The sequence below is a fragment of the Tetranychus urticae genome, chromosome 1 (assembly GCF_039701765.1).
Source record: "Tetranychus urticae isolate SD_2017Ah chromosome 1, NJAU_TeUrti_SD_1.0, whole genome shotgun sequence".
In the NCBI taxonomy this organism is placed as follows: domain Eukaryota; kingdom Metazoa; phylum Arthropoda; class Arachnida; order Trombidiformes; family Tetranychidae; genus Tetranychus; species Tetranychus urticae.
Genome location: NC_142958.1, coordinates 11487648 through 11601785, shown reverse-complemented (window position 1 = coordinate 11601785; position 114138 = coordinate 11487648). Strand labels below are relative to the sequence as shown.

At 32.5% G+C, this 114138-nt stretch overlaps 14 protein-coding genes and 9 long non-coding RNA genes across 28 annotated transcripts; 13 read left to right on the top strand and 10 right to left on the bottom strand.

The window, feature by feature from the left end:
* The first annotated feature begins 572 nt into the window (after window positions 1-572).
* Window positions 573-1738, top strand: LOC112538734 (uncharacterized). Its single transcript, XR_003082052.2, has 2 exons — window positions 573-1015; window positions 1298-1738. It is a non-coding gene; the product is annotated as an uncharacterized LOC112538734 (long non-coding RNA).
* Window positions 1739-2016: 278 nt separating this feature from the next.
* Window positions 2017-4179, bottom strand: LOC107361058 (uncharacterized). The gene is made up of 3 exons (XR_001568444.3): window positions 3768-4179; window positions 2627-3329; window positions 2017-2556 (listed from the first exon to the last, which is right to left on the bottom strand). It is a non-coding gene; the product is annotated as an uncharacterized LOC107361058 (long non-coding RNA).
* Window positions 4180-4415: 236 nt separating this feature from the next.
* On the top strand, window positions 4416-17569 carry LOC107361055 (fatty acid synthase). The gene is given in 4 exon segments (XM_015927769.3): window positions 4416-4941; window positions 10031-10207; window positions 10290-17455; window positions 17457-17569. Coding segments are annotated over 3 exon segments (7386 nt in total). The 5' UTR covers window positions 4416-4941; window positions 10031-10038; the 3' UTR covers window positions 17508-17569.
* A 1225-nt stretch (window positions 17570-18794) lies between these two features.
* On the bottom strand, window positions 18795-27998 carry LOC107361056 (uncharacterized). The gene is made up of 11 exons (XM_015927771.3): window positions 27432-27998; window positions 26740-27280; window positions 25487-25787; window positions 23686-23856; window positions 23473-23565; window positions 21559-22818; window positions 21159-21338; window positions 20705-20783; window positions 19706-20413; window positions 19220-19476; window positions 18795-19155 (listed from the first exon to the last, which is right to left on the bottom strand). The coding sequence occupies exons 1-11, from the start codon at window positions 27565-27567 to the stop codon at window positions 19018-19020; spliced, it is 3864 nt and encodes a 1287-aa protein (XP_015783257.3). The 5' UTR covers window positions 27568-27998; the 3' UTR covers window positions 18795-19017.
* A 2649-nt stretch (window positions 27999-30647) lies between these two features.
* On the top strand, window positions 30648-31354 carry LOC107361284 (uncharacterized). The gene is made up of 2 exons (XM_015928074.3): window positions 30648-30749; window positions 30826-31354. Exons 1-2 carry the CDS (start codon window positions 30716-30718, stop codon window positions 31125-31127), a joined length of 336 nt encoding a protein of 111 aa, XP_015783560.1. The 5' UTR covers window positions 30648-30715; the 3' UTR covers window positions 31128-31354.
* Window positions 31355-31734: 380 nt separating this feature from the next.
* On the bottom strand, window positions 31735-33333 carry LOC112538715 (uncharacterized). The gene is made up of 2 exons (XR_003082024.2): window positions 33148-33333; window positions 31735-32892 (listed from the first exon to the last, which is right to left on the bottom strand). It is a non-coding gene; the product is annotated as an uncharacterized LOC112538715 (long non-coding RNA).
* A 107-nt stretch (window positions 33334-33440) lies between these two features.
* Window positions 33441-45909, top strand: LOC107361282 (trypsin-1). Of its 2 annotated transcripts, XM_015928072.3 has the most exons (8): window positions 33441-33572; window positions 33742-34617; window positions 37970-38206; window positions 39134-39210; window positions 42373-42458; window positions 43007-43287; window positions 44587-44744; window positions 44943-45909. In XM_015928072.3, exons 2-8 carry the CDS (start codon window positions 34476-34478, stop codon window positions 45108-45110), a joined length of 1149 nt encoding a protein of 382 aa, XP_015783558.1. In that variant the 5' UTR covers window positions 33441-33572; window positions 33742-34475; the 3' UTR covers window positions 45111-45909. The 2 variants fall into 2 exon arrangements, with proteins under 2 accessions (XP_015783558.1, XP_089122803.1); XM_089266677.1 differs by lacking the exon at window positions 33441-33572 and having other exon boundaries at window positions 33596-34617.
* LOC107361285 (uncharacterized) lies at window positions 36691-41614 on the bottom strand. 3 transcript variants are annotated; one of them, XR_001568494.3, is made up of 8 exons: window positions 41485-41614; window positions 41182-41368; window positions 40833-41060; window positions 40041-40724; window positions 39347-39819; window positions 38952-39235; window positions 38531-38726; window positions 36691-38323 (listed from the first exon to the last, which is right to left on the bottom strand). It is a non-coding gene; the product is annotated as an uncharacterized LOC107361285 (long non-coding RNA). The 3 variants fall into 3 exon arrangements; XR_016198106.1 differs by lacking the exon at window positions 41485-41614 and having other exon boundaries at window positions 41182-41425; XR_016198107.1 differs by lacking the exon at window positions 41485-41614 and having other exon boundaries at window positions 37012-38323; window positions 38589-38726; window positions 41182-41425.
* A 1061-nt stretch (window positions 45910-46970) lies between the features above and the next one.
* Window positions 46971-47654, top strand: LOC107361427 (uncharacterized). The gene is made up of 2 exons (XM_015928258.2): window positions 46971-47098; window positions 47198-47654. Exons 1-2 carry the CDS (start codon window positions 47076-47078, stop codon window positions 47481-47483), a joined length of 309 nt encoding a protein of 102 aa, XP_015783744.1. The 5' UTR covers window positions 46971-47075; the 3' UTR covers window positions 47484-47654.
* Window positions 47597-49173, bottom strand: LOC107361426 (uncharacterized). Its single transcript, XM_015928257.3, has 5 exons — window positions 48984-49173; window positions 48813-48887; window positions 48356-48746; window positions 48155-48301; window positions 47597-48064 (listed from the first exon to the last, which is right to left on the bottom strand). Exons 1-5 carry the CDS (start codon window positions 49070-49072, stop codon window positions 47891-47893), a joined length of 876 nt encoding a protein of 291 aa, XP_015783743.1. The 5' UTR covers window positions 49073-49173; the 3' UTR covers window positions 47597-47890.
* Window positions 49174-49872: 699 nt separating this feature from the next.
* LOC107361349 (AP-1 complex subunit sigma-2) lies at window positions 49873-50750 on the top strand. Its single transcript, XM_015928167.2, has 2 exons — window positions 49873-50380; window positions 50444-50750. Exons 1-2 carry the CDS (start codon window positions 49955-49957, stop codon window positions 50489-50491), a joined length of 474 nt encoding a protein of 157 aa, XP_015783653.1. The 5' UTR covers window positions 49873-49954; the 3' UTR covers window positions 50492-50750.
* A 1968-nt stretch (window positions 50751-52718) lies between these two features.
* On the bottom strand, window positions 52719-55069 carry LOC107361261 (exonuclease 1-like). Its single transcript, XM_015928046.2, has 2 exons — window positions 54587-55069; window positions 52719-54419 (listed from the first exon to the last, which is right to left on the bottom strand). Exons 1-2 carry the CDS (start codon window positions 54865-54867, stop codon window positions 52907-52909), a joined length of 1794 nt encoding a protein of 597 aa, XP_015783532.2. The 5' UTR covers window positions 54868-55069; the 3' UTR covers window positions 52719-52906.
* Window positions 55070-55645: 576 nt separating this feature from the next.
* Window positions 55646-56979, bottom strand: LOC149094578 (uncharacterized). Its single transcript, XR_016197786.1, has 3 exons — window positions 56730-56979; window positions 56410-56557; window positions 55646-56240 (listed from the first exon to the last, which is right to left on the bottom strand). It is a non-coding gene; the product is annotated as an uncharacterized LOC149094578 (long non-coding RNA).
* A 105-nt stretch (window positions 56980-57084) lies between these two features.
* LOC149094577 (uncharacterized) lies at window positions 57085-58161 on the top strand. Its single transcript, XR_016197785.1, has 2 exons — window positions 57085-57266; window positions 57427-58161. It is a non-coding gene; the product is annotated as an uncharacterized LOC149094577 (long non-coding RNA).
* Window positions 58162-58577: 416 nt separating this feature from the next.
* Window positions 58578-60341, top strand: LOC107361262 (uncharacterized). The gene is made up of 3 exons (XR_001568490.3): window positions 58578-59324; window positions 59397-59624; window positions 59758-60341. It is a non-coding gene; the product is annotated as an uncharacterized LOC107361262 (long non-coding RNA).
* Window positions 60342-61746: 1405 nt separating this feature from the next.
* On the bottom strand, window positions 61747-64241 carry LOC107361451 (transmembrane protein 135-like). Its single transcript, XM_015928282.3, has one exon. It carries the CDS (start codon window positions 63711-63713, stop codon window positions 62220-62222), a length of 1494 nt encoding a protein of 497 aa, XP_015783768.2. The 5' UTR covers window positions 63714-64241; the 3' UTR covers window positions 61747-62219.
* Window positions 64242-68229: 3988 nt separating this feature from the next.
* LOC149094576 (uncharacterized) lies at window positions 68230-68837 on the top strand. Its single transcript, XR_016200893.1, has 2 exons — window positions 68230-68570; window positions 68635-68837. It is a non-coding gene; the product is annotated as an uncharacterized LOC149094576 (long non-coding RNA).
* A 395-nt stretch (window positions 68838-69232) lies between these two features.
* LOC107360992 (uncharacterized) lies at window positions 69233-70813 on the bottom strand. The gene is made up of 2 exons (XM_015927711.3): window positions 70570-70813; window positions 69233-70493 (listed from the first exon to the last, which is right to left on the bottom strand). The coding sequence occupies exons 1-2, from the start codon at window positions 70607-70609 to the stop codon at window positions 69655-69657; spliced, it is 879 nt and encodes a 292-aa protein (XP_015783197.2). The 5' UTR covers window positions 70610-70813; the 3' UTR covers window positions 69233-69654.
* A 1937-nt stretch (window positions 70814-72750) lies between these two features.
* LOC107361018 (uncharacterized) lies at window positions 72751-78066 on the top strand. Of its 3 annotated transcripts, XM_015927734.3 has the most exons (5): window positions 72751-72934; window positions 72993-74282; window positions 74344-75991; window positions 76053-77293; window positions 77360-78066. In XM_015927734.3, exons 1-2 carry the CDS (start codon window positions 72886-72888, stop codon window positions 73655-73657), a joined length of 714 nt encoding a protein of 237 aa, XP_015783220.2. In that variant the 5' UTR covers window positions 72751-72885; the 3' UTR covers window positions 73658-74282; window positions 74344-75991; window positions 76053-77293; window positions 77360-78066. The 3 variants fall into 3 exon arrangements, with proteins under 3 accessions (XP_015783220.2, XP_089126302.1, XP_015783757.2); XM_089270176.1 differs by lacking the exon at window positions 72751-72934 and having other exon boundaries at window positions 74123-74282; XM_015928271.3 differs by lacking the exons at window positions 72751-72934; window positions 72993-74282 and having other exon boundaries at window positions 75785-75991.
* Window positions 78067-82931: 4865 nt separating this feature from the next.
* On the top strand, window positions 82932-84968 carry LOC107361417 (uncharacterized). The gene is made up of 3 exons (XM_015928248.3): window positions 82932-83343; window positions 83458-83725; window positions 84616-84968. Exons 1-3 carry the CDS (start codon window positions 83200-83202, stop codon window positions 84720-84722), a joined length of 519 nt encoding a protein of 172 aa, XP_015783734.1. The 5' UTR covers window positions 82932-83199; the 3' UTR covers window positions 84723-84968.
* LOC107361418 (uncharacterized) lies at window positions 84966-87494 on the bottom strand. The gene is made up of 3 exons (XR_016197902.1): window positions 86874-87494; window positions 86195-86347; window positions 84966-86135 (listed from the first exon to the last, which is right to left on the bottom strand). It is a non-coding gene; the product is annotated as an uncharacterized LOC107361418 (long non-coding RNA).
* Window positions 87495-88615: 1121 nt separating this feature from the next.
* Window positions 88616-92275, top strand: Lk6 (MAPK interacting serine/threonine Lk6 kinase). Its single transcript, XM_015928067.3, has 3 exons — window positions 88616-89277; window positions 89878-90163; window positions 90640-92275. The coding sequence occupies exons 1-3, from the start codon at window positions 88880-88882 to the stop codon at window positions 91486-91488; spliced, it is 1533 nt and encodes a 510-aa protein (XP_015783553.1). The 5' UTR covers window positions 88616-88879; the 3' UTR covers window positions 91489-92275.
* A 2377-nt stretch (window positions 92276-94652) lies between these two features.
* On the top strand, window positions 94653-113741 carry LOC107361460 (cGMP-dependent protein kinase, isozyme 1-like). The gene is made up of 13 exons (XM_015928294.3): window positions 94653-94884; window positions 101172-101455; window positions 101565-101670; window positions 104613-104676; window positions 105017-105203; window positions 107404-107506; window positions 107608-107881; window positions 110611-110738; window positions 111322-111484; window positions 111842-111984; window positions 112459-112639; window positions 112983-113099; window positions 113304-113741. Exons 1-13 carry the CDS (start codon window positions 94757-94759, stop codon window positions 113400-113402), a joined length of 1977 nt encoding a protein of 658 aa, XP_015783780.2. The 5' UTR covers window positions 94653-94756; the 3' UTR covers window positions 113403-113741.
* Window positions 113742-114138: the final 397 nt, after the last annotated feature.

The following is a 114138-nucleotide window of genomic DNA, read 5'->3' as shown; positions in this document are numbered from 1 at the left end:
ATTGAGTATGCTTAATTGTACCAGCTTTTAATTTAATAGTAATTCAAAAGTGAACATCATCAACATTTTAAACACACAATTTGAAAGGTTGTTATTAATGTGTTGTCCTATTAAGACAAGATTAGGTAACATCAAGAAACACTTTGCAAATTTTTGCTGTTCAACAATTCAAATTAATTATAATTATAGATTGAAATTAAATTGTGTAAATTCAATGAAAAAGGTTAAAGTAAAAGTAAATTTCATAATGATTAAGCTTTACATAAAATTTAATTCTGATTAATCACTTGTAAAGCTTGGTTCGCCATTCAAACCGCTTGGCGATTCCTTTCAAGTTAACCAGATTTCTTTGGGTTAACTTGGATTTAACTGGATTTGTCAATAAGTAAATTCATTATTAGATTAATAAATCCTATTAAATGGTTGAGTTAATAAATTGTTGGACTTTTGATTCAATTATAAAACAATTACTTTTAACACTTTATTCAATTTAAAATGACCGCTTTAAATTTGTAACAATTAACAAGTCAAAGGCCATCTTGAGGTGATTTGTGATACTTTTGTTTTTTTTATTGTAACCCAAACAATTTTTAGGCTTAAACCTTTTTTTTCCTGTTCATCAAAACTGATTGTGACAATCAATTGATTCACCTTTTTCCCCTTGGATTATTGCTGTAAATTGGGATTAAAATTATGGTATTGTATTGAAAATTAAGGAAACAATCGTCATAATAAAAAAGTGGTTAACGATATTCAAGTGAAACTGGATGCTTGGAAAAAAATGGAGTCAAAATTTGCAGCGCAATTTCACTCAAAGGATGGAACTAGTTTTTGGGTTTTATTTATGACGATAAGGAGACCCGCTATTATCCGTCATCATCATCGTCGTCATCATTATCATCATTAGCTTCCCATCATCAACATCATCACTAACAAAACAACAACAATAACATGAGAAATGAAAGTTGAAAAAGAAGTCAAAGAAGAAGAACAACAAAAACAATAATAAATGATGGTGATTATTAAACTTGATTTAAGAGATTAACTTGACCTTTTCTGAAGGTTAATCATAATCAATTGACCTACAGGCTCTCTCCTTAATCAGCTACTTTCACTTATCAACTTTCACCATTTTACATTCAATTCACTTTTCTTTTGTTTCTTTTTAATTTGTTTTCTTGTTTACCAATTTATTTGTTTCTTTCTCCTCATGTTTTCCTCTTCTTTTATCATTGATTTCAACGCTGCAATCAACTCAACATTTTAACTTTTCACCTTCAACATACACCAAAACCAGTGCTGCGATATTAACTATGAGAGATTAATTGTTGATGTTGATGGATGGGACAATTTGTACAGCAAGATGTAAAATTGTGGACAATTTTAAAAGGTTGGACAAGGTTGCTTTCCATGAATCGAGATAATTTCAAGGACTGTGCTTTAATTTCAACTAGAAATGATATCTACAGTTGAAATCTACTGTTGATAATCACCATTCAATCTTCGATTGTTAACAATTTAATCTTTCTGATAGGATGCCAAATGCAATTGATACATCATCATAATTTGAACTATCATTAAGAGAATCGGTTGTTCATCGTTGGTTTGCACATAAAAACATGATCAATTCAAATTGCGGAAGAAATGCTTTCTAAATTAATCAACCATATACAAAAAGCATGATAGTTATTATGCAAAGTTAACTTAATAATAGCATACAATTAAGCTAACAGTAAAATTGTATCTTTACATTCAAATGTCCCTTTGAAGTTGCTCATCAACAGAGTTAAATTAGCAGATTTAATAGATAATTTAACAATGATTCGCTTGTTACAATTGTATACTTGAAATTGATGGGGAAATGTGATTTGAATTAGCAGTTAATCATTAATCTGTGTACAACTTAAGGAAAAGTGGAAAATAATTTAAAAGTGGAATATTTGATTCACCTTTTTTTTTCATCAACCAAATGAAATTTCTTTGGGTTTACAAATAACTAGGAAAATCCCCGCAAAATTCAAGTCGACAATATGATTTATTGAAAATTTTTGAGGGTCAAAAGACGAAATGAGATTGATGAAATTGAATTATGAATTGGTTAATATTTAATCAAAATCCGTTCAACAGTTGACATCTCATTGATGTAAGGAAACCAATTGATTAAAAAACTGTTATATTCAATAATTGTCATTGCAACCATCATTGACTAGTTTACTGGTCAATACTGGCAACATGACAAACTACTTTAAGCCATAAAATTAAATTGCGATTTAATCAAACAAACAACTTTCCATCAATTTGGCCTTGTGAGTGAATTACCCAAAAAATGTAAAGACGTCTTCAACCTGGAACCCAAAATATTTGTCCTTAGGCCTTGACAGGGGAAACATGAGATTTACATTGCAGTTTGACCGTTAAATAGTCATGGGGAAATGTTGAAAAATGAGACAATTTAACAGGTTCCAGAATTAGATGAAATTGAAAATGATGGAAATATCCTCATCCTCTTGTTTACCAATAATGTTCAAATAGACTTTTCCATCCCAATATGAATGGCTGAAAGAATAAAAAATAAGAGATTCATGTTAATAATGAGAATGTTGATGATGATAATGTTACAAGTCACCTTGAATCAGGTGATTATCATGCTTTGGAAACTTTTCCTTCTTTTTTGTTGTTCTCTTTTCTCATCTCCATTGCAACTCTCCTCCCCATAATCATCCTTTTCATCCTCACGCCCCACTCACCCGATCAACCCATCGAACCACAATTATTAACCAGTTAAGCTGGAAAAATAACCAGTCTTTCTTTTCTGTCTTTCTCTCTTTCTTCTTTTTACCAGGATAATTTCTTTGGTCCTCTTTGATCTTTCCTTGCTCTTTAAATGCAAATCAATTAGATTCAAGTTGCCAGTTGATTTCATTTTTTTTCATCCAAAATTAACCCAAACTGCTTCATTTTTGATAATTGTATGTTGCTATTGCCGGTGAGCGATTCTGTTCAGCTTTTATTCGATTTTTCAACTGCAATTGTCTCCATCATCGTAATTATCACCATCATCATCTTGGTCATCTCCATTTTTGACTTTTCAAATGACTTTGACAATCCAAGCTTAAATTTCTCTGAGTATCCGACATTCAGTGAGTGCTTCGTCCTTGTCGAATAAACTTTAATGGTCTTTTATTAGTTCGAGAGTTTTCCTTAGAGTATTCAAATTGAGATATCATTCATTTTACATATGCCAATTGAACATTGATTTGCATTGACTTGCATGCATTGACAGCGTTTGATGCTCTAACGAATGTAACTGTATTCCTTATAAAGATTACCTAAGAAGAGTAGAAAGAAAATGATAGCCAAGAGACATAGATTAAGTTAATCATTAATGCTAATACTTGATGAGAAATGGTAAGCACTTGAAAAAAAGATAGATTTTATGTAATTAAAGGGATTAACTGATTAACTAGAACAAAAAAGCATGCTTCTGAGAGGCCAAAGAGAGTGAATATATCACTTATACTAACAGGGTTAGCAGGGTATCAACAAGTCTTTTTACATTGCCTAAATGATAAAAAACTTTTCCTGCAAAAATTGAGGGAAAACTATACAAATTCAAAATGATTAATCGAGATAAAAACACCATCGGCTCATTTTACTTGATTTCAGCTCCTTTCAAACTAACATGAACAAATTTCATTCATCTGAATCTGAGACCAAACTATCGATAATTATTTTGTCATTACATAATTGATTAAGCAATGCTATACTTTATCAAATATTATCCAACATTGAGTGTTTTTTTTTCAACCACGTTGTGTAAATACATGTTCACATGGATTTTCAGTGTCAACATGGTGAACGTCATCAGAAGGGTTGAGAGTCTCTTCCACAGGGATTAAAAAGTGAAGATGATGGTGAAAAATGATTGGAACGAAGACGATGAGGAGAAGGCAAATTGATAGGAAACGAGTAGAAACAATCTCAATGTGCAGCAATATGAAAACAAGATGCACATATCAGACACAACATAACCACATTGTTTCCTCAATAAAGATAATGAATATCAAGTTGATTAACATGATGGAAATGATGTTGTTTCTTGTTATTAGAGTTGACGATGAAGATAATGATGACGATGGTGCAAAGGGGTGCAGAAGAGACACATACATTCACCAAAAAAAAGGAACATAATGTATTAAGAAAAAAGGAAAGACAGTTAATGTAGACAGCGAAAAAGAAAGAGTCCAAGGAGGTTCTCAGTTACTTGATTTCCCCTGGTTCAAAGTGAGGGGAAGATAATATTTGATTGGCTGTTGAGTTGAGATCACCTGAGCCGTCATCTTTTGTTGATTCACGCTACTTTCAACGTATGTTTTTAATGGTGTTAAAACCTCTCCTTTTTCCTCTTCTTCTTTAAGTCAGTCAAGATCATTCCAACGTTTCAGTCCAATCGATGTAGATGAAACTCTGATTAATCTGTTTTTTTCACTTTATAAAATTGATCACAATTAACTTGCAACCACCAATATCTATTGACAATCACCAACAACGATAACCACCATAACCACCAGTTACTCATCACCCTGTGACATATTCTTGAGTCTAATTTTTTTTCTTTCTCTATCTCTTAATTTTCTCAACGCTTTTTTGCCCTTCATTAACCATTGTCAATAGTGTTACTCTTTGATTGTGGCTGTTAATTAATTCATAGCAACTGTGCAATTTATCGTATTCTTGGTCAAACCAAAGTCTCACTTTTCACTTTGTGATCTATTTTTGTTAAAATTTTAACATATCTATTTTGTTTGCGCTCTAATCATCAAATCTATTTTTTTTCTTGTTGCTGTTGAGTTCAACTTTTAAAACGTTATACAATTTACCCGTTTTTGTTGACCATTAACTCACTAGGCAGATAATCAGAGGATTCAAAAATAATCAAGGGTAAGTTCAACTTATGACTCGTCTTTGACTCAATTGTTATCAGATTACAACTTGTATTTTGTTGCAACATGAAGCTAGTTTCCCGGTGAAAGTTATTTTTGCAAAAAAAATAACTTTCAACTTAATGTGTTAGCTTGTATACTTTGACAGTTAATTAGTTGCCTTGCTAATCAATGAGGGAAAGATAAAGATAGACAGATTAAATAAAGAGAAAGGGAAAGTAAAAAAAGCGCGCAACTAACTGTTGAATGCTTCAAGCTAATCCATTCCAACTTTTTCACATTCTTCACTTGATCTGTTAGTTTGTGTCATGTTTTGTTAACATGAGAAATGGAAGCAGGAAAAAAAATGGTAAAAATGTCTATTAATTAAACAGCCGAGTAAAATAATAATGAATAATCATGTTTATGATAGCCATAATGATGATTGTAGTAGCACTGATGAAGGTAACAAAAGGTAGATGTAATTATTTCTCATTCTCTTCGAATCTTTTCAACTTTTCCAAATTCTGTTGCATTTCCTTCTGACCACGAACTTTAGGTTGACCTGAAAGGTATATGCTAATGAATGGATAGAAAGTTAGTCAACTCTCTTTCACCTCTCATTCATCTTCTCATTTCTTCTTTTTATTTCTTCTTTTCTTCCTTCCATCTACTCTTCGTTGACCTGTTCCTTTAAACACACTACCAACTACGAAGGTCGGTTTTTACGGATTAATATCCCTTTAAAGCTTATATAATAATTTGGTATATTAAATGTTCATCACTTTTCTCTTCCTCTCTCAAATCTGTTCATAACTTGATAATTACTTTTTGCATGATTGTTACCCATATCTTCACCTCCAATTGCTAACCTACCTTTAACTTCTTTAGCTTCACCAGTTTCTCCTTATTTATTGCTTAAACTTAACCTAAAGCGTAAAATGAAGTTGAATTAAGCATTTAAAAACTTTCCTTCATCATCAACATCATCATCATCATCAACATTTCCAAAACATTCTCAACTTGTTTACTACCGCTTCATCGTTTCACCCGATTGACTGTAAAAATATACCTTTAAAAAAGGTAACTCTTTACCCCCTTCTTCGTGTGTCAAGCATGTTTTTCATCATTGAACCGAGTCAACTCAACGAATGATCCATATCGCGATCAACTTAGACCTAATTTTGTCACCTTTTGATGTTTCTCATTTTTTTCTGAAGACAAAAAGAAACTCCGTAAAAAGTCATTTCTCTCATCTTCTGCACGTTATTTGAAGCCAAAATAGTTGCTAAACAATGAAATGCTAAGGAATAAAAAATGGTTAAATTGAAACAAAAGATATTTTGAGATGAATTCTGAAGAGATGGCACTTTCGCCTTTCATTGGTTCAAACTTACAAGTCAACGACTTTAATTTCCGATAAACTTTTCTCCTTGAAACTATCAATTAATGCTTGAAGCATTGAAACAGAAAGTTGACTGAAAATGACCTCAAGGTAGAGTATATTTACATAACTTTATACTTTAACCGGTCATTTTAGCAACAAATTGATAATCTAATGTTTCTTATGATTCCAATAATTTTGCTGTTGATAACCATTTTCAGATTGTCTTTCAATTGATTTTTATTTTGTTACATTGAATTACATTCAATCAATAGTTCAAGATTGACACTTGATTCTCAACAATTTCAGATAAACTTTATCACAGGAAAATATAACAATGTTTAATTGTCACAATTTAAGGAAATTAAGTTTGAAATTTGTCACTTTTCTCGCCATTTCCTAATCATTGATTCAATTATTGCTACTAACTGTTCATTTAAAGTGTAAATCAAGATTTGCAGCAATTAATTTACAGTCAATAACAATGAAAGAATTAATGGATCAATAATCTAATTCCAATTGTTCTAATTTTTTCCCTCTTTTTTATTGGATTTAATTGAGAAAAAGGTTGAATAGGAAATGAAACAATTAACCAATTAACCTGCAAGGGTTTGAAAACAAAATCATCATTAAGATCTTTATTGTGATTAATAATAATAGCAATAAAAGTTGATCACCAATAATAACCTCATTTTTTCAACCAGAATCTGAATCAATCTCAATTTAAACTGATTATCGTTTAAACAATTGATAGCAATTTAAAAGTCTAGAGTAAATTGTTACCTTGTAAATTGTAATCTCAACTGTTGATTAAGATTGCCTTGGAAAGTGAAGAATTAGTTTCCTTCAAAGAAAAAGCTATTAACATAGATTATCAGATTTGATTTGACAATTTACTTACAATTAACTGAAAACAACCACAAAATGAGTTTGTCTTTCATCTTGATCTGGATGAGCTTGGTTAGTCTGACAACAAATTTTAATCTAATCTTGAAATTCAACCATTTTTTCAGGTTAATTTAATTTCACCTTTCTCATGGTATTAATCAGTAAATTAGGTAAATGATAACAATTTTGAATACGCTATTGAGAGGAAAAACAGTCTTCCAATTGACTATCAACAGGTTTACTTCATGCTAATTTTAGCTTATTAACCATTATTGTTACGTCTTTCCTTGTAATTTAATATTGGAAATGCTCATCAACTTAATTATCAAGTAAATTGTTGCGTTCCCCTGACCATGAAAATGCAAAGACACCAAATGAATGTAAATACTTTACACAATACAATTGAAATTTTATCCCAACTTTTCCCGGACAACTAGTTATTTCAGTGGGTTGATCGTGATGATCGTCACAATCAGCGTCACTATCGTCCGATATAACGGCAATGTAAATGTTAAATGGTTTGAGAGAAAACCTTTTTTTTAACCCAACAATTTAAAATGACCAAATTGATTGATCTTTTTCTTGTTGAAAATTTATCCAAATCAACATCGAGTCTCTGTTAAATTATGATAATTAACCTTGATAAGTGAAACGAATCAATATACAGTATTGTCAATTGAAATGAATTAGCTCGATGAGAGTGACGTTTTAATTGGCAGTAAATAAAATTAATCATTGTTACGTTTTTGAACCTCACCAAACTTTCCTTGTATTGAATCTCAATGAACAATGTCCGATGTTGGTAAATGATGCCAACTGATTGTTAACAATTTAACCAACTATTACAGTTTACACTTTACTCTCAATTTAAATTGTAAGAACAATTTATGTAATCTTCTTCTCTTCCATTATTCCAGTTCAAATGTTTCAAACATGTTTGAAGGCAATAATTTCAATGCACAAAAGGATAAGTTAAGCTTGCTTACTAACCTTGAATTATCAGAATCATCAGAATGATTCTGATAGTTAATCAAAAGTTTCACAATAAATTGAAGTTTAACAAAGATGAGAGGGAAAGAAATGATTTTTGAAATTAAATAGTTTTAATAATAACTTTATACTTGATACTCTATTTAATCATATAAATGATGATCAGTTCACATTGAATCCACGTGAATTTGCTATGTTCAGGTAATTCTGGTTGTTGATCCATCAAAGCCTTAACACGGCCTTCTAGCTTATCGTTGTTTCAATTACTTTAGTTTTCAGTTGAGTTTCCATGTTGCCCTTCTCACCAATCAATTCAAGGTTTTGTTTAAGATTTGCTGTGAAAATCTTGCAGTGGCACTCGACATTACCATCAAATTAGATGCACAACGTAAACCAATTTAATAACCGTTGTCAACTAGTATTGAACTGTTGTTTAACCCTCTCTCCCATCAGGAATCATCAGCCTGAGTCCGAAACAGTCTACTGATGAAAGTTTAACGGACTGTTTGATAAAACATTTTCACCTTTTTTTCCCTTCTTTTTGAAAAAACTTCATTTTGTGTGTGTGTGTCTTTTCAACTGATCAACTCTTATACTGGGCATAGTAGCGTGGATAATATAATGTACATTAAGACAAACGTTTTGATCTATTGAGTAAACGGAGTAAAAGATGAGAATAGGTTGACACACGTTTTGTCATCTTGGGGATTGACAATCAATAGTTGATTTACTTGTTTTAATACAATCGCTGGTTGATTTAATTCGCCTTCGTGTTTATCATTTTTAAAGAAATGCGCTTTTCAAAGATGATACCTGAAGGAAAGACAATTGAGAATGATTACGGTGATGATGATTAAGAAAAAAATATCTATCAGTTATAGATGGATGAGTTGAATAGCTGGAAAATCATATTTATATTTGAAACTTGATTCATATTGCATCTTCATTTAGTGTATATAAGAAGATGCATATTTTGCTATTTTTATCCTTTCAAATGTTGCTCAGTTTCATTTGTTTCGCCGTTTAATTTTATTGGCTCTTGTCTAACCGTTACTTTTACATGAAACTGTCAATTATCGGTGTAATTTTTCATTATCTATGAGGAAACTATTTTTCATTTCGAGTCACAGTTAACTGAACAAGGTAAAAATTGAATTAAATTCAACTTTTCGTTGAACAAAGGCGGAAAAATTAAGCTTGTTCAATGTTTTTGATTTAGTGTTGGTTAGTCAGTCTATTGATAAGCTACACATCAAAAATGAATGTCTATCTTCAATTCAAAATGAATACAATTTTTTGATTCTTGTGTCAATAACTTGATTTTTTACCTTTTGTGCGTTTACCTTTCACCCTTTCATTGTGATCACTTAAAAATTATAACTCTTGGTAATGTGAAATGTTTAAAAACATTGTCTAAAAAAGTGGAGACAAAGAAAAGATCTAATCTAACATCTAGCATAATCTAAACTGATAGAGACATTATCATGTTCGTTTTTTTCTTCAAGTAATGCTTACAATTAACTGTGAGAAACGTACAAATAAGATTGTCGATTCTTTGTTTCCACCTTTTTTTACAAATTAAACCAAACCCCTTCCAGGTTGATATAAAAGTGTAATTTTTTTCCTTCCTGCATCAATCGATAGCCAATAGCTTTTCATTTCCTTTCATCTTTTTTCATCATTTCATCATCTTACTTGGTTGCCTTTTATGGTTACGACAAACTCAATGGATATTTCCATCTCTTCTTTCATAATCCTTTTTCCAAGTCTCTTCTTGCTTGTTGTCAAGCAGGTTTAATTTTTTAATCAATTAAACTAATTATCTTCTCTTTTTTCACCATTACAGACTGAAAAATGCCTTCTGTTGAAGAAACGAAAGCACCCGAATGGGAAATGACTGAAGATATCGTTATTAGTGGTATTTCAGGTCGTTTCGCTGAATCGGATAACATCGACGAGCTTGCCAAAAATCTGTTTGACAATGTTGACATGATAACAGAAGATGATCGACGATGGCCTTTAGGTATGTAACTTAATGTCTCAAAATAGATGGTTAAAGATTGCAATTTATCCAACTTTTAACCTGTTTTTTTCTCTATTTTTAGGTTTATATGGATTACCAACTCGAAGTGGTAAAATAAAGGATCTTTCCAAATTTGATGCTCAATTTTTTGGTGTCCATGGTAAACAGGCCAACCTTATGGACCCTCAAGCTCGAATGTTGCTTGAGTTAACTTACGAGGCTCTTTGTGATGCTGGTGTTAATCCACATTCCCTTCGAGGTACTCGAACTGGTGTCTATGTTGGAGCTTCTGTCTCTGAAGTTGAAGAAGGTTTAGCTCAGGATGTTTCCAAGGTATCTGGTTACGCATTAACAGGTTGTTCTCGATCTATGTTTGCCAATCGTATCTCGTACACATTCGACTTCCAAGGACCTTCATATGCCATAGATACAGCTTGTTCATCTTCCTTCTTGGCTTTCCAACAAGCTTTGTTAGGTTTACGATCAGGTCAATGTGATCAAGCAATAGTCGGCGGTGTCTCAATCTGCCTTCGACCTGTAACAGCTCTTCAATTTCACAAATTGAACATGCTTTCCAATGAAGGTAAATGTAAACATATGGATGCATCAGCCGATGGTTATGTGCGATCAGAGGCTTGCTCTGTTGTCTTCCTTCAACGTAAATCTGCTGCAAAGCGTATTTATGCCACCGTTATTCATTCCAAGACCAACACTGATGGGTACAAAAAAGAGGGTATTACTCATCCCTCTCGTGATGCTCAACGAGATTTGATGAAAGAGGTTCTTGAAGAATCAGGAATCAGCCCAACAGACGTTAACTTTGTTGAAGCTCACGGAACTGGAACCAAACTTGGTGATCCAATCGAAATTGATGCCATTGCAGAAGTTTATTGTCAAGGACGAACAGAACCACTTCTTATCGGTGGTGTCAAGTCAAACTTGGGTCACACTGAACCAGCATCTGGTCTTTGCTCACTAGCTAAAGTGTTGATTGCTTTTGAAAACAAAAACATTCCCGCAAATCTTCACTTTAATACTCCCAACCCTGACATTAAGCCCCTTGTAAGAGGTCAAATCAAACCAATAGTTGAAAACACTCCTTATAACGGTGGAATTGCTGCTATCAATTCATTCGGATTTGGTGGTGTCAATGTCCATGCCTTGATTAAATCAAATGACAAAGAACTCACTGATGACTCATTTGAAATTTTCGGATCTATTCCCAGAGTAGTAACCATGTGTGGACGAACAGAAGAAGGTGTTAACTCATTCTTTGACTTTATTGAGAAAAATCCAACCCGAGTAACCAAAGAATTCTTAGCTTTGGTTTCTGAAGTTTCCAAAGTTCCTGCAACAACTGGTATGAAACATCGAGGTTACATGTTAATGAAAAAAGATAACCAAGAACCTTATCAACGAGAAATTGTTCGTGTTCCTGAAGCTGGACCAATTTGGTTCGTCTTCTCTGGTATGGGATCTCAATGGCCTGCTATGGCTAAAGCTATGATGCCAATTGAAATCTTCGCAAACGCAATTCACGAATGTGCAGAAATTGTTAAACCATTCGGTGTTGATCTTCTTCATTTACTCTTGGAAGATGATGAGAAAGCTTTAGACAACATTATTGCTCCCTTCGTTTCCATTGCTGCCGTTCAAATTGGTTTGGTTGATGTTATGAGAGCAATTGGAATTGAACCTGATGGTATCGTTGGTCACTCTGTCGGTGAATTGGGTTGTGCTTATGCTGATGGATGTTTTGATAGACGACAAATGATGCTTTCAGCCTATTGGAGAGGTAAATGTGTTGACAATTATGCCCACCACGAAAAGGGTTTAATGGCTGCTGTTGGTCTCGGATGGGAAGAATGTGCAAAACGTTGTCCAAAAGAAGTTGTTTGTGCCTGTCACAATTCAGAGGATTCAACCACCATCTCTGGTCCTTACAGCGTTGTCAAGAAGTTTGTTGGTGAACTTAAGGCTGAAAACATTTTCGCTCGTGAAGTTAAATCTTGTGACATCGCTTTCCACTCTCCATACATTGGCCCAATCGGTCCCGATCTTAGTGAAAAACTCAAGGATGTCTTGAAACCCAAACCACGATCACCCAAATGGGTTTCATCATCAGTTCCAGAAGAACGATGGAATGAAGACAGTGCAAAATATTCTGCTCCAGCTTATTATGTAAACAATCTTGTTTCCCCTGTACTCTTCCAAGAAGCTCTTAAGTTTGTACCCAAAAATGGTGTTTTCATTGAATTCGCTCCACACACTCTTTTACAAGCTATCTTGAAGAGAAGTTTAGGACCAGAAATGGTTTACGTTGGTTTAATGAAACGTAACGGAAATGCTGAAAATCTCGACTTCTTCTTATCCAGCCTTGCTAAACTTTATACTCTTGGATTCAACCCTAAACTCGAGAATCTTTACCCTAAAGTTAGCTTCCCAGTTCCTCGAGGTACTCAATCTCTTGGTCCACTCATCAAATGGGATCACACTCAATCTTGGTTGGTTACTCAATACCCTGAATATTTCAATCCTTCATCATCATCAGATTATGTTGTCAAGGTTGATCTCAATGAAATTGACGATCAATACTTATCAGGTCATTGTATCGATGGTCGTATTCTTTTCCCAGCAACTGGTTACCTCATGTTGGCCTGGAAAATGTTAGCCAAAATTAAGGGTCGTTTCCACGATAAGATTCCCGTTGAATTTGAAAATGTTGTTTTACAACGAGCAACAATTTTACCCAAAAATGGACAAGTTAAATTTGTCATTCGTATGATGGAAACTTCTGGTGAATTTTCAATCTCTGAAGGAGGTGCTATTGTTGCTACTGGTAAAGCTTCTGTTCCTGAAGAGCCAGTTCTTAAAATGTCACACATTTTAGACGAAACTTTAGCTGAACCAAGCAAACCTGAAGTAATCACTCTTTCTGGCAAAGACATTTACAAAGAATTCAGAGTTCGTGGTTATGATTATGGAACAACCTTCCAAGGTTTGAAAGAAGCAACCGACGACGGCCGAAAGGGTACCGTTTCTTGGACTGGTAATTGGATATCTTTTGCCGATAACCTTCTTCAACTCGGTATCATTGGACGATCAACTAGAGCTCTTTTCCTCCCTGTTAGATTCCAATCAGTTCGATGTGACCCAATGCTTCTTATGTCTAAGGTCGCTGAAAACGCTGAATTCCCAGTTGCACATGATCCTCGAATCAATGTTATTGTTACTCATGGATTGGAATTCCGAGGTCTTAAAACCAACATTGCTCCTCGACGACAAGCTGTTCAAAGTCCAATCATTGAACGATATGCTTTCATTCCTAATGACGAGTCTTCTGTTCTATCTAAATCTGATAAATCAGAAATTGACGAATATCTTCAAGTTTGTTCAACTCTTGCATCTAAAGTTCTTGCATCTGTTGGTAAAAATAACCGTGAAATAATGAACGGTTTCAAGGATGCTTCAAATGATTTAATTGAACATTATTTGAATGGTCCTCCTACTGATTTTGCTTTATTGCATGCTCTCAATGGAGCTGCTTCAGACTCAACTTCATCATCTCTTGATGATAAAATTAACAGAACAATGAGCAAATACCAGAAAGATATTCAAAAGGACTTGCTCGCAAATGTCTACACTCGAGAACGATTCCTTCGATCAGCCCTTGCATTGATTGCTGAAAACTCTCATTCCAACATTAAAACAACTGAAATCAATGGATCAACCTCTTTATTGTACAATTCAGTCAAGGAATATCTTGAATTGTCTGGAGCCAAACTTGAATATTCAATTGCTCATCCAAACCCAACTGAACTTGGTAACACATCTACCTTAGAAAATGAAACTTTCCTTTGCACTTATGACTTGGGAAGTTCCCCTGTTCCTACTGAAATTCAGAATACAGAATTAGTCATCTTTAAAGATTCTTCAGCCTTTAACCCAACTCAAAAAACATCTCCATCCAGTGCTCTCAAGAGCTTAACTTCAATCACAAAAGACGAAGGATTTATTCTAATTGTTCTTCGTAATAACCTGACTGCCCCAGAATCCGTTTTGTTTGGAAATTCTGCTAAAGATTTCAGTAATCAAGCTTCTGAATATATTTCATCAGCCAAATCTTTAGGACTTTCCTTAATTAGTCAAAAATCTGACGGATTAACCTCATCAATTCTTGTATTCCGTAAGGTTACTCCAAAATCACCCTCAGACCAAGCAATTGTTCCCATTGATACCTTCAACTATGGTTGGGTTGAAGAACTCAAACGAAAAATCAAAGAGTACGAAACTAAACCAGCTGGTCAAAATGTTTGGATTGTTGCTCAAGACTCACCTCTTAATGGTGTCATTGGTCTAGTTAATTGTTTACGACTTGAACCCGGTGGCTCACATATCAGATGTATATATCAAAGTGGGTCAAATGTTCCTAAAGTTGACTTCACCAAAGAACCATTTGCTTCAGTATTGCAAAAGAATCTTGTTATGAACGTCTTCCAAGAATCCGTTCTTGGCTCTTACCGACACATTTGCTTGAAAAACATCGAGGAAGATGGAGTTCGAGAGACAACTGATGCTTACCTCAATGTCATGACTCGAGGAGATCTATCAAGTCTTCGTTGGTTCGAAGCTAACCACAAATATTCAGTTCTCTCAGCTAAAGACCAACTTTGTCATGTTTATTATGCACCACTCAATTTCCGTGACATCATGTTGGCCACAGGTAAACTTTCACCCGATGCTCTTCCCGGTGATCTTGCTCTTCAAGATTGTATCTTAGGTCTTGAATTTGCTGGAAGAGACTCTCGTGGTCGTCGAATCATGGGTATGACTCCAGCCAGAGGTATGGCAACCACTGTTGTTGTCAATGATCCCGAATTCATTTGGGAAATTCCATCAAGCTGGTCAATGGAGGAAGCAGCTACAGTTCCAGTTGTTTACTCAACTGCCTATTACTCTCTCATTGTTCGAGGTAATTTACAACCTGGTGAATCAGTTCTCATCCATTCTGGTTCTGGTGGTGTTGGTCAAGCTGCAATCTCAATCTGTTTATCAATGGGTTGTCAAGTTTTCACAACAGTCGGTTCTAAGGAGAAACGAGAATTTTTGAAGAAACAATTCCCACAATTGAAGGATCGAAACATTGCCAACTCAAGAAACACCAGCTTTGAACAGCATGTTTTGAGAGAGACCAAAGGACGAGGTGTTGACGTTGTTCTCAATTCATTATCCGAAGAGAAACTTCACGCATCTATTCGTTGTTTAGCTCAACACGGTCGATTCTTGGAAATCGGTAAATACGACTTATCACAAAACAATCCCATTGGTATGGCAGCTTTCCTTAAAAACATTGGATTCCATGGTATTCTTTTGGATTCCCTTTTCACTAACGGCAAGACTCCAGCCACTTCATTAATTGCTCAAAAACAAATGGTTTCCCAACTGGTTAAGGAAGGAATCAAAACTGGCGCTGTTAAGCCACTTATTCGAACTGTTTTCGGAGTAAACGAAGCTGAATCAGCTTTCCGTTTTATGGCATCAGGTAAACACATTGGTAAAGTTATCCTTAAAATTTGTGATGAAGAGCCAACACAAGTCACTCCACCCGTCGCTGTTCAAATTCCTGCAATCGCTCGAACCATTTTCTATCCTACAAAGAGTTACATTCTTGTTGGTGGTCTCGGTGGTTTCGGTTTAGAGTTAGCTCATTGGATGGTTGACCGTGGAGCTAGAAATATTGTCCTCACTTCCCGAAGTGGTCCACGAGAAGGTTATCAGTATTTATCAATCAAACGACTTCGATCAATGGGAGCCAATGTTGTTGTCTCACAAATTAACGCTTCAACTGAAAAGGGTGCTCGTGAATTGATCGACTTGGCCAAAACTTTAGGTCCAGTTGGAGGTATCTTCAATCTTGCCATGGTTCTTAATGATTCCATGTTTGAAAACCAATCATCTGAAGCATTCGCTGCAGTTGGTGAACCCAAAATTAAAGGAACCGTTAATTTGGACACTGTTTCAAGGCAATCTTGCCCAAGTATTGACTATTTCGTAGTCTTTTCATCTATTTCCTGTGGTCGGGGTAACCTGGGTCAAACTAATTATGGTTTTGCTAATAGTGTTATGGAACGCGTTTGTGAACAAAGAGCTAAAGATGGATTACCTGGTAAAGCTGTTCAATGGGGAGCAATCGGTGATGTTGGAGTTATTCTTGAAACAATGGGAACTAATGAAACTGTTATTGGTTCATCAATTCCTCAAAGGATTCCATCTTGTCTATCTTGTCTCGATCGTTTCCTCCAATCACCTTACACTGTTTGCTCAAGTTTCATCAAAGACACATCTTCATCATCTAGCGGTCCAGCCTCTTCTAAAAGTGACCTTATCAGCGCCGTGGCTCACGTCATGGGTGTTAAAAATCCTGCCTCACTTCATCCTTCCCTCACTCTTAGTGAGTTAGGTTTGGACTCATTGATGGGAGTTGAGGTTAAACAAACATTGGAACGAGACTATGATCTTATTCTTTCCATGGTCGAAGTTCGAGCTTTAACCATTCGTCAACTTAAAGAAATCAGTGCAGGTAATAGTAATGTCTTACGTGATGAGGCTTCCGCATCATCAACTGACGTTGACCTCTCTATGCCTGTTATCTCAATTCCTAGTCGGGTTGATGTAAGACTCAATGATGCCAATGAAGGTAAACCCATATTCTTCCTGCCACCAATTGAGGGTACCTTTAATTTATTAGCACCATTGGCTAAGCTTATCCCACGACCAGTTATTGGTCTTAATTGGACCCAAGAGGCATCCAAATTTAATTCATTAGAGGATGCAGCATCTTTTTACATCGCCGAGTGCCGTAAACATCAAACGGAAGAATCTTTCGATTTAGTAGGTTATTCATTTGGTTCAGTTGTAGCCTTTGAAATGGCTAAACAAGCCAAAGTAGATAATCTCATACTTCTCGACGGGTCACCTGTTTTATTCAAACATTTTGCCAAACAATGGCAAATTAAAGCTGGTGTCAATGACAAGATTGAAACAGAAGTCGAAGCCTTAGTTGTTTTCCTATCTCAATTGGTTCCAGTAGATTACGTTAAAACTAAAGCTGAACTTTTTGAAATCAAGAATAAGGACGAAAGAGTTGCTCGAGCTGCTCAATTGTATGTTGACAATGGTGGTCCACCATGTGAAGCTAAGGACTTTGCTTTTGCATCTGAATGTTTTGTTCAAAAATCAAGATTGGTAATCAAATATAACGAAGAAACACAAGCTAAATCATCAAATTCAGTTCTTTTAATCAGAGCGGATGAAGAATTAGTTAAAATTGAAGGATGTCCGAAAGACTACTTCTTATCTAAGGTAAGTTGATTCTTAAATCAAGAGCCAATTTTATTCTCAACGTAATCAAAATATTTCATTATCTAATTTTTCCATTTCTTTATTACAGTCCGTTGCTGGTGAAGTAACTTGCAAAATTTTCAAAGGAAACCACAAAACATTCTTAAGTAACAACCTCAGAGACATTGCCATGGCCATGAATGATAGGTTTTAAACAATGAATAATGGATATAATTATATCATCTTTATTTCGCTCTCAATATTTCTTTCTCTTTATTTTCTTGTGATCGGCGTTGGACAAATGTTGTCATGTTGCCAAAAAACTAAACAAAAACTCAATTATTATTAAGGTATACAAGTGGCTCCCTCAATTGAAAGCGCCTTTTTTGAATTTCATAATTTTATTCAATATTATAATTTCACGGTTAAGATTCTTGATAATACAATCAAATCAAAAATAAAATAAAATTCAGTTTTCCTTTTTCTATGTTTGATTTGGACCGATTTTCATTTATTAAAATGAACATGAAAAATTTAAATGATATCAATGGTATCGGTGGGATTATAACAAGTCTGACCATTGAATATTATTGAAATGTCGTTGATTAAACATGAACAACAATCTAGTTTTGTTATGAAGCTCGCAAAAATGTAAGTTTGAGAGCAAATAGAAATGATAAAGACAAAAATAGTCTTGAAAACTGTCTTTATCGATGTACCAAATGCGTTTCGTGGCATGAATTTACTTGGCTTTTGAATGATCATTCACCGTTTGTATTAGACTTTTGGCATCAGACTCTGGCAATTAAGATTGCGCTCATTTGTCAAAGATTGCTTATTGAAACAATTGGATCTGAAGATGAAATACGAACCAAGTTAAGATTTAGCAAACATTTTGAATCGAGAAAACTCGACCAAATTACAAATAAACGATAACTTACTTACATATTTTGAGCATATCAACATCTTTGTATAGTTCATAGCACCCTTCACAGATACGATCGCAATGAGTCGCATCGGGATAAATCATATTTACCATCGCAACGACTTAGTTTGGTCGCAATCTTGCCGCAAAAATTAAACGCTTTGACTTTTTATATTGTATATTGTAATAGATAAAAACATTGGGCAAAACAACCTGATATCCCTTCATATTGCGGTCGTTGTTTGGATCAAGACAAAAACTTGTTTAGAATCCTTTTTTCTCCTTAATGATATTTTAAATTTAAATATTGTATTTGCATTGTTTATGGTCACACTCTATCACTTTATTATTTGATTAATAAATTTGCCTATTCATCCGAAAGCATTCACAGTTAACTATGAGAAGCAATTCAACACCAAAAACCAAGACCACATCTTAAGCTCGCAACACATAAAAAACGAGCGGCCATAAAAGTGTGTTAACACAAGACAAATATTGAACATGAAATATGGCATTTTTGTTTACAAAATTGAATAAACATTATTTAAACGATATTACAAATTGAACAGTTTGATATCCTATTGTTGTTATTGTTTGGATTGTTTGTGAGTCGAGAAACGACCGACATTTCATCGCCAGAAGCTTGTTCGACCGTTCTTTCCATGGCATAATAATCTGCTATCTGGAATGAAATGAAAAATGAATTTAGCCTGGTTAACTGTTTAAATAATTTCAGTTAAAATTACCTCTTCTGCTTCACCCGAAGTTGTGGGTCTTTCTTGTGGCAAAGGTGGGCTATCTGACCTCAAATCGGGTGTAATTGTAGTTAAACTGAGCCTTGGGTCGCCTGATCTTGGGTAGAATAGATGTTGTAAAGTTTGATTACGAGAAGGAATCGCTGCATCAGGATTACCAGCAATGCATCGAGAAATGGTGTTAAGGATATCACGAAATCGAGTTTCAGAATCACCACTTTTACCAATCCCTCCATGACCACCAACACCTAGAAAAAACAAAATAAATATTTTACTTTCAAATCAAAATAAACTTTTGATAAAACTCCTTAAATTGTCACAATAAACACCTGTACTAAGTGACTTATTTTTATTCAATAAAAGTGTACAAATGCAATTCGTTTGATTGAAATTATTGCTTTAGTGCTTTTTTATTGATTTACTGATGCAAAGATCTCAATGCATTATCAAAACGGAAAAGAGTAGCTCTTTACATACCGCACAAATCGACGAAAACAAGAGAGCTCATAACTACAGCCATTGGTCCTGGAGGTGGCCAAGGAGTTGGTTCAAGCATCACTGGTAAAATGGGTTTCCTCAGGACATCGGCAAGAGTCACTTCACGCGCACAAATCCTTGAAGAAGCATAACGAGGAGTTAAACAAGCTATGATGACTCGAGCTTTGCTGATTCCCTCGTAAATTTTACCATAAAGGGAATCACCTCCACCCATTAAGCCAATATCCATCCAACAAGGGAAACCGGCCATTTCTAAGCGACGTCTAAGATCAAGCACCAGCTTTTGAGAGTCCCATTGATAGCTGAGGAATACTGGAGGAGCCGAACCAATTGGCTGTAAATCTACTTCAATTATTTGTCGTACATCTTCACGGGAAATCATTTGAAGGCAAGACATAAGAACATCAATACAGTAACGAGTTCGTCCATTGCTTTCGAACCAGTCATGAATTAAAGCAAGAGAAGGTGAAACATCGTCAACCAATCTAGCTACATCTTTATCAGTATAACCCAAGCGACGAGCTAAAGCTAACCAGTCACGTCCTGGACTACTATTTATCAACATCTTAGCCGCATCACGCATCCAAAGAGGCTCAAGACGGAAAATGTCTTCATAAGTATTTATATAAGGATGTTCATACAACGATAAGGCAGAATCATCGGTGATTCCAGAATATTGGCCAGAAGCTAACAGACATACAAAATGGGCAAAGTTAAATTTCAGGCGATAATGGGTTTTATAAATACAGTGAATTCAAAAAGTTTATCACCATCACTCAATCATTAATAAATTGAATTTTTCGCGATTACGCTTTAAGTTCAGACCACGACTCACACGAACTAAAACTGAGTTGAAAAAGTTAATTCATTTACTGAAAAAACATATATCTTTGGTTCATAGAAAAAAATCTTTCGATTTTCGAGTTATTACAATTTTAGCTATGGGGATAAACTTTTTGAATTGAGTGTATTAACTACCTGATGCATAATATGGCAAAACAGGAAAATATTTTTGGACAAAATTTGTGCGGATTTGTCGATAATCACATTCAACAACCTATCAATGAGAAACAAGAAAAGATCAAAAAGTGAAATGAACTGAAAATCAATGTAAAAGTATTGGAAAAATTCATTTTAACTGTAGTTTCGGGTTTTGGGTACAATTGCAAAATGATAATTCACTTTGATACATTAATTTTGATAGAAATTTGTAAATTAAGATTTCTTTATAAATCATTGTTCGACTATTAACATTGAAAAAATCATAAATAAAATTTTGGTTTACTTAAAATATTGAAATCGAGTTTAATCAATGTTCAGAAAACTAAATATGAAACTTAATTGTGATTATAATTCTTAAATCATTTGACAGTTAAAATTTCCAATTCTTTAGCATCGAGGTTTGTCCATAAAATATAATAACTCGCTTTACCTTTTTACTGAGACATTTGTTCAAAGGGATAAAATGAAGGCATTGCTCTTCTGTGCAACTTTTTTTCATATGATCTTTACACGACAGGTCACATGGACAAGGCACTTCGAGTGAATAAACAATACGGCGATAGTAAAAGTTTTGAAGCGTTTCCAGTTCACTTTCAATTAGATGACGAGCCTAAAAGTGTAAAGTTAAAAAAAGAAGTTTATTTGGTCTTTTGGTTGATTAGCAAAAAATACATTCTATAACCTAAAAATGTCCAAACATTCAACCGGTCAACCCACAATCCAAACAAGAAAGGTTTCAAAAGTTATTAGTGCAAATAAGTGTAAAAAATTAGCTAATTTGTTCCAAGTATTGAAAAGAGATCATTGATCGATTAACTAATAATACTTACTTTAACGCAAACATTAGGAGCTGGTCCAGTAACAGTTGGATCACTTTCACCACCAATCGTGTCATAAATTTTGGTTATAATAATGAAAAATCTTTGCTGAGTCAAGTTGACCTTAAGTATTAAATCATGATCAAAGTCAATTGCTATCCGAGCCCAAGAATGCCAAATCTCTGGTCTTCGACCCCAACCCTGTCTCCAAGACCAGCGACACAAACGGACAACCAAACGAGAGAAAAGGCCAATGGGTAAAATGTTGTTAAAACTAATGGAAAATTTAAATTGGTTAATCAATTCTAATGCAATGGCGTTTGGATCAGTAAACAGTGAATCAGATTCGCGAGTAGCTTGAGCTATCCAAGGAAACAGGTAAACCTTTGGTTGAAGACGGAGTGAGGTCAAGTCAGGAGGTTCATCCAGATCCAGTCCACAATTGAGTTCACAAATAATGTCTAACTTTTCAAGGCAACCAAGAAGAACCGTTTTATGTTCAAGATATTCCTTCCATGCTTCGGTAATTGTATCATCAGTCAAAATACCAGACAATCGTCCACAATCAACTGAATCATAGGACGAGGCAACTTGACACAATTGATAGAAACAATTGGCGAACCAAACGGGATCCAAAACAATAAGCATGTCATTTGAGGTCGAATAGCTTGACTTGAAAAGGTAGAGGCGTCCTGAAAGATGGTAAAATTGAAGGATCGCTTGAAGAACGTCCATTGACTTAACATCACTAATGTGTACTTTGGTTAACTCGTAAATTTGATTAATGTCAACAAAATGGATTCCCTTTCGAACCAGTCTCTCGATAATTTGTTCAAACTGGATCCACGAATAAGGTATATCATGGTCAATCAACTTTTGCTGCAACACAATCTCATCGACAGCCGATCTAATCTCATTAATTTGAGAATCGCTGATTGATGAACAGTCAATAGGAAAGTATTTTAAATGGACAATCGATCGGTAAACCTTTCCTGCTAATGATTCCTCAATACGGTTAAATACTTCAACTGGCGTCAATTTATTCTGTCCATCTTCTTCTTCACCTAAATTGGTTGACTGGTCGCTCAAAGAATCGCCATGAGTACCAATGATGATTACTTTAGGGTTTGATATGGCATCTTCATCATCCTCCAACTCTTCGGTCGATCGGAAATCATCAATAAACACATGATTGCTAACATGACTGTAAATCAATGAAAGCCAATGATGAATCAAATTTAAAGCAGTGTAATCGTCTTTGGCTCCTTCGGCCTGAGAATAAAATAAAAACAAAGAAAAAGGTTAATTATTAAGCCATTTAATGATTCCCATAACATTGGTTTGAGACATTTAAGACTTTAAATTGTGTGAAACTAGATTCTCATTGATTTTTGGCTTATTCCTACAATTTTGTTGAGTAAAGTAAGTTTAGTAACAAACAGTTTTCATTTCAATTTTGATCGTGATTTTCCTACTTCTACTCAACAATCAATAATGAACATAAAATAATCCCATCAGACTGGAAAAGCGATGCAACAGCTATTAAGTCTAGGAAAGGACAATTTTCTTGATGATCAACATTATAATATATCATTACAATCAGATGAATTACATTAGATTGGACTTTTAGATTCGTCCATATTTTGTTGAATATTTGGAAGAAACAACAATTTTCAGAAAATGACAATATTTGAACAAATAAATCAGTCAACAGACTATTATTATATTGCAAAAATGTAAGTGTAAACTCATTAATGTTTCAAATGTCAGCTTTAAATCGATAAATTGATTGTTATCCCATTCATCAATAAAAGTCATCAAACATGTTGAGTAGTTTGACGAAAATAAAACCCAAATCATTTGAAGGTTTCCTTGAACATTCAATACCAACAACATCGAAATTAAACAGAGATAGACAACAATTACCTGGAAAAAGTTATCATCTGTGGCAACTGTTTGGTCCAAATCTTTACTCAGGTCAATTACCATCAGGTAAATACCCTGAGAACTGAGCAGTATCTGTAATGGATGAAGAAGAGCATTAGATTTGATGTTATACACTGTCTTTTAATTAGTCATGAAACTGTTCGTGTACAAGTTATGATGAATGGAAAGAGTAAATTAGATTGATTAACTTACTTGGTTTATTAGAAAGTATAATGAGTTTCCTTGAAAGTCCCAAAAATTGTATTTCGTATAAATCATTGTTTGTATTTCCTTCTCATCGATATCCGAAACATCTGATATATTGGCCTGCTTTGCTAACATATTATCAATCATTTCGCGCAACTTAACTGGTAACAATTTAACCTGAAGACAAAACAGTTAGAAATCAAATAGTTTAGGCTGGAAGGAATCCCATAATTCGGGAAAAAGACAGATCAACCAAACTTAACAACTAATACAGATTTACATGATTATCCGTAAAGGTACATCTATTGAATTGATGATATTTAAACCTTTTCAGTCTTCAGATACCTAATTTTGCATTGAGTTGTTACTAAAAAGAAACATTCAACACAATTGTAACATTTGTGCATAAAGTGATACAAATTGACACGAAAAACGGGCAAAAATAGATTTCATTCAAATTTAAATTCTGTAAGTTTGTAGAGATATGATAACGGGTCCCTTTTGTGCGATTCAAAAGTTTCTCTCATTGTTAGTTTTTGATAAAATCAAGTTCGAAGTTGAAACTTGTATCGCTTTTTGTAGAACTATGGAGCCAAATTTTTCCGTGCGGCTTCGTTTTCCTGATGTAGATTTCAATGGGCAACCAGAAAATGGACTTTACCAAATGAAATAAAACTTGAACTTTCCGTAAAGCGGATAAGTTCGATTTATAATTAAAGCGATTTTTTTCTGTGACCGTGTGAGTTAGAGTACTGAAACTTAGTATTCGTTGATAAAATTTGTCATTAAATATCATGAGTTGAACGATTTTTACAATGCATCTACGGTTCTCTTGATTTTGGCCATTGGTCTTAAAAATTTGAGTTTCAATATTTCGAGAACGGTATTACCTACAGTTATCATTCTTAGACCGAACATTAGATCTTGTTGCAGGCTATTAAATAATATGACTGAATGGCGAAGAAATCAAAGCTAATTCATTGAAAATGAATATTATTATTACTGCTCATAAGTAAATATTTATCTTTGTTAATCTGATGTAACATCTGACAACCTAAGTAATGCAAGGCTATATCTTTTTTTTGTAGTTTCTTGAATTATCTGAAAACTACAAATTAACGTAGCCTATAATAAGAACTAATGTTTGATTTAAGAATGATAACTGTAGGTGATGCCGTTCTCGAAATATTGAAACTCAAATTTTTAAGGCCAATGGCCAAAATCAAGAGAACCGTAGATGCATTGTGAAAATCGTTCAACTCATGGTATTTAATGACAAATTTTATGCATGAATACTAAGTTTCAGTACTCTAACTTACACGGTCACAGAAATAAATCGCTTTAATTAGAAATCAAACTTATCCGCTTTACGGAAAAATAAAGTTTTATTTCATTTGGTAAAGTCCATTTTCTGATTGGCCAGTAAAATTCACATCAGGAAAATGAGTTTCATAAAAAAGTCTGCTTCCATAGCTGTACAAAAAGCGGACAAAGTTTCAACTTCGAACTTGATTTTCTCGAAAACTATTGATGAGAGAAACTTTTTAATTGCATAAAAAGAATCTGTTTTCATCTTCCTACAAACCTACAGAATTTAAATTTGAACGAGATCTATTTTTGCCCATTTTCCGTGCCAATTTGAATCACTTTGTGTATAAATGCTGCAATTGTGTTAATGAGTTGTTTTTAGGTAAACCCAAAGTCTTTGTTGCTGCTAAAAAGACACAAACAACTCATCTATTGCTATAACTAATACTTTGATGTTATATTTCGGATTGTACTTGAGTTCACACAGAAATGGACTAACCGTTTCTTGGTTATCAAGACCATTTATATCATCGAAATGGTCATTCTTCCTATTAGACAATTTAAGAGCTGACTTTAGTATCTCGGCTGCATTTAGAGTTATATTTTCGTCGTTTTCTTCCTTATTTGATTTGTTGATCTTCAATTCCTTAACGATGTTGTAGCTCATCATTTTAAACAAAGTCTCTTCATCTGGCAAATTTAGTTCAATATCATTTAAATCGTTTAGTCGCCAAGAGCCATTTAAATCAGTCAAACAGCTTCTCCGATTATCCAGAATACAATCATCGATTTCGTTTTCGCTGAAAATAAATGCAATAAGACATCCATTAGCAGTCGATAAATGCAATAACAAAAAGTAAAAATCCCAATATTAACCATAAATAGAGTTAAATAAAAACATTAATCAAGACGATTGAAAGTTTTCTTTGATTGAAAACACCAAAAGGTTGACAATTTAACCAATATGATCGAACACAGTGATCAAGTAATCAATTAAGCTAAACTTAAATGCCAAAAAAGTAAGAAATAACAATTCGATTCAAGCAACTTCTTCATTTTTACCCAATCCGTCTTCATTTCTTGTTTACAATTTTATATTTTGTCAATGTTTCACCTGATTTATTGTTAATCAATTACAATGAATAAAAGCAAATAACAAAAGCAAATGGTAAATGATTATTTTGAGACAAAATTTTGTTCCCAAAGCAAAATTGAACATCAAAGTATCTGTTTTCCCTCAACGGTTCAATGTGTATATCCAGGTAAGCTTTCAATCGATTGTTATTGATGATGAATTTATAATGATTAAAGGTTGACTATTTTAAATAGCAAATATAAGATTCAACCTAAATGATTATGAAACTATGAATATAACAATCGTCTAAATGCGTTAACGATAGTAACAGTTGAGGCAACAATTTGTGCGATTATTGTTCAATCATGAATCTTTCTCAATATTCAATTGTATTCTTATAACTCTATTATATTTTACATTGAGTGGTTTATTATTGTTTATTAAGGCTACAAAATGTCAGAAAGGTTGTCACATTGAACAAAACACAAATGGTTCAACTGTGATCCATTAATCTACCCTTTGCATGTTTACCAACAATTTTAATTCTGTGAAGTTTACCCAAATCAATTTTGTTATTAATTTACTCATTTATGGGTTTTTTAGGTTATTAATTAATGTGTAATTAAGATTGAGAATGATATTGATTGGACAAATGTACAAAAAGATGAAAGGTTTACCTTGAATTCAGGAGGATGTTTTTTAAAGTTGATTTACCCGATTTGGGTGGACCGATTGTAAATACTCGAGTCCAATTGTATTTTAAAGATGATTTGGAGCAACACTTTTCGTAAACACGAACAACATTTGGACCTTGGAGGGTAATGGACGTTGGTATCTTGAAAGTCATACCATTAAAGTCACAAACAGAGAGTCTGGTTGTACGACCATAAAGATCAAATATGAACCAGAAACTGGTTTCCATACTGGATGGAAGGGCAAGTATAAATGGATACCGGGTTTCATTTGAGTTGACAAGATACAATTGGACTGAACTTCCAGAACTACTGGTATTACCAGTCAATAGAAAGGTAACCTTTGATCGGTTCCAATGGGAGGGCAAAGGTTTAATCCAAACACCATCGTCTGAACACAAACCAACCGGATAGGAATACTTTGGAAGTGGCCTTTCTTTTACAAAGGTTAACGGATCTCGGCATGTTAACCCAACGTTGAGACAACCTTTCCATTTGGTTGAGAACGATTCAATCTCAAGAGTAACTGTTGGTGGTTAACAATAGGTTAAATTTGGGTTGAATTTAGGTTTTTGGGTAAATAGTAAACAAACATTAGATCCAAATCAAGATGAGAATAGAGACTCAAGAATAAAATTTTAGATCAAAGGTGTCAACCATGAGATCATGTTACTCACCCAATTGATTCAACTTGATTGGTTTGGCTGAAAAAATGATTCCATCACAGAAACATTGATCATTGATTCTGGTTGCTTGAGTTCTCAATTTATTTAATGATATATTTGACCCATAGACAATTTCATGGAATCGCATATTACTATTTGTTTGGCGTCAATCGGCCTCAAGTTATCAAAACAGTGGCAACTGTTGATATCTGCAAAACTACTCTTTAAGTCTCAGACTTGAAAAGTTATCACGAATTGATGAAACAGATCAAACTGTTGAATTAACTGGCGATTGTTGGAATCATGGTTTGCAAAATATTCCAATAGAAACAGATTTCAAGAAATAAAATTTGATTTTCACTGTTTTTTTCAACAACTAATATTTCATGTTAAGGTTAATATTGATATTTTTATTGATATATGTTTAGAATTTTCAACTCCATGGAAACGAGTTTTGCTTTAGCAAAGTTATCAAGACAAGGGAAGGAAAAAGAAAGGTAATATTACGATATTTAATAATCACAATAACGTTGAAAAAAAAAGAATCTATTCATAAAAGATTTAACCTTTTCTCTTGCTTCTTCATTCTGATATTGATAATGATTGGTTGACTAGGAATAAGGGAGAATCAGGAAGAGGAAAGACAATTTCATGAGCGTGTTGATGAACATTTAAATAGTCAAAATTATTTGTTTATTTCACAGAAGTAAATTAAATTGTTGACAATTGGTAACCAAATGAACAGCTATAACAGTCTATCAAGGACAGGGTCAAATGTAATAAGCTGATCATCAACCAAAGAGTTGATCAACTCGTCTTCCCATAACTTCGTCATTCAGTTTCCTTTGTCACCCAATCGTCCACCTTATGTGTTGAGTTAATTGTGATGAATGCCAGCCATCGGTAATACAAAGAAAGTTGATTGTGATTTATGCTCAGCAATCAAAAAGTCTCAAGGTTTAAAAATGTTACTAAATATTGTTTCAAAATGGCCAAGAAAACAGTTATTTTACATTTATAATTTGCTAGATTTGCTAATCACGTAGACAGCTTCTGATCAGCTGGTGATTCGATTCCCTTCCCTGGAATGATTAATGATATTGTTATAACTTATAGTAGAGATGAGTTGGATTGCTATAAGTCTTATAACTGCGAGAAAATTGACAATTTTTACTCAATTAGTCTTGCATGCAAATTGTTGCTTCTGGTTCAGTTTTGAAAACAAGGGATTTTATTATTATCAATTTACAAAATTTACATCCATTTACTGGAGTGAAATTAAAATTGATTGAAGATTTAAATGAATCTAAATGATTACGAGAAGGTAACAATTGTTGGAAACATTTTGGATGTTGATCCAACATAATATCTCGGTTAAACTTGTTTGTTTTGGGTTAACCACTTGTTTCGTCAAATGAGTTTAGTTAGAAAGGATTGGACTGAATTGATTTTAAATAGTTTAATATTTAATATGATGAAAAACCAGAACAATTAAAAATACACAATAAAGAGTATAATGTTACTTAGACGCCTCAAGTAATCTAAATGATAAATTATAAACTCCAAAAGGATAGTGTTGGATAAACAGAGTGAACCATTATTTTTAACCAATAATTCATGATTACAGCAAGAATAGAAGATTAGTTAAACCAGGAAATTTGATAATTTGAATAGCTTTTACACATAAACCTCTGGTAAAGATCTGGTTTGGTGTTTAAAAATGGGTTTACTCTAAACCTTTTCATCTGACTAAGAAATTTAGGTTTTTGAAAATAAACTTTACTATTGAAACGCAGGACGAATTGAAGGTTGAAAATTTAGAATCAAATTTAATCGATTTTCATGAATCTACAAGGAAAATATCAATTATCTGGAAAGTTCAAGAAAAAATCGGTCAAAACTAACACTAAACTCAATGAAATTATTTAAAGCAATGAAAGACTACTTAAATAGAAACCACTAGATGGCTGTAGCATCGATTTAATTTGATTCTTTTATTTACTTTTGATTACAATTAACATGTAAATTAGCGATTAAATGTTATCATTTAAAACGGGATGATCGATGAAAAAAATGAATGTCTATCAAAGTGGAAAGGATTTTTTTACATAATCAATTGAATAATGAATTAGCTTGGTAAGGTTAATAAACCTAGTTTCACTTGATTAAACTCATTAAATAACAATCCAAGTCAATTGTCTTTCAATTAATTTGTCTTAATTAACTGAATTGAAGATTTGCGATTTTTGAAACAAATTTAGTTACTAACAAGCGATCAAAAATTAACCAACCAACCAACCTTTCAATAATTTAAATATTTCAAATTTTCTTATGTTAACCAAGAGATCAGTGAAAAAAGGGCGAAATGTTATTGAGTTAAAAATCAAACTAATTAACATTAAGAAATTTTTAGCCTCAACTGTTTCAAATATAATTATGAATCTCTTTTTGAGTTGCTTCTGGAAAGAAGCTCATGAAAGTCTCAAGTGAATAATTTACTTGCAATGTTTATTAAAATTAAATAATGGGTTAAAGCTGTATGATAGCTTATAAAAATGTTATATTTAGTAGTTAACATAAATTATTGTTATTTTTGATAAATTTAAATTTAAGCATCAAACATATTATTTTACAATAATTATTATTACAATTAGCATCATTTTTCAATTTAAATAATCAAAAAAAGGTTAAAACGAAAATGGCGCCAAGTGAAATTGTTTCCTTTACCATCAATCTTATTACCATATGAACCGCGTTTAACCCAAAGAGTAATGGGTTACTTCTGCCGTTAACTATTTTTATTATTTATATTGTTAATAGTTTGGGTTTTTTATTAATTTTGTAACTTGTAAATGTAAATTAATCTGTAAACAATGTAAATTTAATTGTTGAACGGTGTTAAAGTGGCCAATTAACTGCCTGTTAAACCACAACCAGGCTAGCTGCTTGTTTTATGTTTATGCAAGCTTTCAAATAGGACAAAATTATGGGTAATTCCTGGTTCCATTTGGTATTTATTGTTGTTTACTTATCATATACGAAACATAAAATTGAAAACAGGTTAATATACCAATAACCTTATTCGTGATTCTGCAACCAAATTATTGTCCAGCCAATTGCCATGCCTCGATTGTATATTGTTTCTAGGTAAAATTAATATAACCAGAGTTGAACCTCTGTGTTTTTATATAAAAAGGATTGAATCAATTTGAGTTTCTATTCATCGATTCAAATCAACAACAACAGTAACTACAACTTTATACCTTTGTCTAATTAAACAATCTCAACAAACAAACATGTCTTCATACTTGACACTCATCGTATCTTTTGGTAAGTGCAACATTCACTCACTTATTCATTAACAGTATTTTAACCATTTTGTAACTTTTATTCATGTCACTTGTAGCCTTAATCTTGATGATCAACGTTATATCAGCTGATCCCATCAGTTCAACAACACCAGGACCAGTTGACCGTGAAGTTGTGCGTAAAACAATTTTGGATGATTTAAATGAAATGGAAAAGTTAGTCAACAAATTGGATGAATTGAAACAAACTGAACGACAAGAAAATGGACCTTTGGACACCGTTCAAGACATGATCAGTGACACAACCAATGGAATTAGGAAAGCCGCTTACCGTCTTCGCTACCAAGTATTTAGCATGTTTCAACGATCACCAATTTGTAATCCAATGAAATCTAACTAATCATCACAACAACTTACCTAATCACTACCATTTTCATTTATCCGTCCATTAACATCTTAAATTATAAATCGTTACATTCTTAATCTCAAGCCAATTGATTTTTCAATCTAAAACCCTGTTAAACCAACATTTAACTGCCTATTGATAACTTTAATTGTAATACTTTAATTTACTGAGTAAATTGCATCCAATATCAAAATAAAGACATTAAAATGTTGTGAAATAAACTCTTGTACATTCAACAACAATTACTGAAACCTGAACAAAATAGCAGTTGTAATGGCCACTGGAAGATGATGGTAACAACTATTATTATAATCGTTGATCATCATAATGTTCATTATAAGGCCAAGAATATCCGTAATAATATGTGGTTACGAAACGTTCAATAATTGAATAAATATTATGTTTCGTCTTTTTTTGTTTAAAATCAATTGTACCTGGTTGTACCTTGATTAACTGCAAATCCATCCAAATACAGTTTCACTAGTCATTGCGACTAAAAAAGGGTAGTTTGAAAGGGTAAGGTAATAAATAAGGTAACTCCATGATTTTCAAGAGAAAAGGTAAAATGAAAACATTTTCAACTATTTGGAGGAAAAAAATATTAGAAAAGGAATGACAAATCATTATTATTATAAAGCAACTGAAAATTGTATTTTTAAAGCGAAAAGAGCGCTTTTAAAACACACTTCAATCAGAGTAAATCACGAAAATAACTAACTACGTGACTATTGCTCTTTCTTTCACTCTATCATCATCATTTTCATCCTCATCCTTCTCCTTGAAAGGGAAAGGTAATCCTGTCTTAGAATAGCTTCACATTCAGATGATTATCCATCAATTTGGAGCGTTTTTCTTTCTCTTTCGTTCTCTCACTCATTACCATCATCATCACCATCTTTAAATGTTTTACCTTACTAATCCAATTTGAGGATTTCCCCTTGATCGTCATGTTGTTGGTGTTGGTGAAAGTGAGTTGAAAGGATGGAAAGGAGAGAAGTGAAGAGTTAGGAAGAAAGAGCATCAACCTGGTATGACAATTTTTGGATGTGTGTGTGTTTGGGTGAGGTGAGGATGAAGGGTAATATTGAGATGATAATAATGAGAATAGTGGAAACCCTAACTGAAGGTAAATTTAGGGTCATAACACTAGGGTCAGGGCGGGTTGTTGACTCTCTCCCTCTTCACTGTCACGGTAAGATTTATCTTTTTTTCACCTCCTTTCCCATCTTCATCTTGATCATCGCCATCATCCTCATCAGCGCCTTTTAGAGATGTCCACACCTTTTGAATCTACTTTTGCTGACCGTTTGTTGTTTTGTTTTCCGAAGCAACAATCTTAATCCGATCGCTGGACCGTTTCTATTATTATTTAGCATTGTTGCTGCTGCTGTTATTATTATGTCCTGTAATCACCACAATTTAACCTTATTAACTACATATACAAGATTCACATTACTATTCAATTGTGTATCTATTTTTTTGATTTGCCTGTAGCAGTAATAGTGGTAGTAGTTGTAATGGTAGTTCATGTTGATGTTATTCTTGATTATGGATGGATTTTGTTTCCTTGCCATGTTAACTGATTGTTATTGCAAAAATAGTAGTCTTGTTGATGTAATATAATAGCTGGTACAACATAATGGTCAGGATTATAATTGTAAACAGTGAACATGAATTTAATATAAAAAACAACGACGAAACTGGTAACAGCAATGAGATGAAATTAAATTTATAATTACGCCACCCAGCCAATTTGAAGCTAAAAGAAACAAACGAAATAAAAACAGAAACAAATTATTACAAACGACTTTACCTTATTTTAAATAAGAAAATGATGTAAATTCAATTCTGTTCATCATCCTGATTCAGCAAGATAAATAATAAATGTCATCAAGACAGTAATAGTGTTGGAATTGGACAATTTAGAAGATCATTTATGCATCAAACAACAGGTTTTTGTACAGAAAAAAACACAAAAAAAGCTCAACTACCATTTCTAGTGTGGTTTACTTACCTTTGTCAGCATTGGATTCACAAAATCATTCAATCAATTCTTAATGTGTCACTTTGGAATGTTTAATAATGTAGATCAATTGAGACGATGACATTAAATTAATGCCAATTGTTTTAATTAAAGTTGATTAGGAGGCAAGTTAAAGATAGATGAAAAAAGCTAATTGTTGGCTTCAATAGATGCAAATTTTTTGCTCCAATCAAAGGCCAAAAAGGTTGAAAAAAAGGTCTTAAGATGTCGCTCAAACCCGATTTATTTTTTGATTTCACCAACTATCGTAAGTTGGACTGGATGAGGATGAGGTAACATTAAGATGTTGTTTTTAATGTAGTTTAAGATGATGATGAAGATGAGAATGAAGAGGGTGGTAAATAGGGAGGAGGTTAAAGAGTAAAAGGAGGGAGAGTTTATCTCCGCCTTGGAAGGTGAGTTTACAATTGACGATTGATTCATGATTCGGGTTTAGCTTGGTGAACAAGCACCTTGATCAGTATTTTTTTATTATTATTGTTAGTTAATCAAATTGTTTTCCACTTTTTTTATCTTTGCAAATTCAATTAAAGCTTTTTTGCTGGTTCTTATTTCATTTACCAGGATTTAAATCATCAACAACATCCATTCACCAGCCATCCAAAGGAAAAGGTCAACAAGTCTTAGGCCTTCAACTCTACCCATAGTCAACTGTTACCAAACAGCCATAAGCAACTTTTCAAATTTCCTTTTTTCTAATCTTCTTCTTCTTTTTTCTGGTTCCTTTTGTTTCTTTGGATTAACGGATAAATCTTGTCATTAAATTGAATTATGAGTCTTGTACATTGTATTGGATTGTGTTCACTTTAAAATTAACCTTTTAGAATTGTGTTTTCTTCATTGACTTTCCATTACAATTTTTCTGCTTTTCACTTATCTTTATACAATGAAAGTCTCCATTGGAATTGGATTATCAGCCGCCATCTCTGGTTTTAGTTTACACTTTGTTCAATTTAATTGTGTCTCCTTTTGTTCCTATTGATTTGTCCCACACCAATGATGGATTAAATGCACCTGTGAATGATAACATTATTACTATCAAGAATTTTTTCTCCTCCATCTTGGGATCTATTAAATCCCATCAATTATTCATCATCTTCATCCTCATCGCCATCACCATCATCACTCTCATCCCTCTCATCATTGCCATCATTGCCATCATCAGCATCCTCATCGCCATCGACAACAATTAATTATACCATTAATTGTGATAATCGTTTAAAAGTAAAATACCATCCGATTGCTCGTACACCGAGTATCGAAACCTTTTTATAATTAATTTGTATTGTGATTAGGGAATGACTTCCCAGAGATCAATTGAAACCCGGAGTCCAGGGTTAATCAAATATAAAAATCAAAGGATCACCTTAAAACACTTATTGATAGTTGCATTTATTTTAAACCATATTGGACTAATACATGGAACCGAAACAGATCAAGGTAAGTCAAACATTTTTACCTTCAAAATCAGCTGTAAACAATTTTCTATTAGCTTCTAATTTAAGTTTAACAATTAGTTTTTACCATTCAACTTAATTATGTCTAATTCCTGGTTGACCCTAAAGCTGCTCAGCTATTTGCTTGTGCGTGTTCATTGATCACTTTTCAGATTGACTCTTCTTCATTCCCATCATCATCATCATCATCATCATCATCTTATGAGATTCAGTCAAGTCCGTCTTGGCCCAGATAAGATTCAACCTTGTTAACCTGATGTGGTGAAATGAATGAACATAACAAAGCAAGAAATAAGATGATGATGATGATAAAGGGAGTTAATCAAAGATGAGAATGGAAAAAGAGAAAAGAGAAAGAGCCAAAAATGGTAAATGAAGATGAAGATGATAAGAAGATGGTGTGTGATGATCAGGTGAACCTGAAAAGTGATGAAAAATAATTCGCATTTCATGAAAAATTATTGAGATTATTGTTGATACAAGTTGCCTGATTTTGTTTCAAACAATTTGTTCAATGTTTCCATGATTGATTGTTATAATAGTTGCCTTTTCATTTCAACTCTTGTCATTGATTGTTATCATTTTGATTGTTACCTTTTATCCAAATCATCATCATAGCCATCATTAAAAATAATCTGCAGATTTTAGCAGATTTGCTAACAATTTAAGCTTACGATGGTTTTTGTTTCAATTTTAATTCTTTTTTCGTTATTTTTCCTTTTCAACAATCAATTGATTAAAAGGTAATCATTTTTCTGAGCCATCCATTGAATAGATCAACTTTTACTTGATAAACCCTTCATGTTTGGCTTTGATCTGTAAATTGATACAAAAAAAGAAAGAAAACCAAAATTCTGTTCACGTCTTCAGTTAATGATGATTTAACATTAATCACTTAATTTGGTATTCTGTTATTCTGGTATTTTTACACCAACATCGACACTAATTGTAATTGTTAATTTTAGGAGTGGTTCATCGCATAACTTTTACCTTTACCCGTAATAATACCTTAAACCCATAAATAAAAATATAAATATCTAAAGTTAACAATATATTGAAAAAACTGGTTAAACCTTGTTTTTATTTTCATACCTGATCATTGTTTACATGAAAAGTGAAAAATTGATTGATTGATTGAGTTTAACCGATCAATGATGATAAATACAGAAAAACATTTTACTTTAAATTACCATTTGAAATGAATGCCATAATAACCAAATGGTAATGAAAAGGTTGTTCCGATTAAAGTTAGCAATTTTTAAATGTTAAACAATTGAAAGGCGATTTCGAGTCAATCAGGAATCACATTAAGGTCAATTAGGCTTGGTAAATTAACAATTAATCACAGTAAATTAGTGAAGAAAGCAATTTTCAAATGAGTCGCTGGTTTACCTTTTCATTTAGTTATCAAGTTGATTCCCAAATTTTACCTTCAATTCAATTGAAAACCCAAAACTGAACCCAATTATTTATTTATACATTTATTACGTTTTGATAATGAATATTATAAATGAAGATGATTATGCTGATGATTGTGATTATATTAATTGTTGATTTAGGCCTGAATAATAATGTCCATCGAATCGAATCGAAATGAAAACTAATAAGATTAACCGATTAACGGTGCTTATACTTTCAATCCTAATCATTGAACCATCAACTGATTGCTCTTTCCTTTCTCTTTATCATCGCTAAATCATCTCTAAATCATATCTTTTTTGTTCAACTCTAAACTCATTGCAATCAAGGTTGAAATGAGGTGAAAGGCACGAGCAACCGTTTTTTGTTGTTGTTACTGGTGTTTGCTGCTGTTTTTAGTGATCAACAGTCAACTTTCAATTGAGTTGATTGGCATAAAGAGAATCAAATAATGATAATAATAATAATCATAATCATAATGTTAATGACGATGATAAAAGGTGCAGAAGGAATTGAAATAATTAATAGTAATGTCTTTAAAGGTGCGTCCATTCATATTTTTGAAAATCAATCCAATCTTTCAATATTTTCAACACATTTATCAATCCAATTGAACAAATTTTTGCACTTTTATTGATTAATATTTAGCAAATTATTCAACAATTATTTCATCTTTATTTTGTTTTAAATAAAATGACATAAAATTTAATCTTAATCACAATTGGATTGTTATCCATTGTAACTGTTAACAGACAAATTGGACAAAAAGAAGACAAAATTTCATCTTAATATTTATTGTGTGTTCATTCAATGTTATGCTTTAGTTGTGAATCTTTTAATAGTGATTTTTGGTTAACTAATTTTGTGAGAATTGAAATGATTATTCTAGGTGAGAAGCATTTCAAGATATTCAATGGGTGACGATAAAAAGGTTCAATAATGGCTGACTAAGCTTCAATTTTTCTGGTTTGTCTCATTTTTTATGTCAAATTACTCAAGTGAAGATGACAGAGCAAAAAGGATTCAATTGAATCTCATCCGGATTCCCTGAATCAGTGTAAATTGAAATTGTTAACATTTTAAATATCATTACATTCAATCTTGATTAGTAAATGTTATTAAGCATATTTATATTGATTGGGAAAAATAGGAAAAGGATGAGGAATAACAAATAATGATTATAAGGATGATGAGGTTGATAGTGGCCTGGAAAGTCTTTAATTATCTTAATTATGTGGAGCATTTGTTATCCTGCTGTCAACAGGTAGCCCTGAAAAATTGGATCGACATTTCTCTTACTTTTCACCAGTCTTCTCTTTCTTTGACCGGGCTATTTAACCCAATTTTTCCCTTTCTTTTTTCACCATTTTTTATTTATTTTTGTTGCTTCTTTAATTTAGTCTATTAGTTTCCCTTGGCATCACTTGAAACATCATTAGTTAATTGTTTTTCAATGGTTCATTGATAAGTTACTTTACTTTTGCCACTGACGATTATTTTCATTTGTTCAGGTCACTTTAAACGCTATTATTATCATTATGTTCATTTATGAAAACACACTTATTGATTGATTGAATTATAACAATGATATGGCGATGATGGTTATGGTATTGGTCAGAAAATTTAAATATAATCCTTAATCAGTAAGCGTCCGTAACATCAAATCCATGAAGAGATGAACCAGAAATTGGATTAACCAGTTGAGTTGATATAAAATATGATTGTTTATGTTGATGGGTTTTGATTATAAATAACTGTGTTTGGTATAAATGTCATCTTAATGACCATCAAAAGAAAGATTAAACTCTGATTCTGAATTTGAGCTTTTCTGAATTCTGTTTACCAGCTGTTTCCATTTTTAACAATCATGATTTATCAATAACATTTTAACAACTAATTTAACTTTTCGTTAAAAGATGCAAATTTTGTGACAAAAGCTTTAGGTAATGTTGTCCGTTTACTGCCTTCAATGAGGATTGGAAGCCGGTTCAATCAAGGATGTGTTGGTGGAACTCGCTGTCAATTTTTCCTTTCATGTTGGATGTCCGGAGGTTCATTGGGATCTTCCTGTGGTCCACTTTATACTTGCTGTATAACTCCAAGTAGCCAAGATATTCAACCAGCCTTTTTTGGTCCAGTTGTCAATGATCCTTGTAAGTCCATCAGTTTAAGTTATTGATGCAAGTTTTTTGAAAAAACCCAAATTTTCTTCTAATGTTGCCAGGAAAAAGTTGCCATCCAAATTTAGGGGAATCGGTCTGAAACTGGTTCTAATTAAAATCAAAGCAATAGTTATTAATAAAAAAAAGTATCTGTTCTTATTAAATAAGACAATTGAATAGCTGACAAAGAATGAAAAGTAGTTGGAATTAAAAATGAAAACAATAAGATATTTAAATAACACAACATAAGGTTGATTGTTATTAATTTGAGTTTGTGCATGTGAAACAAGATAACAATTTGATTCTATTAATTACCATCATCAACGGGTAAAGAGACAAACGGTTATATTTTTATACGCAGAAGTAAACATACACATTGTTAGTGTTTGATTGAGTCCAAACGAAACGTTTTAAGTATAACCGTTCTGCAGTGATAACTGTAATCAACTAAGTTGACGAAGTTCGGAGTAAAGATGAGTAGAGATTAAAGAGCAGCCGAAAAAAACTCGATCTGAAAATAAGACAGAAATGAAAGAAAAAAGTTAGTTAAGAAATTGATATTTTCAAGTTTTCGCCAATTGATTGAGACACTTTGAAGTGTCTGAAGGAAAAAAATTGGTACAAAAAAGAAAGCGAGATTTTGTTGATTCCGGTCTCATCTTGAGCAAACTAAAAATCAGGGTAAATTGGGCCGGATTCACTAAATTTATCTTTCTTGAGCAATCATTGAATTTACCAATTGAACCAAAATACAGCAAGACTTGAGATATTAATCATAACTGGTGTAACTGATTTAAGCTTGAACCACTGGATCAAATTTTCCTTCTCTGACCATCTTTACCATGTTTATTTTTAACAGCCAATTATTAACGATAATTAACCTGGAAAAATTGTTTTCTTTTGGCTATTTTTTTACAGATTGTGGAAGAAGTGCAACCAGAATCAGCAGAATTGTTGGTGGCTCTGATGCATCGTTTGGTCAATTCCCGTGGCTGGTAATTAATGTTTATATTTATATCGCTATAATAGAAACAGCAATTAATAACTTGCTTGAATTTTGAATGGTTCACTTGATTGTTTAGTGTTGTCAATATTTAGAGAGTCGAACTAAAAAAACAGATTTAGACAAACATTTCGTTTTTTCTTTGATGGGTGAGGCTTTGACACTTTGTTTGTTTCCCCTGAAACGCATCCTGGCTGTGATCTTAATTTTTCTTCTCTTTATTTCTTTTCCATTCTTTCTTATCGTTTTTGTGGGCTTGTTGGCGCTCTTGTAATAGTGGTAGTAGCATGTAGTAGATGATGTTGTTCAATTATTTTGGGCAACTGTTGATGGTGAGAGTTAATTTGATTCCTTTGAACAATTAGATACATCAACAATCTGCCTCAAGCGTATCGAGAGAAGCACAAACATGAATCGCAAAAATGGACATTGACTGCCCATTAACGATCATAACCATTATAATCATTAAGATAATTCAGGTAATCTAAGAAATATCGGCCATTGATTATTATCATTTTGTGTTCATTCTCTATGTTAACAGTTTGATCAGTCCAATCAACAGTTAAATCAAGGTTTAGTTTTTAAATAGATATCCAGGTCACTTCAGGTTCCAATGAAAGTTTCAAGAAAGGAGAGAAAAATAAAAATTAAGAGTCTTTAAAGGTAAGAAAAAGGTATTTATATACTTTTTAAATATATCATTTAAAAGAGAAACAGAAGATAAAAAGAGAAGACGGAAAAACTAAGTCACAATATAATGTAAAATCATCTTCATCTTTCCTCTCATCTTCTTTTTTACTTTCTCTTCACATTACAACATACCTTGAAGAGCGAGAGGAATATATTGAGGTCACTTGGCGTATCAACCATGATTATTATCAACATTATAGTCATCATTATTATTGTTCCTATTATTTCCAAATTTATTATAATATTTTCTCCTATTGTTATAACTTTTTGGTAATAAAGTTGAGTTTCCAGTTGGATATTTACAGTGAGATGGCGATGAAAAGTTCAGGATCTTCTCAGTTAACGCTTTTCTTTACATCATGAACATCAATAATGTTTTCCCATCAAGATGATATGAATTAATAGACATAATCAAAAATGGTTGCTTCTTTCTTGAAACACACAATTGTACTGGAGAAGCAGTCAATTAGGATTTAAAGCCAAATATGATCTCCGTCTTGACATTGTTTCCAGCCTTCCTTTTGCTCATCCCAATCTCAATTTCCTCTCTCGTATTGTTTATCATCCTTAAAGGTGGAAAACTATTACAGTATTGGTCAGGGTTAAGTTAATTTTAGGTGTCGCCATCCCGAGCGTATTTAGTTTGTAGATGTAAGAAAAAAACAATGGAATAGTAAATTGGACCAAATAAAGCTTGATCTTGTTGGTACTTTCATTTACTCTTTACAGGGTAAAATGTCCGATTTTGTTAACTTGATCCTGGCTACTACTGAATTCCCTTTTATTCATTATGCATGATTTTCATGAGTACCGAGGCTATATTTATAAAGAGGAAGAAAAAAGAAGTTAATTGATGACCACTTGTTCAATATCAAGTTGAACAGTCGCCGACATTGATTATACACGCGAGTCGGTTTATCTTACCTTCTTTTCACATCTCGCTATCATTATCGTCTCAAAATTTATTTTCATTTTAGTCTTTTTTTATCCGTTCCTTACACCTTTATTTTGTCCTTTTCTTCTTTTCTTTAGTTTTGACCGGCATAACATTACAGCAAATTGTTCAATTATTCACTAAATTCTTTTGATTGTTGATAATCCATGAACATACCCAGTCTTTCTAGTCCTCCGAAAACCCTATAATTTTGATATCTTGAAAAAATGAGAAAATAGAGAATTATGTGAATGAATAACGGTGAAAAGTAGGAAGATACTGGAACAAAAGGGTTCAATAGCCACTATTAAATAAAAGAGTTGCAGTTTACACACTAACCTGAAAGATTATAAACCTTTTGTTGTTCACCAATATTTTTGTCTGAATCAAAATGGCCATTCTTTAAGTCAATAGATTAGCTTCTTCTTTGAAACAATCAATTAGCCTTTAATCTAAATCGATCAGCACGATACAGGAAGTAGATAAGTTTGAATATCAGTCAAAATTAAACTTGGTCACTTGGTAACTGTTTTAAGTTCACGAAACAAAGAAACAAGAACGAGAAAAAAAGGATTATAAGAAAAAAATAACTGTAATTGGATGATAGCGGCAGTGATAATGGTAAATGTATAGTCTGTTTACCAAATGTTGGCCTGTAAGGTCAAGGTGAAGGGATTAAAGGATAAAGTAATAAAAAACAGGAAAAGAAACACAATTCATCATGATGTTTTGATAAAGAAACATATTGATGAGCTGTTTGGTCATCTTTAACGATAAAGATACCGATAAAGATATCGATAATTTGACTTGATCATTGATCAGATAAAATCTTCATCAATTCAGATCGATCAAAAAATAAAGAATTTTTCGTTATCGATAATCTTTAAGCGGTTTTGATAGCTCAATCATGACACTTTACCATCTTTTGAATCTCTCACTTTTTTTATACACAAATTCCGAGTTTTGTTTCATCTGCATGAGAGTCCGATTACTTTAATTTTTTAAAAAATTGAAGCATTTGCATGCTCATGAAATGTCGGTTTTTCAAACAGCTTCGGTCGCATGTGAACTAATTTTCTTTAGATTATGGACTGACATAAGAAGTCGAATCAAACATAAGAATATTAGTCGCTGCTAAACTCACTGTCTCATTTTTTTCGTTGAGCTTCATACAATTTATTGTTCAGTTTCTCCATGGTATGAATATTGGATTATTTTTTGGCTTTCGATATTTTAAATTTCATCTTAATCAATTGACAATTTTTATTATTACTGAACAATCTTAATAATTTTCATAAAACAAGCTATTTAACAGAAGCTGTAACAATAAGAAAATGAACTAAAAAATCTGTTGAAATAGCTTAAACAGCCATTCTCAAGCCAATGTATAGACTTGCAAATCAAGCTGACTTATTCAATTCAAGCAATTTATTCTCGTCTATTGGATAAACAACAATTTTTTAGTGACACATTTAGCCTGATTAGGCCTAATTCACCACATATTAACTGTTCTTTTCATTCGTTTTTTAGGCCTTCGTTCAAGTTGGCGGTAGTCGATGTGGTGGAGCCTTGGTTGGACAAAGACATGTTGTCACTGCTGGACATTGTGTTGCACGGTTAGTTTATACTCAATTAATGTATGACACTCTTTCAGTGTCAATATCCTTAAGTGTTAATGTAATTTTCACAAACGTTTTTTTTTCATTTTTTTCTTCCCTCCGCCTTTCATTTTATGTACTCCGTAAATGCTGATCTCCTTTCACTCTTCTGGTTAACGCTTTCGCAAACAACTCATTGTCTTGATAAACTTGGTAAACATCTTCATCAACACCAACTCATCATCATTAACATTGTCATTATTGCTATCATTATTTCCATCATGATCATGATGATTATCACCATTGCATCATTAACATGAACACAATAACAAACATCAAATATGACCGGAATGTCCCATTTGTTTAACCGTTTACCACAATTAACTCTTAACCACTTTTCTTTACCACTTGGCAAAATCATTTGGTCAACCGGATTCTGTTGCCTCCATTTCTCATGTGCTTATTTGTGTACATCAACAATACTATCATTTTTTTATCATTTCCCAATTGTTTAACAATGGTCATCAATCTTGGCTAACAATGATTTTAAATCAATCGACTTGAAGATCTCAACAAAGTCCAACAAGTATTAGAGTAACCCTGGGTGATTATGTACTTCACTCTGATATTGAAAGTTTACCTCATGAAATATTTACTGTGACCGATGTCAGGTTACATCCAAATTTCCGCTTCACTCCTCAAGCAGATAGGTATGATGTGGCGGTACTTGTATTAGATCGGCCAGTCCAGTACCGGGATAACATAAAGCCAATCTGTTTACCTCAGAAGGGTGCCAACTTTTTGGGTAGAGGAGCATTTGTTGCTGGTTGGGGAGCTTTGCAAGCAGGTAAGCTAAATGGGTTAAGATTTAGGATCTTTTCATACCAACATTTGCTTTTATTCAGTAAATCTAAATATATTCAAAAGTTGGTTCAGGTTTTTTTCCCTGTATCTCCTGTTGACTAAAAGAGGGACCAAGTTTGTTGAATTTTTTGCTCAATATTGTTTAATATTTAGTCTAATTAATACACTTGTCAGATTGTCCAGTTAAAGCTATATTAAGTGGATTCACGTTGATCAACCAACCTTAAATTTTTTACTACACAGATGATGAGAGTAAAAACTAAGCTAATCTATTGTTGGATTAAGCTTCTCAACCAGAAATGTTGGATCCATGAAAAGTTGTTGATGATGAGAGGGATCATTTTTTTTTATATCAACAATCAACTGCATACGGCTAATTGAGGTCAGTGTCGTCATCAACATTTTGACCTCAATTAACGTGTAAAAAAATTCAGTAATTCTCACTATTTTTGATTGGTAAACTGTCAATAGAGTTGGACAGTTTTACTTATTTTGGATGTTAATAGATGATAAATTATCCAAAATAATAATTTACATTCAACTTAATTTTTGATTGCTTGTTTTTGGTTGCAATTAATTTTAACCAGTTAATAGTAAATAGGATGTAAAGGGAATTAAGAGCCAACATATTAATTTAATTGTTAGTATAAATATCATTAGTTATGTTACAAGGTTAAACACGCAATTTATTTTGAGTTGGTTAGGTATATTTTTACACTCAAAAATTAATCTACTTTTGTAATGCTCTTCAATTTATCGTTAACAGCTGATGGTGATGATTTAAGTGAAAATTAAAGGCCAACAAACAAGCTATTTAACCATCTCAACTGATTATTTCAAGATTTCCTATTGAATTGACAATGAAAATGAACTTGAAAGGCTTTGCTTTGAGTAATGTTTTTGCTCTTTTATTCAATAGGCATTACAATTAATTGTTGTTTCTTGGTTAATTTTGAAAATAAGTTTTGTCCTTTTCAAAGCTCTGAATAGTAAAGCTTATTTAGCTGATCATTTGATTCAAAGTGTTCATTCAAATATACAATTTCGCCTTTTTTCATTACAATAACCAAGTTAAATCATTGAATGTTATGCCCTTTTCGCTCGTCTTTTGACCTGATTGTTGTCCATTTAAGCTGCCAATTATTTAACCTGTTTGTTTATGCTTGTAATCATTCTTCTGTCTACTGATTTTCTTGTGATGACTTAACTTTTGCTTTCAACCCATTGATTTTAATTCATTAATTCATTTCTTTTTTTTCGTTCTCTTTTTGTTCCCAATTAGGATCCAAGCTTCGACCCAAGGTATTACAACATGTCAACGTTCCAGTGATTGACAATAATGTCTGTGAGGTTTGGCACAGACGTCGAGGTATCAACATACGGATTCACGACGAGATGATGTGTGCAGGTTACGAGTTTGGTGGACGCGATGCTTGCCAGGTAATTGCTTGATTTAATTTGCCATTTTCATTGAATTAGCCAAATTGCTATTTTGAAACCTTCTTTTTTTCTCTCACCTCTTTATCCTGCTTTTCTGGATTCATTTCAAGTTGGGAATCACTTAAAAAGCTTAATCAAATTAAATCAACCAAATTGTTTAACCTTTAATTTTTTTTTCTTCTTTTTTTGTATCTTTAGGGTGACTCAGGTGGACCTTTGATGCTTAATGAATATGGAGTTTGGTATTTGATTGGAATTGTATCTGCAGGTTATTCATGTGCCAAACAGTATCAGCCAGGTATATACCATCGGGTCAGTAGCTCATCAGACTGGATCTCAGCTAACATCTATCAAGGCAAAAAGTGAAATGGAGAGTTTAAAGATTAATGAACAGCAACAATTAAAGGATTATCATTTTAATAACACCTGATTGGATGATGATCATGATTGAAACAAGAAGGAAAATTTATTGTTACTTTTGAACCAACCAGATAAAACAACTTGAAACAAGCATGCAACAACCAGAATCATTAGGCTACCTTTTATACGAAGGATTTCAGGCTTGGATACATTTATGCTATCAAAATTTTCCTCACTGGACCAACAATGCCCAAAACAAAAGTAGCACCATTGATGGAAACCAAAACTAAACAAGAAAAAGATTCTACATCGTCGCTCTTTTACTTCGTTTCTTCCTCTGTTGTTGTCTTTTATTTGATATTAGCGAAAGGACCACCATTAATCATCTCCGCTGACGACATGGAGAGCGATTTAACTTTGACAAATCGCAATTTCCATCCATCAACGACAACCATTATTGTTAACAAATCAACTCTGTAAATCACATGTCTCCATGTATCTACATGTTTAAATTATGAATTGAGTTTCTATTCCTCATTACCCTTTCCAATTCTCATCCTTTCGAGACTCTTTTTTGTTTCCTTTTCAATCCTCATGTTCCTTAATCTCACCCTTTTCCTCAAGGAACCAAATTTAGTTTGTAAATAGAATCCGTATTCTTAGGTAATTAATTTTTGATAATCCATTGTGATAATCTTGATAACTTGTTTTCCCAAAAATTCAACTGTCACCTTGATTTTGTGAACAAACAAAATAAAATGTTCAATAGGATGATGTTTTCATCCGCAGTTGTATTACTTGTAAATGTCAATCTGTATTTCTGTTATAATTGTTGAGCTGATAGTTGATTTGAGGATTAAGATTAACTGAAAATCCTGGTAAAGTCTAAAAAATTAGTCTTGAAAATTTAATCTTCAAGAATTAATGTGTCATTCATATTTGAAAGGAGAACCATGAAAACAAGCTTTTAACCTGCCAATTTATAATGAATGATTTGCATACAGTATCAATCATTTCATCATTATTTATATTGTATTATTATTGTTGTATTGCTATTAACGTTAGTTGATTGAACTATAGCTTTAGACCTTATCATTCATTATGAGTGAAAATATAATCTAAAAATAAAATAAGAATGATAATTATTCATTTCCATTACCTATTCTTATCCTCCTTTAGTATTGTTGACTTTTATATAAAGATGGGCTCACAAAAGTTATTAATTTTAATGCGTAACAAACCAAATCAAATAGATGAATCAATGAATTTACTTGATTTTTTAGAAGAAAATTTCACCTTATTTTTGATCTTAATTTCAATCTATTTCATGGCTGTTCAGATGGTCCAATAAGAAATTAAAAAAGCAATATTGAATAACAATAAATGGGACGAGCAATGATCATTATTCAATCTGATTGAGGCAAGGTAAACATTTGAATAGTAGATTAATCTGATTTCACTTTGATATTTGGTCTACAGAAATGTAAAATGGAACCATTTAAATGTAGATTAATAACTTGAACTCAAAATAGAGAGTGATAAATTTAGTTTGAATATAATGATGATCAACTATGTTTAACTGCAAGTTGTTTATGAATAGAGATTCAGAGCACATAAAATATCAGTTTAAAGGCGATCCAGGTGAAAGTCGTGTGATCTCATCGGTTCGAGTATAGATGGTATCATATTTGCATTGCTAATTCAAGTATAATCATCTGTATTTAATGGTAATTTTACTAAATTGCGAAATTATTGAAATGTACCGAAAAATTAACGTTCATATATTAGTTATTTCTTGTACTCTCAGATGGCGTACATTATCATCATCTGATTCGTGAATATGTGTGAGATTTAGTCAATGTGATTAACGTCCTTAAACAACCTTTACACCAAAATTTCTGTTGATTAATATCTTTTTTTTGTTTAATTTGTGCTTAATTCTTCTCCATTGTTCCAAATTTTAGGGACATCATGTTGCCCGGTCGTCTTTTCAGGTAAGTTCAATATTTTAAAGAGTCTGATTCTTGTAGATTAACTGTGATTGGTGTTTGATTAAATAACCTATCTTTTTGTTGCATTTCTTTTTTATTCAGGCTTGCTAAATCAATCCCAGCTCCAGTGAATCGTCGATTTTCCACTGCTGTAGCTCAACGTCTTGAGAAGCCTCCACTTCGTGGTCAACATCGTTATATATTGCAAAATGTTTTACTTTTGGCTTTTGCCGTTTCCTTTGCTTCTGGATATGCATTGAATACATTTTTCTGGATTCCAAGGAAAGAAAGAATGAACAAATTTTTTGATACTTACGATGACGAGAAACGGACTGAAGAATTGCTTGCTGGAGGAATCCTCGATTTAGCTATTGATGATGTTGATTAGATGTTTTATTCAATGTAATTATAAATGAAATGAAGAAATGAATTTCTTGTGTACCTTATCCTTTAAGATGTTAAGATCTTAACATGTAGTGAAATAATATGAACCAATTTAAATACTAAATTGAAAATTACTTTAATTTTTATCGAGAACCCATTAAACCGAAAAATCGAAGATTGCAGATTATATTCACTCAAAAAATACTAAAGATCATTGATAAGAATAAAGTATTGGCTTAGAAAGAGTATAAACATGAATAGAGTCCATTTTCTTGAATTCAACTCCGAAACTCTGTTCAGAGAATTCAACTTTTCACAAGTAAATAATTGAGATTGAATTTTGAGTATAGAAAATCTTAGCGAAACGATTATTTTAAGGTGTATATTTCCGTGCAATGATTTTTTCCATTTTCAAGATTTGGTCGCTGGTAATCTATTGACTAAATGTTGCATCCTTGAATGTGCTTGTTCCAATTTGTCCAGCAATTTATTTTCTTGGACAGTTCGATGCTCATCATATTCTGAGATTATTTTTAAAGCAGATAACCCGTTATTGAGTCGAGTGGGCTTAGTATCTCTGATAGGCTATTCAATAAAGAAAAATAAAATAAATGAATAAAAATTAGTTTTGCTTGGTGGTAAGAGTAATTATTGAAAAGTGTTGAAAATACTTACTTGAACTTCCAACAAAGTGGATGAACTTAGACAGTTGTGATCTAGTACACTTTTGAGGAATGCTTGATCAAGAGAAATTTTGGGAACTTCGAAGCGCTGCTTAGACACCTCACTTAAAATCTGGTTGATTTCAGTAACCGTTTTTTCCTATGAAAATTGGAGTAATTAGTCATCGAGTCAATATGGAATTTATCAACTTACAATTTCTTCCAAAATTAGGTCAAAATTTACTTCTTTACGTCTTTGTCTCGCATGGAAAACATTTACAGAGCCTTCAGAAAAGAAATTTTTGGCCGAAATTTCTTCACTAAAAAGTGAATCGACATCAACTTTGGGAATCTGATGCTTCGAAAAACTTTCACAGAACAACTTGATCATCTCTAGAGCTGAAGCCAGGGATTTAAACATAGTTTCTTTTGTTTTCATCAAATCAGTTTTCCGCGTTTCTTGCGACAATCGCTTTTCTTCTTGATGAACAGCAGACAATAAATTAGCTAAAGATTTTTCCAATTTGGTCAGCTCATTTTTGAGAGAGTCCCTCTTTTTTTTCTCGGCCATTAAACTGGAAGCTTCCTTGATGGCCTTATATTTACTATACACAAGATAAACAAAAACATTGTTAATTTCACAGCAGTAACACAGCGTAGCTAATACTGACCTTTTAGATTTGAAATTTTCATTCAACAGGCTGAACAATTTTATGTAGATGTGACCATTCTTAGATGTAATGAGACTTTTATAGAAAGATAAATGGAAATAATTAGAATAAATACAAGTTAACACTTACAAACATGTATTTTGATGAAACAAAAAAAAGAAATATTCTTACCGAGTAATGTCTTTTGGATTGACTTTGATATTGGCTGAAGGAAATTCCTCATGTATCCAGTTGCACACCTTAGATTCAAGGCCAGACATAGTTTCGAGTGTAAAATAAATAAACAATTGATTAAAAAAATAATAAACAAAATCGATGAATGAAAAGGTAAAATAAGTGGTTTAGCAAAAAAAGATTGGCGCGCTTTTATTGACATGTGATAGCTTAGTTGTTATGGAGATATGGTGATGCGTTGACGGAGATGAAAAAAACGTAAATGTAAACTTCTTATTAGTCGACACTCAACTAACTGATTAAAAAGGCAATAAAGTCGATTAAGGCTGACTATAGTGGAATTTAGTCGAATAGCGAGCAAAACAAGGTTAAGTGCTAACTACCGGCTAAGCGCAATTTTAGCACAAAATTAAAATTTTGGAGGCTCGTGGAAAATTTTAAAACATCTGGTCAACTGCAAGATGAATTATTATCAACTAGAATCGTAATACTGGTGCACTTATCAAATCACCATTAAAGTGAACAATAGTCGATATTAGCCTTCAATTTTGCTCCAAATTTCATTATAATATTATAATGAATGTGTTTTTTGTATTATTTGTTTCATTTGTTTTCGTCGGTTCATTTGTCAAAGTGAATTGTGAATCTGTAATTAAACTCAATGCCCTTTTAAATGATTAAAACTGTCGGGAGTCAAAATTTTCTCAAAGCTTTTGATCTGAACTTTATTATAAATTATAATTCAGTAAAGGTTGAGGCAATTTAAAAAGAAACTTGTAAATACATTTTTTATGTTTGAATTTGGTGGTAAGAAATTCGTAACCAGCAAGTAACCGGTTATTAGTAACTGGTTACTAACCAGACTAGCGTGTAACCAACGTATCTCTATACTTTTATGACACCTGTTTGTTTACAATTTAAGTGAAATCTGTTTAATTACTGTACTGGTGTTGGCATTTTTCTTTAAAATGCTCCATTTTATGCTGTTATTTAGCCGTCAAGGTAAACTTCGTCTACAAAAATGGTTTGTTCCCCACTCGGACAAAATGAAGAAGAAAATAACCCGAGAATTGATGACCAATACATTATCAAGAAAGGCCAAACATTGCAATTTTATTGAATGGAAAGATTTAAAAATTGTTTATAAACGTTATGCTAGCCTTTATTTTCTCTGTGGAATTGAACAGGGTGATAATGAGCTTATTTGCCTGGAATTGATTCATCGTTATGTTGAGCTACTGGATAAATATTTTGGCTCTGTCTGTGAATTAGACATAATATTTAACTTTGAGAAGGCTTACTTCATCCTTGATGAATTTTTGATTGGTGGTGAGGTTCACGAAACAAGCAAAAAATTGGTCCTCAAAGCTATCAGTAGCCAAGACATGATACAAGTAAGATTTTTATCATAACCAAATAGGTTCATCATTGCTAAACTTATTCTCATTTCATTTCAGGAGGAAGAGATTCCACAAGGTTTTTTTGAGGATCAAGGCTTAGGATGACTAGAACGGCCAAATTTTCACCATGCAAATAGATGAAAATTTTTGTGGAAGCCATCGTTTCACCAATCGATATTTTAACTAATTATTTTAATAATTTAATAGAAAGTATTGGATAAATCGAGTTTATCTTATTTGTTATTACATTCCAAATTTTCAGCAACGATTTCTGGAGATCTTAACATTATTGCTCTCTAACTGTATTTTTGATTTATGCTACTTTGGTTAGGTAGCATTATTTATTAAAAGATGTTTGATGATATATTATTTTTTACGATTAACTCAATTCTCGTCCAATATTCAATGTGTAATTACGAAGTTCAAACAAGTCAAATGAATATTTGCAACGAATAGGATTCAAAATTACTAAACTTATTCGTTATAGTTTATTTTTCGATCTAAAAGAGTTTAATTAATACAAAAATATTACTTGAATACATAGGTTACATAAATATTTAGGTTTTTTTGAACAATTTTGTTAAATTTGTTAAATATTTGAAAAAATGAATGAGTAATTCTTCTAAATTGTAATTTATTGAATTATGGGCAACTCTAATGTTCTTAACTTGAAACTTCTTCGCTGAATTAATTTACATTGTTATTACTTTAATTTGCCTGTGTTGCAATCATTAAAAGTGTGAATATCAATCTAATCATATTAAAAACGGTAAATCTAGAGAGATTGAAAAATAAATCTAATCCTATTAACATACAAATAACGTCAATTTGGTTTTAAAAATGATTTTCGTGACATATTCACCTACACGACTTAAAGCCAATTGTTTCTTATCAATAATTTCCCGTCCTGTCCATCATTGGGGTTGGACTGAATACATGCATTTTATTTCAAAACAAAGCTGATTTAAAGTTAAATATTATGCCTTAGTGAAGTAAACTTTAACAAAGAGACAGTCCAAGTTTGATATTAAGTTGATTCTAATAACTTCCCACATTGATGTACAAATTAACGCATACGATAAAGTGAATGAATGAAAAGACAAAAGGATGAACACGGTGACAAGGAAAGAAAGTTAATAAAATCAAGTTTTCAATCATAGTTATTCAATTGATCACTTTCTAATTCTGTTCTCTTCAAGTTGTCGATTCACTTTTGTTCAACAATCATGATTCTCCATTTCAGTTAAAATATTTGTTAATTGTCTTGCAACTTTACAATAATCATATTTTGTGACTTGAAGTGGTGATATTCAGAATAGAAATGTCTCTGGAAAAGTTGACCATAGATTATCATTTAGAGAAGTTGTTTGGCATCGAAGGATCGAGTGACCCTCGGACTAACAATTTGGCGACATTTTACTGCAAAATATGGTTAGTCGCTTTATTTTACGCTGTTCTTTCGCCATTATATTTAAAATGGTTGCCTCGCTTTAAGAAAACTAAAGGTAAATATCAACCAATGGAAGCTTTCATTGTCATTTATAATGGTTTCATGTTTGGCTGTTATGGGACTGGAGTTGCTGTCGCTTATTGGGCCACCAATGGACTTAACGACTTTTTCGATTGCACTCCAATTGATAAGAACGCCTCCGATCCCAAATCAATAATGATTATTTTGATGGGAATAATTTTGGTTAATTTGAAAATGGTTCGCTTCTTTGAACCTTTAATGTATAAAATTGCTGGCAAGGAGCCGCCATTTTCAGGCATCTTAACGATTGACGGAATAATAGTTCATTGTCTTGCCATGTTGGCCATCAAATATCAGTGCGGAAATTTTTTCACAGCTGCAACTTTCCTCGAAGGTATTGCCATGGTTTTGTACTATGCTCATCAAACACTTAAATGTGGTGGTTTCATTCCTGAATATTATCTAACTTGGCATCATATGAACATCACTTTACAAATACTTGTACGTTATGCTGCTTATAAACACGCTGTTTGGGGATTTGAAAATCCGCAATGTAGTGATGGTGCACTTAGACCACTAATCAACATTCAATATTGGGGTGCAATATTAAGTCTTTGCTTCTATGTTCTTGATTTATTCATCAATGGCCAAACTCCGTACGTGATTGAAGAAGACGAGAATGGAATTGTTCACCAGAAGAAACTGTGATCAATGAAGATGAAAATTATATTCGTTGGCTGTTGATTCATAATAAAGTTAAATACTTTTTTAAAAATGAAATTGATTTGCCAATTTTTGTTCTCTTCCTAAAATTGAAGATCAAATTTCGAGGTCAAATATTGAGAAATACAGAGAACGAAATGATTTGAATCGTGATTTAATTTGAGTAAGAAAATCGTTTATCACATTTTAGCAAAGTTACAAATGTGCGTCATCGTGTGATTCACGCGACGCTTGTCAATAATTTTTGGATAAAAATTGATTTTTTATGGACAGTGATGGACACTTTTAGCTAATTGCTTAAAGAAATATTACAAATTAGTTTACACTTATGTTTTAGATAAAGGTCTTTTTTTAAAAGCAAACCTCTCCAACAAAGAAATTGAGTTTTGAATGGATTTAGTTTCTGGTTTCTTCTCTTGTGGTGGAGTGACCTTTATTATTGGTTCAGCTAGCTCAATAGAGCTAGTCAATGGTTGGCTGGATGATTGTGAGGATGACTGAGATGATTGAGATGATTGTGAAGATAATGTTGATAGTGTTGAACATTCAGATGAAGAATTGACAGATGACTGACTTGAACTGATAGATGGTTGAGAGTTGGGTGGAGTAGGTGCAGTAGGTGTAGTGACTACTTTATTATCTTCTACAGTTACATCCTCAAAATAACTGGCATTGAAAGAACACAAGAAAGAAAGTTTTTTGCGTCTTTTGTCCCTTTCTTCGACAATCTCATCAAATGTCTTGTTGGCTAAATCATCTTCCTCTTCTTGACTTGAAAAATGACGACTTTTCACAATACTAATGTCATCTGCTTCTTCTTGCTTGAGTTGACGATAACTATCTATTAAGCTGGTATCGATGTTCATTCGTTTTGCACTAGGAGTTGGTTCGGTTGAAGATCGTTTTTGAGAAAGTGTAGGAGATTGAGAAATGAATGAATCTTCTTGGGAGAGTTGTGTTGAGTTTAACTCCGAAACATTGGATTTTCTAGAAAATCGTAATTCGAGTGGATTAAATTCCCTGGGCTTGAAATTTATCGACCAAATCGAATCATCTTTTTCACTATTAGAGTATTTAAAATTAGCAGGAACATAACTATCGATGACTTTCATTGTTTTGACGTCCACATTTCCCAAAGCCCATTGAAGAGCCAAATTGTCATCGAATCTTTTCCCTGCATAATCAAGATCTTGGGGGTTGACATTATCGTCATAAGGGTTCAATGGTACCAATTTACGTTCAAAAGGGCAGAATACGATTTGATATTTGAAAGTATTTTCTGCCCGTAGAAAGCCTTCGATATATTCTTTATCAACCTTTAGGCCCTTCATCTTGAGGTATGACGGTAACTTTGGCAATGCTTTTCTCATATCTTCATTCATCGTTACACCGAAAAATTTTTTTGCTTTCTGTAGTCCTATACCAGGCAAACTGGGGAGATAATCACATCCTGATAATATACACATTCGTCGAAACTTTTCAAATGTAAAATTTCGGGCTTTAGGACCAAGGCAATCCGATATTTTACTTCGACGTATGAGAACTCCTTTACCAAATTTATCAAACTTGACCAAAACATAATCACATTCAAAAAGCAGAAGATCTGAATCTTCAGTTATCACAAAATGTCCAACCTTTTTCCTCATCAAATACCCAATTTGAGCATCAGCTTCATAAGGAGCAACAATGTAATCGATTCCACGCTGTCGACAGGCATTGATTAGTTTTTTAGCCATCTCAGGAGTAATGTCTATACATCTTTTCATCATTTCGCGAGCTTCTTTCTTATTGCCCTCCAAGATAAGCTGCTTAACCTTTTCTTTGGTCTTCTCGCGATTTCTGTTAAGAAAAACAATAACTTTAGTTACAAAGGTAGAAAAAGTTTACTAGAAAGAAAAAAATAATTTTTGAAACTCATGACTCTCAAAAGTTGGCAACTTAAGAAAATTCATGATCCAAAATTTGTATTCAAAATCATGTGATAAAAAATTAAATAAAATACATACCTTCGACGAGCATCTTCTGTAACTTTTTTTGATGGAAGATTCAAACCATCAAAAACTAGGATACATTTAATTCCAATTTTTTTAAGGGATTCAACTTTATACAAACAATAATCTACATAATATGAGGTGTCTTTCTTATTAAATATATCATCACTACAGCCATACACAGCCTTGTGAAGCCAGCAGTAAATATCAACGAGAGCAACACAATTAGTTAATTCGTCAATGTTGACAGACATGCTAGCAGAGTTCAGAAAGGGCAACAAACCTTGTATACCCATGTTTAGGTTAACAGAAAAGGACAAAGAGAAGAAAAAAAAGATGAAGAAAGGGACAACACTAATTTAAAGTATAAAAGGATGAGGTTAAACAGATGATGGGATTCAATAATTTAGATATTAATGTTAATAAATTAATTACAGTTAACACAAATAATTAAACAAACATAATTACACAAACGACTCATTCCCTCCAATACAAACTTTGAATTTGAAAGAAAGTAGTTGTTTTGTAGTTGCTATGGATTTAGATTCTTTTTGAACATCCAGTTTGTTTTGGCGCTGCCTTTGATTTGAACACTATATCATTAAAATTCATTAAAATTACTTTAATTAGAATTACAATCAATTTAAAACTAAACTGGAATAAATCAACAAAAATAAACATGCATATCAGCGGCTTTCACTAGACTGCTCAATTGAATTAGAGTTCAACAAAATCGCTTTCAAGCTGTGACTATTTATTTTAAACTCTTCTCTGCTATTTTCAAGGCAACAAATTGTTTGGTCAAATAGCTTGATCTTTACATTAAAAAATTCATCAACGCTATCATTCTGCTCATAATTCATGATATGCTGGTTCCACATGACAGTCTATTGTTAATGTTAAAATGGGAATATAAAGTACACTCGTATGCAAGACCTTCAAGAGTTTAGAGGTTGAGCATTTACATGTATAGTAAGATGAGTATTAGTTTAATGATTCACAATCTAAACATTACGCGCTTAGGATATTTTTCCGGAATCGAAAGATCTTTTGCTCATATTTCAAGAAGAGAAATTTTTATGTCAGATGGTGAAATTTGAGAAGCTTTAATTCATTACAATGCAATGCAAGATTTATAGAGTAAATAAAATGGACGTTTGGATATCTGAATACTTTCACTACTCCAATAAAGATCGCTCTTTAAATAATGAGATAAACTGCAGTGCTTTGCTGGAAGATATGGCCAATCCAGATAAACGTTGGGCTCTTTACGACGTAGATTTTACCACCAGAATTATTGCTCAGGCAATTTATGTTCATCAGTAAATGCATTTCAGAAGTGTTTCCAATTGCAAATTCTGCAGTGCAGAGATTAAGCTTGTGACAATCCCCTTTTTCTTATCATTGATAGGAATGCTTCAATATTTTCGCATATCTGTTATCAAGAGATACTCTAACTCGTCTTAATTCTTTGTAGGAATGTTGATATTTCACTGAAGCTCTAAAATTGGTTAGTTTAGTTCAGAGCTGTTCATCTTGTGAAGGTCACAAGCATTGAATTGATCAATTGCTGTTATCATAAAGGTTAAATCAACAGAATGATGCATCTTTTCATCAGGTGATTGCTTCCATTATTAACAACAGCCTCTCTTTGTTTCAATCATGAATCCTGGATATTTTGAAAAAATATGATGAAAGAAAAATAAGTTAAAACATGTCAAGTAAATGAAAATGAGGAACATAATAGACACCAAAGTTGGCACTTCAAACAACAACTGACTCCAAAAATTGTTATTGTTGTAATTGATGTCTCGTGATAAGAATTTTCTTGAACTTACCTTTCCTCACTTATCTATTTCATTATACGTTTCAGGACAAAAAAGACATCACACTCTAAACTCGGGGTGTGATTGGATTGCAAGATTTCATTGTCCATAATCAATAGAAGCATCAATACGATTCAGATTTTACGCCATCAGTGAATCACTGTTAAATAAGGAAATAATGATAGGAAGTAAAATAGCGAAAGTTAAAAGATATTGTCTAGGTGTTGACTTTTAGTAAGGCTTAAGATGATTAAACCAAGGTAAGCCTATCATTTCAATAAAACAATTAGTTATTATAATAAATATTTCCAGTAATAAATTAATTAACTTACATGTAAACATTTGAATAATGATACAATCAATAAATGGAATTCCCTCCAATCCATAGTTTGAAAATGAGATTCTCATAACCACGATCAGGATCACATGACAGTTAAACTTCCATAAGATTGAACATCAGATGAGAAAGCAATAACTAATCCATAAATATCTCTACCAATGAACATTGAGCCTTAATCAAGTTAAGGTTAATCAAATGATAATAATAAGAGCTAATGATTAAGAAGACTGCCCTTTCTCTGTCTCTGTCTACATTGTTTACAGAAACAGTCATGAATTTACGTGCCTGCGCGTATCTAGCGTATCTATTTAAACAGAAGTCAGAGCAGCTTTTTACTCACACGCATTTGGTTTCCTGATGAAGAAGAAAGCTCTTAAATCTTTGCTCTATTGTGATTTAGATCCTAATTATCAGTTAATTATTTTAAACTTATTTTTATTTGAGTTAATTTTTTGAAAATCTCATTGATCCTTAACACTTGTAACCCTTATTTGAATTAAATTGGTTTTGTTTTCAATTGAAAATATGGGTAAGTAAGAATTGAATGTTGCTTGCCTCAAGCTTCTCCCTTTCTTTTAGATTTTATGTCGACTCTTTCGACTCTCTTTCATCTCTTTCTTCTCTTTTGTCTATATCTTTCTATATTTTGTTTAATTCATTTATCCCTTTGTTTCCATTATTTCTTACAGAGACGATGAATAGTAATCGGTGTATGCCCAATTTTCAACTCAAGTCGTCAATGCACCTCGGCGAGGGGCCTCTGTGGTGCTCCTGATGCGCCCCACAACACTGCAAATAACATCACCCTAATCGAAATAGAGGTGCGCAGTGGTGTGGGGAATTTACATTCTCCTTACCAGATAAATAACCTTGAGAAAGTGTTAAAGGAGACAGAAGATCATCCAGTTTGGTTGAAATTTATATTCAACACTTTGGATCATGGCAGAATTGCATTGGATTCTATTTTATGGTCTGGAAACCTCTACTTAGGAGCTAAGGCTAATCTTATTCAAAAAATTTCCAAAGAGGAATTTGTTAACCTTTTAGAGCTTGCGGAAGAGGATCTCAATTGTGACCATGTTATTCTTTGCATACCCAAGAAGGAACCTGACAGAAACCTTATAGTTCGTACCTTCATGTACTTTGGTTTCACCTTATTGGCACCCAATAATCAACTGATACCTGCCGATGCAAATTCTGATGACTTATACATGGCAACAAGCTTCAATTAATCTGATTGAGCAAATGAAACAAAAATTATTCACTTAAAAGATATTAATCAAAATAATTTCTTCTGATTCTCCTTACTTACACTTATATATATAATTCATTATACTTTACATTTTTTTCTTTCTACCACACACATCATTGTTATCCTTCCAACTTATGTTGAAATTTGATTAAACGAATAATTCAATCGCCAATTATTAATTAACAATTCAAATTGGATATTAGCTTGTATTTTTCAATTCTCATACGTTGCTATTGAAGACAATTTTAGACAAGAAAAGCTCAGTCACATGATGAGATTTATACTGATATTTGGAAAGATAAAGATGAGTGTTGAAAAAAACAGGTCATACTATTAGATACGAAGCTAACCAGTCATGGTTAATAAAGTGATCTCAATTAATGGTATTGAATTGAAGTCCTCAAAATGTGACGTGATTAAGCTAATCTTTGCATAGTTGAATGTCATTTTGTATTTTATTGCATTTAACTTTCACTTTATATGAAACTGTGAGAGTTGAATCAAAAATGGTATTGGAAATTAACCCATAAAATCGGTTAACATGCGTATCGATCAACAAAGTGATTTCGGTCCTTGTATTAAATTAATAGAAGCAGCTAGAATCTTTTCCATTCGTCATTTTGTAATAAACGAACTAAAAATATGAATCTTGATTCACTTGTTTTTTCTTTTTCTTTTTCTCTCTCCTTCTCTTTCTATGTTGGTGTGAATGTACATATTGACAAGAATGATAATCATCAGTAATCAATGATAACAATAAAACTCAACGACAAATGAGGTCGATCATGGAAAATTCACAATGAGGATAATGATTCAGATATAATGCGGAGATTGGAAGAAGAAAGGAGAAAGGAGAAAAGATGATGAAGAGGTTAATCAACAAAACAAAGCAACAAAGCAACAGAGAGGAAGAAGTAAACAAACTGATTGAGGAAAGCTTACAAGTGGAAAGCAGACCAATGAGCCAATCAAAAAATGTGCAATGGTGTAGTTTGTTAATATTAGTGAACAAGATAACCTATGGTTTTATCTTTTGCAGAGAGTGTTATTCAATTATTTTTGTTTTATTTGTGTGACAATCAACGAACTATCAACAAGATGATTGTAGTTTCAATAGACAACAAATTACATCAATTCGGTCAAGGATAGCAACCGATAAGAAAGCTTACTATAGTTTGCCCGAAGAAGCTAAAGTTAAAGTAAAAGCTGGTTGCAAAGCTGGTGTTAAAGCTGATGATGGTGAGGTGACAAAGAAGAAAAGACAACCGTGGATGAGGTTAGTTGTTACACGGTGAATGGAATCAGGTCTGGTTTCTGGTCGATTCGAGAATAAAGGTAAGCTGATAAATCTGGTTTGACAAGAGATAACAACCAAGTATCTAATCTCTCATCTTTCATGTAAAATAGATGGCTGTTGAACTTTCTGGAAAGCTGGCCCAATTCATGGAACCTTTGAATTTAATAAACATGCGACAATTATGGCGATCACAATCATCTGAAAATAATAATTTTCTATGGAATACTCCAAGCTCTGATTATTTCTTCAACTCATGCCGTTGTCTGTGAAGTTACGGGATCATTGAGTATATCATTTCAGCCTGATTACATTTGGTTAGTCCTATGGTCCATGATAATGTAAGGATAGAGGCAATTTAGATTTTCTAAAATTCTCGCAAGTTTTGCTACATTTGCATGCATATCCAGATATCGGTTATTAACATTATCGCAATTTATTAATTCTACTCTTTTTTGTTATCGAATATTTCAGGGATCAATGAAGATGAGATCATAATATGACCAGCCATTTACTTTATATTAATGGTTCTGGTCAGCGTGGACCGAATCGTTCGTCTAGAGCATCAAGTAGCAACCAAAAAGACCAGAGACTTCTTAAAAACAACATTACCAGTCCTTTTTAATGGCACAAAAATGAAGTTGGTGATACAAGTGTCTGGAGAGTTGATATTATCAGCTCAAAACCAGATGAAAGATGAGTTATGGATACGAGATAATTTCAATTAATTCATATATTTGTTCACTATGTTCATAATTCTTATTCCAAGCATTCCTTGGTGATAATTTAACAAATGGAAGTTACCTGTTCTCCTAAAACACAAGGCAAAATCAGTTAGAATATTGGAGGCAACTTCTTTCAACGCTTGCCCAATCTTCAGGAATATGCTCCTGGTTTCATTGAAAAATCCATAAAGTCTAATGCAATAATGCTTTAAAGGTAACACTAACCTTAAACCCAAAAAAAGTGAAGTAACTTCAAGGCCTTGACAATGGTTGATCAATTAATGGGCAAATAAGGTTTCAAATTTGAACTTGTAATAAATGACATTAATCTGGCAAGAAGAATGGATATTTATTAACAAAGTCGCGTCATTTTCAGTGGCTTTGTTTGAAATGATTATAAAATTATCTACTTGGAAACCCAATCATTTGATGAGCAGCAATAAGATGTTCTTTCCCAATTCTCTAAATTAATTGGAAGCTGTTGATTTCAAAGGTATGACCAAAGAGTAATATTACTCTTTAGGTATGACTGTATCAGTGGATAAATAGAAGACAAGAATTCAGTGTGTCTCCTTCGGAACATTAACCAAACGATCGTCAAGTTTCACCACCTGATTCCAGTCACAACAGAGAGAGGCTCATCAGCCAGTTAACCAGTCAATCAGGATATTCTTTGGCTGAAATAGATAAAAGAATAACAATTTTTATAAAAAATACGAAAAATAAGAGCAAATGAAAGAGTCAATGTAGTTCTTGATTACTTACGAGAATATCAGTAATCTGTATAATAGCCAGAAAGCATAATTCGTTGCAGTATTGAAATTAATTACAGTCATCATTTAAACATCATGAAGAGGGAAAAGAAAGTGTAAGTTGTTTTTACAATAAATGAGGAAAGAAAGGCTTGATTCTGGTTGTGATTTTAGGCATTCAATTTCAAAGTAGACAGTTATTCACTAATAGCTGTTAGATTGGCTTATGGCGTGTTTCTTCAAGTTGATTGTCAGACAAATTTCCTTACAGTTTGCATACAGTTGAAAGCAGATATAATCAGAAAATTAATTAACAACAATTGATTGGTTTTTAGTCCAATTCCACTCAACTCGAAATGTTGCTTTAATCGATTAAATAATGCATTCAATCCAATTAGAGGTAATGTCATTGATGTGATAAAAGTCAGGCTCATTAGACTTTTCACTCTTTTCAATATCCAAGTCTTGGTTTCAATAAGCAAACCCAAATTCAGTTATTCAATAATAACATCATCATGTTATTTTACTGTAAAAGTATTCATCTGAAAGGTGTGACAAAAATTTTCACTGGGAAAATTAATTTAGGCATTCATCGAGAAACAATTGGCAAGTATTATGATTCATTGATTAACTAGAAGAAAAATTTTTCTTTGACAAAATGATCAACATTTTCTCCATGAACTGAAGCAATTCTGAGAGGTTTAGCGTAACAAGGAACTAATCAACTCAACTTAATTGACACTTCAATTGTTTATTATTTATCACTTGAATAAAGAAAAATTTTGAGGCAATTTTTCCGTTCGTTTCTTCATTTGATAGGAAAAATAAAACATAACCTCTTAACCAAATTACTTTTTCTGGTCTCAATCATTTTACCTGCTTACATTGATTGCTGATTACAACAATGAGAAGAAAGGTAAAGGTCAAAATAATAAATTTTGATAAAATGGTCAGAAAAATTCAAGTTATTGTTATAAAACATTTCGTTTATGATGCAAACAAATAATGAAATTTCACTTTATTCAAATTATTTTTCACTCTTTTGTTATTTTATTTACAATTGGCAATTCATCAATTTTGAGAATAAAATTTCTAATTGTCTTCTTTTCTACTTGTCCACTGATTCCAAGTCACCTTCATCAATTTTCCAGGTTGAACGAGAGATCAACAGGCTTTTTACAGTTGATTTTTCCAGCTTTGAGCAGACAATCTCACCTGTCTATTGAAATTGCTAGGAAATGAAAGCGAAAGGCTTTTGCTTGTCTTATTCATTTTATTGATTGAATAAAATGAGAGTTGAATGACTACAACTTTGAGCCTGTTTACGATTTTCTTTGCTTAATCATCAAAATGATTGTGATGTTACAAGGCTGACTAGTCAAGCTGTCCGGATTGATGTTTAATGAGTGAGGTGATCAATGAGATCGTAATATCGTTTAGGTTATTAAAGGTAAACTTATCAAAGCATCCAAACAAAGACACTTTCAATAAATTTGTTGCTACAAAATTCAGGAACTAAGTTGGGGAAGAACTCTTCATATCCAATGTGAGCATCGGTTCCAAAGAGTTTCAATAGACCTCGGTTAACTTGGTGAAGTTTATGATGAGTGATTGTGTCTATAAAGCGAATGTAAGAAGGTCGAAGGCAACTTGGTTCAAGTACGAGGGTAACAAAGATGATGTTGACCGAGGCTGCATAGAGCAATGGTACTAGAGTATCGAATGAAGGTGCATGAGGCATGGAGCAGACTTGCTGTAAAGCCCATTCTAAGCACTTCCAGGCTATGTTGATGGCAATCATTGGGCTTGGATAGTGAATCATTGCAGGACCAGACAGTGCTCCAGCTACAGCAGAATGCCAAGGTTCATTGGTGCCAGTGATCCAGCGAAGAGAGCACCGAGAAGAACGATAGATACCAGTGAAAAGAGATGCGAAAAGACAAAGCTCGAGTTTCTTACGATTGGTAAAAGCTCTTAAGATAAGACTTGGATCACGACGAATGGAGGAAATTTTAAGACCAGCAACTAATGCTGCTTGACCAAACCAAAGACCCAAAAAACTGGAACCAAAACCGTTGAGGCTGTAAAGCAGACAGGATGAGGAATGACCACAAGTTGAATGTTTTCCTGACATGATCCAAGTCGACAGTTTTTTCATCAAAACTAAAGGCGAGAAACTACTCGGTGGACCAATCTGTTTGACCAATAGACTTTTATTTGTCAATTCATTCGAATCATCACTTAAAGATTTAACTCGATTGTTATTATCGTAATAATTGTTGTTAATCATTTCAGTAACCTTTGTCTTGCCTGACTCTATGGCAGCTGTTGATTTGGATGATTTAAATTCGGTTCGACCGAGTATCAATTTCAAAGCCATACCGATTGGATCTCTACGAAGACCATAACGAGAAGCAATGTACAGAAGCAATGAGATTGAGACTGTAAATAGAGCCACTTCACCTCTTGGTAAAGGTCGAACATAAGAGTGACGAAGAGCAACTCGATAGATACATTCAGAGGCAATGTTGGCACAATAAAAGGCTAGTGCTTTACGTCGACCAGGATGTTCAATAAAAACGGCCAAGTAGCTTCCAAGGAAGGCTGGAATAGCTGCAAAAAGAGAAAAGTAAAATTTACCCGAAACTTTTCGCAAAACACAGACAAGGGTAAACATGGCGAGACAATTGAAGCCCAGAAAAGACGAAGATCTCGTAATGTTCGCCAATGTAGAGGTCAACATTTTGATATTGTATCGACGCTGGAAGGCAAAGTTGGCGAAATATAAAGCTGAATACATTCCAATTGCCTTCTCTGTAACATCCAGTGAAAGATCAACAGCTGAAGCTGAACATGAAGGCTCCCAGGCATGGCCAATCTCGTAACAATTGTATGGCAATGACCATGGGGTCATCAACAATTTGTCAACCAATTTACTCCAAACAGAAGGCATAATTGAAGTTTAAATTTACACCAAAAAAACGAGACTCTAAATGGTCAAAAACAGTAGAAAAAGGATTTTCACTGGAGTTTATTAGCCATAAACAGTCAACCCTGGAAGCAATATTGAAATTGTCTTGACATTTGACGAAATCACTAGATAAAATGAGATGTAATAGGAAATGGTGAGTTGATCAGTGAAGAATTGGAATGGGAAAATTAATCGAGAAATGATGGATAAACTTCAACATGATAAATTGTTGACTGTAAACTAACCAACAAAATGAAATATTTTCAATAATTAAACAATTTCCAGTAATGAATAGTGTTGACTTGAAACGCACAATAAAAATTGATGAACCATTCAATCGACGGGAATCGGTTTAGAGTTGAAAGACTAAAAAGTAAATCACAAACAGAAAAAGATTAAGACTTTAAAATAGCCGACAATAGAGTTATTTCATGGTAATATTTTCTTCTTTTTGACGAAAATTCATTTTCATCCAGCTTCAGGCTAATCTTCAATCAAAGTAAAAACAGCAAACAGTGAAAAGCGAAAAGAAAAGAAAAGAAAAGAAAAGGTAAAAAGAAGTTCAGGTTTTGTTTTCAAGGTGGACCTAAAAATGTTGTTTTATAATGTTGTAAGGTTCATGATTGAACTTGAAAGTGAGATTCTGATTAGCAAGATAAAAACCTAAATGTGTGTTCAGCCTTTGCTTTGCTCTTTCACCATTCTTGGTCTTATTACGATGAAGAGGATAAAAAAGGTCAGTCATTTAACGCTTTGAATCTTTAAGGACAATCTTGATTATAATTACAATAGCTTGACATTTACAATGTTTCAATCGATTGTAAACTCCAAATGATCGTACATGGGATATTGAATTGTTCAGGGAAAGTGAAAAGCTCATCTTATTGAGCCAGTATAATAACTGGATAGCAATCATGTTCACATTTTTACAAGTTTATCTTCATGATTTACTTTTGCTTTTTCTTATCGACTTTTTCCAATTATTTTTAATTCTCATTACTTCATTAATTTGATATTATTCAATTCAATTTCAATTTATTTCCATAATTATCTGACTCTGAAATCATAATCTTTGTTTTTCCCAAACCGTTTAACTGATTGACAGTTAAATATTTGATAACAATTTGCAATCATTTCTGGTTTCTCAGTTTCTCTGTTTGTTCACACTTCGTCCATGGACTTACATGTATTGTACCTTGAAAATGCCTCTTTTTCCCTTCGATTTGACTTCTCAATTTTATCAAAACAATGTGTCAGTCTGGAGATATAATGAATGGGATTTAAATTGCTTGAAATTGCAAGTTTAATATTTTATTTTACTTTTCCTTTAGGTTTTCCGTTTTTGGTTAAAGTTTAGTGATTACTGAAATTTTACATTTTATATTACATAAGCAATTTGTGTTTTCATCCAAATTCAAATAGATTGTCAATCTTACAATTGACTTCAATCTGAAAGTGAAACAATTTACTTTACAATTCGATTCATATTTTTATTTGCACTTTTTTCCTTGTATTACAATTACAAGACGCCTCTTAATTTGACCTTTATTTGACCAGGTTTAATGAACGGGTTTCACTTTGCTCATTCAGTTTGTAATGGTTAGAACCAGTTTTGAAAGGTATCTCGATTTGTGTTTGTATCGACTGTCCAATTGTTGTTTGCATGAAAAATTGTTTGTTTGGCTTGCTGTTTGTTTTAAAAAGTTCAACTTGAAATGTAAAATGATGCTTAAAGTTGTCATTTATTGAAACACTTTTACTTTGAATTGAACTTATCTAGACATTTATTTGTTTGTGAATTTTTATTAAGAATCATTCATGTAATATAAATAGATGAGAAACAAGTTGATAAAGTTTTCCGTTAAATGTTTTCCATCTTCAAGGTTTTCAAGTTTCAAGACAAAATCTATGGAATAATCAATGGAAATGGAAAATTTTCATGGAAATTTTCTCTGACAACTGGTAACATCTTTTATGTGGTAAACAAATTGGATATTTAAAGTTGACCATCAAATAAATACCAAACTGTTATTGGATTTTTAGATTTAATTTTATGAAAATCTAAATGGGCTTCCGATGAGTTGATTCTGTGATACTTTGATTCGCATTTCGCATCTGACTCGGAACTCGCTATTTTTTGATTTATACCCCAATTACCATTAACAATTACTATTGCATTCAATTTTTCCTACCTTTGTTTTACTCATAAATTAAATACCCAATAATTTAGTGAAAGAACAATGTCATTACAATCACAGAAATTAAACGTTCGAATAATACAAAGAAGAGATGTAAGCTGATCTGGAGCTTCTTTAGTCGTGGGCAAATTGTTCGTCCATCAAATCGGTCGTCAAATGTTTTTTCGTGTACTTTATACGACCTAAGTGTTAGCGTGAATTTAAAATTCAGATCTAGTAAGATAATTTTCGTAATTAAGTTTTTGAGCCTAATCACAATTTTTTGCAATGAGTCAAAAGTTGATTTCCACCTGATTGAGACTGATGAGTAGTTTAATTATTTATCAATCAATAATTTGCAGTTTACAGTCAGGGTTAAGTTACTCAAATGGATCAGAGATTGTAAGAGATTGTTAAAAGTATAATTTTTTAGCGAAAAATAGTCGACTTAATGAAATTGTAATAGCTACCAACAGAAATCTGTTGATCTGTAATGATTTAGCTGAGCTTTTAAAGGCAACATTATTTTCAATGGAAACAACAACTCCATCTGAAACAATCATCAGTTGATAAATGTAGTTTGAAATTAACAGATTATCAGACAAAACACGAAACATCAACGATGTTGACCAAGAACATTGACCATTGACAATATATTTATCAAAAATTTGATCATCAATTGATATTGAGTTATTGGAAAACTCAATGGTCCCATTCACACTCGAAGATGCAAAATTGCAAATGAAATTAACTTGAAAACTGTCATGTATATATGAAATCATTGTCACCTCAGAGGTCAATCCAATCAATTGGAGCAAATAGCTAATTGAAGTTGATGTTTGAAAAGTGAAAACATGATTTTCATCGCCATAAATTTCATTGCAACACCCAAGAAACTGAACATGATAAAGGGGAAGTTCACTTGAATTGGAAGCAACAATTGAACTGTGATTTCCATATGATAATTGAAATGAATTAAAAGCATCATTGATAAAGTCAACGGGCTGCCAATTGAAAGTAGGCCAAACAATGTCAGAAGGTGTTATTATCCAGTTGCAGTACAAAAGACCATTGAAATAGAGCGATGATCCTGTATCATATTCAGTGTAAAAATGCTCAACTGTGGCAATTGTTGATCCTAAAGACGATTTATGGCAACAATATGAAGTTGGATGATAATTATCTTTGTAACTTTGATTTGTTTTGTTGACTGTCAGTTGAATTGTTTGATCGTCAGAGGGTTTAATATCATAACCTATTAGGGTGATATTGAGATAATCAGGGAAACCAGATTGTGATTGAATTGCAGTGAATTTCACTTTAACCAGGATTGATGAACAATCATTCGTCCAATCATTTGATAAACAATACGTTTTACTTAAACATTCATCATTACAAGTATTTTTAGATTCAACTAACTGTTGGTTAACACAAAGGAAGAACACAAAAAATGAAGTTAACATGTTGAATAGTAGCTATGAATTGATTTTAAATCAGTTTCACTCGCAGATAAGTTACATTATTACAGTCTATCATTAGTTTCTTGTTATCAGTTTTTTCAGATAAATTGAGTAATTAATACTGATTGAGTTAAGCAGATCAACCGTATCAGAATATAAAATTGTACAACTCAGACTTCTGGGTCTGGCTTACAATAAGGATCAGCATGTTAAAAACAAATCGGGTATTTAAAGTTGACCATCAAATGAAATGTCAATTTGATATTGAATTTTTGGCTTTAACTTTTTAAGCGATTTTCTTAACACTTACGAGGAGTGATAATGTGGGCTGAAAGTTGATTCTGTGAGATTTTCGTTCGAATTTCCCATCTGAATTGAACCCTTCTATTTTTCGAGTTGCCAGGTTGAGTTATACAATAACGAAATAGGATAATCGTGAAGGTCGAATAAGAAAAGAAGTACGTAAAAGAAAAGCAAAGCAACATGTCGACTAGAAAAAGCTTGATTAAACATATTTCTTTCTTACAAAATCATAGCATTTTAAAATTTCAAAAGCGTAAGGAGCAGCCTCTGAAAATTTTCTACTAAAATATTTTGTGCATCGGCCACTGCGGAAAAGAAGCTCGTTCATGTGCAAGAAATAATGGGAAACTTATAATAATCACATGCAGCTACAATGTCATTAGCATCGTTTTATTATACACGCGGATAAGCTTGTTTAGTATCGATTTACATAAAAAAATCATACACGCGAATATAATAGTGTGATATCAAAATAATTGATTAATCTGAAAATAAAAGTGGCTGATATTTAAATAGACAAATTAAAACAACACAATTGGCTGCTTCAATAAACAAGAAGATTAGTATAAAAGGATTTTCGATTTGATAAACAGTATCAGTTTCAGTTGAAATTTCACTAAGAGATTCACATATTTTGTGCGATTCTAAGTGTCCAAATTAATCACAAGTTCAATTCCCGTTTTAGCTGGTTCTGGTGTGACCGAACCAAACATAGCGACAAAAGAAACGGAAAGAACAAAAAGGGCGATTTAGAAGAGTGGCTCTTGTAAGCCGTTCTTTTTGTTCTTTTCGTTTCTTTTGTCGCTATCTTTAGTACTGTCACAGCGTCACTAGCTGAAAATTTTACGTCAAGAAAATACATTGTAGTCAAGTCCCAAGAAAAACTGACAATAACAAAGGTATTGTATTTTTTTGTAATTCTATGGAAACACAACTGATTTTGATTTTTCATTTATTTTCCAGTTTTTATTTAGGAATGAAACGGACAGCAACTTTGATGAAATACTATCTCAAAGAAATAATACACTTATCCTAATTGGTCTAGGTCCTTGATGCAGTTTCTGATTCAGACATCGGTGCAATGGATTAATTGCCGATAGTTCACAGTTCTGATTCATTTTTGTTTTGAAAATTAAAAATAAAACTCAATTATTCGCAATCATGTATATGTTATGTTGTTTCTAAACTTATGCTCTTCCCTAATTACATGAAAAACGATTTTCAAAGTAATTAATTGTCAAATTTCATCGATTCACGAAAATCTAGTCGGGTTTGAGGTTTAATTTCTCGCGTAATCAGCAACCTAAAAAATATTTTCAATCAAAAAATATGAAAAAACGAAGCAAAGATCTAGAAAAGTTGTTGCTCTACCCTTGCGCTAGGCATCTGGGAAACTTTTTCTATTAATAAGGGAATCAGCTGCGAGGATTTTGCCGTAGCTTATGCAGAATTTGAATCATTAATCTGAATCATGGTTTTTTCTTTTCGTCAAATGGTTTATCTACAAAATGCTCTCAAAGTTTCTGACTTCAAACGCCGATATCTTCGTAACTATAAGTGATACAATGAAATGGTTCGATTATTTATTTTAAAAAATTATCTCTTTTTGAACATTTTGATAATTGATTTCAGCCAGATGCAATTTTCTATGGAGGGTCGAATTCCTCCTTGTACAAATCAAGCTTTTGGATGAATAAATGAATAATCTTAAATACATCCTGTATTACTAGAGATTATTGCACTTCAGTGATTTTTTAATTTGCTCTTACATTTGTATTTGCCGTTGCTAGTAGTATTCATTGTATGAATAGTCATATTTATTGGTGAGATCTTCTCCTATAAATATCTTCAAATGAAATGTACGACTGGCTCAGCTCAGTGTGGCGGGGACTATATCCAATTCTCTTCATCAACAGTGATCGAGCGATGAAATTTAAATGAGAACAAGTTAACATTCATTACCGTGGACTGTCGAGATAACTGTTAGCTGCTTTGCGAAGCACTCGAGAAAGGTGCTGTGGCAGAAACAGAGTGAGAAACACCTGGTCGCAGATCCTTATGGTAAGCATTGAGCTTTTCCAAAATTGACTCAGGTATAGTGGAGCCTTTCTGTCCTTTCTCGTTATCGCAATCGACATAATCCAACTTGCACCATGGGAACTTCAGAGGTGGGTAAGTGCCCTTAGGAACAAAACCATCATTCGGTATTTGTTCATCGCGAATTCTGATTTTGCATGGGATGTACCAGGCCTTCTTATTTGGATATTTTTTTCCGATTACATGTTCTTTCAGATTTTTCATCTTTTTACAAGTAGCCTTACAGTAAACGCAACGAAAATGAATTTGGTTTGGGCATTGGGCATCAACAACGGGTGGTGAAGCACTTACCTCCTCTTCATCTCGAAGCAAGGGAGTGTATCGTTGCAACTGTTCCCATGGAATCTGATCTTCATGATTAACATCCAGCTCATCGTTATATATCCGATATTGACCAAAATCGATAACCAAATGTCTCCTACCACTAGGATCATAACCCCAACTCTTCGTCTTCCATGGTAATTCATTGCATTTAACTTGTACTCGCAGTCGCTGGTTCGGTTCGGACCTAAGTTGAGGGAGATTCGAGATTTGAATGGTTGAATTGGAGGTGTCGGAAAAACCTGGACCATCGCAATTGGGATGAACAGAGGGAACGAGGGTTGGACCAGAATTAGAAATGCTTGGAGCTTGTGATCCAAACGGTTTATTTTGGACAGTCTGAGAAAACGAAGAAGGAATAGTTGACTGAGAAGCTCCTTTATGGTCCTCTTCTGGGTCATGGTCTAAAAGAATGGAGTGAACCAAAGGAGAGGTGAAAAGAAAAGAATGTTGAACAATGGACAGGGAAAACTAGCTTACCTGCGAACTTAAAATAGTTGAAAAATGCGAATAAACTCATTGTCCCAGAGAGAACGGTAAAGTTGAGAAAAAATAGAAAAAAAGATTCCAAGAAACTGAGACTAAATAACAAAAATGAAAAATATTAACACGTAGCTAATAACACGTTTCAGACTCAAGGATGCTTCCATTAATATGATGGATTGCCAAATAGCCATAAAAAGTCAAAAGGTAAAAAGTAATCAATTTAAGATAACCTCTCTCCTTTTGTAGAAACAGCTAATCAGGATTACAGCAACCTAGCTTCACCTACCCATCATCTGTTTCCCTTTCAAATGCATTTCATCAAATTCTTAATGCTCGATAGGAAACGAGTGTTTTGAACAAATTGAAATAGGGCGAGGATTTGACGAAGATATAACACGAGTATTTGTACAACTGTATGAGGGGCAAACTAACGGACTTACAATAAGTTGTTAGTGAGACAAACATAAAATTGGGTTCTAGAAAAAGACACTGAATGCATTGACAAAAAACGAAAGTACGTTGGTCTCAGTCCTTTACGGAGACCATTCAGGACAAGGACTTCGAAAAAACTAGTAAAAGTGTTCAACCATATTCAAAATTAGTTCATGCGGTAAATTAAATACAGTTTGATTTTATTTCCCTGTTTGATTTTTTAATGGTAGGTGTTTTAATTCAGTTTACTTGTTATGATTTCCTGAATTATCATCTTCGTGTGATATCGTGAGAAAGAAGAAAATTTTTCTCTTCCAATTATGTCATTTTCATTGTTCTTTAAAATTCTTATTTTCTCAGTAAAGTTGATTCACGGGATTAAAAAGCGCTCGAATTGGTAAATCAACTCATTAATCAACGCAAAATGATTGCTACGGGAATATCACTTGAGATTTAAGAACAAAAACCAAGCAGTTTGAGCCTTGGTCTGATCAATAAGTGACATGTTCACCCAATATCATGAATTCGAGAGATAATCAATTCTGTCCTAGTAAACGTTCAGCAATCATTTTGCATGAAATCAAAATAACAAACCAAGAATAAACCAGGAATATTGAGGCAACTGCAAACCCAAAAGCATAGAAAGCGCCATCTATTATCTGGTATCTCTACTAATACTTCCTAAAAGTTTTTATGTAAAGATGGTTTAGCACATAAAATACAATCAAATGACTTTCATTTATAATGCTCACGTACCCATAAATTTGAATTTAAACAATTGAATGTGTTGAAAAACTTTATTGGATCTTTCAATAAGCATTTGTTAAAATAAGCGTTAATATATTAAATGCACTTTAATAAGGTTTAAAGGGATCTCGAGATTGAAAGTCAGGTTAAATCGTATGCTGTTAGATGCACGTAAACCTTGTTGTTATTGCTGTACAAAAATGCTTTTTTTCATGGCAATGAGTGGAAAGTCAATCAACAATAACATAACAACAGCACCATTCAATCAATTTGTTTGGTAAACAACAATTTAACATTAAAGCTTCATTGAGTTTAAGTTCACTTGAGTCTTTACCTGTTTTAAGATAATTCATTTTAAAGGGTAACATCATTGGCTGATCAGGTAAACACTGTCAACATTGTCATTAATATTACCATCATCATTTCACCTCACTCTTAAAGCCAACTGAGGAAGGCTAATATTGTACTCTTTCTTTGCTGTGTTCATCAAAAGAATAAAAATAAGGATAATTATCAGGATCGAGGGTTGAATCAGAGTTGAAGGATGCAGTTATATGAATTCTTGGATAGCTCGACATAATGAAACTGTCAATGAATATAAAAAAAATTAAAAAATCATAGCTTTGAGCAACCTTTTAATGACCATTTAACTGGAATGCCATTCTACATTGATCTTTTCAATTTGACAAAAGGACTTCCTTTTTTTAGATTTTCATTGTGATTTGACTGTTGTGTTAATTTAACGAGCTTCAACTATTCTTACTAGTTGATTAACAAAAGTAGCTCAAAATTTCCCTAATCTGATGATTTATATTCAAACTCTCGTAATTATATTCATAATCGTAAAAGTTGTTACTATTCGTTCTTACCTTAGATTCTTACAAACACAAATTAGCATCATTAGGCTTATTAAAATAACAAAACTCATGTATTGTTATATCATCATGAGTTATTACACAGATTCGAGGTCTTTATCCAACTTACATTGTATTAATGCAAAACGAATGAGCTTTTCACTTTTTAATAGCATGAATACCGACAAATGAATTGCTGAGTTAAAATCAATCTGTCAGTTTCAAGTTCAAATATTGTTGGAATCGAAAAAATTATTTAAATTTTGCTTAGTTGAAAATGGATTATCAAGTTTTAATCAAGTCATTCTTGAGCATCATCTTAACAGGTTAGTTTGTCTGAGATTCAAATGATTTCTTACAATAATTGTGTTTCTCTTTTTTCAGTGACAATTTTCCCATCTTCAGCATCTTCATTACGAGAAATTGAATTTTTATCAAGCTTATTCCAAGACAGATATAGTAATGCAATACCATCAGAAATCTTGAATGGAGTTTTGGATCGAAGAATGGACAAAATCAATGAACTCAAAGAAAATCGTAATTTGACTTCAGAAGAGTTGGTTTTTTGTGATTTTGCTATTCATTCATTGGAATTTATGCAAGTTTTGTTGAAATCATCACAAGAAACTGAACATCTGACTCACGATATTCTGATCAAGTCTTACATGGACATCGTCCAATCGTTTCATTCCCTCTTCAACGATACAAAAGTGCCTTCAATAGAGTATGAATCAGTTGAAAGTTTAAATAAAGTGATGAATGAATATTCAAACCTCACCAACTATCCAATGGAAAAGATGAAGATGCTTATAAACGATTATAAAAGTGACTTTAATCTGTTAATCGACTATAGAATGGATGAGAAACGCAATTCGGCTCTACTCATTGATGCTTTAGAAACGCTCGAATGTGAAATTGTCGCTACAGCTGAATCGGATGATAAACTAAAAGGATTCAAACGGAGAAGTGCTAAACAAGAAACGATGAGAATTGCTTGGCAGCGATTTGAGTTGATTGTGAAAGTATTTAAGAAGAGATTCATCAACTGAATTCTGAATCAAACAATCTAAGCTGAATATCCGCAGAATATTGATAGATAACTGCTAATACAGGTTGTAGTTCAAACTATTGTGTTGTTCAGTAACATTATTTTTCATTGATTTTACTTGCAATTTATTTGCATTACCTCAGTCTTTAATTTTTTGCTTTTAGTTCTTTTTCTTTTAAATGCATAAATGAATTTCTGCAAATTGTATGGAGTAAATCAGTTATATCAGAATAAAATTGTATAAACTTGTTCTTTTGAATTTACTTACGATTATTCAATATTGTTCATTATAAATCTTATCGTTGTTCAGTAGCACAAGAATTCAACTCAATGAGATGAATCTTCAAGTGAAGTATTTTAAGCAATTAGTACATTATTATTAGAAATGATTCGGTGATGGATTTGAAGATATATTTTACGTAATTTCAATTAAGATGAGCGAGATTGATCTGATTGCATCTTCTAATGAAATCTTCTAAAAGTATAAATGCTATTAAATGAATTGATTATTCTGTGTCAGTTTAATGTAGAAAAGTTTTCATCGTAAAATAATATTAATTTGATTCTCGTTCAATCGACAATGAAATATACTTTGATCAGTTGCTCTCTTACAATAATATTAACAGGTAAGCTGATTGAAATCGAAATGGTTTCTTTGAATAATTGTGTTTCTTTTCTCAAATCCAGTGACGATTATCCCATGTTTAACCTCATCATTGCGTGAAATCGACTTCTTGTCAACCTTATTCAAGAAAATACGCGATGATAGCATATTACCAACAAAAGTTTTCACTGAAGTTTTGAGGCGACGAGTGGACAAAATCAATCATTTCAAAGAAAGAAACAATTTGACTTCAGAAGAGTTGGTATTCTGTGACTTTGCTCGCCATTCGTTGAGATCGATGCAAGTTTTATTGAATTCATCGTCAGATTTCGTTCGCATCAAAAGCAATTTGGTTAAATCTTACCATGACATTGTCGCTTCTTTTCATGCAGTTTTCGATAATAAACGAACGTTTTCTGTTGACTATGAGTCCGTTTTGCAAATAAACACTCGTAAGATCGGTAACGAACTAATGAGGGGATATTGTGATTGTTATCCAGCTGAGGAAGAGACACCTTCTGCAAAAGCTGTTTACCCAAAGTTAAAGATGTTGATGCTGATAGATGATTATAAAAGTGACTTTAATCTGTATGCTGACTATGCAAGAGAACGAAAGCAAAATTTGAGTTCCTTTATTGATGCGCTAGAAACTCTCTCGTGGCAAATTTCTAATGCGACTAGTTTGATTAATGATCTAGATGAATATGATCGCGAAAAGTTGAATCCCGAAACAATGAAAGTTTCTTGGGCGCGATTCGAATTCATTGTGAAAATGTTCCTTAAGCAAATTGCGAATTCATAAAAGTATTGTTTGGATGTATTATACATGACCAAGAACTTTTTTCATTTCAAATAAAATTCAATAAAAATATAACCTATTAAATATCACCATCACAATAGATGCAAGTTTTAATATTGTAATAGTAAAATTCAATTTTCTGGTTGATCATCAAAAGTAACTTCAGGAAAATGAGTTGTCGCAAAGTCGTACCAAAAGACGATCGACGTTTCAACCTCCATTTTCTAATCCCACTAATGAACTCAAATTTTATACGAATCCACAAAGTCGCTACTCTTAACTTGAAAGTCAAAGTTATAACAATACTTCTTTGCAGTAAATCCATTTTCAGTTTACAGTTTGGCTTTTGCTTTTTTGGTTACATTGACCAGATTGCGAGTCTCTGAGAAAATTTAAGTCTGCAACTTGGTTGTTGGTCTCACATTAGTTGCAATGTATATAAGAACAGTAAAATTTATTATTCATTTTATAAGCAGATCTATTGAAGTTCTCAATGACAATAACATGTTCATTATAACTTTTATTATATCAGTAGCATAACAGTTCAACTCAATGAGAATAATCTTCAAGTGAAGTATTTCAAGCAATTAGTACATTATTATAAGCCATGATTCGGTGATGGACTTGAAGATGAATTATACGTAATTTCAATTAAGATGAGGAAGATTAATCAAATTGAATCTTCTAATGGACAAAGCAAGAAAAAACAAAAAATACCAGAATCTTTCATGTGTTGATAGCATGAGTTACCTACTCAATGAGTACTTTTTTGGTAGAATGGAAGAGCTATAAATATTAATAAATTAATAGATTGTTCTGTTAGTTTTATGGAGAAAAGTTTTCACCGTGAAATAACATTCATTTGACTCTCATTCAATCGACAATGAAATATTTGACTTTGATCAATTATTTTCTTATAATCATCTTAACAGGTAAGCTGATTGAAATTGAAATGATTTCTTTAAATAATTGTGTTTCTTTTCTCAAATTCAGTGACGATTGTACCATTTTCAACGTCATCATTGCGTGAAATCGACTTCTTATCAAGCACGTTCAATGATGTAAAAGGTGCTGTGATACCAGCCAAAGTTTTCAATGCAATTTTGCAACGAAGAGCCAACAAAATCAATGAGTTCAAAGAGAGAAACAATTTGACTTCAAAAGAGTTGATATTCTGTGACTTTCTTCGCGATTCGTTGGATTCGATGCAAGTTCTGGTGAATTCAACGTCTAAATCAGAACAAATTGTGGTCAAAAGTAATTTGGTCTACACTTATAAAGACATTGTCGCCTCTTTTTATTCTGTTTTCAATAATGAGCGAACATCTTCAGTTGACTATGCTCCAGTTGTGCGACGTGCGACAAGTCCGATCGATTATGAGTCTCCAAGTAATTTTTGTGGCTGTTACCCATTAGAGAATAGAAGTCCAGAGATGAAAATTGTTTACCCAAAGTCAAAGATGTTGATGCTGATAGATGACTATAAAAGTGACTTTGGTTTATATGTCGACTATAAAACGGATCAAAAGCCATATTTGAGTTCCTTCATTGAACAGCTAGAAACCCTCAAATTGCAAATTTCTAATGCAACTGAACTGGATAATGATCTAGATGAATATAATCGCAAAAAGGCGAATCTCGAAGCAATTAAAGTTATTAACACGCAATTTGAATTCATAGTGGAAATGTTTTTGTATCAAACGACCAGAATTAAATCGAATTTAGATTCGAATAGTTTCCGGTTTTCGCACTAAATGCCTGTTGCCTGCAATTTATTCAACAAAGTAATAAACTTCTCAATTAAATCACTCTTCGCTGTACACACAAGTGAATCGTTTCATGTCAAATGATATTCAATAAAAATATTTGTAATCATGAACATATGCAAGTTAAATTTTAAAATTGAAAGCATTCCTGCTTCATTGATTTATTTAGCTTCAATTAAATGTTTTTCAGAATATCTTAAAATTTCAAACAATAGTAAATATCGCTCGATATCGTCGATAAATTATTGTTAAATAGATTTGTTCATAGTCAGCGTTATTTTCAACTCATGTGCAGAATAAATTGTCTTTCAAGTTCTAGACTCTTGTATACTTGGATTGATATTAAGATGATTAGATGAAGTTGATTCCTCGATGAGTTAAAGTTTTATTGAAAGTGATTTTCTTCTAATAGTCGATAAGTTCGTTGGATTAATGCAATGAAATCGTTAAGTGGAATCGTTTTCCAATGTAAGTGTTTCTTTTTAGATTAAATTGAATTTAATAACATAACTAATTGTCGCTCTTCTCATACAGTGCTCATGATAACGGCAATAACTGCAACTTTACGTGAGATTCAATTCTTTACAAAATTATACGAAAATGATATTCCAAGAGAAGTTTTCATGAAACTCATTGATCGACGCATTGAAACGATAAACGAATTCAAAGAAACATCCAATTTAACCGAGATCGAGACAATCTATTGCGATTCTATTCTTCAATCGCTGCAGTTGCTTCAAAATTTAACCAATGAATCTGATGGAATGCAAAATTGTGCCAAGAACGAGACGTTCAATTTTTATGAAAATATCGTTAATTCCATTACTTTCTCCTTCGGAAGGCGAAGAACGACCGTTGAATACCAATCGCCTGCATCCATTTCAAAACTAGTGGAAAGTGAGGAGAAGTTAAACGATTTCCACAGATCACTGGTAACTACTCTGATAGATAGTTACATTGATGATATAAAGATGGTTATGGAAAGTCTAAACGTCATGGACGGAGTAAAGCACGAAATTAACAATCAAACTGAGCGGATGGCTGTCATGATGGTTGATCATTTGGGTTCCATTTCTAAAAATATTAAAAACTTGACGACATTGGATGAAGTGGATAATGTTTCAAAAAAGCCAATCGCTTCTGGATACTTTAAGTTCGCTTTGCAACAATTGGATTTTATTGTGAAAAAGTTTCAAACACAATTCAAATGTTCTCATTAAATCATTTAATAATGAAATTAACTGATGATTTTATCTCTTATATTTATTTCTTTATTTTATGATCTTTTAGTGGCTTTGCATAGACAGTAAGGTTTTGTTCACTTTGCTGATTTTCACAAAAATTGCAAGAGAATCGAATCGAAAATCTCCTTTCGAGAGCTGGAATCATTTAAGATGTGCCAATGAGCAGTTGGATATTGGACAAGTCAGCTCACAGTATGCATGAAATCGCCAAAGATGATATTGAACTTGGTGAAACCAAGCAACAGACCGACGAAAGTGAGACCAATAACCAAGACCAAGACTTAAATTTTCTTAGAGACTCAAAATCTGGTTACGGCCCGAACCAAAAAAGCAAAAGCCAAAGTGTAAACTGAAAATGAATTTACTGTAAAGGAGTATTGTTAAACTTTACCTTTCGAGTTAAGAGTAGTGACTTTGTGGATTCGCATAAAATTTGAGTCATTAGTGGGATTAAAAAACTTGTCAATTTTCTAGAAGATGGAAGTTAAAGTTGAAACTTAGATTCGTTTTTTAATACGAATTTGCAACCAGATTTTTTCATCAAACTCAGTTTCCTGAAGTAATTCTGATGATCAACCAGAAAATGCACTTATTTTTAGAAATAAAATTTTCTGTTTTCTGTAAAATAGATCAGTTCAATTTTCAGTTAAACCAACCGCTTTCTGTTACCGTAAGAGTTAGCGAGCTGAAAAGTATTATCTGTCAGTAAAAATTGTTAGTACACATCATGAGTTGAACCATTTCTTAAATTTATCGACAGTTCTCTTGATTTTGTCCACTGGCCTTGAAACTTTGAGCCTCAATATTTCCAAAATGGTGCCATCTACAATCATCAATCTTTCATCAATCGTTAGGTTTTATTACAAACTATAAGTTTATGTGACTGAATAGCGAAGAATATCTGAGCTTATTCATTAATCAGTGAATATTCTTCTAACAAATCGCATGATTTTTGTTCGAATAACCATTTACCTTCATAAATCAAGTATCAAATCTGACAAAATAAAGTAACACAAAACTATAATTTTTTTTGTAGAATCCTGAATGATCTGAAATTGATGTTATTAGCATTGAATTAAAGAACTTGTTTTTGAATAAATTCACGATGCGACCGGGATAAACCAGTGAAACAGATAACATCAACTGCTTTCAAAACAATGTTATAGCCCATAATAAAATCTAAAGATTGGTATCTAAAGAAGATCTCATTATCCAAGTATTGATGTTCAGCTGAGCGTATACAGAAAATTGAAAAGCCTGATGAAAAAATCTAACTTGAGATATTACCAAGCATTGTACAATAAATGTACTCATGAGAAGCCTAAAAACTAGTTTAAAAAGTGAATCTAAGTTAACGTAAAGGTGACCTTTGGATTCGTAAACTTGTGAAACATTTAAAAGTCCCAATAAACAAAGAAACAAATATGTTGTTTAATAAAAGATGATGACTAGTTAATCAGTAAATAGCAATTTGAACAAATACTACAATCACCTGTTAAGACTGTCTGAGTTTGAATCGTACGATATGAAAACAGATAAACCTCTCAAAACTCAAGACATTAAAGTTGATAACATTATACAATAAACTGTTGAATGCAAAAGAACAGGAAAATTGTGGTTAAATCTTGGATGTTAATAATCGCATGTTACATATATTCAGATTCATAAGGATTTTTCCATCAGGCTGATTTTCTGTTGTAGATTAATTCTTTTTTTTTGTATTACGTTGCCTTAAATAACAAATCTTTAATGATTTACAGCATTTTGAATCTTAAACCTTCAACCTAATCAATTACTATTAATAGCCTTACTCCTAGATTCACCGTTTTGCATGGCAAAAAAATTTATGCAAAAGAAGTTTATGATTTAGAAAAGGTGAGTGAAGTCGATGAACATGCGAGCAAATCGATCCAGTTTTAATCGAACAAAATCATCGAGTGAAACTCAATTAAAAGCTCATTTCATCATATGAAGAAGATTAATTGAAATCTATCATTGCGTTGAGAATTGAATGGATCCAGTTACATCGATTGTTTCATTGATAAGAACAGTTGAATGAACGAATTGAATTACAAATTTTCATGGACATGCGATGTTTAAATAGTAACTTAATTTGCTTAATTCAAGACCAACTGTTCATTTATAGCTGCCAACCTTGTATATTTATAACGATGAAACGAGAAGTTAAATCTCTTTAAAATCTTCATTGATGTTCAAGTTTGTTTCAGTTAATGCTTTTCGAGTTTCAGGGTGAACTATTAAGGTTGACATCTAGAAATTAATTTGAAGCAGTTTCTCTTCAAATTTTAAGAGAAGCAAATCTTTGTTCAGCAAATTTTGTTGAATGTAAAATGCAAGACAATTATCAGTTCAATTCAACTCCTTATAGCACTTCAATTATGGATACTTTAATGGTACAAACTTGATGGGAAATGATGATGAGGTTTTGATTTCAAAGAGTATCAATCAGCTAGAAAAACATTTATAAGGTAAAATCAACACATTAGTAAGTGTTTTCCTACAACGTTTTTTCAATTCACCCTGTCATCACTATGATCACCTTCAGTTACTAAACGCCTACAAATTGTCAGTTGAAAGCACTTAACCTGAAACAGATTTAAACGCCAGTAAATTGATGAACTAAGCAAGTTTATCAATTACTCAACACGCTACATCGATGGATCAATTAAACTCTATCTTGTACATTTGATAGACACAAGTGAAACAAAATTTTGTCTCATTTCGATAGGGCAATGGCTTTAATCAAATTTGCTTGATCTTGTTTGGGTGTTCCCTTGACGAATCGTCAAACAAATTTAAAAGTTCACAAATAATCTGAAATTTTGAAGCTAATGGAAGGAACAACCAATAAAATCTAAAATCCCTAAAATGGTAGTTCAATTAGCATTGGAAAATTTTGAGAGTAAAATATTGCATCTTGTAAGCTAAGAGCAAGAGTTATACTGTTTGCTTTAAACGCACTTCTTCTTTCTTATTAGAGTTGCTTGATACCTTTAAGTATCGATAATATTACTTGACATCTAATCATGTGATTGTAATAAGCTACACAGACATCTTCAATGATTGAATCGATAGCAAATTAGGAAACAGTGTATCAACAGTTGAGGGTTTGTAAAAAACGGTCAAGTTGAAGAAACATATCTTCAATTGGGTTGGAAAAGGTCTGTAAGGCAGAAGACATTGTTTCATGAGCGTTGACTGTCATCAACTCATGAAACGTCACTTCTACCACTCCATGGCATATTACATTGTCCATTCCACCATCAATTGAGTTCCTTGTCCTTTAATTTGATGTTTTATTCCTAAATTTTATCGTAAAAATATCAAGTTTCTCTGATCTGGGAGTAAACTTGGCTTCATCAAATTTCACTTTTCAAATGAACGCTTAATCTAGTTAAAGAGGATTAAATTCCTGCTTTCATCAAATTATCATCTCAACCTGGTTTCACTTACGAATCTGCCTGTAAATGTCAAGGAAAAAAATCTAAAAACAATCGGGTAAACAGCAGAAACAAATGAAAGATTAAATGAAAAAAATCTGGTTAGATTAAAAAATTGAGTGAGTTTTGCAAAACCAGATTAACCCATTTAATGTAAATCTTCGTCGATAGATGGTGTAAGTGTTTGGTCAAAGACTCAACATTAGTTAGATTGAATGAAACGCATTTGTTTTTGAAGGAAAAGATGATTAGTTGAGCTGAAAATTGCAATTTAAACAAATAATAAACTGTCAAGTCTGTCTGAGTCTTTAATTTATAAGATTATATTTAATCAGATAATTGAACCTCTCAAGACAGTAGATGATAAGTTATGCAATAAACTGATGAATGAAAAACAGGAAAACTGAAAACCGGAATCATCACAATTAGACTCAACAGAATCAAGCAAACACTTTGATCGTAAAAAGTGAAGAGCTAATCATTTAAACAGTTTAATAGACTTTTAATAATCGCATAAAATGATCAAGCATGCTAATCAAAATGAAACTATGAAAATAAAAGCAACAATCAAGAGTCTTATATAATCATGTTACATTAAATTGTAACAATTTGAAAACAACGGCAATCAACAAGACTATTTCAATAACTGATCATTTGTCACATCAAAATCATTGAATAATTGATTGGTTAACAATTTGTTGCAATTTATTCACTCGGTTGGTAAGGTTATTATAGCATAAATTAACTATTAATAACAATGAAGGACGATTAATGTTTTAATTGTATTCGATAGCCAACAAATGGAAAGTGTTTCATCATTTAATCAATTGTCATCAACCTTAAAGCTTTTATTTTAAACAATTTTTCTCTTGGCTCGGCAATTCAGTTACAATTAACTAATCAATATTGATCTCAAGAATAATGATTCAATTGATTTTGGCTAAAAATATTTTCAAATTGATTAGTTTTATGGAGATATTAATAAAAAGGTTGATCACTTGATTGGCTGTCATAACTCAACTATCGTTTGATATAAATTGCCTGATGTAACAATCAACAGTTATTATAGTATTGATTGTTATCATCAATTGAATTAAAAAACATGGAACAAGGAAAAACAAGAATTGAAAATAACAGGGAAATGATTCAAGTGAAAACAATTGGGAGAAGCAAAAATTGTGTTTACACTATTAGACTATTAGATCTAATCAAACATAAGCTAATCATTGAAAGCAAACAAATAAACAAATTCAACAATTAGCTAATCATATAACAAATAACCCAAATATAATGAGCTTTAAAAATGATAAAGAAACCAGAAAAGTCTAGACTTGAACCTGAAAAATCTAGAAAAGTGAAAACAGGTACTTTGTTTGGTTTTGGGTTTAAGTCTGGTTTTCAGGTTTCACTCAAGCTTTTGGTTTGATGTTTTGCTTTTTTTGGTTCAACTCTTAACCAGATTTTGGGTTAACCATTGATTGACACTTGACTGGATCAATAAAGCAATTAATTGTTGTAAAGATGAACCTGGTTATGGTCAGTTGATTAGTTGATAACCAAGGATACCAGAGTTTGGGTTGTTTTGGGTAAACAAACAAATGATTAGATTTGAGTGTTTTATTTGTTTCTAATTGATTTATCTAAATTAATTTGATTTAATTGGCCAATTATGGGACTTCGTCGTCGTCGTCGATCATCCGCTTCATCATCAGATGGGTTACTTGATCTGGATCGGAATGGGTTAACATCACCCGTAAAGGTGTTTTATGCGCGCAAAAAGAAGCCTGAATCAAAGTTATCAATTGTGATTCAGGTAAAGAGAAGAAGAAGAAGAAACCAAATTATGGTTTTCACCAAATTAACCAGTAAATTTAAATTTAAGCTCAATTTAATCATCAACTGATTTGCTTCTCTGCCTTTTACCCAGGTTATTGCTGTTGTTGCTTCCCTTGCCTTTACTTATTACGTTTACTATCATTTTGATCATTTTCATTTCAATCTGGTTCATTTTTATGCAACCAAAATGGACGATTCTCATGCTCAACATACATTGGCCCATAAATTGTTGAAAAAAGGTGACAACCATTCAGCAGCTTTTCACTGGTTCCGTAAATCAGCCTCAAAAGGACATCCACATTCAGCTTACAATTTAGCTGCTGGACATTTAAGTGGCTATCCAACGGATCTTCAAAAAGGTAATTACAATCAACACTTCCTAATAACATTTAACACTTAAACTCAATTCAACTTTAAATATTTTCATAAAAGTCAACCTTTAAAGTCACTAATCAACCATTAAAAGCAATCTTTGAAATTAATGGAAAGGCTAAAATCAAGAGGTTAAATGAGATTGTTTACAATGTATTGATTTAGATTGTTTCCTATTGGGATTTTGTCGTATTTTTTCACTCAAATTGATTGAAAATTTACGTGTAAACGGTATTACAATAAACTTGTCCTCAACCCAATTGAAGAACCCGTCAATTCATATTTAATTTGCTGTTGATTAAGGAAACAGCAACAAAGAGTTCTGTCTCTATTTTCCTCTCTTTCTTTTTTAACAACAATCAATTAGCAATTTAGCTAGTATTATATATCCAACAATCAAGTTATTACAAGTCAACCTCATCAGTTGAACTAACTTTTAATTGTGGTTATAAATTGATTACAAACAAATCAAAAAGGAGTTGAGTGGAGAGCAAGAAAAGGATTGAATCCAATCTGGTTCAAGGTTAGACAATAAGATAATTAAACATTAATAACCATAAATAATATCGTTTCACTAATTGTTGTCAAGTTACAGGATTCAATAGTTTAATAATAACTCAATGGGAAAGTTGAAAGGTTCAGTTTAACAAACCAGTTGACTTAATAATAAACAATCAACTTAACTAACCTTTTTTACCTGTTCAAATTGGCAATGTCTTATTACCTGTTTTGCCTAATCAAATGTTCAACAGTTTAAATCAGCTTTAAGCATAATCAAAGCTTACAGCTTGAATCGACTGTTAACTTGTTAACCCATAACAACTGTTTAACTGTAATTGGTATTAACTTTTCATTTTTTGGGTTCTTCTCTTTGCAGGTGAAGCCAAAAAATTGTTACAATTTGCAGCCAAACACAATGTAGTTGAAGCTTACCAATTGCTTTATGACTTGTGTTATGATAAACCAGAATTTTGTGACCATTAATTAATCAGCTCGTTAAGGATGGACATTGTAATGGATCACAATGGACATACGAATCGTAAAGAATGGTTATGATAAGCGGAACACACAAAAAAAAGAAGAAGCAAAATGAATGAAAGCAACAAGTCAACCAGTAATGGGTTACAGTCTCTAGGAATAGCAATTAATTTTAAACAATTCAAATAGCCAATTCAATTGTTCCACCCATGAACTATCATTATTATTACACAATAAATAGACAAACAATGAGATGAGCTTATTTGTTTATTCAATCATCATGATTCTGGTAATGGTGATCATGATAACAACCATTATGATCAACATTTTGGACGTGTTAAAGCGTATGGCGTTGTACAAGTTAAAAATAGATTAACTTTAGGTGAATGGTTACTTTTTAATTACTGACATCTTCTTTACCAACGCTTGATGATGAAACCAATGATTGGGCCAAGCTAATTTAATTGTTGATTTACAAATGAAAAATAATGATGATCATCATTTAATCAGGATTTGTTTATGCGGTCATTATAATTGTGAGCAAGTTGAAAGTTGGTAACAGGTTATATTGCATTTGAACCGGTTTGGGTTAGGTCAGCTAAACGATATCATGTTTATCATTAGGTTGATGATGATAATGGTAGAGATGATGATGAGTTGGACTTATCTTCTTCTCACTAAAGGTGTTAGGTGTTTCAGGTTTTTTCATGCGACTAGAGTTTCCATCTTCTCGGGTTGAATCTCATGATGATGAAACTTGTTATTGTATTCATTTTAATTCATCATTAATGCATGTTGTTAAAGGCTTGTGAGTGAGTGTGTGTGTGTGCTGCCAGAATGTAAAGATGTTAATCATCAGAATTGATGATGATTCATAATCATTTGAAGATTGGTTAAACTGGTTTTACTCTTTGAGTAAATCACGGGTTGTATGTTCAAAATTCATGTTTGATTATTTCATGTAACTGCCTGATCAAGATTTGATTAATCATACCAAGTGTTACAGCATAAAACGGCACCAGTTTTACAATTAAACAAAACATTCATGTTCATCATCTGCAATCAATTGATAAAATTGATCATCACCAGACATCCCAAAACAATGAGAGAAACAGGAAAACCGCATTGAAAGAAACAGGTAATTGAAAAAGGTTCAACATGATCCAATTTATCCAATCGCATAAACATCTTTATTAATTGTGGTTCATTTCTTGTCTCTCAACTATCCTTGAATCATCAGGCAACTCAGTCATCTTTCTTTTTCCTACACACTGGAAACACTAAAATCAATATGTTTGTTGACAGGATTCATGGTTCTTGTTACGTTATTGGTGTTGATTGTCCATATCTCATCTCATAACATTTCAAGGCTCTTTACTTGTTTGCTCTGGCTTTTAATTTGCTGGCTTAACTAATCGTCTGAAATCAAATTGAGTCAGAATTATTTTCAAGGTTTGCCATAATAATCTGCTCGTCACCTAATAAACGCCAAAATAATCTTGATTATGCTTTGGATTGAATCCTGTAACCTCGTACAACTGCGTCTAACCAGAAAACATTGAGTCGATTGGTGATGATTGTATTTGTTTGCTCCAACGCCAAGAATCCAAATTTAGATGATAAATGAGAACCTAATTAATTGAATTGATTGGTGAAACAAAAAGATGTATAAATTAGAAGAGAGCAAAGAAGGTAAATAAAAGAGAGGTTGAAAGGGAAGATGAGAAAGAGATGATTTGTATCATTGATTTGAAACCTTTTTTTTTCTTGCTATACATTGAGTTATTTTTCCTTCATCTAGTTTCTCATGATAAGTCATGTGAAAGTAAATAATATAACTTTCACTATTTTTGCACTCTCTTGCTCACTCAATCTCCATTCATTTATCATCATCTCTTTCCTTGTTTGGTGCTGTTGTTGTTATGTGATTGTTATATATTAACATGATATCTTGAGATTGAAAGTCAGGTTAAATCGTATGCTGTTAGATGCACGTAAACCTTGTTGTTATTGCTGAACAAAAATGCTTTTTTTCATGGCAATGAGTGGAAAGTCAATCAACAATAACATAACAACAGCACCATTCAATCAATTTGTTTGGTAAACAACAATTTAACATTAAAGCTTCATTGAGTTTAAGTTCACTTGAGTCTTTACCTGTTTTAAGATAATTCATTTTAAAGGGTAACATCATTGGGATGATCAGGTAAACACTGTCAACATTGTCATTAATATTACCATCATCATTTCACCTCACTCTTAAAGCCAACTGAGGAAGGCTAATATTGTACTCTTTGTTTGCAGTGTTCATCAACACAACAAAAATAAGGATATTATGAAGCTTCCAATGATCTCAATAATAAAGCTATTAAAATAAGATTCATACTTCTAATTAGCTGATTAGCAGTATTTGAATCGTGAAGCTAAATAGCGATAATACTGCAATATATAAGATAGCAATAACGACAATATGACAATAACGTTATATTAATTAGGTAAACATAGAAGAAAATAAAACGTCTTTTTTTTGCTTAACGACAGAACCTGGTTTATAGTCTTTGTTGTGGAAAGCTAATCCATTGGAAACAATTTATCATTCTTGTTTTGATACCAAAAGGATGAACCTCTAAACCATAGGTTGAAACATATTATTAGCTTTATGATACACTAAATTCAAAAACACAATCAAGTTAAAATCATGAAAATAAGAGAGTAAAAAAGGTAAAATTCATATTTAATCACGTTAACTTGTTTTTGTTGAGAAAAAAGATGGCGTTAATACTGGATATAATAACCTTAGCAACAAAATAACCAACCTTAACAACAAATTTAAACGCTTTTTTCTTTCTCTTCCCTTTCTTTCTATCTTTCTTTTGTTTCCAAAACGGTCAATGATGAAGTTAACTGAATAGTTTCATATTTATTATTATTATTATGATTATCACACTCACCCAACCGGCCTCACAACATATTAACCAACAACCACGATTGAAAAGAAACATTTAAAAAAGGGTTTAAAAAAGCAGTTTCAACTGAATCTTACATTTACCTCTACCTCTACTTATGTATAATCATTTTCATCATCATCTGAACCCTTTCATCAACCCTTGGAAAAAAGACTGAATCACTTTTTTTATTTTTGTTACAGATTTCGGAGACAGAACTTTCTAGAAAAGTGTGATTCATTCGACAGTGAAGACAGGAAAGGATAGGGAATAAAGAGTAGACAGGAGTTACGAAAGAGAGAAGAGGAATAAAGAAAGAGATCAATGACACAGTTGTTTCTTTTACTGGTTTTTAATTTCATTTCAATTGAATGCAAATTGACCAATTTTTTTAATTGATCAAAAGCTAACCAAGCCTAGAATGTATAGTTTTAGATGTAAATGATCATAAGTCACTAAATACAGCTGAATATATCCATAATTTTGCACAGAAATAAAGTCTTGCTCACTCAATAATCACGAGTGTAGATAGAAACACAAAGTTTGTTTACAAACGAAAAGAAAGAGAAGATTACTCAAGTAAATGGAGAGAGGCTTCCCCCTGTTCCCGAAAATCAGGAGACTTTATCTCATGAGAAAGAAAGAGAGAATTTAAAAGGATGAATAAAAGAAAGAAAAGTCTTTCTTTTCTCTCTACTCTTGTTTTTCTTCCCTTTATGTTTCAAGGGCACCTTTGCTATTGAAAAAAATGACGCAAAAAAGTAGGCAAGGAAATCTGGTTAACCGTTAGATGGAGTTACATACTTCTTTTCTCATTGGTTGATTTAAATGATAAAAGTTGGTTTTTCTGGTTTTCTCTTTGTGTAATAGATGGCACTGAAAGTTGTTTACGTTTTACAACATTCGATGTTATAATTTTTCTTTGTTACAAACAGTTAACAGTTTAGTTGAGCGAATGTAAATGTAGAGTGAATGTAAGTGTAGATTGTAAAGTTGGTTTTTGATCATTTGATCATTCTTATTGTTGTAACTATTATTTTTCTTTTGATTTTGCCTTTCAAACTGTCTTCTTCCTCGAATCGTCATTTTGTCAACTGTTCTACCTCGTATCAATTTAATGAATTGATGAAAAAATTACAAGATTAAACGATTGCTTGGACCGTTCTTTTTGTTTTTTAATTTTCAAACTCCATTCTTTTTTGGTCTTCTACTCCTCAAATGCAACACACTTTATTTGAATCATCATCTCCTTTCCCAATGATCATGATCAACTCAACGAATGAAGAAAAGAAGGGTATCCCCATACCAGATTCTGGTAAAGGACGCAACAGACGAAAGAAACAGAAAAGGAAACGTTCTAGTGAGTCTACCAGCTCATCCAAGTCATCTTGTTTCGATGATGTTTACGAGTTGACCGGAGAGTTTCTTGGTGAAGGTGCCTATGCCCAAGTTCAATCGTGTAAACATCGGAGTACTGGTAAAATATTTGCTGCTAAAATAATTGACAAGCAAGCTCATCCAAGGTCAAGAGTCTTCCGTGAAGTTGATATTTATTACCATTGCTCTGGACATAAAAATATTTTGCAATTGTTTGATTTCTTTGAAGAAGATGACAAGTAAGTAGACCTGTTTTAAAGGGAACGTTAATAACTTTCCGTTGGTGATGCAAGGCAACATAATAATTACTAGGATTCCCATAATTTGATCTATATTACGAGCCCGTTTAAGTGACCCAGTAAAGTTGTTTTCCTAGCTCAATTACCCAGGTCTTCTGGTCTCTGCCAACTTTTCCCTTCACACAGTCTCTCCTTTTACCTCTGTCTTTGTTCCCTTTCTACTTCAGTGTCTATTTTTTTCCACTTCTTGCTCCTCCTCATTCTTCATTAATTTTTTTGTGAAGAAGCTCAAGAAGGTTACATTGGTGCTAGATTATTATGGAAAAGACATAATTAAATAATGCTAATGTAATCTGGTTACTCAAAATCCATTTTAAACTTAATCAAGTTTTATATGTTAATTAAGGCGAACTATGACAAGACAAAGAAGTCCACTCAGCTGCCCTGCAGGCTTTAACTGCTATCCAAATCTGTCTTTCATCATTTTATTACTGAACAAAAGAATACATTTTGACCTCGATTCGTATCACCTTTTTTGAGTGTTGCATTTGTTTGAAATTTAATTTAAACTAAACGCTCATTTCTTTATTTTTGTTACAGATTTTATTTGGTTTTTGAAAAATTGAATGGTGGGCCACTTTTAGCTCATATTCAAAAACGTAACCATTTTACTGAAAACGAAGCAAGTTTTATTATACGTGATATTGCCAATGCTCTCAAGTTCCTTCATCAGAAGGGTATATCCCATCGAGATCTCAAACCAGAGAATATTCTTTGTCATAGTCAAGATCAAATTTGCCCACTTAAAATATGTGATTTTGACTTGGGCTCAGGTCTGGTCATCAACGAATCTTCGCCTGTCAGCACTCCTGAACTTTTGACACCCGTAAGTATTCATTTTTTCCATGATGAAACTTACGACGCATATTGCACTTTTTTAGAATACAGTTAAACAAATACAGCAATTCTTTGTTACTCTAGAAGCCTAATACTTTAAGTTTAACATCGCCTTCAAAGGGAAACAGAGGCCTTTCTTAGTTAAAACATTATTTTTAACGACTTACTCTTTGTTTACTAATCCTTTTAAAGGATTGAATTCAGCCTAAGGCAACATTGTTGAAAAGCTTACCTTTATCGTAACTCTCTTGTTTTCCTTAAACGTTTCTTAAGGACAAAAATTATTGCGCCTTTTACGATTCTTACTGCTATTGGAACATTTAAATATTGAAATTTAGTGCTTACGTAATCGCATGATTTTACGATTTACAATTTATAATTATTTCTTTTTATATTTTACGAATAACTTTTTATGGCATACATTTACTCAATACCTCTTTCTGTCTGTTTTCATTTTATGTGTAGGTTGGATCTGCCGAATTCATGGCTCCTGAAGTCGTGGAGGCATTCATCGGTGAGGCTACTCCTTATGACAAGCGATGTGACCTCTGGAGTTTGGGTGTCATTATGTACATCTTATTATCCGGTTATCCGCCTTTTTACGGCTTCTGTGGTAGTGACTGTGGCTGGCAGAGAGGTGAATTTTGTCAAGCCTGCCAAGACCAACTATTTACTTGCATCCAAGACGGAGCTTACGATTTTCCTTATCGAGATTGGGGATGCGTCTCGGATGAAGCCAAAGACCTAATAAGACATCTTCTGGTGAAAGATGTAAACCAAAGATACACCGCTGAGATGGTTTTAAACCATCCATGGGTACGCCATGGAGGACCTTTGACCCTCTTAAAGACACCTAAGGTGATCAGGCGAAATAACAGTGCCAAGGATTTGGCTGCATTTGCAGAGAGCGCCAATGCCATGAAAAGATTAGTTTTACGACATCAAGCCTACAGCACAGACTTTTCTCTCTCAATTAAATCTAAATTAGCTGATGCAGTTGAAGAGAAAGAAGGTAATAGTGGTAATGTTAGTGGTAGTTGTTCATTATCATCATCATCAACATCTTCAGCGAGGGCAATAAAGCCAATTAATAATAAAAAAGCAAGTACAGCTGATATTAGTAGAGATATAACTTTACCTCCAACTCCTGATACACCGGATTCACTTGGAAAAAACTCGTGGATGCCTGCAATGAAGAAGAAAAGTCTTCCCAGTGCCTTTGTTTATAATTCGTGCATGAATCCAAGATCACCAATGAACCGATTATCATTAACTCTTCATCCAAGTTTGAAGCCCATTCTGCTTAACATTTAAAACAAACACACAAAAAACAACACATCATTTGATGATTTCTTCTTCCTCTTCAAACTTTTCATTTATTTTCCTTTATACTATGTAATTGGCAACAAACCCCTTCTACTACCCTAATTACTACCTCTTTCCTCTCTTCTCTTTCTATCTTCTATTTCCATTTCTCTCTTCTCTCCCACAGTCAATTTTACTTGAATCCCATTTTTCTATCATATCTATGATGTTCTCAATTTTTCATAGTCTTTTCACTCTCACCTTTTCATAAATACCTTCCTCTTCTCCCCCACCTTGCTCCATACTATCTCCATCACTCGATCTCTACTTGCCACCCTTTACCACCTCAAATCTCTCTTTCTACCTCTCTTTTCACCATAGTTTCTCTCCTTCTTTCGTAATGATTAGGAGCGTCTTACTACACACTCACCATTCAAATGTATATCATAATTTGTAATATGATTGATTGTTTAATCATTGACACATTCCGACAATGATGATTGCAATCAGGAAGAACATCAAGCAACACCAGTTTCGTAGAAATGGATAACATAAATATACATTCAAACATTCAAAAAGCTGGAAAAATTGAAAAAAAAGATCAACTGAAATATCTGAGAATGCTGTAGGCTTTGAAAGTCTGGGTCTGGCCAATTCTTATTGAAAACCCACCAAAAAAATCTCTAAAATTAAATACCTTGAAGCAAAAAATATTTGTTAAACAAAAAAAAAGATTATGATCGAGACAATATCTCAATTTTGACAAAAATAAACGCAATAAGATTTTATATATAAATCTGATCGCATTTTTTTCTCATTACACACTGAACGCAATCTTGAATCTAGTTGTGGATGTCAACGACTTTTTTGGAAGGGTTGACTATAAATGAGTTCGCATTAAAGTAAATTACTTTTTTCATTCTCAACTAGGCACCAAGCCAATAGAGAAGAAGTCAACTCTTTAATTTAAATAAAAATGACGATTAACCATCGTATTTTGTCATTAAATGTATTAATCAAATTAGTTGGTAACAAAGAAAACATTTTGATTTCCATTTGTCACAGTTTATCACAATAGGTACGCATTGGAACGTGTTTTTTATTCATGATTAAAGCCAGTCGAGTTCATTCAAGCTGATACCAGGAAATTACCTTTGAATAGAGAAACTTTACATTCTATCTTAATGAAAGCAAAAGTTACGATTTGTTTAAATTGTCATTGCATAATCCAATAAACAATCAAGCTAATAAGGAAAGCTAAACAACAAACAAACCCAATCGGTAAAGGCTTTTTTGCCTTAAGAAATACCTTTAAACATACAGCTGTTTAGTTAAACACAGCACCAATGACTTGTTAATAAACTCTTTACAAGGCAAGAAAACAGCTAATGTTGACAAATTATAAAACAAATTAAGTAACATGACTGATTAATCACAATAAAATCAAATAATTGTTTAACCCAGGAAAGAGATTATTTATTGTCCTCTTCAGATTGAATGACAACAAAAAACAGCAAACAATGAAAATGCAACTAACATATCGCCATCTGTGAAACATGAATACAACCAGAGACAGAAGGCAAAAGACTAATAAAGTTACATTTTTACATTTTCAATATTTTCAATTGTACTTACAATTGCTTCTTACTGATTGTTTTAATAAACGACTAAAAGGTGTTTTATACCTTTACTTTGATTAATTGTTTTCAGATGTTAAATGATTACTATGAACATGTTCATGATGAGCTTCTTCCAGTCAATGAATGATGATTTATCATTCAATTATGCACAAGTTGACAGTTAATACAAATGTATATCAAGATTAGCAATTAATTTTATCGATACAATCAAACAGCTTCTATTCAATAATAGACGTGACCTCTTGAATTAATGATGTATTTTGCAGGAAATCAATTCAAATTTAAGACAATTTTCTTCTCTTTAAATATTTTCCAGAAAAGTTAAATAATCAATAGTTAAAGACTGTTACCTTTCACTGTCGGTGTTCCGATTCTCGCTAATTTATTAAAAGTCAAAGCTATACAGATTAAATCACGTGCTTCGACTTTTTTGGTTAATTTTTCTAGTTTTCTTTACCAAGAAATCATTCGTTTTAAGATGAAAATGCGAAAATATTCGCACCTCATATAGCTTGATCAAACGAATTTTTCATTCGACATTCATGGTCCTAAGTTGCATTCAAGTTCACATTGACTTAAAACGAATAAAGTATTTCAGTGATTCTCATTGGAAAAGCTCATTTTCAGACAATAATCTTAAAGCTGAAATTGTGCGAATTTCGTCTTTTATCACTGAATCTGTAACATTGCTGTAATTTAATGTAGTTTTAGGTGGTAAAAAGATTTGGTTTGTTTTTGACTGTTAAATGTTTTCCTGGCAAAGTCAATGGAAAGACAAACATTTTTAATGTTCAACAATCAATACGAACTCAAAATCAATAATGGAATACTTTTAACATTAACTTTGATTGAAAAATGAAGTACAATGAAGAATGATTCAGATAAAGGAATGAAATTTTTGGTTAACCTCGAAAAATGGTTCAATTTGTTTATTGAATATTACAATTATCTTCAAGTAAATGATGAGAAAATAATTGAAATGGAAAGTTGAAAATGAAATTCAATTATCGATGAAATAATAATTGAATGACAACATTTCAACGAAAAAACGGTTCAACTGAAAGCCTTAAGGATATCAATGCATATTTTTTGAGGTTTCATTATAATGTGCTGCCTGGCAATAAGAATATGAATAAAGAAAATCAAAGTAAACGAGGAATTTTCGGAATGTTCAACAGTTCAATGTTGACTCAAATAATCAATCTGTTTGATTCGATGAGAGAGAAAAAAAAGATTGAAATGAAAAGCCAAAAGGGTTAACAAAGTAGCATAGATTATATCATCTTTACATTGACTACATCACTTAACCCTATTTGCCTGATCCATGAAAATGATGGAAAAATTTGCTTCTCTTTTTTTATTCACTTTACCTTTTCTCATTCAGATACCTTAAAGGTAAGTTGACACATATTCACACAGGTTGAGGAAACTGGAAAGATTGAGCAAAAAAAATGTGTACAACATGAAAAAACATGAACAGTAAATGAATTTGACTTTTTTTCATTCAATGCTAGCAACAAGTGCTGCCTCCAGTTGTGAAGTTGAGTTGGTTTCGGTTGAATCGATGAGATGAACAAGATGACAGTTTGAGTTACCTTTAACCAGTTTCAATCAACACAAAGTACCATTGACTGACGATGTCAGAGTCACCCGTAGAAGAGGCGAGGGAAGCCCGTTCACCGCCACCTAAGAAGTGCGGAGTCTCGGGTGATAGTGTCACATCTTCAGATACCATTCCAATCCCAGTTTATGCCAAAGATTCAAAGTAAGTTTTCGATTTTCATATTTTTCTTTTTGTGCATTTTTGAGTTTAATACTTTCTTGTTTCAATGTCCAGTGTTTCTGGTGAGTTAATCGCTCGAGTTATCAAATTGTAAAACATTGTAACTTTTTTTTACATTTCAATTATTCATTGCTCTTTGTGATTCAATTTTCAATTGCAATTTCAATGAATTTCTTCATCATTTCCGTTTCTTGAATTCACTGTTTTTTTGCTGTTCATCAGTTGAACTAATTAACGGAAATTGGGTGAACAGGGTTGAGAGGAAAAAGTTGCCAAAAGTTGATTCGTCATGTTGAATTGAAATTTCATTTTTACTTTCAACATTTCATTGTCATGTTATCGGTGAAACCTTTCCATGTCATTTGTGTTGCTTCAAATCAATCAGTATAATTAGATGGAACTGAATAGGAAACCAATTGAACCGTTCATCTTAGTTGCAGCTTTGCTAAGGTTTGAACATTGACTGAACAATGGAAACTTATTCATTGTCTATCATTGTCCAATGGTTCAACTCAGTCATGATGCCCTTTATGATTCAGCCGAGACTCTGGATATCGAAAATTATCAAATTCCCATTCGATTAATATTTCCATGACTTTTCTTCTTCTAATGACTACAATTATTCGTCCATTCATCGACATTGACTGATATTGAGAAATAAATTCTTGAATAAAACATTGAATTTCCATTGAATTTGTTTTCTTCTGAAAAGTGACTTTTCTCATTTCGAATGATAATTGGTTTCGAGTTTTTTTACCTGACATTTCATTATGGATATTATCAATTAACCTGGAAAGGTAAAGATGAATTAATGAATAATGTTGATTAAATCATTTCTTGGAGTAAAAATGATACTTTTTTATCATGACCAGGTTAGGAACAGAAACCTAATTTATCTTGATTAATAATTGCATTGATAATCACAGGTAAACATTTCAATTGATAAAATAATGCAGTTGTGTAGGTTGTTGTCGCTCTTTTCATGTTACCTTTGATTGCTACTCACCTGGGAAGTCACTTTTTTACCACTTTTATGTGCATATTAGAGAGTAAAAATAGTTTTATCTATTAATCTTGAGGTTTATATGGCTTCATCATGTTTATACGGAAGTGGTTCAGTTGAATTTATAATGTTTTAGAGGCAAGTTCATGCTCATGATTGAACAAAACGACAAGTTTTATCAAATTTTTGCCAAATGAATAGTAATGAGCTGAGAAAAACAATTTGTTTTAAACTGAAAGTGAATGACAATCTGTCAAGTAAATTCAGTTTCATGCATTTTCTCAACTTATTTTGTATTCGTTTTGAAATTCTCATTGATTCATTATTTCTCATTTCAAAAGTAACTAAACAGGTCAAAAACTTTTTGCAATCGACTTTTTTATGAATTTCCATTCCATAAACTCATCATAACCACACCGACAAAATTTTTATTCAAAGCAACTACCTATTAATGGCTAAGACAACATTACGTCCTACTTACCATAGTGAAAACTCTGGCTGAGATCATGGCGAGCCTGGGGTACACGGCCGTACACTTGATCTCTTCACTTTTGGTGCAAGGCAGATAACGAAAAAATGGATAATACCTGGAATTTAGAAAAGTTACTTAAGTGTACGTTTGCAGAATATCGAAAAAAATTTTGCCCAAAATTTCAAAGATACACAACACTTGTATGAATGTTTTGTTATTTGAAAACAGTTGAAACGAACTTACTTACAATGTTGGTAGCTAGATGAATGATGAAAAAAGAGGTTTTTAAAATGATGGAATACAGGAATTAATATTTTCACTTTTCGACAAAGCCTTTTCTTTTCTACCAAAAAATTTCATTTGATAGTTGACATTGAAATTATAATAACGAGTGGACTCACGATAGTGAGTGATCGCAAACTATTTTTCGCTGGAAAGGAAGGTACCCGAGGCCACTCGAACCGATTTCAATGATCAGGCCTTCATTGAATTCGTTTTACTAATCAACAATACAGTTAGCCGTCTTTTGATTAGCAGATTAGCAGAAGCTCGAAAAGCGTCAATTATTGTCTATCGATGTGCCAAGATCAATGTGAAAGCAATGACATGAACTGGTTCCGATGATTTTTTTACTTGACTCATTTTGTTTTGATACTCGTTAAAATACCTTAGTAGTATAGAAGCAGCCCACTTTGGCCCACCTCTTCCACCTTCGTCTCCTCTTCCACCTCTATCGCCTTCTTTTGTGTTTCGCTATTCAAAGTTTTTGTTTCGATCGAGATCATCATCATCATCATATTCATCTGTGCGCTCTTACGAGTCGTCAGGTGTATCGGAATCTAACTCCGAGAATGTTCCTCCACCACTTCCACCTCCACCACTTCCACCTCCACCACGACCACGATCAACACCAAAACCAGCGATTTCCAATTATTGCAAACGAAAGTTGCGAGGAAGATGTTTGCGTTTTGAGGCTCTGCGAAAGCGAGCCTCCAGGTAAAATGTAAGTTTAATTGTTTTCTTATTGAATATGAAAATCTGATTCCTAAAATTTTCGAACCTAAAAGTTAGGTTAAGTTAGTTTAGGGTAGGCTAGATTAGATTAATGGGTTTATATGTTATATAAAAATCTTTAGAATCCTTTTAGTTTGACCACAATCTTTACGCAAAAATTTCATGTTTTGACTTTATATATTGTGTAGATTTGTCTACGGCCAAAGTATTCCAAATGAAAGAACAGAAGGTCACTTTTCTTCTTTTGTTGAAGTTCTGATCTTTAATTTGAGAATAATCTCTTTAAATGTTCGAAATATAAGTCCTTTTTTGAAAGGTCTTCTTTTAATTAAAAATATATGGTTTTTGAACGAAAGGTAAAATCAGATTTTGACGCATTGTTCATTTAAGGCCATAACTTGAAAAATTCTGCCCGAAATTCATTAATTTTTTCACAACACATTTTTGGCAAGTTTAGCTTTATTTTGGTGGTTGAATAGTGCCTGTACGTCTAGTCTAACTGTCGCAATTTAATTTTGAAAAATTAGTCCAAAACATTACTGTTCATACCTAATGGCTAAAAATTTCATTGGATTTGAAATTTGTAAACTCTTCTGCCAAGAAGGCATTAAACTGATTTGATTTATTCAATCAAAAAGTTTCTTGGATGAATGTTCATTGAAGAAATTGACCTCGAAATTTCAAATAGTTGAGGAATCAGATTTTTCTTTTTACTCAAAAGACAATTTTTGAGTTTTTTTAATCTAACCTAATCTAACCTAAACTAACCTTAATTTTTCTTTATTCCAGAACTAAAACAACTAACCTGGACAAGGCCGTTAAGAGAGCCACAAAATTTTTGGCCTACCAATGCGACGGCTATATTAGAATAGACGATCGGCGAACACTTTTGAATTTGATTTCAACTTTATGCTCTTTGAGCAAATAGGAAAAATTTTATCTAGATAAAGCCAATCTCAAATCTGACAACATAAGTAATGCAATGCTAAAATCTTTTTGTAGAATCTTGAATAATTGAATATTTCAATATATTAAAATATTATAATAAAATCTAATGTTTTCTCAAAGAATGATGATTGTAAGTAATGCTATTCTCGAAATATTGCTATTCAAAGTTTTAAGTTAATGGCCAAAATTAAGAGAACTGTTGATAAATTGAAAAAAGTATTGAATCCATGACGTGTACTAACAATTTTTATCGACAAATAATAAGTTTCAGCTTTCTTACTTTTACGGCCTCAGAATGCGGGAGGTTTAACTAAAAATTGAACAAGATCTGTTTTACAGAAAACAGAAATTTTATGTCTCAAAATGAGTGCATTTTCTGGTTGTCCATCAAAATTTACAGCAGTAAAATGAGTTTCATATAAAAATCTTTATTTTGCAAGTTTAGTCCAACTGTCAACAGTTCCTTTCTTTTTTTTGCTAATAGCTTTCACTAATTAGTATCAAACAATAAAATATAATCGGAATTGTTGAGAGCTATTAGCAAAAAAAACAAAGGAACTGTTGACAAATTGGAATAAACATCCGGTCGTAAGTTAGCAAAAAAGTTTTTTGAAAGGTTAATGGGACCAAACTCCAGAGTAAATTTTTCTTTCTTTTAATTTACGAGTTTGAGCCCATTAACCTTTGCATATTTGAAATATTGGCTATCTCTAGCACACTCATTATTGCGGCTATCTCTAGCCCACTTCATTGTCTTTCCTCTTCTCTTTTTTTCATTGTCTTTCCTCTTCTCTTTCTTTTTTATTCTCTTTCTTTTCTTCTTCCTCTCTTTCTCCTCTTTCTTCTCTTTCTCTTTCTCCTTCTCCTTCTTTTTCTTTCTCTCTTTCTTTTTTCTCTTTCTTTTTTCTTTCTTCTTTAATTGCTGTGCCAGAGTAGTGGGCCAAAGTGGGCTGCTTCTATACTACTTACCTTACATGTAAAAAATTAATTGAATCAAAATTGATTTTTGGTTCTGTTTTTCTAGTTTATCTTTAATTTGCAGTCCAAAGATTTCGAGTGAATTAAATACTCATAAGATATAGCTGTTCTATGATAGAAGTATAAATTTTATTCGGATGCCCTTAGATATTTGTCATTACACCACTCAGTGCAGGGCACCTTAATGGTTATTTCTTATACACTGCACTGGTTACCAGCCCAGTTTTTTATCCATTAACAGATTAGATTATTGGAAAAACAAAGATATTAAATTTAACTCTCATAACTTCTCGGGCAGTGGTTTAGGTTAGGTTAGATTTTCATCGTATTTTTTAATCTTTACTCTTTATACGAAATTCATAAAGTTCTGGCCCAACAATGAATCATCAGCCTGCCTAACAAAAAGGGTTTCCCCACTCACTCAATGTTGTTGAATAAGGGTTATGCATTTTTCCGTATTCTCTATTAACATATTTCTGTGAGATCTGAGGCGAGGTTTTCTATTTTTTGGGGATGTGGTTATGAAGTTGAATCAAGTCTTCATGGCGAGTTCTTTTTTCTTAGAACCCGCTCAGTTTGGCAAAATACCAAGGGTTAGGAAAAAGATGGTACCGATTTCAAACTGACATATCTTTTGAACTAATCATCATATTTATTTCAAATGTTCAATATTATGTCCTTTACAATACCAAATTTCACGACAACGTCTAGGCCGGATTTCAAAGCATTGTCAATCAATGATTGAGGCACTTTACTCCAGGCTAAGTGCATTTTTTAAAGCACTTAGAGACTGAGGGTTAATCTGGTCAACAATCCGTTTCATGTAGGGCCGAATTGCATAGTCCATCGGTGCACAATAAGAGAGTTAGCCAACCATTTTTCCGGTCTAAGGAACTTGATCTTTTGCGTTTCAAGAAAACGAAGAGTACTTTTGGCCGTATGTGACGGCGCTTAGTCTTGTTGAAAGACTTAATCGTTTTAGCGTATAATCGACCCAAAGCCTTGTTGATAAATGGTATTAGAATATTGTTGACATAATAGTCGGCATTGATCTTTGCTTTATAGTCAACAAAAATGAGGATCGATTTTCCAGCAGCCGAAACAGCACCCCAAACCATTTTTATCTTTAATTTGATACCAAATAGACGCCAGTAAGACTAGACAGTCTGGCGCTATGGCGAGATGAAAATGGTACCATTATTTCCTAACCCTTGGTACAGTTTGGTAAATTTGATATTAGGTTCGAAAATAAGTTCCCGGCTTTTTCAGAAAAGTTATAAGGTGAAATACCTATCTCCTTCAAAGTTGGATGAAATTGAATCTTCTCTGCACTGTTATAATTAGCTCTATTAGAAAAAACGCTCAAAGGAAACTAAAAACGATGGACCTCAGGACATCTACGAAAAAAGCTGGGAACTTTATTGACATAGCTAATATATTGACTTTATGCAGCCATGAACTGGAAGCTGAATCCAATTTTTTTTATAATTTGTGCATTTTATTAGCAAATCTATAATTCAGGTTCAAATTACTACGGACTCCAATGAGGATATGGTTTCTAAAAGAGGACAAATGAGTCCTCGTTGAGGGTAGCATTATTTTGGCTCTACAAAACTACGAAACTGACCACAGTTTCCAACATAGTTTACGTTGTATCCTACATAATTATTTCTTTCTTCTGTTTTAATTAATAATTTACCTTCTAAGCGAATTTTGGAAGCAATATGCCACCAAAGACACGAGCCGTAGAAAGATAAACTCATTCAGAACTGTAGATACACGACTAATCTGAAACTTTCCGCAACTTTCGAAAAAATATTCTATCCCACTTAAGTATTCAATCTTCTTTTCTAGAGCACGGCAATTAATCAAAGATGCACTGCTGAATAACACCTTTTTGCAAAATTCATTGGATGGCTTTCAATTAAGGCTTATTGTTGATGCCATGTATGACAAGACTTTTGAGAAAAATGACTTCCTCTGCGAACAAGGAGCCTATGGAACTCATCTTTTCGTCACTGCATCGGGCAGTTTCCAGGTTATTGCGAATGGCCGACCAGTGAAAACCATAGGACCAGGAAAGGTGATTGGCGAACTGGCTATACTATATAACTGCACAAGAACTGCTTCAGTACAAGGTAAACCTTTCATTCTAATGTTATTGCCTTAGTCAGAGAATGAGATTTAATTCTCGATTCTAGATTATTGCTGATTCAAAAAGATTAATTCTGTCTCTTCCGTCAACAGCTCTGACAAAGTCAGGCGTTTGGGTTTTGGATCGGAAGGTATTTCAAGCAATCATGATCAACACGAGTCACAATAAACGAGAAAGATATCGTGCTTTCCTCAAAAGGTAACAACTCAACTCATTCCATTCATAAATGTTGAACGAAGAAAAAAGTTCTTTACTTTGATTATTGACAACTAGATGTCACCAGTCAACAGGGAGTTTAATGTTTCAACATGAAACACTTGCTCAAATTGAGCCACTGATTTCACTCAGTAAAGTTAATCGATGAAAGTTAAAACTTGATTATTAAATCAATGAGACAATATAAATTCTGTTTTCAAAAGATCCTCAAGAATAAAATCTTTTTTTTCTTCTCCATTCATCCAGTCAATTTCAAACCTTTTCATCTTCTTTTCATCTCCTCCTTTCTCCAAACTCTTGAAACTCTTCTCATTACATGTTATATAACACAATCAGATAACTTGTTCAGCTATTATCATCATCATCTTTTCCTTTTATATCCAATTTGTGGTTTATATGGAAGTGACTAAAAAAAGATTTGTTCAACAAAAGTAAAAATCAAATAAAGTTGAACATAAAACCTTTACATTTAGCAATAAGAGTGCTAAAAAAGAAAAGGCTCAGCAAAAATGTCATGATATAGAAACTCAAGATCAATTGAAACTCATTGAAAAATCAAAATGAACAACTAATAAAAAAGAAAAGAAAAGTTGTAAAAAAAATCTCAAACCCAACGAAATACACAGAAGTGAATGCAGAATTTTGCAAGATTGAATAATAAAAGTAAGCAAAAAAACAAAAGCTTTTCAAGAAACAAACAAGAGATAATTTTATCTTATAGATGAACAATTTCAGAATAGATTATCTCGATATTTTAATGAAAAGAAAAGGTTAATAAAATGTTTTCTTTTCAGTCTCCAGGCATTTATCGTTCAAACGAAAGATCTTTTCATCTTTCATAGTTAATACCAAGAAGATAACATAAAAGGTTAAAAAGTTTAAAGATTCATGAGTTGCATTAGGAAAGAAGAAAAAGTAAAAGAGAAAAATGATATTTTGATATTTTCACTCCCAGTCAATCCTTTGACTAAAGATGAAATGATTATCATGAGTGACCAAGTTTTGACTGGAAAATGATCACTAGAATGGAATAAAAAGTAGAACTTTTCAGATTCATAATTAGGTTCGAAAACTTTTTTTCCCATTTTTCAAGAGTTTACTTTTTATAAAAATAAGTCAATTCCAGGTTGAATGATAAAAACCTTTCAATATGATACAAAAAATAAAACAAGATAAACAATAGAAAATAGGATTTCCCGTTTTCTTTCTTCATCTTGTGAATATTGTTTATCCTGTTGAAAATGGATAAATTGAACTGAACCAGAATAATAGAACGCTAATGCTTTTTTAATGATAAAACAATTTAAATACTTATCATTATATTTGAATTTTTATCTTCATTTTTCTTCTTTTCTCTTCTCTTATCATTATTTTATCATACTTGCTTCATCCATTTTTTCACTTGTTCATGTTTCGCCATCTAATACATGGTAATATTTGTTAACTTGGAAACAATTTTTGCTGTTAAAAGATTTCAGTCGAAAATTTTGTTCCCTCAAAAAGATCATTAATTTGCCAGTTAATTAATATTGTTGCTTAAAAATAACTGTTAAACTTTGTTCATTAATTTTATTTTACATTATTATCGAGTTAAATATCGAATAGTGGCTACGAAAGAAAGATAATTAATTTATGTTTGAATAATTCAGTTGATCAATTAATTTGTTTCTCATTGAAATAACCATTTCTCCTTTTAACTTGTTTACTGTTCTTTTCACTGTTTCATTTTTAAATTGAATTTTTGTTTGCAATTAGTGTAGAGTAAGATTGGAGTTAAACAAAGTGTTTAGATTATTATTTCATTTGTTCAATTATCATGCTTAATGATTGTAACACATTAAATAATGTAAACAATAATCTTCCCTTAGCTGTTAATAGCCTCACTGGGAGTTGTTAAGTTGGTTGAAAAGTTTTATGTTAGTTGTTATGCAAGTCATGGCCGAAGGCGGATCATTCTTGAAATGATATTTATAGTGTGCAATTCATCAATTATGGACATTTTTAGAGCATAAATGATTAAATGTCGAGTTGGACATTTTTTGTCTAACTTTTGTTCAACGTCCTCATCAATCTAAATATAGCAGAAATCAAATCGATAGTTTTCTAGAATCAATTTTGAAGTTTGTATTTGATGAAATTTTCCGATATTGTTTAGTGGCTAAGATGAAATTATTCAATAATTATTAATTCGATTGATTTTTTGAGCAATTTAAAATCGATTTCCATAATACTTATGTAAGCGAAATGACAAACGAATAAAAAGTTAGGAGAATCGTTGAATCTTGTTTTGAAGACTGTATTCATATTGATAATTATTTGATAGCTTATCTGTTTAAGTTACTGCCATTTCTAGAGATGATAAGGCGATTTTCAAGCTCAATTTTCGAATCGAAAAAAATTAAAATTTGACAGGGGCGAGAAAATCGATCTTTCGATATTCCGAGCAACTGTTGACTCGAACCAACTTTTGAAACTGAAGAAATCAGAAAGCTATAAAGGCCGGTTGGTCTTTCTCGAGTTCACGAATCTTTAACTCAATCAGATCGAAAATTAAATAGCTCTCAACGATTGACTTATCAAATACTCGATATATTGACGATTATTCATCGATTCAATCGATTCCACTAATCTTTTATCAATAGCTATTACGACATTCTAATGGCTTTTGGACAACTTGTTAGAGTAATTGGAATGCCTAATCAGCAATTTGAATAAAGTTTTGAAAACGAATCTAAGTTTTACGCTTTCATGGATCCAATCAAGATTGACCAAGAAATTTGTCGAAAGAATCAAATAAAAGATCTTAGCGATATTATGGTCAAAATCGAAACATGATCAATCATTTTTCAATAGTTCCATTTATTGAACTTTGTCAGAGGTGAAAAGTTACTAATTTGATTTTCTTTCCATTTTTCCATTCCAAGCGTTCCTCTATTACAAAGCCTTGACGAGGAGTTGATTGCACGGATTGTGGATGTTATCGAATTGGTAACATTTTTGAGCCATTTTTTGAGCTACAAAAAAATAGCTAACTATTCATCTTTTTGAATGTCACCAAAAAGACTAACTCAGTAATCCATGAAATCTCTTAGCATTCTTGATCACATTTCCTGAATTGCCTTTTGTTAATTTTTCCTCTTTTTTCCCATTTAATCTTCATTATTGTGCACAAACCAAGATACATAAATATCTTTACATTTATTACATTCTGTTTGCCCAAAAACTTGATCTTATTAACATTCATTGAAACCGAAATGAGATAATATTTTCTTTCTTCTCTCCTCTTCATGATATTGTTATCATTTTTTGAAACACAATATAAATACAGCGAGAGTTTCCAGAAGGAAATTATATCTGTCGCCAAGGTTACCATGGAGATTCATTTTACATTGTTGCAAATGGCTCGGTTCGAGTTACTCAGGAGATTCCAATTAAAGATTCAAAGGTGAAAGAAGAGAAAATTTTGCGAACTCTCAAGAAGGGAGATTATTTTGGTGAACAAGCACTTTTATCAGGTAAGATTAGGGTCGATAAAAAAGTTCATTTTCAATGGAAATCGCAACGAAACAAAATTTTCTTTTTTCTGTTCAACTTTTTCTTTCTCTTGAAACTTGTGAAACAAATGAATCTCGAGACTAAATCAAAGTTCATCTGGTTGTTGTCATTGCTGATGATCAGCATCATGGAACGGAAATGATGAGCTTAGTTTAATGATGGTAAACCTTTACCATGAATCTACTTTTCTTTTTATAGATTATAACAGGGAAAACATTCGTTAGTCTGGATATACTTTTATCGTCAAAGGTTTAGAAGAAAATGTTTTTTTCTCTGTTCTCTTTTATTGGACAAAAGTTGGTTAATCTGAATGATGAGAGGATGGAAATGATGAACATGAAGAAAGAGAAGAAAAACATTGTTCTTTGGTGACATTTTCCTTAGACTTGATTCTCCTTTTGTGCTCATTTCTCTTGATTCTTGTAGAAATATTGAGTAGCCTGATGATGGGTAAAACCCGATGGAAATTCTTGCCATGACAATGTTATTCTCAAGTTGATTACTTTGTTTCCATCAAAGTTAATGTTAATTGTTGATTAACTCATTCACATCATTGAGGTTATAATGATTGATTGATAGTTACATACAACTGACAGGGTGAAGACAGAACATGATTACATTCGAAGGATGCGAATTTTTTATGCAAACATTCTTTTCTCTTCGCCAGCATCCAATCGATTGCAGCTTCGAATGAAAATCGTATGCAAAAAAGCTAAAAGAATCATTAAAAAGGAAAGATTTCATTCGAACTCATCTTTTGTATTTTCATAACTCAACAGATTGCTCGAAAAAAATTGAATTTTAATTCAATTCAATTTTGTAATCGTTCTAAGTTTTGAAAGTTTACACAAAAATTGATTTCGCTTAAAGTTTCGTTCAAAATCGAAAGAAGAATCGAAGAATTTTTTTTGATTTTTCCGCATCCATTTTCCCAATTACGATCTCCAATTATTTGTATTAATAATTGTAATAAGTTTCATTATCATTCTGATCAGTAAATGTTTCTTACTGTAGCTTAGTCAGTATAGTGAATGGTCACTTGAATAATCAGTTGACCAAGCAAGTCATTAGCTTCTATTACTTTCCTGGTGTTTGTCCTTCTTTCACTTTTACTGTTCATTGGAATAATAATAATGATAATGTTTCGAATCGTGTTCAACTCGAGAAAAAACTAACTTTTTTGTCGAGAAGTTATTCAACGAGATATTATCCTCATTGACGATGATGTTGATGAGTGAATATAGAGAGTAAAAAGTAACAAGAAGAATACATTATGATGATGATGAAAAAGAAGAAGAAGAAGAAAATGAGAGAAAACGTTCTAATAGCATCTTCTAATAGAAGTTTGAATGATGTAGAATCAGGGAAGCAAGAAAAAATAGATTAAGGTTATCATTCAAACAACATTGTGTACCTGTCAAGAAGCTTCGAAGATGATGAAGATGAGTGAAGTTGGAATGAGCTGTAAGGTTGATCCATTCAAAAGTTATATCAACTTGTTGTGATACTTGCAACAGAATAATAGATTCAGACTTTACTTTCATTCTGCCCTGAAAGGAATCATTCAATTGTCCACTTTAAACAAGTGATAAACTATTAGGTAGCCACATGATTTTTTGACCGGTTCATGTTAATTGTCCATCTCATCTTCTTTTAGATTTGGAATTTCGCTCAACTTCTCATTTTTCTAAAAGTCAAACACTTATTAGTTGATCATTCAAGTGCACCTTTCACTCAAATCATGATCCTTTATCAGCGAATCAATTGTCAATTCATCTCATCAGTTTCTTGATGATGATCATCATGATTCTTCAAGTTTACTAATGATGATATAATGCTATTCCAGTTGATATGTTGTTGCACAACTGTTTCTAGGAAAAGATGATTTCCATGAGAAGAACTTTTTCAATCCCTTTTCGTCTTTTTATCCTCAATTTACTGCTCAATCGATTCAAGTTAATTAGATTTAAGTCTGTTAATTGGTTGACTTTAATCATTTAATTGTATCAAGCTCAATTGAAACATTTTATTCTATTTTTACTTTTTCGTTTTTTATTGAAGTAAATATCATTAAAAGCAGTTGGTTGATCAATAAAAGGACAAATAAGTCGAATTTGATTAAATTAAAGTTCTATTTGTTTTTGGCACTTGTCTTTTCAGGAGGAAACTTGCGAACAGCCAATGTAATTTCAGAGGAATGCGAATGTTTAGTTCTCGATAGCAACAGTTTTTATTCACTTGTTGGTGATTTAAACGAACTCAGGTGAGAAGTCGACTTTGGTGCGAATTTACTTAAGCACTAAAGAGAGGAATTGACTTGAAAGCGAACTGAAAGTACTTTTCAAATTTCCTTTTCCTCGTCAGAGACAAACGATACAACATAAATGAAGCTGTTCTCAGTGAAACACCATCATCATCAACTGAATTATCATTGACTGAACCAGCTGAACATGACTTCTTTAATAGCTTAAAGTTGGAGGACTTTCAAGTGATAGCCACGCTTGGAGTGGGTGGCTTTGGTAAGGTGGACTTGGTCTATTTATCAAGTGACCCTGAGAAGGTTTTTGCCCTTAAATCGTGTGCAAAAGTCTTCATCAATACAACGCAGCAACAAGAACATCTTATCAATGAAAAAGTTGTGAGTATTCATTTTGTCATCGAATTACATTTTCTCTGTAATTTGAACTCAATGGCCGCATTATATTACATTATAATAATAGTTTCATTGAAAGAAGACAAATTTGAATGAATGTCGTTCTCAATCACATCAAATGAAATCTGTAGCACTCAAACCACATAAACCCAAACGTAAAGTCGACAAACAAGATTTCCTCATTTCACAATTGACACAATTCACTCATTTCGATCGGTGACAGTTCTAACCATACACTTCTGGCTGATCAAGCAGCATAACATGTGCCAGTAAATATCAACCAAATATTGACAGAAGGAAAAAGGTCCAATTAAAATTAGTCAAAACGATTTGTTTAGATTAATATTAAAAAATGAATTTCCAAAGAAATCATTTTATGGACAACTCTTGACTTCAAAGTTAATCTCGATGATGAGTCGATTCGATGAGTTTGCACGATGACTTGATTATCTTTATTAAACTTGTTCACCATGTAAAACAATAAAACAAGATGAGAGTAAACAAAGAGGCTCGATTATGATAAACTATTAATAACTAATAAAATCTATTGTTCGTTAACATTGAAGGAATGTTGACAAATACCTTCGATTCCCATTAAAAGCTAATTAAATGTTACTAAAAATAGAACTGTTTTCGTCATTACATTAATACGGATATAACGTCATCCAGTCTTTTGTTTGCTTATGAATATATTAGCATTCAATTTCACCCAATTTTAAGGAATAAATGTTTTCCATTCTTCTCTTTTCAACAAAATGATTCAGTTATTTCAATATTTCCATGTCAAAATAGTCATCAATTTGGTCCATAATGAACAATAGTTTGTCGAATTGTTTCAGCTAGAATTTAAAAGTAATTCGAGAATCATGTATTCATTGGCAAATGAAGAATCAAGTTTAATGTCATTTTCTCAAAGTTAATTCACCTTTACATTTCTCTTCATGAAACTTGATATTTGAATTAATGTCGGCTTTAAATTGTCATAAACTCAGATTAACATTTCAATTGTTTCATTTGATAAATGTAAAGCTATTCAAGGTTGAATGTCAAAGGATAATGACACAGTTCACAAGTTTAATGGAGCAAACCTTATGCAGCCAAGCAAAAGTTCATCAAAAGAACTTTGTTTTCACCATGAAAGGCATTCCATCATTTCATTGTGAGAAAAGGAATTAAAAGAAAAGTAAAACTTCTTATTTCCTAAACTAACACTTGAACTTGATTAGCATTATTGATTTAAATTTGCTCCTCAAACTGTATAATTAAGTGCAACTCAATTGTTCTGAATATCCGTAATTAACTTTATCGCGATAATCTGACAGTTTTTTGTTTCAAGTCATGTTTCGTCTCAACAGATTAATCTTCTTATATTTTAAGCTTAATTGTTTATTAATTGAATTCAGTTAAAAGGTCGAACGAAACATTTCGATCGATATTCCAAACGAATATGATTTTGAAGAAAGAAAAAAGGATTTCCAGGTTGAAACGATTTTCACTTATTTCACTTATGAATAGATTTCCATTGAATTTCAAACTGAAACGAATTTATGTTCACACTGTTTTCGATTGATAATTTATTGTAGTTGGTTCGATAGATTTTGCTCAGAATACTGTGACATTGAAGAATGTTAACAATTATTTCATTCCCTGTTGTGTTGTGACGAATCAATGTTGACTCTTAACATGTGAAACATTACATGATGGTCACTCTTGTGGATGAATGTTAGTTGATTACATGTTGTTAATCATCGAGATAAACGGATGATCAAACAGACTAACGTAGGTTGGGATAAAAGAGAGAAAACTGACTTTTCTTAAGAACTGGGCAACTTTCAAGAATCACTCAGACCATTTGGTGGACAAAGTATTTACCTGTCGTCTAGTCTAGTATACTTTTCTCTCTCTCTTCCATGAACTCACCTGGTAAATGTCATTTTGTTTCCTCTGTTTTCACTCCACTCTCAAGTTGATCTTTTCATCTTAAACAAAAACTCATCACACAAGGGAATCACTTTGCAATCAACTGAATAATCACAAGTGTGATAAGATACTTGATCCAGTGAATGTTGCTCAGCTCCATGCAACTGTGATAATCTTTATTGAACAAGTGTAAGCTTCGTTCAACCGTTGTTCATTCAAGTTGCCTGTTAAAAATGCATTTACTTGCAACAGAATAAAGAATTATTTTTTCCTCTTCTCTCCATTATTACCTTTGATTGCCATCATTAGCATGGATCAATCTTGAGAATTTTAATTCATCATTCAATGGAACATGAAACCAAATTAGTGGCTTTAGATTGCCCAATTGTTTATTCAAAGTTAATAGATTGTTCAAGTTTCAACAATTGATGAATGAAGAGAGAAGCAAAAAAATAGAAAGAAAAATGATTTAAAGAGTTGAAGAGTTGAAGAGACTAAAAATGAATAACATTTTATTCAATTGTTACAGATGATCATTATTTACTCCCAGCTTATTGATGTTGAATAACAACTACAATCAAATTATCTAATGGTTTTACATTCAACATTGATAAATAATATTTAAATGTTGACAAATGATTTGGTTGACAATCATTAGACCAAATTGTAACCATTAGAGGCAGCGAAATGAGCATCAATAAGATTATCGCAACAACTGACAAAAGTAGTTCAATCGTAATCAATTATAAAATTGCCTTTTCGTTTCATCTTTTTCCCCTGTCAACCCACTCTAGGTTCAAAAAATTGCATCTCAACATCAATTTGTGGTTAAATTGTACCGAACCTTCAAGGATCAACATTGCTTATACTTTCTTCTGGAAGCAGCTCTTGGAGGTGAATTATGGACGCTTCTCAAGAAGAGGTAATCAATCAGACGAATATCGAAAAAGAAATTTCTAAATCGATAAGTTTCTTTAATGTTTTCAATGCTCGACTGTTTCACTTTGGATTGAACTGTAAATGCAAAATGAGTCGAAATCATTTTCTCGTTGAAATATGATGAAGCAACTGAATAACTTTGCTCAGACAATTTATCGATATTCAAATTCATTTTCACTTTTCCATGTAACAGTTGGAGTTTGTAAATGTGCTGAATCTAAATCGTTTTTTTATTCATTACTTTTCACTCTGAGTTGACTTGATTTTTTGGGCTTGAAAAGTATTTAATTAACTGAAAGTAAATTGAATTATCAAAATAAAGTGTTAATAATCATTGGAATAATGGAAATTTTTATTTGTTAATTGAAATGAACTTTTCAAATAACAAAAGCAATTAACTTGGTCATTAATGAACTCCAAGTCCAGTTGTTCAAGTTGTAATTATAAATAGAGAGTTAATTGCAACTCAATTTGTCAAGTCAAATTTTCTACTCAATTTAATGATGTAAATTCATAATTATTTTTCATTCGAATTTACAAATTCTTTTTCTTTCATTTCGATCCAGAGGACGCTTCGATGAGTCAGAAGCTCGTTTCTACCTTGGCTGTGTTATCGAAGCCATTGAGTTTCTTCATTCCAATAAGATTATCTATCGAGATTTGAAACCAGAAAATTGTTTACTCGATGCAACTGGTTACTTAAAAATAACAGATTTTGGCTTTTCAAAGGCAAGTTAAAAAACTAAAAAAATTTTCATGGAAATAATTTTTTCCCAAATAGAAAATTTTTTCTTTTAAAATTGATAATTTTGGCAATTCCAAACTCGAATGTTCTTAACAGAAATGAAATGAAAACATTACTTGTACTTTAACAAATCATTAGGCAAACAGTGATACGAGATGGTCTCATGTGAATTGAAAGTTGAAACGAAATGAAGAAGAAAATGTTTCATGAAAAAAGAAATTATTTGAAACAAAAAGGATAAAAAAGTGAATAAGAAAAGGAAAGATTTGGTGAACACTTGGAAGTTGGTCCATTACTTTACTGAACCGATTACTTTGTTCTGTTTCTCGATGTTTCATTAGATTATAACTCCGGCAACAAAAACTTGGACCTTTTGTGGGACACCTGAATATGCTGCTCCTGAGATTATATTGAATCGAGGTCATGATAAAGCAGTTGATTTTTGGGCGCTTGGCATTCTTTTGTATGAACTGTTAACTGGAGTGTAAGCAGTTTCATGGTTATCATCATTACCACAGATAAATATAACCTTTGAGATAACAAAAACTCCCAGCAACACCCAAGTTCCGATAACAACAAGAATATCGAATAACCTTTTTTTCTGATTCTTTTTCTCTCTCCTTTCTTTTGTTCTCATCTTCTGCTCAGCTAAAAGATAAAATGTCATGATAAATGTTAATGTTGCAAATATGTTATTGGCAGGATAAAAAAAGAACAAGGAAAGGAGAGAAGAAAAAATTAGGCGAAATATTCTTTTTTGTATCTCCATTATCATGAAAGCTTGCACAGATTTATCAACAGATAATATCAGATATTCAATTTGCAAGATAAAGGATGAAATTATGGTCGTCGAAATGATTGAGTTTAATCAACGAAAAGAGAATTGCTTTGATTACCTTTCGATTCTTCTCTTTTCGTTGGAAAAGTTTTCTCACGGTTCAATTTTCTTCTTTTTCAGGCCACCTTTCCAATCAACTGATCCCCTGAAAACTTATAACATCGTTTTACGAGGATTCGATGACATTGTTTTTGACAGTAAATGTTTTTCGATTAACGCAATTCACTTGATTCGTCGGTTGTGCCGTGATAATCCATGTGAACGACTTGGTGTTCAAAAGAATGGAATCAACGATGTTAAGGCAAGCTGGTTATCAAATTTGAAACTTGAGTAACTCGGCTGACTTGTTCAACTCATCATTAAGAGATTGAAATGTTTTTTTCTTTTTCTCTTCCTATTAATGTTATTCATTTAATTAGTTGGATAATAATAGTCGTAGACGATATGTTAACAGTTATCTGATTGAACATTTTTCTCTTTTCGCTTAATCTTTATCATGTTAAACGATTATCAGCTCATTAGAGTTCATGAATATTAATGAAATGTCGAGTTGTCAGGGTAAAGAGAGAGAGAGTTTTCTGAATAATTTTGTATTCATTAGAATCAATGTTTCGCTTTTCACATTTTTATCCATTTATTTTTAGAAGCATAAATGGTTTCATGGATTTGACTGGGAAGGTTTGGTTAATCGTCAATTAAAACCGCCGATTGTTCCAATATTATCTGGACCTGCTGATACTCGCTATTTTGACCTGAATCAAGTGAGTTGGTAAACCGGTTTTTAGCGATTTAACCTAAATCTTATTAAAATTACTCTGTTGAGATCAGATCATTATTGATTTCCAAATCGAAGTTGAAACATTGAATTGAAACAGAATTCTCGAATTTATTCATCTTCACTCGATTTCATGCTACTAACCTGTAATAATTGATATTTTTGTCTACTATTTTATTTTCATTCACAGGCTGATGTTTCAATAAGAGTGAAATTGGAAAAGGAAATACAATCATTGATAGATCAAGAGAAAATTGCAACAGTTGAAGGTTGGGAAGTGGACTTTTGAACTGAATCCATCACATGTCTAACAATAAGATAAATGTTGACGTTGGATTATTATTTTGTTTTTAATGTTATCATGAACTTGGAAATAGTTTCGATCAAGTGTTTTCTGTCAGCTGGTTACATTGAAGTGAATGATGATGCGTGTATTGATGCCATGAATGCACGAATGAAAATATAATCGACTTGATATTATATTGCTAGCAATACGTTCTTTAACATAAATGAATATGAGGCTGCCATACCTAAAATTTTTGAATTAAAAATAATATCAAGTTCTTGTAATCATCGTTCGTTAAATTCTTTTTGATACATCTACCCTCATGCTTTTATTATATTATATGTAACAGTTAGAAGCTTAAGGTTGAAAAATGAGAAAGAGAAACGTCAAAATTTATTCTCCTCTTTCTTTCTACTTTCTTTTTCTCTTTCATTTTTCTCGTTTGTTTTCAATGAAATAACCTAAGAAGGGCTAAGAGTTAAGAAACCCTTTTGTTGTAAAAAAACTATCCTTTACTTTTTCCTGGTTTTTGTCATTTTCCTTTGTTGAAGAGGATTCGGAGTTAGTTGGTAATTTTGACTGGCTCAGTTAACATTGAAAAATTAATTGTGGTGTCCATTGGACAAAGATTGATAAAATTTAATTGTAATTGAAGTATTAGACTAACTAATAATTAGTCAAATCTCCATCTTTATCTTGATCATCTTTACTTTCATCATCTTTACCTTCATCAACTTTA

What these genes read in the sequence shown, in the direction of transcription:
- LOC107361056 (XM_015927771.3), bottom strand. Translation starts at nt 27,567, where the DNA reads ATGCGATTCCATGAAATTGTCTATGGGTCAAATATATCATTAAATAAA. An exon ending in CAGATGATAACTTTTTCCAG is followed by an intron (nt 22,819 to 23,472) that starts GTAATTGTTGTC and finishes TTTTATTCTCAG; the next exon opens with GCCGAAGGAGCCAAAGACGA. An exon ending in CTTCGGGTGAAGCAGAAGAG is followed by an intron (nt 19,156 to 19,219) that starts GTAATTTTAACT and finishes ATTTCATTCCAG; the next exon opens with ATAGCAGATTATTATGCCAT.
- LOC107361284 (XM_015928074.3), top strand. Translation starts at nt 30,716, where the DNA reads ATGTCTTCATACTTGACACTCATCGTATCTTTTG. An exon ending in GACACTCATCGTATCTTTTG is followed by an intron (nt 30,750 to 30,825) that starts GTAAGTGCAACA and finishes TGTCACTTGTAG; the next exon opens with CCTTAATCTTGATGATCAAC.
- LOC107361282 (XM_015928072.3), top strand. Translation starts at nt 34,476, where the DNA reads ATGACTTCCCAGAGATCAATTGAAACCCGGAGTCCAGGGTTAATCAAA. An exon ending in TTGGTCAATTCCCGTGGCTG is followed by an intron (nt 39,211 to 42,372) that starts GTAATTAATGTT and finishes TTCGTTTTTTAG; the next exon opens with GCCTTCGTTCAAGTTGGCGG. An exon ending in GCTGGACATTGTGTTGCACG is followed by an intron (nt 42,459 to 43,006) that starts GTTAGTTTATAC and finishes ATCGACTTGAAG; the next exon opens with ATCTCAACAAAGTCCAACAA.
- LOC107361427 (XM_015928258.2), top strand. Translation starts at nt 47,076, where the DNA reads ATGTTGCCCGGTCGTCTTTTCAG. An exon ending in TTGCCCGGTCGTCTTTTCAG is followed by an intron (nt 47,099 to 47,197) that starts GTAAGTTCAATA and finishes TTTTTTATTCAG; the next exon opens with GCTTGCTAAATCAATCCCAG.
- LOC107361426 (XM_015928257.3), bottom strand. Translation starts at nt 49,072, where the DNA reads ATGTCTGGCCTTGAATCTAAGGTGTGCAACTGGATACATGAGGAATTT. An exon ending in AATCCAAAAGACATTACTCG is followed by an intron (nt 48,888 to 48,983) that starts GTAAGAATATTT and finishes TTTCTATAAAAG; the next exon opens with TCTCATTACATCTAAGAATG. An exon ending in ACCTAATTTTGGAAGAAATT is followed by an intron (nt 48,302 to 48,355) that starts GTAAGTTGATAA and finishes CAATTTTCATAG; the next exon opens with GAAAAAACGGTTACTGAAAT.
- LOC107361349 (XM_015928167.2), top strand. Translation starts at nt 49,955, where the DNA reads ATGCTCCATTTTATGCTGTTATTTAGCCGTCAAGGTAAACTTCGTCTA. An exon ending in GTAGCCAAGACATGATACAA is followed by an intron (nt 50,381 to 50,443) that starts GTAAGATTTTTA and finishes ATTTCATTTCAG; the next exon opens with GAGGAAGAGATTCCACAAGG.
- LOC107361261 (XM_015928046.2), bottom strand. Translation starts at nt 54,867, where the DNA reads ATGGGTATACAAGGTTTGTTGCCCTTTCTGAACTCTGCTAGCATGTCT. An exon ending in ACAGAAGATGCTCGTCGAAG is followed by an intron (nt 54,420 to 54,586) that starts GTATGTATTTTA and finishes TTTTCTTAACAG; the next exon opens with AAATCGCGAGAAGACCAAAG.
- LOC107361451 (XM_015928282.3), bottom strand. Translation starts at nt 63,713, where the DNA reads ATGCCTTCTGTTTGGAGTAAATTGGTTGACAAATTGTTGATGACCCCA.
- LOC107360992 (XM_015927711.3), bottom strand. Translation starts at nt 70,609, where the DNA reads ATGAGTTTATTCGCATTTTTCAACTATTTTAAGTTCGCAG. An exon ending in CAACTATTTTAAGTTCGCAG is followed by an intron (nt 70,494 to 70,569) that starts GTAAGCTAGTTT and finishes CCATTCTTTTAG; the next exon opens with ACCATGACCCAGAAGAGGAC.
- LOC107361018 (XM_015928271.3), top strand. Translation starts at nt 75,943, where the DNA reads ATGAAATATTTGACTTTGATCAATTATTTTCTTATAATCATCTTAACA. An exon ending in TCTTATAATCATCTTAACAG is followed by an intron (nt 75,992 to 76,052) that starts GTAAGCTGATTG and finishes TCTCAAATTCAG; the next exon opens with TGACGATTGTACCATTTTCA.
- LOC107361417 (XM_015928248.3), top strand. Translation starts at nt 83,200, where the DNA reads ATGGGACTTCGTCGTCGTCGTCGATCATCCGCTTCATCATCAGATGGG. An exon ending in AGTTATCAATTGTGATTCAG is followed by an intron (nt 83,344 to 83,457) that starts GTAAAGAGAAGA and finishes CCTTTTACCCAG; the next exon opens with GTTATTGCTGTTGTTGCTTC. An exon ending in TCCAACGGATCTTCAAAAAG is followed by an intron (nt 83,726 to 84,615) that starts GTAATTACAATC and finishes TTCTCTTTGCAG; the next exon opens with GTGAAGCCAAAAAATTGTTA.
- Lk6 (XM_015928067.3), top strand. Translation starts at nt 88,880, where the DNA reads ATGCAACACACTTTATTTGAATCATCATCTCCTTTCCCAATGATCATG. An exon ending in TTCTTTGAAGAAGATGACAA is followed by an intron (nt 89,278 to 89,877) that starts GTAAGTAGACCT and finishes TTTTTGTTACAG; the next exon opens with ATTTTATTTGGTTTTTGAAA. An exon ending in CTCCTGAACTTTTGACACCC is followed by an intron (nt 90,164 to 90,639) that starts GTAAGTATTCAT and finishes TTTTATGTGTAG; the next exon opens with GTTGGATCTGCCGAATTCAT.
- LOC107361460 (XM_015928294.3), top strand. Translation starts at nt 94,757, where the DNA reads ATGTCAGAGTCACCCGTAGAAGAGGCGAGGGAAGCCCGTTCACCGCCA. An exon ending in TTGTGGATGTTATCGAATTG is followed by an intron (nt 104,677 to 105,016) that starts GTAACATTTTTG and finishes ATATAAATACAG; the next exon opens with CGAGAGTTTCCAGAAGGAAA. An exon ending in ATGGAATCAACGATGTTAAG is followed by an intron (nt 112,640 to 112,982) that starts GCAAGCTGGTTA and finishes ATTTATTTTTAG; the next exon opens with AAGCATAAATGGTTTCATGG.